A 142,930-nucleotide genomic window follows, 5' to 3' on the forward strand; every position below is an offset into this window, starting at 1 on the left:
TTATTACCATGTGTGTTTATTCCTGCCGTTACAAAAACTAGCATCTCAGCTAATGTTAGCGATTAGCTCACGTCGCATAGGTGACATCAGAGAATGTCTAATAAGGGGAGAACCGCCACTCTCGGGAAACTTCCGGTTTCTGAACTGGTTGCAGTTCCTTTTCTGGTTCCACATGAGGGCGCTCACGAATAAGTGCAGAATGAATGGAGGCCTATGGAGCTGTACCCCTCAAATCCACTTTTCTCGGGATATAATTTTTTGCCCAGAAGTTCGAATGTTGCCGTCAAAAGAGGGGGCAGAGAAAATACAAACCGCTGAGTATTATATTTTTTGAGTCACTTATTTGTTCTAAAAAGCCTTTCAAATGTGTCAATGACGTCATTCATTAGCAGAAAGCTAGTGTGTGGGCAACAACGACCCAACCTGTAAGAAATCGAAAGGACGTGACTACTCGTTCATTCAACTTTTGACCTATAATCCATATTGAGCTTGCAGAAACCACAATCAAATCTTCAATTTCTCAACGACAACCAGGTGAAAGAGACAAATTTAGCCATCTAGCTCCATAGACCCCCATTGTTTTTGCACTTATTCGTGATCGCCCCTAGCGGAACTGCAACATATTGCAGGTACAATGGAGTTAATAGGGAGTGATCCGGCTCTCCATCAACGGGCTCTGGCAACATGTAGTCTTTCTTGTTATGTCTTTTCCACAACTGCTAGCCGAAGAATCATACAATATACTGTAAAATTCGTAACATGGAAAATTATAGACAACATATGTTACATTCATGGCACAATTCAAACGGGACCAGAAAATAATTATTTTCTCACATTCACTTGCATTGACGATTTTTCAATCTAGAGGTCCACTAGGGCTTTATCGGATGGGCGGGATTTACCAGCTCCATAACGAAAATCTGAGCGATTATCTTCCTGTAACTGTCATACTAATGTTGTACAGTAACTGGATTATCGTGTTAGCTGGTGAAGATGGCTGACTTTGCAGCTAGAGTTAACATAGCAACCTCATTCTGTTGCAGATCTGTTCAGCCTGCCGTTCACGTCTGCTTAACACAGTTTAATTTTAAATGTGATGTGATATGACAGCATTTGAAGTGTCAGGTCCTCTGTAGCTAATACCCACAGAGTAACATGAGTAAGGGCAGCAATAAACTAGATGTACCGCATAGCGGTACAAAATATGATCGCCTCTCAGTCCTGCATATTCTCTTCGCAAAAATAAATCACGCTTGTCAATTTGTCTCCATCTCCTACTCCTGCAACTCATGTGCATGTAAATGAGTGTGCGCATATGCGAGTTTGCTTATGTTTATAAGAGTGTGTGTGTGTGTGTCTGTGTGTGTGCATGTGCGTATGCGTGCCTGTGTTTGTGTGTTTATGTGTGTGTGCATGTGCGTATGCGTGCCTGTGTTTGTGTGTTTATGTGTGTGTGTGTGTGTGTGTGTTTGCATGCCCCACATGCATTATGCGCCTGTGTGTGTGTGTGTTTATGTGTCTGCATTCATGTGGGTGGGTGTTTGTGCATGTGTGTGTGTGTGTGTGTGCTTGCCTGACTGTATGTGTTTATGTGTGTGTGTGCTTGCCTGTCTGTATGTGTGCGACTGTGCGTGCGTGTGTGCGTGTGTGCACATGTGCGTGTGTGTGCATGTGCGTGTGTGCACGTGCGCGTGCATGTACTTTATGTGTGCAAATCACAAATGAGTGGGTATGGGTTAGGTTCATGCGGGCTCTTGAGACTAACACACCATAAATATTTTGTCATCCTAGGTGCAACGGTTCAGGTAGGGCTAGTTATTCAGGGGAGTGGCCACCAAGTTTCATGTTCCCTGGTGTTTCAGTAACCCGGGAATCACTGACCAAAATTGATGACGGTAAAAGAAAAAAAATTTCATGTCACATTTCATGTCACATCCATAACGCTGATAAAATGCCTTGTATTCTTAGGATGAAATTGATTATATGAAATTTGAGGATTTCTCAGTATTCAGAGGACAGAGGTTGCATTAAAAGTTATGCAAATTAATTCACTGATACTAATTTTGCCCCCACTCTTAGGCATTTTGTTTACCAATATGAGTCCAATTGTCACATCCATAACGCTGGAACTGCCCACTTACAGTTACTAACAATGATGTAAAGTATGAAAGGAACATAGCTGGCTAAACACACACAGTCACAACAAAATCCTCACAGCTAAGATTCCTTAAGTATTACTTCTTCGGGGCCTCTTCTGCAAGCTTGTCCAGCGCTTCCCCGTCGAAACGAAGGAAGTGCCACCCTTCACTCTTGGTGAGGTTCTGAGCACCCTTGGCAATGTAGAAGTCCATTGAGGGAGTGTTCCAGTCCAGAACAGACAGTTGCAAGCGGGCACACTGCTGCTCCTTGCCCACCTGTGCCAACAAAATTCACTTTGAGTCAGGCCAGTACCACGTCTGAGAACAAGAAACTGCAGCACCCAACACTCTACATTCCAACACACATTTTATGTTGTCTCTGAGTTACTGTTCTGGTTATATATGTTCCTACAGCACTGTATTTCACAAGTCATAGTGCAAACTGATAACATAACCTCATAAACTATAAGGCAGTAAAGATCTTCCCAATAACAGAGTCGCATTCGCTTGGTCCTACTGGATTCTTTGAATCTTCCTGGTCTCTAGTGAACTAGCCCACAGTCCCACCAGTTTTAAACAGAACCAAGGATAAGTCATCAACAGGGGGTGTTATTGTACATAACTGAGCAATAGAATCAGAGGACCACAGGAAAAAAACAGCTATATTTTGGTGCCACCACCACCAAACTAATTTTTCAGGTTCCAAACCAATTTATTTTTGGTCAAAATACTCCAAATGGTTCAGCATCTGGAGAGTGAACTGGGCCTGTTCTCTGCTGGTGGAAAAGGCTCAGACGCTTTGCAAATATATCATTTGACCTCAAGGGAGCATCAGAACCACAATGTCACCGTCATTCTTGAGGCATCAGCAGAAGTTGAATTGAAGTTAATTCAATTAGACTTCAAATTTCAAATGATTTTTGAACGAATACAATTTGGATGAACAGACAAACACAAATAAAGATATATAGATACAACATGTTAGAGCCTTCTGCAGTTCTCATTAAAATGGCAGTGTAGGTCATGTGTAATAAAGGTCAAGCAAACTTACTCTGGCCACTGAGCTCATCAGTGCTTTCCCAATCCCTTTACCTGGGAAAAAGGAAGGAAAGCAACTTTGACAAACCTCGTGTCTAATATCACACACACTCATACACTTCAAATGAAGCATGCACATAATTTACTAAAAAAAAATTGTTTACCTCGAAATTCTGGCATGACATAGAGATCCTCCAAATAAACACACCTGCCTTTCCATGTGCTATAGGTATAGAAGAATAGGCCGTAGCCAACCTTGACGTGTCCTGCATGGGGATTCATAAAGATATCAAATTACACAATCTCCTATCAGGATAATCTTAACCCATGTACCCAGATTTACCCTAGATGTACACATTGAGATGCAGAGGATGCATAATTTTGTCCACCCTAGTATCTGTCTGATGCTAAGTACTTCTATCTTCTATAGAAGTACTCTTCTATAAGTCTATTGCTGTAGCTGTAGCTCTGTAGCTTAAATGTTAAAATGCTTAAATTTTAATAGCTTACATGTAGTTTACATTGCTGTAAGTCGCTTTGGATAAACGCGTCTGGCAAATGAATGAATGTTAATATAAATGTAAGTATCCAAGTTTGCTAACATGTTGCCTGTCACAATCTGAATGAGGTTGTTGACTTCCTGTCTGCCAATCTCAGTCATCATGCTCTTGTGTGTTTATCACAAGAGAGAAAATCGCAAAAACAATGATAGGGGAAGTGAAGTGTTAAAAGAGTTGCCTTTAACAAGTCAAGTTTAGCTCATTGAAGGCATACTGACTTGGATCCATATTGAGTATATAGTTAAAAAATGATTTGAGAGAATCATGGAGTGAAAAGGGCAAGACGGGATGCCATAGATCAATAAATAATAAGCATGTCCTTATTCGCACCTATAGGGAAATATTCTAATTACAATTGTAAATAATATACTGTATAAATGAATTCTGAATACACAAGGTCTATATTTTTTATTGAATCATAGGTAAGCCCACGCTGCAGGGCTGGTCGTATATTTCATGGGATGAGGCATCCGTAGGATAGTCTAACAAAAAGGAACTAAGGAATCTTAGTTCAAGTATTTTAGGGTAAAATATAGTAATCTTATAGGAATAATATAAATCTACAATTAATCTTATAGTATTTTGGGACATACTATATAAGTACTATAATACTGTAGGCTATACATAAGGACACTAAGGCAAGGTAGAGGTATAGGTCTTATAGAATATCATAGAGGTATTATATACAGCGGGGGAAAATAAGTACATGTATTGAACACGTCAACATTTTTTCAGTAAGTATACTTCCAGTGAGGCTATTCACATGAAATTTTCTCCAGACATTAGTATTAACTTAGGTAATCCACACATATTAAAAAATCCCAACATTAATGTCCATAAGTAGAGTTATGAGTAAAAACGTGGAATGACACAGGGAAAAAGTATTGAACACGCTAAGAAAAAGCAGTACACAAAGGCAAGGAATGGCAAGGAACAAGCTGGAATCTATACATAGTTAGAGAGTAATTATCCCTCATATATGTGCAAATTAATATAAGAAGGGTTAGTACATATTGATGAGCTATAAAAAGGTTTTTCATTACCAAGGTGTCACACAAGAAACATTTCATGATGGGTAAAAGCAAAGAGCTCTTCCAAGACCTTTGCTACAATATTGTTGCAAAACATATCGATTGAACTGGTTACAGATGCATTTCGAAACTTCAGAATCATCCTTAGCAGTATTGGAGCCATTATCTGGAAGGAACATCACTGCATCATCAATCGGCCATGCACAGGATCTCCTCACAAGATTTCTGACCAGGAAGTCAGAAGTATAGTCAGAAATGTAGACTAATGTAGTGTATCCTAGAGCCAAGGACCAATCGGAGAAAGCTCCAGAAAGACTTGGAAGCAGCAGGTTTAATTGTTAGAGAGAAAATCATAGGTAATGCACTCCACAGCCATGGCCTCTATGCACGCTCACCCCGCATGACTATATTACTGGAAAAAAAAACATGTCGAAGCTCGTTGAAAGTTTGCTACACAACATTCGGACAAGACTATGAAATACTGAGAGAATGTATTCAGGCAAGAGCAAAATTTAACTTTTTGGATGTCATACTACACACCATATTTGGAAGAGACGGCACTGTGCATCACCCTGCAATGGCACTGTGCATCACCCTAAAAATTCCATACCAACAGTGAGGTTTGGAGGTGGAGGCATCACGGTGAGGGACTGTTTTTCATCTCATGGTACTGGCAGACTTCATACAGTTGAAGGAATGATGGATGGAGCCATTTTTTCTGGGAGAATCTTGCCATCCACCAGGACAATGAGGATGAGACATGGCTAGACCTTCCAGCAGGACAATGATCCAAAGCATTCAGCAAAGGAAACTCTCAATTGGTTTCAGAGAAAGGAAATCAAGGCCCTGACTTAAATCCAATTGAACAGTTTTGGAAGTTATCTAAAGATCAGTATATATAAGAGGGACCCCTGGAATCTTCAACTTTAAAAGACTATCTGTTTAAAAAAATGGGCCAAAATCACACCTGAATACTGCGACTGATTAGTCATACAGGAAATGCCTTGAAGCTCTCATTACAAATAAAGGCTTTTCCACAAAGTATTTAAGAAATTTCAGCAGGCGTGTTCAGGCGTGTACTTTTTTTCCTGTGGCATTCCAATTTTTTACTCATAACTCTACTTAATGACATTAATGTTTGGATATTTTTATGTGTGGATTGCCTAACTCAGGGGTCTCAAACACCCGGCCCGCGGGCCAAATCCGGCCCGCGTCCTGCCCAATTCCGTCCCAATTTGTCCCAATTTATGACAAAATAATAATGTAATCTGGCCCTTGAGGCTATTAATTGCGACAAACAACGATACTGATTAAAATAGACGATAGATCCAGGTCTCATTTGTAGGCCTACTCTGCTCCACTATGTGCAAGACATCCAGAGCTTGATTCAAACCCAAAATCGCTGCGCAAAGTTTTCAGGAAATACTTGTATTACACGCGAGAAACACAAAGACGTGCATTTGTAATGACGCGGAAGCGATGCAGGCCATAGTGTTGCAGAAATTAAGCAGAAACAGGCCTACACCAAATGTTGAAAAACGTTCACGTGTGATGAAGTCTTAGGTAAGCTATGTTATTCACCTATTCTAATTCTGAAGGAGAATATCCTTTTGGAGATTATGATCGATCGTCTATGACAGTGATAGTCACGGCGCGCCTGTGAATGGAGGGCGTGTATACAACGGTGTCCACTAAGCATACCATGCTTGTTTCGACCCTCTGCCCCACATAGCTTGGAAGTTGCAGTGGTAATCGTGATGATAGTGTCCGTAATGGATGTGGTACAGACAGCAGGGCTAGTAGAAATAGGGCTCTAAAGAACTACAAAGTCACCCGCAATATGATGCGAACTTCTGGGTACTGCAGATTACCCGCGATAGGAACTGTTTGACCAGAATACTTTATTGTAGGCTTATATTGTAGTAATTACTAAACCACAACATCTTAGGTGTTGGTATACATCTTAGGTGTTTTCCTGTTAATTTGTTATGTAGGTAATATGAAAAAAGGAAAGTAAACCTGCTTAAATATGTTCATCCAGTATTTACTGAAAGGTGCATAATTTGAGGTGCTTGCCATCCAGTGACAAATTACATGGGTAAATTTACCCCCTTCATAAACTTTTGTTTTACTAAAGATTTTTACATTTACAGTAGGACTTTATCTCTGACTACTTTCAAGCCATGGCCTTTTGAAATTTTGATATAAAAATCCAATGGTGTTGCTTTCTTAACCCTGATGCCTAGTTTGCCAGGTTTAAAAAAAGTTTAGGAAATATTTTTTATTTGGTGTGAAAACACACACACATACCTGTTTTATGTTTTTCATTTATTTTATAATTTGTATTAATATTTATTTTATTATTATTTTATTTATAAGCTAAGGTTGCTAGCACAGGTGTCTAAAACTAGATAAAAACACTTGCACTTTCTGTTTGCAGTTTTGTGTGGTATTTGAAAAAAAGAACATTGCATTTTCAGAAATAGCCGGCCCTCCAATCAGATGACGTTGGCAGAATTGGCCCCCAGCTCATTTGAGTTTGAGACCCCTGGCCTAAGTTAATACTAGTGTCTGGTGAAAAGTTCATGCGAATAGCCTCACTAGAAGTATACTTACTGAAAAAAATGTTGACTTATTTTCCCTGCTGTAACTATAGAAATATTGACATCATAGTATCTCTCTGAGATGGTAATGTTTGGAGTGGCTCTTTGGTTTCCTTTGAACCTTAGCTGCTTGCATGGAATATTGTTAATGTTTACCATCTTTAGTTTTGTGTTCCTCTGGCACCTCTGCAATGAGACAGTGGTAGAAGGGATTTTGACAGAAGCCGTCCTGTTTCAGCACTGGACAAATGAAACACAAAAACATAAAACTCGACTTTTTTAGCCTTTTCATCTGTTAAAAAAATGTTATTTTTTTCCGTGAACATGATTTGATTAAATTAGGCTACCTAAAGTCGCTATAAAATGGATAAACTGGCACCTTCATGAGATATCTTGACCTGGTCGGACATTTTTTCATAGTCAGCCAATTCCTGAAAGTTCAGAGAAAAGATGAGGGGAAACTTATTCTTTGCAATATGTTCACTTCAATGGGTGCATGCATGCACGCGTGCATATGTCACACATACCATGACCTCGTGCTAAACGGTCCGCTCTTTGCTGTTTAACTTACTATTATCATCCGAGATATGTCTTTACAATCTTCTGGTGTAGCAGCCCGAATAGTGAAATCCATTTGGAGATGATACAATTACAGACCAACGCAAGACTCGTCCTTTGAACCTGAAGAATAACTGCCTAGTGTAGAAGTGAACCTAAAGCTTATGTTCGAGAGCGTCAATATGCACCAATAGACGCGCACAGTATACGTCGAATATCTAAAAAAATATTATCCAGACTCAAAATACCAAAGTCTATGAATTTTCGGATTTATTAGATTAAATCTTGAGATTGAAACTCTTCTAACCATTGAGAAAAACACCCCATAAACCAAAGTACCGAAATGTGCGTATATTTGGTGACATATTGATTTCTAAGAAGCTCTTTCGAATTCGTGTAGGCTAGAGAACTGCCGGTGAATTTGCATATCTTGAATCTTGTAGCCTATGGAGAAACTTTAGCCTACCCAGTGTTTCTTTTACTGTCTGTGTAGCCTAGGAGTAGTTTAGTAGTAGCCTAGTTTTAAAATGGATTTCAGAATTCGTCCCCCTAAGCCCGATGACTTCAAAGATGTTTTCCGCATGGTCACGGTTAGTTCTTGAACTAAATGTTACTATTTTGACCTTTGAGGCTGTCACAAACGTTAATTTGTATCCACCTGTGTGTGCAGGAGCTGTCTCTTCTTGAAAAGTCACCTGATTTGCAGATATCCAGGGAAGGTGAATGTTGTTCTGGATCAGAGAACTACTTTGGGTTTACAGAATGATTTCATACTGAATGGAAATTTGATCATAGGCTATGCCTAACTATATTTTTGCTTGCATTTCAGAGTTGAAGCAGGACCTTTTCTGTGAAACTCCTTTCCTTCAGTGCCTCATTGCAGAAGTACCAGCATATTGTAAGACTTGGGAAGGTAAATCTGGCAGCACTCTCTTGATCAGAAACATCACCAGAGCCAAGTGCATGTCATCTGAATAAACATAGCCTAACTGAGATTTCATAGGTTTATATCCGATGAGGATAGGCTATTTAATAATGTGACCACAATGCATTCCATGCTCAACATGATTTTCCTGTACTAATATTATAAGTTAGATAATTCAATTGTGTCAACTTGCCTTTCATGTTTTGTCTGCACATTGTGTTCCTTTGGTGTAGGCCTACTTTTTTACTTATCACACTTAAAGGCCTATCACTGAAAACTTAACACTCTGTTCATTTTCATATCAGTACAGCAGCAATGGAAACATATATAGACTGCTCATAAAATGATAAAATATGAAGAAGTGATATTAGCCAACATAAAACTGACCAGGAGTCAGTTTACTGGACATTGTGCATTGCTACACTGATCGTACTCCATATATTATGATAAGACCATAGAATTTCTTCTGAAACTAGTGGCAACAATGATTTACAACATCATCTTTGAAAGGTTGTTGACTACAGATGAAAGGACCTGTAAAAGAAAATTTGGACACGTTCTATCTCCACTTCATATGAATAAGAGTAGCCTGGGTGTTCCCATGCTGCCTTGCGCGCGATTTGATTCACGCTGCTAAGGCAGCCTGGAGACCATGGAGCAAATTTTTGCCTGAGATAGGGAACCAATCACAGAACAGACGATGATGAGCTATGCACAGACACATTTGATAGACATCCGTGGCACCCAATAAACGGATCTGGGCATTTTTTTCAAATACGAGAAAATTAACGTTTGGTTCCCAGACCACGTCTCATTGAGAAGTGGTGGCGCTAGCCAGGCTAGAATAAGAGTACAATCTTCGTCTCCAAATGTTTTGACACAACCTTGCAAATATGTTTAGAATGTATAAAGCTTGAGCAAAGGTCAGTATCAGAGAAGTCATCTCTGTAATAAGTAATCCCTAGTCCTGTGGCCACACCTTTTGTTACTTTCAGAAGGCCATTGCACTCTTTATGGCATGGCAGTAAATCAAACGAAGCACATCTTTTATTTTTCTCAGGGCTCTATATTCAGTGTAATCATTTTGGAGTGACATTTTGAGAGTCACATTGGGGACACCACATTTGTGTGATATTTAATGGCAGAAAAGCAATATAAAGCATGTAGCATTACTAATATGTTTTTGAGTATAAACATATTTGGATACAGTTTATAGCACTGAGTTATTACGCACCTGCGGGGAAACATTGAAGTCAATTGTTTTATTAGATCCTTGGACCTTCCCATAGAAAATGCAGAAGTAGATGATATTATATACACAGATGTGTTTTATTGTGTGCCTTAAGTAGTATTATGTTACAATAGACAGATGTCTATTGTAACATAATACTACTTAACAGCGGACCTCTGTGTGTGTCTGTCTCACTTCAGGCCAGACAACTGTTGCATATACTCTCTTTACAAATGCCTACTGCACTTGGAATGGGAGGGCAGTGTATTTGGGAGATTTCTATGTCATGCCTGAATGCAGAGGTAAAACCTTCACTAAATTGTATGTTAATATATTTATTCTATTATTCAACAGTGCATGATAAGAGAGCAAGATTCGGTAGCCTTTCTAAATGTCTACTTTTTTCCCCTTTTTACCTCACAGGAAAAGGAGTTGGGAGAGCACTTTTAAGTACAGTGGCAAAGGTGAGGCGGATCAGAACACACTTCTCCTCATTCGCCCATGTCACACACATAACCATCTCCATCAAAGTGCACACCCATAAGACACATAACCATCTCCATCAAAGTGCACACCCATAAGACACATAACCATCTCCATCTACAAAGTGCACACTGGATGAATTATGTTTTGTGGTTTTGTTTCTGTTGTAACAAGATAAAATATTAAATCGAATTGAATTGGTTTGACTTGTAAATAATGCATGCAAGGGTTGATGCTTTATGATTGCTGGGAAAATGCTGTTGGATACATGATTAGTGGTTGCTGGTAAACTCTTATCTCTGTGTTTAGGTGGGAAAGGAACAACACTGTGCAATTATGTTGACAGAGATGAGAGGCAACACACCGCTCATAGACTTTTATATTGCTAAAGGTGGGGAGGACCTCACAGTTACAGAAAGACGCCACTTTCTGCGCTTTGACGGAGATGCCTTGGACAAACTTGCACAGGAAGCACCACAATGTACTTGAAAAAATCTATTGCAAAAAGTTTTTTTTTAATGAAAGACAAAGTACTTGCATAATGTTTATGAACATGTTTACTTAGCACATGTGATAAACAAATTAGCCAGTGGATGGTGCTACCTATGACGCACAAACAAGCATTTGCTTTGCATATAGGACAGGAACAGCTTTCATACCGTGTGTTAATAGGGTGTAGCTTCAGGTAGGGCCAGGGTCTACTACATCCAGGATTGACTGGACTGCTGATTTATTGTTATTGATTTATACAATATTATTTTCCCTTCACCCTCTATATAAATCTGCCACCCCTCAACATCCCACAATTTTCTCCGTCTTTGCCTATTTTTGTCAGCTGGTCAGTCACAGTGATGACGCCATCACAAGACAAGAATACATTTTGAGTAATTCATCAACTTCCATCCCACTCTGCCAATGTTTATCCAGCCACATTTTTACCATATTTGCGGGGCCGCACTCCTGTATTGCTGCATCATGTGAGAGTGACTTAATGTCCTCCAGGACAGACCGCAAATACCCATGACTCTGGGCATAAGGTCATAACAATATGACATGCTGGGGTAAATGCACCATGAAAACAGGAAACATTACACTTCACATGATCGTTCATGTTGAAACACCAATATATGCAACAATATTTAAAAGGGGTTATGCAACGTTGGGGGGGGGGGGGGGTAATTGTTATTGTAATTCAAGAGTCTGTAGATATACCGTCGCTATGATAAACAGGATATGATTTCTGAGCCTATTGAATAAGATGAAATATCATCAGGCCTATCTAATGTAAATGGTGTCACACATTGTGTCTTACTGGCACATTGTTTCACTTTTCCTGGTCATTTCATTTTTAACAGCAAGTTCTTTTCCCGACATCCTCACACTGAGATGTCCGATTGCTGTTAACCGTAGGCTAAATGCATGCTTTGCACCCACTTCAAATGAATGCATTGACCCACCTCCACTCTACCTCTCCGAATAAAACGTCACGGCAACACGAGGCAGAGTGCAGAACAGGCGACTATGTTTCAGCGAGTGGGTCGTGCCGATAGACTATGCAAAGTACATAGTAAAAGTCAGGCAACGTGAATACTTTACACATTAACTGTTCCGACGTAGTCTGCATATCTTTCAGATAGGCTACACGATAAATACTGTGTCGTTCCATGGTATTCCAGCTGTTTTAACTAGATTTTAGACAGAACAACGGAATCGTGAGCCCAGGATCCCATCCGATCATTTACCTGGTAAGATGCTATTCAGTTTTGTTTACAGTAGTCAGTGTAACTATGAGAATTGTTTGTTGTTGATTTTTAGTCGTCTTTTCTCTCCAATAGCCTGCTGTATTTTATGTTTTCACTTTTGAGTCATTCACGAATTTTGCCCGAAAAACATTTCTAGAGTTCATTACTAGGCTTCATGTTTCCCATTGTTGTAGGAAACTATCATCTAAAATGTTTTTAAAGAGACGCACACTACATGTGCATACTAGGTCTAGGCTGTCTCTTATCATGTCGTATTTAACCATATTGCGCACGAGAGGCGACCGCTGATAAGTCCAGGTCAAGGGAGGGTGGGCATGAGTGCATTTTTCAAACTGTGTGGGGAGCTATAGTGAGCCCATGATGTCGCCATAAAAAAAGAGGCAGGAGAACGGGATAAAGTAGCATACTAGGAACGGAGTAATTGAGTAGCCTATTGTAGCATAATAAAGCTTTCTATTTAATTATTTTGCCGTGGTGCTTTAGGCTATTGAGCAAGATCGGAATGTGTGAAGTTGAAAACGGATAACTTTCTCACCGCTTTCCCTTTTGAAACTCAAATGGCTCTTCCTTAACTTCCCCATAGGAGCGTTAACAGTGAATTTTGCAGTCACATAATTAATTCAATATTAATTTAATTATTTTAGTTTACTTCCACGATAATATCTGATCATAATGGAGATGGTTTAGAATAGATTGTATAGGCTATAAATATATCTAGCAATTTAATATTAATTGTATAGAGTCTTGTATGGATTACGCCTAGCCTACACAGCCTGTATTTATGAATGCACTCAACAATATGCTCAATAAAAAGTCTTTTACAGTTGTGTTGTTGTGAGACTGTTTAAGGAGGCCTAGGTTATGCTGTAATGAAATCCACATCCTTACATGTGTGTTTGTGTGTCAGTGAGAGTGTGTGTGTGTGTGTGTGGCTATTGTGTGGAGAAACAGAAATATTTGGGGTGGAACAGCATGGTGGCTTCCTGAGATTGAAACGCCAGTAGGCCTTTAGTCAAAGCACCATCTGAAAGATGATGAAAGAATGGGGCTAAGAAAAGAGAGAGGATGGAGAAAAGAACAGCACGTTCCAGTTACTTTTATTTATAGATTGTCACGTTGGATCCAAGCCTTACCAACATGTGCATAGAACATCAAGCCACAAGCTACTCAGTCAGAATGCAATGTTCAGGCAAAATGCAAGGCTACAAGAGTATGACTACTTGCCAGGGCCGAACGTTAACTTTTTAAAGTGGTTAAAAGTGGTGGCCAGCTTGGCAATCAGGTGTGAGGTTTTGGTTGCCAAAGCCAACTAAATCTGGCTGCCACTTACCACTTGTAACAATTTGGTAACCAAGGGCAACCAGGCAACCATTAACGTTGAGCCCTGGTATTTGGAACCCAGCTGTAAATAATGTGGAAACTGACTTCTGTATTCTTGTGATGTCTGTAGGGATCCTTAGGGTTCAGTTCCCAGCCTCTCAGCAGCCATGTCTCTGGGGCGACCCCTGCAACTCATGCGCTCCCTGAGGAAATCGCCCGCCATTTTCCATCACCGCTTCCGCCATGATCGCACCCAGTCGCTATCACACGGCGACCCCCTCTTCAAGGTGCACTATCTGGGCACTGAGAAGATCTTCTCCCTGGACCTGGAGCAGGCCGAGGCCGCCATCTCCCATGTGCTGGAGCGATCTCCGGCTTCGGAGAAGCTGGGCAAGGAGCACGCCTTGGTCGTGCGGCCTCGTTACGTAGAGGTGAAGGAGATCGCCACAGGGCGGCAGCTCACCAAGACCTACCTCCGGGACATCGCTTACTGTGCGGCGGACGCAAAGAGGCCAAATGTGTTCCTCTACATATGCAAGCAGCAGGGTCAGCAGCTCCAGTGCCGTGTGTTTTGGTGCAGCCGTCCAGAGAAGGTCAAGGACATGACAAACTGTTTGGCCCGTTCTTTTCAGAGAGCACTGACCGACTGGCAGGAGACTGGCAGTAGTCGCACACAAGGAGAAGACAAGGCGAAAGAGGGGAGGCCACTTTTAAACAATGGCAAGGCTAAGAGCTGCACAATGCCACCAGATCTCAGGAAAGGTGAGCTTGCCAAAGAAATGCTTTGTTCTCACAGCTCGTTTGACTTGAGCAATGTGGTGAAGGGGAAACCAATTTATATTAAATATATTTCAGAAAATGTAATCAATTAGTCATTTGCAGTTGCTTGTGAATAAAAAAAAAAGTAAAGGATATCTGGAGGGTTCTATTAATACTCTGGACAACAGGAAGCAAGTTGTATTTTGTGCCATTAAACTCTCTGGTCAAACAGCCATAATTTAGCTACCCTTCATTGTTTACCAAATAAATCGTAAAATCAACACTGACTTTTATCTTATGTCACTGCAGGTCGCTCCACAAGAAGGACTTTAAGCTCTCGCAGTCCGCTGAGAGAGATGATGAGGAGGACAAGTATCAGTGACTGATGGGGGCTTCAAAAGGCCTCCCATACACCCATAACAAAACCAAACAGGAGGCCCACTCCTTAGTGCACAGACTTGCCACTCCCTGGCTGTTGTGTGTATCTAGTGGCACCTGTTCTAAATATGATGAAACATTGCGGTTAGTGCTGTGCATTAACACTTTCCTACAATCTGGCTGGAGAGATTGGATGACTAAAGATCTGACTAAAGATTAAAGTTTTTGTTCAGTCAGTGGGTCTTTCCAATGAGGTCACTGCATTCAGATATCAGGACTAAATTCAAACTTGTTTTGATCGGGAAATGTGTTCACTCTCAAGATCTTCATGCATGTTCTGAGTTCGCTGTCCAGATGGTGCTAGTTGGTTGGTTAACAGAACACAGTCTATTCTACAATGCTATGTATTCTCGCCTGTTGAAAGAATGTTTTGAGAAGTAACATGAGAAGTATGGCATGTCATTGTCTTAAAACTTTATAAAAATCTAGTTACATGTCTTATACCACTCATTTGTACAGATGTGACAGCACTGAAAAGTTTGGAGGAGCACTAGTTTTGATATGCAACATTGTGTATGCATTTGTATGGTCTCATCACTTGCCTCTTTTACCTCAAAAGGGAAAGAAATCATGTTCTCAAAGCCAAAGAAAATGGTCAATTCTGGTCTACAGAAACATATGTGTGTTACATTTTTCTTTTCATTGCCATGCAAGTTGCCAGAATGTTCTTTGGAGAAATGTCAGCGCTTAAAAGTTAATAATGTTTTCAGAACATGTTGCCATTTTTACAAAGCTTTGTTTAATGCATTTTACAATTCTGTTTCATATTTTCTGTGTCTCTATAAACAAAGTTAAATAAGTGGTTACATTGTGAGAAGCTCCTTTTTATTTAATATTAGGACGACCAGCTTACAATTCATGTTTATGGCAGTAAGTATATTGGCCTTCACTTCACAAAACGTAAAAACCAAATTCAAATAATTGTTTTTTAAAATGTTATGAAGTATCACAGAATTACATTTGTGCACAACAAATCAGCAAAAGTTAGTGGACTCCGAAGTAAAAACAATACAAACTTGATGCAGATTAATTACTGGATGGGTCTCAAATGTCAAACATTAAAAGAGATGGTAAGCCCGCCTAACGACTCTATACACGATGTGATTGGCCCTATCAAAGTTTAATTTTTCCAGCTCACAAGCCAACGGAGAGTTGTTAGACTAGCCCGGGCAGCAAATTAAATTGGCTAGCACTATGCAAACCTACCAACCAGAAGTGGCACAGCCATGGATGACATGAATATAAAAGTAAAAAATGTAACAAAATTAACTGTGCATGAATATTTGAAGCTTTTGCGATTAGATAATTGCGTTGGTTCATATTGTGATTGTGATAATTGTGCAGCCCTGTACCATACACTACCAAATGAAGGGCCATATGAATTTGCAATCACATATCCACATCTACCCTCCCTGCCACACATGGCCCTACACAACGATCCACTAAAGCCACTACAATGCTTCCGCCTGTAGCTATGTAGCCCACCGTGGTCATCCAAAAGGCAAACAGGTAGAGAGTCTTATCACAGGCCCCTGCAGCTGGATCGTAATTGGGCTGGTATATTGAATAGATCCACACGTTCCCTGTAGACAGACAGACCATCTTAAAGGAACCGTATGTAAGAAATGTATTTCAATTAATCATTAAATGGCCCTGATATGTCACTAGACATTAAGAAATCATGTTCATTTCAAATACTTATATCACTGACAACAGTAGTCCGGCCAGGATATTGTCATTTAAAAAGTGAAGTTGCAGCCCTCAACTGATGTTGATGTTGTGTTTTGTCATGTCATGTTATGTTTTAGCCTGATGCGCCACCCTCCACCTATCTACTAATCACAAAGTCAGTAGTGTTTCGGCATCGGGGTTGGCAACCTCGAGTCAGGGGGGAGGGGGAGGGGATACACCGCTCTACAGTAATTTGAAAGTGATTGCAGTACCAGTTTTGGCCACAATCTTACATATGGTTCCTTTAAATATACAGAAACTCTCATCATCTGATGACCTAAACCAATGCTAAAATGTCTTCTATCCATAGAACAGCTTCAGTTATAATGATGTCATAATTATTCCTGTATTTACTCTTACATTTACGTATGATATCATATTGGATTTACATTTATATGCTGTAGGGCTGACTTGCATTTTCTTACCAGCAATAAACTAACAGAAGAGGAAGAGGGAGACGATGGAGTTCCATGCGTTACAGCGGATGCCCTGGTAGTTGGCCTCAGGATCGTTTGAGCCGGGCTTGCAAGTCAGTAGCGGCAGGGCCAAGCTGAAGGCTCCCATCACCACCAGGTAGATAGGTATGTACCTCTGTATCGGGCAGCTATGCAGGTACAGTGCACCTTGGTATAGGAACAGAGAGTGATGCAATGTGAAAATTATGGAAGTTACATACTGGTTAGCAGCAACTGAAGTTAATTAATTTATTTAAAGGCACTCACCAACTACAATCGACGCAATGGTTATGGCGACCCTGAAAGCTGACAAGTTACTGTTGGGAACAACATTTATAATTAAAGAAACATCGTATCGATAAATCTGCCAAGTTGAAACGAGAATGAATGAAAGGTCTGATAAAAATGCAACAGCAAGGAAAAACATAGTGGCCTACCTAAAGCAGGTGTACTGAGTATGCAGCAGAAGATTTGGCAGATGTTTTGCAGGATGGTCTCGACCCCCATTGTCTCTGATACTAAAAAAAATACAAAATAGAACAAACAAGGAAAACACATACATAGTGTGTACATAGGGCAACTGAACATACTTCAAACATCACAAAAAGACAGTTACATGTGAATAGTTAATCTATGATCACTTGGACCACAGGACAACCACATATATACTCAAATCCATTCATTTCATGAAGAGTGAACTGTGGTCAGCAATTGACCTAGTCACATCAAACCAATTGTGCACCGTAGACACTAAGGTCCCACAAATGTCACAAGGCTTGTTTTTTTTAAAAATACCTTTGGCATGAGTCTGTAGATTTGTTTTCAATTTTGAAAAGAAATCTACAAAATCATGAAAAAGGTGTATTAGAAAACCGAGCCTTATGGCCTGTGTGGGTCATTAGTGTCAAATTTGCACCGCAGCAACTGAAAAATGTTCCAGATTTACTTCTGCAAATTACAAGTGCTTCATCTGAATGGGAATAGTTCCAATTATGTGCTTAGAAAATTACCATGTCTCATTTTACATTGGTATTTGTACACATTGTAATTATACTACTAATTGTAATTATAACTGTGCTCAATTGAGAACTAGTACCTTACCTCTGGCAGTGGAAGTGGGTCGATTTAAAGCTACACCTGAACACTTAACGTTTGTGTGAATTTTGTGATCTTCAGGGTGTGGAAGATGAATTTCACTTTGTTTTTTATTGTCCTTTATACTGCGACTTAAGGAACTCTCTTTTTGAATCAATTCAGTTAAAAAATCCTGATATATTTTGGAAATATGAAGGGGAGATTTTGTGCTGGCTGTTTGAAAATGATGTTTTTGCTTTGGCAAAATTTATAGAAAAGGCCTGGGATCTGCGGCAAAGTATTTTGTATCCCATTTGACAAGCCATCTCTATTTGTGTCTAATAAGCCCATGAGGGCTGGGCACCATGGTGTTTGACACTTAAATAAACAAATCAATCAATCAATCAATCAATCAATCAAAATATACTAGTCATGACATGTAAATAGGAAATGTTGGAGATCAGTCGGTCAACCATTTTTTACCTCGATATTTGAACAATCCTGGCTAGATATCAGCTGAGTAATTTGTAGCATTTTATTTAAAATGTTTATAAACGTAACATATGCTATTAATGGCTTTTAAATGAATTGTGGAATGTAATTATATAGGCTATATATACGAACAACATATTATTTTAGTTTTATTTTCCTGTTGTGCTTTTTATGTCTTGATTCATTTTGTCTTTTGTTAGCTATTTATTTATGTTTTTATTTTTTATAGCACTTTGGTCAACCACAGGTTGTTTTAAATTGTGCTATTTAAATAAACTTGACTATGACTATGTAACAGGGTCGTCTTTGTGGTAGCGCGTTGCGCATACCGCATTAGCCTAATAGCCTTTTTTTCCAAGTAGCCTTGTATTTTCTGATTTATGGAATGATAGAAAGGGATTTTGAATTGTCCATAAAACTCTGTATCTGATATGTCATCAAAATACCTTGACTTTATCCAATTTTCATATATCTGTTTTTAGATCTATATGCAGACACCGAATTGTTTAAGCAGATGATGCCTAATTTGCATATTGAAACATAAGATTTCAAAAACTTGTATTACAAAAATATGTGTTTTTATGTGAGTAAACAACTGGGCAAGTTTCATGGTGATATCTATTAGTTGTAAATGTTACCCTGTTCATTTTTACCTGTAGTGTCTCACCTTTAGATCTAATGTATTTTGTGCTTTGTACGAACATTTTCAAAATCTCTGTTGGGCTCCTAGGCTAAAATCATTCAGTAGGTCCTAAAGAAGCCTTGTGTAAAATTTGGTCCTTTTATCCACCTGGTAACAGTAATTTCACTCCACTAATGGTCTCCGGTTGTGAAATACGTCACGTGTGGTTATCTACATTGAAGTCTAGACCAGTGTTTTTCAACTTTTTTTTGTGCCCCGGCACACTTTTGACACTTGAAATGTCCCACGGCACACTAACATCCTGTGTGAAGAAAAAATAAACATACCATAGCCTAAAATTTCAAATAATACACCGATATGGCCTATTATGGCTTCTATGCAAGACCTGCTCGATAAAACAAGCGCCCTCTGTTTCATTTGTAGGTGACTATATTTAATTTAATTGTTGTTATGAACTGGATATGTGATGATTCTGTGAATACTGGATATGGGGCCCCCGTTGTACAATGCCTGCATACCACAAATAGTGCAATCATACAATCAGTGAGAGCAGTGAGTGACATTTGGGTAATTTTCTGCGGCACACCTGATGATCTCTCACGGCACACTAGTGTGCCCCGGCACAGTGGTTAAAAAACACTGGTCTAGTAGACAAGTCCATGTCAATATTTCTTCCTAACCCAAGGTAACTTACTGGTGCATATTTCATACTATACTTCCACAGATTATAGAAATGGTCAATCCAATAAAACAACAAACATCTTGGTAAGCCAATGGTGGTGGTTCTTGTAGCCATGTAGATAGATAGATAGATACTTTATTGATCCCCAGGGGAAATTCAAGGTCTCAGTAGCATACAGACAACACACACACATTCACTAACAGCAGAAAAAGTAATTAAAAGTATATAATATAAAAACACAACTAAGCAATAAGGACAGTAGAAGATAAAGAATATACTAAATATACTAAAATACAAATTATACTAACTAACACTTAATCTAAATCAATTCTAAAAACAGTATCCACATAGTGGTGATTAATCAATCAAGAGGCGCTTGCAATGACTGAGGCAGGGACTGAGCCTGTGATTCTCTGTGCATAGTAAGGTAAGGTGGTCTGTGTGAGTGAGTGTCATGGTGATAGTGGTCATGGTGATAGTGCAAATGAGTAAGAATGTGGCAGAACCTTTACGTGCTTCGTTTCATTTTATAAGTAGAAGTATATATACTCTTTTGATCCCGTGAGAGAAATTTGGTCTCTGCATTTATCCCAATCCATGAATTAGTGAAACACACTAAGCACACAGTGAACACACAGTGAGGTGAAACACACATTAATCCCGACGCAGTGAGCTTCCTGCTACAGTGGTGCTCGGGGAGCAGTGAGGGGTTAGGTGCCTTGCTCAAGGGCACTTCAGCCGTTCCTACTGGTCGGGGTTTGAACCGGCAACCTTCCGGTTACACATCCGAAGCCCTAAACAGTAGGCCACGGCTGCCCCTCATTTAACACAACAGTAAGCCAACAAAGTCACCATGGATATTTTCTGACACAAATTGGATGTTCATCATATGCCAAACTTCCTTCCGTCAAAAAGCTTACCAGTATCAGTGAAAATGTGCCTTGTAGTCATGCAGCGTTGTCTTCTGATTCAAATAAATGTTGAACTGAAAGCAAAGCAAAAGTACGACAAAAGTATGTTTTCTCTCTGATGAATTGCTGACGGAGTACTCATCACACACATTATGCATACCAATCACCAGGGCCAGTTCTCCCTATACGCACACTACGCAAGTTGCGTAGGGCCCTGCAAGTTAATGAAGGCTCCCTCCCCCGTCTCCTCTTGAGTCAAGCTAGTGACAGACAAGTTAGGCCCTATACAGTTATAGCGACAGTGCCTCATACATTAAGAAGATGATCATGAAACCAAATTACCATTCAGGGCATGAAAAACGGAAGAAACTGCACAAGAATGACAGCGGGAACAACAGTCGGGTAAACTTGCTTCGTTCCATGGTTTGATGTCAACATGCGTCTCTCCAGTGCCTGTTGCTGTTGCTGCTGGTCTAGCATAGGCCTACCTAACAGGTAAGTGAATCCCCTGATCTGTCTTCGGCTTGCTTGCCAGCCTTTCCCAGATACAGTACCTCGCAAAGTTGTGAAATATAATCGCATATTCCGTTTGTTTGAATGCGGGCGACTGACAAAAAAAAAAAGGCCGCATCTTTAAATGCGTTAAAGGAATTATCCGGAGTAAAATGCACTTTAGATCAATTTACGGATGATTGGGAGTACATACTGTAACAAACTGCAAGATTGTCTCAAAATGGTCTTTATTGGTTACGCACCAAAACACAAGAACACATAATTCCGGGCCAGACCTGACCCTTATGCTCCAGCACTAAGCATCTATATGAGGCTGTATCTAAAACACACACCACTCAACCCTAATTATGAACACTGTAACTAGCTGCAAACATAAACACAACAGACAGGACATACAACGTTGTCAACCCACATGGTTTAGACAGTTTAGAACATTACACATACTGCACAGCATCATGGGAGCACAGTCATAACAGCTAGGCTCAGATCATTACACAGCCCCCCGAGACTTAGTCCATGTCCCCTTGACTCAAGTCTTACCCTACGCCAGTCCATGAGCCTGGCTGGGACGCGGCAGCTGGCGTTGTAGAAGCCCGCTGTCGCTGGGCGGTGACTTCCGGTGAGCGGTGTTAGAGCCACAGCTCCATTGTCACCAAGTTCCACAGAGTCAGTGTCAAAGTCTCCACGACCCTCAGCTGAGGCCAGGGGTCGATACGGGGCCAGTTGATCACGGTGGAGAGCCACAACTCTACGACGCTTAATCAGTCTCACACGATAGACCACATCAGACAGCTTCTCTAAGACATCGCACGGCCCGACCCACTGGCTAGTGAGTTTCGGGGAAATGCCTTTCTTTCTCTCCGGGCAGTACACCCAAACTTTATCACCGGTTTGGAACTCCTGGCCGCGACAGCGCGTATCGTAAGCTCGCTTTTGACGTATTCCAGCTTCACTCATAGCCTGCCGGGCCAACTTGTGTACTCCCTTCAGTCTCTCGCGTAGCTGCTTGTAGTATTCCATCCCTGGCTTACCTCCAATCTCCGCTTCCAAGTCCACCGGCGTGCGTAGCTCTCGCCCGAACATCAGAGCTGCCGGTGTGCATTTCGTTGACTCTTGCACCGCTGTGCGATATGCCCAGAGCACCAGGGGCAAGTGTAAGTCCCAGTCCTTTTGTCGGTGGTCGGCCAATATGGCCAGCTGCACTGCTAGCGTCCGGTTAAACCGTTCCACCAGCCAGTGGATGCAGAGGTGTTGTTCTCGTTTTCCGGATGCCCATGCGCTGACAAACCTCAGCAAACACCTCTGCCTCGAAATTCCGCCCTTGGTCGCTGTGGAGCTCTTCTGGTGCCCCGAACCGGCAGAACATCTCAGTGACCAGTCTGTCCGCTGTCGTGTGGGCGCTCTGATCTGGCACCGCATACGCCTCCGGCCACTTAGTGATATAGTCCATGGCCACGAGCACGTAGCGATTTCTCCGCTCTGTGACTGGCAGTGGGCCCATGACATCGACGGCTACCCGCTCCATGGGAGCCCCGACTGCGTATTGCTGCAGCGGAGCGTGCGAGCGTCGCGTGGGGCCCTTCTTCGCTGTGCAGGCGTCACAGCAGTGAACATGCAGTTCAACGTCCAGCCTGCATCCCGGCCAATAGAAGTGGCCTCTCAGCCGACGAAGAGTCTTTGCAATACCAAAATGAGCCGCCCCCACTGCCCCATGCACATGTTCCAGTACACAGGCTCGTAATCCAGCAGGAACCAGCAACTGGAAAATGTCAGATTGTCTATCGGGAGCTCGCCAGTGTCTATACAACAGTCCTTGACGTGCTACTATTCCCGGCCACTGTGAATAAATCGCTTTGGTCTCTGGATCGAGTGCTGATACGTCAGTCCATGGCGGTCACTGACCGGCTTCAATCCATGACCACACTCGGCCGAGCGTGGCGTCTTCCGATTGCGCCTTCCGGATCTCCTCCCTCGACATCACGTCCACCGGCGACTGCGCGTCTGTGGCCCCAGCTGCCGCTCTGCAGTGCTGCGTTGTGGTGTTGGGCTGCGGTGCGTTGTCTTCGGTCTCTCGATCACTGTAGCTGGTAGCGGAAGGTGGCGAGACGACCTCGGGGTGCTGCTGGCGAGCGTTGACTCTCGCTGGCGTGAAGCTGGCGAGCGGTGGCTCTCTTGATGGCGCGGCGCTGGCGAGCGTTGAGTCTCTCGCTGGCGTGCTGCTGACGAGCGTTGGCTCCCTCACTGGCGTGCTGTTGGCGAGCGTTGACCCTCTCGTTGGCGCGACGCTGGCTAGCGTTGAAAACAGCGACTCTCTCTCTCTGCCAGCGGTGATGCAGCCTGTAGCTGACGAGCGGGCTCCGGTTGAGCCGCGGCCAGGCTCCTCTCCTCCCTCCGGTGGCAGTGTTGGCACTGGTCTGCTGCACACAGACGCCTGGACAGGGCGTCCGCATTGCCGTGAAGGCGACCCGCCCGGTGTCGAATCTCCATGTCGTAGTCCTGGAGCGCCTCCAACCAGCGAGCCAGCTGGCCCTCTGGTTCTTTGAAGTTCAGCAGCCAGGTGAGCAACGCGTGGTCCGTTCTCAGCAGGAACCGTTTGCCGTAGAGGTAGGTTCGGAAATGGCGCACTGCCACCACCACAGCCAACAGTTCTCTGCGGGTCACACAGTAATTCTTCTCCGCTCGGTCCAGTGAGTGGCTGAAGTATGCGACCACTTGCTCGCCCTGCTCGCCTGCTTGTGAGAGGACGGACTACTGCTTGGCTTTATTATTCCTGCCGCGGCCATCTCCTTTATCTTTTCTTCAGCTGCTTGTCGTTTGGCGAACGGTAAGCGATGAGGTTGAAGTCAGATGGGCCGGGCATTTCCGGTGTCGATATCGTGTTGGACCAGGCTCGTTCGGGTGCAGTCCTCATCTCTTGCGGCAAAGATGTCGGTGTATGCTGCTAGTAGCCTCCGCACCTGGCTACCCTGTGCTTCACTCAGCCCCTCACAGCTACGAGTGCAGAGTTCATTTACGGCTTGCTTTGTCTCTACAGAGGGCCGCGCTCTCTGAGCGGAGAGTGGTGATTGCTCAACCCGCTCTCCTGGCTCCTCTCTAGTGGGCGTGAGCTGAGCAGTGGCGGACTCAGCAAGCGGACCTGGATGAGGCCTGTTGTTTTCGCAGGCTTGAGTTTCGCGGGCTTGTGTGGGGAGGGGCGGAGTCTTGGATGGCGAGCACTCTTTGCGAGTTTGCTTTCTGCGGGCTTGTGTGGAGCGAGTTGGAGGGTTCTTCGTCGCGCCAGCTCTCCGCACTTCGTGCTCTGTCTTCCCCGCAGTGTGCAACACTACGCTGCTCGTCCCTAAGTGTAGTGTGAACCGGGAACCGCCGTTTAAAAAAAAAAAAAAAAAACATAGTCCAGTCCATACAACTTCGTTTCAATTTCAAAAGAAATACTGGACTATGTTTTTTTTTTTTTTTTTTTTAAACGGCAACGAAATTGTGAATTTCCAGAGCACACTTGGCAATCGACTCCTACGGACTTTCCCCTAAAGATGGCAACATTTCCGGAAAGGTACTGGCTTGATGAAATAACGTGCAGCTCGGGATGAAACTAGCAGTTTTTCAGCAGAAACATGCGAGGACCCGTCGAAACTAATAGTTGATTTCACTCTTCCCATACATTTTTAAAAGAACTAATTGTTTTACAATGTTTCAGTCAAGCTTTTAGCTTACAACTGAACATATGCAAGGCCTAGCCTAATGTATTAACTTTGATTCGCTGTGCTGCATGGACAATAGATGCACATCGTAAATCAGGCCTATATGAAGTATTAAAATGATTGTTTAAAATAGTCTACATTTGAATAGCTACTACTGTAGCACAACCAGACCCTTACAAAAAAAAAACTGCATTACCTCAAGTGTCAAACTGCAGATTTCTGAGTATGAAAACCGCAGCTTTGGAGAAAATATTTGCAGTTCTTGTGCAGGGAATGCAGTATTTTAGACACAAAAACTGCATTGTACTGCATATTACTGTACTTTACTACAGAAATGCAGTATTTTGGACATGAAAAAATACTATACTGCACTGTGGCCTACTGTAGTATAACTGAACTGTACTTGAAAAAACTGCAGTTATTTTTTGCAAGGGGATGTGTACAGCAAGCATCAAAAGCAAACAGCCCAGACACTGAAACTGGGCATTTATTGCTGTGTGAAGGTGATTCACACACAATTTTGTTTCTTTCTCCTAGTCCTTTATAGAAAAACACTATATTTGGTAACTTCCATAGACATCCAAAATGGGGTGGGATGATTGTATTGGGAGCACTGGGGTGTCAGACGATACTGTAAAAAATGGTTACATTTTCGGTAGGAGTTTCGCGTTCAGATAGAGGGCCCCTTAGCAGGATTTTCACACAGATAACTTGGTGATTAGTGTGCTAGTTTCCCAACTAGTAGCCTATAATAGTGTAATGATAAAGTGTCCAAGCTGCTAACCACTGCACGATGCCAGTTCCCAGTCTGGTTGTGGGGGCAGCCGTCAAGACGCCTGCGGTGGACACACTAGAGGTTTGTCGTAGAACAGAGACATGCCTGAACATCCCCTGACCTGGGGGGGGGCTGGCTGGCTGGACACTTTATCGTCATCGACATCGTTGTCACCTTCCTTGACACAGGCGCCGGGAAATAGCTCCTGCAGGGCGGACGGTGGAGAGAGGGGGTTAGCCTCTTCCCCCATGTCGCCCATGGCATTCCGGCCTGTGGAGGCTGGGAAGCCTTCATAGTTGCAGTGTCCAGAAGGATTGGTTCAGAGTCTGATGAGGCGGCCACTTTCAAGGGTCTGTATGATGGGAAACGGCTCTTTGTCAAGCAGAGAAGGAAAGAAGCAGAGAAGAAGGCCACACTCTCAATAGTCCCCTCATGGCTAAAATCTTTCTGACCAGAGAGCGACTCCGTTTTCTTCTAGTGTCTCGGCGAGATCATTTTACGGGAATGACATGGACCATATTGAGGAAAAAGGTTTGAACAACCCCCCTTTGGTAGATGCGTCAGTGGCTTACCATCTCAATACAAAACAACGGGGCATTCTGCCACCTCAAAACCCACCCTCCCTGGAAAGATGGAACAGTTCACAGCAGCCATTCTCCAGAATTCCTACCGGGCAGCAGCCCAAGGGGTGATGGCGCTTAATGTTTCCACTCTTCTCGCAGTCTACCAAGCTGAATTATTTGAGGAGTTTACACTCCTTGTAAAAGGCGTTGCTACAATGCAGCTCTTCGAGGAAATAGTGGTGGTCAACAATCTCATCCTGCGTTCAGTGCAAGGAGGAGTTCAGGGCGTTCAGAATGTGTGCCAGCATTAAATCATTGGAGGAACCTGCATTTCCTGGATCCCTGCTGGGGGAGCACATGCACAATGTTCATATGGACCCTTTCAAGAGAGTTCCATTATCAGCATCATAGTTGGCCCCACAAGACTTCCTTTTTAACATTCCATATGTTATCTTAATGCAGAGGAAGTAGATTGGGGCCCAAATAGAACGTTCAAGCATTGTTTTTGTTTTTATTGTTGAAAGGGTCTATAAATGACCTGAAACTCAGACAGTATTCCTGGCATTACATCACTTTCTCTCGTGCCTTAGGGGGCATCATGTGTTGGTCAGGACTCAGGACAGACAACACCACAATGGTAGCTTATGACAACCGGCAGCGTGGAACAATAGACTGTGGATGGAACACACAGCCCAGCTGCACAGACTGGTGGAGAGGCTTTGAGTGTGGGCAGGGATGGATTACTGCACGGGCCTACCGGGCCCAAGGGGTCAGGGGGCCCTGAAGCCCAAGCCTTTGCATGGAATCATTGCCTCAATATCAACAAATTAGGATGTAGGCTATAAATCTGATTGAATTTAGTATTGGCCATCCCCAAAATGCACCAGAATACAGGAAATCACATCAAACAAATTAAAAAAATTCTGGGGGAGGACCCCCAAACCCCCCCTCCCACTTAATATTTCTGGTCCCAGGGGCCTGAAAGTTCATAATCCGCCCATGAATGTGGGCCAGCAGTACTCTTTTCAGGTTAATACTACATATTGCCAGGGGTGTTAAACGTGATAGCAGACTTTTATGCATGTGTGTGTGTGTGTGTGTGTTTTGACTTGTGAGTGTGTTTATGGGGTGATGGTGTGTGTGTGTGTTTATGTGTGTTTCTGTGTGTTATGCATGCATGCCTGTGTGTGTGTGTGTGAGTAATGGTGTTTGCGTATACGTGCGTGTGTGTGTGTGCGTGCGTGCGTTTGTGCGCGTGAGTGTGTCTTTATGTATGTGTGTGTTTGGGTGTGTTTATGTGTGTGTATGTGCGTGTGTTTTGAGTCATCCAAGTCTCTCATGGCCTCAAATACTGCTCCTGGTTGTCCTAGTCTTGGAATCTTCCTCAAATTCATGCCATGGTATACAGTCATGTGAAGATTGACTAATCATTAGCCATCCAGGATATTATGTACTATAGGTTTATATTCCAGGCCAGAACACAAGCTAAAATGAATTAAGCTGCACAGTAATACCAAATACATCGTCAGGCTACCAGTTAGCATGACAATAACAGCTTCCAGCCAGCCAGCTTTCATGACAATTACAGTGACAGCTGGGCTGGTGCTAGTGGTGGCAAGTTTCTGCAGTAAATGCCTGCAAGGATGGAGTATGCGGCATGTGACTTCTGGCTGCTCTTTAGCATCACCTTCTGGTTGAATGAAGAATCTCTGGACTTCTGGTTTTCACTTCAAATGTAAACTATTTGTGTAGTAAATGTGAAGTATGGTGGTATGTGGTATGGTGGAGCATTAATTAAACAACTGGGTAGTAATGAGGGGGGTGATGTTTCACACTTCTCACACAAGACAGTCACATTCCTACATAGCAGGTTTCCATATCAGTTATTTAACTTCTTGTAAAAAAAAAAACCCTGTTGATATAAGAAAGAGCTATTTCAGTTGGAGCATGTTTCCACCTTAGAATCAGGACTAAATCCAAACTTGTTCTGATCTAGAAATGTGTTCTCTCAAGATCTTCATGCATGTTCCAGGTTTCAGGTACAGATGGCGCTAGTTGGTTAAGGAACAACACAATCTATTCTACATCGCTATGTATTCTCGCTTGTTCAAAGAAGGCATCCATGTATTATTTTTGTTTAAGTAACAGCAGGGGTGATAATTTAATAAAGCTTCAGATCGTGTCAAAGGAGTGTGAGGACTGACTGGACTCGTGCTGCTGTCAGGGGGCTTGAAACATGTGACAAATACATTTAAACTTTATAAAAAATCTAGTTACATGTCTTATACTACTAATTTGTGAAGATGTGAAAGCACTGAAGAGATAAATAGAGCACTAGTTTTGATATGCAACATCGTATGCATTTGCAAGGTCTGGGCCTCACCACTTGCCTCTTTTAACTCAAAGAGAAAGAAAACAGACTCAAGGTCAAAGAAAATGGTCAATTCTTGTCTACAGAAAAAGATGGGCTTTTTAATGATCTGAAGTGGATGGTTTAAATACATTTATGGTGTGGCCAGTCCAAAATTGCTAGGCGCATTATTCAAAAGGGTTGTTCGTAAGTTTCTTAATCAGTCATGGGTGTGTTATGGTTGTAACATCCATTAAACCGATGACAGTGAAACCTGTCATTCCCCCGTCAGTATTTTGAGTCAGCACATCTGAAGGAATCGGCTAGCACGCAAGATCGTTTATGCAACACCAGGATCCCAAACCTTGCTTTACTAAAACTTGTGTGTGACTTGGAGTATACCCTACATGCATCTGCAATCGCCTATTATTTGAACTCATAGGCAAAGTGAAACTGACTTCACCCTGGTCTCATAGACAACAACAAAATAGTTCTACAGTTATTTACTTTCACTGAAACGGGGTTACAATCTAAAACAGCCTGAAAAAAGCACACTAACCCCAATAATGTTTGAATGATTTAACAAAAATACTAAGGATATTTATCCTGCAGACGAATCGTTGCCTGGGACTCGTTGCTAAGAGCTGCTTACATCTTGTGACAGTGCGTCTTTAAAATAGCTGTGCCCTATATGTGCCTTTTGCTTTACACCAGGTTTTTCTTGGTCAGTGGCTAATGAGTTTTAGTAGGTGCAAGATAGGGTTTTTTTGAATCATGCGCCTAAACCACATCTATTTTTATTTATTTTTTTAATTGACACACCCGTGGGCACAATGTTCAATTGAACTGGAGTGCATGGTGAAAAATTTATCACTGCCTTGGGTGTAAGATTGGAACAAAACTTTGCACTTGGCGCCAAGTTCCACCGGGTTTAAGATGGAGCCCATAGTGTGTTTTATTTTCATCACCATGGAAGTTGTCAGAATGTTCTTTGGAGAAATTTCAGTACTTTTAAATAGTGTTGTTTTCAGAACATGTTGCCTGTTTCATATTTTCTATGTCTCTATGAATAAAGTTATATAATTGCTTACTTTGTGAGAAGCTCTTTTATTATTGAATTTAAGGTCGCCAAGCCAAAGACATACATGTTTATATTTTAACACACTACAAATGTACAAAGTTAGAAAATATATTTGTTGACATTGACAATATTCAAAAAAGGATCAATTACCTGAAAGACTGAAAGGAGTGCTTTATCTGGGTTGATAAACACTACTCTCCTCCACCAAAAATCTTCTTAATCATTGTTTGTAAACATTAAAGAAATATATTTTCAATACAGTAGAGAAGAATATAGACACAAATCATACAAATTACAAATTTTACTCTAAGTATATAAATGGCAAAGCTTACACCTGATGTTTATGGCAGTATATTGAAGTATGTTGGCCTTTTCAAGTAATCTAAACAAAAATGCTTTTCATTACACACAAAATAAAACCAAATTCAAATAAACAATCTTTTTTTGACAAAGCATCACATAAGATTAAATTAGTGCAAAACAAATCAGCCAAAGCCAGAGGACTCCAAAGTGCAAAAAACAATGCAAACTTGGTGCAGACAAAATACTGGATGGCTCTCAAGTGTAGGACCCCTATCAAACATTAAAATAGATCTTTGACAAATGCATCATTAGCCAATACACCCCATGACCATCAGTGATGCCATACACAAACAAATGAAGGTGGAAAGGCCATATGAAATTTGATGTGCATTGAGGGCCAAAGCTGAACTCTGACCTGAGTTCATCAGACATCCTCTTGCCGTCCGTATCCAAAGCCTCCCCTGCCACACATGGACATGCAGATCAATGCACAACAACCCACCACAAAGAATCCGCCTATCAATATATAGACCAGCGAAGTAATCCAAAAGGCAAACAGGTAGAGAGTCTTATCACAGTAGGCCCCTGCTTTTGGATCATAACTGGGCTGGTATATTGAATAGATCCACACGTTCCCTGCAGACAGATAGACCATCTTAAATATATAGAGAAACACTTAATCATCAATGAATATACGCAACATCATAAACCAATGCCAATTTTTTCTCTGCATAGAACAACTACAGTTACAGTATTAACTTTTGATATATAAAGGAAAATATTGTTTTCAAAACCTTTTGTTCTCATGTGGACAGGGCCTAAGTACGTCATCATTACTCCTGTATTTACCCCTACATTTATGTATGATATGATATCATAATGGATTTACATTTCCATTTATATGCTGTAGGGTTGACTTGCACTTTCTTACCAGCAATAAACCAACAGAAGAGGAAGAGGGAGACGATGGAGTTCCATGCGGTGCAGATGCTGCTGATGACGGTCTGGCCGCCGTCCTCAGGCTCCTGCGTGCCGGGCAGGCAGGACAGCAGTGTCAATGACAGGGTAAAGGCCCCCATCACCACTAGGTAGATAGGTATGTACCTCTGTATCGGGCAGTTCTGCAGGTACAGTGCACCTTGGTATAGGAACAGAGAGTGATGCAATGTGACGATTATGCAAGTTTGTATATTCAAATATTGGTTAGCAGCAACTGAAGTAAAATGAATTCATTTAAAGGCACTCACCAATTACAATTTCTGCAATGGGTATGCCAATCACTATAAGCTTAGAACTTACTGTTGGAAAACAGAATTTATAATTAAAGAAACATTGTATCTACGATAATTCTGCCAAGTTGGAACGGCAATGAATGAAAGGTGAGAGATAAATGCAACAGCAATAAAGAAAACCTAGTGGCATACCTAAAGCAGGTGTACTGAGTTTAGGGGTTCGGCGTATGTTTTGGAGTAAAGTCCTGTCCTCCATTGTCACAGATACTATGATGCCAAAAATACAAAGGTTAAGGTAAAATACAAGGTACACAGTAAGGAGGGCAGCTGAACATACAGTTACATGTGAATGGTTCATCTATAATCACTTGGACCACAGGCATACCTGCCAACATTGGGGTGTCAGTGTTTGCACAGAAACAGTGTTTGCATATTTAAGATGTTTTATTCACTCTATGCAACACTGCATTTCAGTCGTTGCTTTTACCTTACCAAAAGAGATACACATGCCAGTTATGTATCCACCTGCTGCCTATCAGATTATGTTCCGAGGACACAATTTGCCTATTGCGTACAGTATCAACACTCAATAACGTGATAATGTGATATGTTAATCACAACATTTCTTCTCTAACAATTTGACAAACTAGGCTATTCAACTAGACAGCTTTCTTGCGACTCAGTGGCTGCACAGTGTGAACCCGCTTTCTTATTTGGGTTGGCAAGTTTTATTACAAAAGGAAGTCATTATGTAGGCTATGTGTAGGGTGTATTTCACACACAATTTGGCAACCTGGGAAATGTCAGACTAACAGAACAAATTAATGGATCTGTTAATTTTCAAAAGAAGTGTGATGGTCACGCAAATTCCGGGAGTTTTCCAGGAGAAATAACAAAATGGGAGGGTGACGGGTGATGACCTTGAAATACGGAACAAGCCCAGGGAAAACGGGAGTGTTGGCAGGTATGATGGACAACCACATCCACTCAAACCCATTAGGAGACACGGACATGCACTCGGCACGACAGGCCACCCTAACTACATTACTGGCCAAATCACTGCGTGACTCCCTGACCCTTCAGCAAACAAAGTAATCCAGTTACAAGATGGGCCCACCACTTATGGCCAAGAACACAACAGCTAGTATAGAGGTGGTGGGCACTGGTCTGTTCATTTGGTTTGAATATAGGAAAGATGACAGGAGAAGAAAAAAACAGGCACTGTTGCACCAAAAAATCTTAATGCTTCATGCATAAAATGCTATTGATGCACAAGGTACTATGGCTAAACTCTAAGATGAAAACGTTTATGCATGACCTCTTTCACTGTTTGTGATGTCAGCATAAATGAATAACTGAGGAATGTTTGATGTGAATTTATACTGTAGACCATATGATATACCCTCTAATAAACTATAACCTTCTTGTGTAATATAATCACTTATTATAACCTTAAAGCACCAGAGAGTCATTTGTTTTAATTAATATTTTGTGTTACATTCGGTGTTACATCAGGCTACACGTAATTTTCAAAGTAGGATTGTCTGCTCTGCAACAAATTACAGCATGAATGTACGCCCAACACTACACACGTAGGCTTTACTTATAGGGGGAGAGGACAGGATCACATGATACGGTCCTGGGTGGTGAAATATGTCGGATGTTGTTATCTACACTGAAATCTAGTTGACAAGTCAAAATGAACATTTCTCCCTACAGCAGGTTATCCAACATTTTGCTATACCTCTACAGGTTATATAAATTGTCAACCCCAGTAAAACAACAAAACGTCACAGTAAGCCAATGGTAGTGGTGCTAGTTAAGTTAGTAGCCATGTTTCAGAACCTTTACAATTCAACGTGTCACTAGTTCAGATAACAACTTTAACGTTAACACGTTATAAAAGTGGTCGTGGTAACATAACATTCGCCTATTTAAAAAAATAAACGAACCATTTGAACATTTGGTTGCACGAGTTGCCAAATGGACACGCGCGCGTTTGCTTAGTTTCGTTTAACACAGGTAGCCAACAAAATAATCAGAGATATTTCCTGAGACAACTTGGGTATTTACCACATGCCAAACATCCGTTTCTCAATGCTTACCAATATCGTTAGGAGAAAGTTTACCTAGTCATGCAGTGTTGTCTTCTTTGATTTGAGTAAATGAACAGAAAGCCAAGCGAAAGTATGACCAGTGCTACTGCCTGCTGCTGCGCGCTTACCGCTTACTGCTGTCTCACTTCCTATTATTAGGCTAGTGCAGGAGATTCAAGGAGGGACAGTGCAGCCGAGCAACGGCCTTGTCTGTTTTTTTTTTGTTAGTGAAAATGCAAAACAATTAGAAGCGTTCGTTTTTTCTTTTTAAATTAAGGACAATCCCATCTTTAACTCTAAGAGGCGTGAGGCTCGAATCTAAAGTTACAATTCATGTCTGCCCATCCACTAAGATGAAAACCAACAGCTTACCCTAGACTATTCAGACCACAAACACGGACGGACTGAGACTAAAAAAAAAGGCCCTGGACTTTCTTCCAAAAATGCCCACTACCATTCGCACTCGCACACACATTAGGTGTCTAAATGACCTTGAGTGTCTGTTTATCTTTTTAAGACTAACAGACATTGAGTGCACATACTGTACAAAGCCTACAACTTGGTCAGGTTGGCGCACCGTATCACTAATATGTGTATGGATTATGGACCTAGGGTTAGAGCTATTGCAAATATGTGGTAGTTGTGGTAGCAAACGTCTAGACAAGTAGACAATGCAACTCATTCTTCATCATTTTAATGACGTTTAATAATGGCAACAACCTGTCTGTTTTGCGCAAGGACAGAAAACACTGGACAGGTGACACTGAACGGAGGTGCATTTCCCTTTAGATAGCCCATGTTAATTTATCGTAGACTATAACATCAAGGGCATGCCAAATGTGTGTGTGTGTGTGTGTGTGTGTGTGTTTTCCCCTCCAAACGTGCCGTTACACACGCACAGACAGTAGACACTGATAGGCCTACCGGTAGAAAGTGAAGAATGCACTTGCAGCGGAGATGTTTTCTACTGCTGTTTTTTTTTTTAATTTATTTATTTGTTTTTATTCAGGTTCATATTTAGCTGTAATAAAAATGACATAGGTCCGAACCTCGGTGACCTATAGCTGGCCTGTTTCATATGCATCTCGTTGTCAGCTTAAAAAAGGCTACATCGAAGGAAGCGAAAATGAAAGGTTGCATGAAAAAAAGTCATGTGAGGTAGACATTTGTCCCTTGTGCCTATCCTGCTATTAAAAACGCGATGACACACATTTTGCTATTTTTTTTATTTTTTTATTTTTTTTAATTTTTTTTTAAGCAGTGATGACTGATAGCGTAGATATAGGCTACTACACAGGCATAAGTGAAGCATACTTATTTGGAGAGCTACACTGGCTGATAAAGTAGGCTATATTGAGCCAGGCCGACAGGCGTTGGATGGACGGCCGTTCTGGACTTTTCCAGAATGTCCAGATTGCCAGTCCACCCCTGACCACAGCCCATTGTGTTTTAAAGCAACACCAAAGAACTTTCCCTCTGTCGCACGCACGCTATTTGTTTATACAGCACCGGCTTTTCAAATAACAATGTCCACGACAAGGTAGAATATGTTGCATGATTTATGAAAGTACAATGTATTGCGACATCAAACGCAAGTCAAATTTGTAGTTTCTTATGTCTCATTCCATCAAACTACAGATCCGCTACCCGATCTGGCAAACTTACATAGTGCGGCGATAGAGGGCCGCGAAGCGAATGCAGAAGTGCCGTTCACCCTGTTACGAGTTGATGAACCACTGAAACGATTTTGGAAACATTATTTTAAGGTACAAAAAACTCTTTGGTGTTGCTTTAATAAACTCTTTATATTTCTTGACATGAGAGCTGTACAATCAGGCAAATAGCCTACTTCTGATTGATTTTAAATTATATTTTCCTGTTGCTGCCTTTTGTGTTTTTTATTGTCACCCTGGACATATGGTTGCACATCCTATTTTTATTTCTTTGCTTGTAATAGCTAGCCCTCAAAAGAGTTAAGAAAAATGTTGCATACCGTTTCAATAATAACAGCTCTGTCAAGATGACACCATCTCCAGTTATGATGGCAAAAAAGACATCTGTTGACCAGCTGCATCGAAGCAGCACCAGATTTTAGACCAATAGTGGCAATATATTGGGCCAATTGTCTGCAACCCGCCAGCGGACTACCCCCCATTATTTCCGTAACCAATGAATGTAGTAGGCCTACGGCAAATTTAACAGGTCGCCCTCTTTTGAAACTGAACTGCATTTCCCTTTGTGTGCTATTAATGCATGCCTAATACCTACATACATGACTGGTAACATGGGGTACAAACGGAATAACATCCTGTAAGGTGTCCTGATATACAGAATTAATTAACTTGGTGGAGAAAACTCTTTCTGCATCGGGGAGGTCTTTGCATCCGTCTCCTCCATTACTTCTGCAGACCTCGGCGGATGTTATCCCTGACATACGTCCTCATGTCAAATCCATTAAGTGGTTTTAATACTGTCCTGTAGTGAGAATGATCATCAGCTATTAGGTACTCAAGGTCATGGGGTCAAAGGTCATCATATGGGGTCCATGTCCTAATGTTTTTCCTTAGTATCTTATCTGTATCGTTTTCAAATTTTAGTCTTGTAGCATTTGAAGCACCTGACAATTCAAGGTCCCGAAGTTAGTTACATTTTATTTTTTTAAACTTTTCTGTACTAAGGGGATGATGAAACAGAAAAGAGAGATATAAGGCTTTGTTGTCTACAGGGTGACATAAAATTAACGGCACAAACAAAAAAAATTGGTTTACAACCTATGTTGACCATTTTGGCTCCCTCAGTTGACTTCTTTTCATTTTTTCCAACTTCAGACATGTCCAGAGTAAAAGACGAAAATGTTGGATCTAACAAAAAGTTGGTCACAATGTGGCATACTACTGCAAGAAAAAGGACAATGGGTTTACATTTTATGCTGTCCTTCCAAAAGGGTAATGTATAAGTAAGTATAAGTATATATACTCTTTAGGGAGGGAAATTTGGTCTCTGCATTTATCCCAATGTGAATAAGTGAAAGACACAGTGAACACACACTAATCCCGGCGCAGTGAGCTGCCTGCAACAACAGTGAGGGGTTAGGTGCCTTGCTCAAGGGCACTTCAGCCGTGCCTACTGGTCGGGGTTCGAACCGGCAACCCTCCGGTTACAAGTCTGAAGCGTTAACCAGTAGCCACGGCTGCAATTAGTACTTTTATGGACAAATCGATACTTAGGTCAACTTTAGAGCTGTATATAGGGAATTGCCCAAGGGATATCATCGGGCACCCACCCTATTCTGATGGAGTAACCCCTAGGCAACAAGAAACAGGAGAGAGAAAAAAAACTTTAACCGACAAAACCAGGTTCACCAAGATTCTGGCTCCTGGCCTAAGCATAGCTTACTGTCATGGTTATATACTTAACTGAGTTATGACATTTTGGCTTATTAGAGAAAAAAATGACAGATTTCCTTAAGTATTTAAGTATTTGAAATACTCTAATCCCTCAAAGTTTGTTGTTACAAACTACAGATTTGTTCCAATCCTGCAAAATACAAATTACAAAATATGCTAAAGTAATTAAATACATATTTAAAATACATATAATGAAAATACTGCCCATGTCTGTTCTTTGCATGTGTTATAGCTCATGTTGTATTTTCTGTGTGTGCGCTTGTAAGGTAGCCTACATGTCTGTAAGTGGATGAACATAATTGATCTAAAGGCTATATGATCCTACATTGACCTGTTATAAGACTCAATGAATCCAGAAAAGAGTCGTTCATCCACTTGCTCGCATAAACTTTCCACACAGCTCAATATTAAGTGGTTATCAACAGCAATCTTCATAACCGCTTACTCAAAGTGCACCCTGACTGCTGAAATGAGCTAATATGGCTGAAGTGTTGCACAGAGTGAGCTGGAGTGAATAGACAGAGAGAGAGGAGGATGCGACTCAAAGCAAATATCCTTCCCTTTCACACATCATCACAAGACTAAAATGATCTCTTCACAGGTCTGACCACCTGCTATCCCTCCTTGCACTCTAGTGAAAAGTCAATCATCCAATACTCAGGATGAAAGTCAATCATCCAATACTCAGGAAAAGTCAAGGCATCCAATACTCCTCTGCTTAAAGTCGTGGGCATTTCTCCAAGTTTTTCATGGCCTCAACTACTGTTTGTTGATGCTTACATTTTGGAATATTCCTCAAATTAATGTCATGGTACATGGTCATGTGAAGGACTGTCAAATCATTAGCCATCCAGGATATGTACTATAGTTCTATGTTCCGGGCCAGAACACAAGCTTAAATGTATCAGTTAGGGTGACAATTACTGCTTTCAGTCAGTCAGTTTTCATGACAGTTATATAGCAACTAGGCTGGTGGTGGTGAGTTGTGGTGAGTGGTTGCATGCTATCTGTATAAGCTATCTGCCTTTTGGATAGTGAACTTCCGACTGCTGCGGTAAATGCATGCAAGGATGGAGCATGCTGCATGTGACTTCTGGCCGCCCTTTAGCATCACCTTCTGGCTGAATGAAGAATCTCCGGACTTCTGGTTTTCACTTCAAATGTAAACTACTTGATGTTTAGCACTAAGACACTCTGACTATTGACATAGTGGAACACTTATTTAAAAACTGGGTAGTAAGGATAATAAGTAATTTTTCACATCTGGAAAAATTAAAAATGGCATTAGTACAAAAATTGCATTCCTACAAAAAATTGCATTCCAGTTTCCATAACTTTGTTCCCTCACAGTGATTGATTTATATTGAACAGTATTCATGGGCCTTCTGTATTTTGCATCTTTTATGGGGTAAAGATTTGATGAACCCTGTCAGTTAATCCTTTAAAAATATACAGAGCTGACATGGTTGTAGTAGGTGGTTTATCCAGAAGGCTTTTAAAAAGCTGTAGATATATTCTAGTCTAGTTATTCAGGATTTTTTAACGGGCCTCCTTTACATTACACAATTGTAATGATATTGCCAAGTTTTTAACATGTCCATCAATTGGCCTAGAAAATAAAGACGTAGATAGATAAAAAGTAGACACCTCTATTAGTTATTTAGCAATATGTTCTTAATGTTGTTACTCAAGCACAGTGGTATCATACTCTTCTGAAACTTGAAGGAAGATGATTCTGACAATGTCTATACAAGAAACTGAAATAGAAGTATGTAGGCGACAACTTCCCTGAGTAATTGTGATAGGTCAGAGGAGCCTCTTCTTCGTTACAATACCTTTGGAAAAGACAATAACCCCAATCAGAGGCTTGAGCTGTCTTATGGATGTGAATCCTTTCACTGTCTGACTCACCCTTTCATTCAGTTTCCAGGTGTTCATATCACAGTTATTTAACTGTTTTGATTTTTTTAAATCCTGTTTTAATGGAGACTTACTGGACAAGCAGAATATGTTCTCTAAATATAAGATGCTCTCAGATTTATACCTTGTAAACTTCATCGTTCAAATTTGAAACAATGTTTCTTTGTTTGTAGCCATTCACATCTCTTCTGATTCTACATGTATCCATTCCCAAGTCATGTACAGTGACTGGCTCCACAGAAGTTTGAAATGTTCTCCATATCAATTGCGGGTTGTTTACGCGTGGTATCACCCCAAATAGAGCCCGGGAGCAGTACTGCCCAGACAGATTGCATATGAACTATAGGCTACTCTCTGAAGGGGAATGGGGTTTGTGGTAAGAGGGCGTGAGGGACGCCTCTGGATAACGTCATACGCCGCGTTGGCTTTCAGCGCTGCAAATTTTGTGTCCTCTCCTCCCCCAACCACACTCTGTTCGGTGCTGGAAAAGTTTGTGATCTGGATAAATGTACGCATACCTGGAAGATTTAACAATACAAGAAGAAGATAGGGACTCCGAGCGTTGCCCCAAAGAGAGCAACAGCATTTAAGGGATGATGCCCCGAAAAGATTGTTGTTACCTAAGAGTTTTGCCATTTCGCTAGCTGCATCGCTTGATTGTATTCGCCCCTTTCTTGGATGGTGTAGCCTATTAGTTTTGTGGGATCCTAAAAGCTGTTGAAGAAATGGCGGAAACTAAAATAATTTACCACATCGACGAAGAGGAGACGCCGTACTTGGTGAAGATTCCTATACCATCAGAACAGATCACTCTACTGGATTTTAAACAGGTCTTAAACAAGCCAAACTATAAGTTCTTCTTCAAGTCCATGGATCAGGATTTCGGGTGAGTAGCTCTGAGGCTCTGGCTGTGTAGCCGCTGTCCGATGGGCATTGGGCTAGTGTTAAATCAGTTTCCTCTGCGCAACTGTCCATCCTAGTAATAGCCCTCTATTTTTTATGGATCTGCGTTGGCACCAACTGGCGATTGATATACCAGCAAAATAATGCTTGAACCAAGGAGAAGCTTACTTTATGTTTTTTGTTGTTGTTGTGCGCTGTTACGCAAAATGTCGTTGGACTAAATTCTCTCCCACTGTTGTGTGAAAAGGAGAGGAATGCCATTAGACCCCTTCAAAGTGGAAAACCCCGTAGCAGTGTCCTTAATTTACTGTACATGCTAATTTGAGCACCTAACTAATTTGATTCAACATTCTGGAATGTTGCTCTCTCACAGCCGCTCCCCGCATCAACGGTGTTGTGCTGATGTTACAATGTTTCCATCCAATCTCAGAACAGACTTCAGATCAATGGCTTGCAGCCTGTAGGATCATGATAGCCATTTATAATAGTGCTAGTGGCACACAGTCTCTGAAAGTATGCAAAACCAAAAACATTCTACGTTATGGAAATTGATAGGGTATCATTTTGGCATTGATAATTAGTGCTGGCCCTGTTAGATTTACAATGTCACAGTTGCATCTCTGCAGTTTCTGTGCCCCCAACAACAACTCCCCTAGCCAGCCTTTTTTGGGCCACAGGCCAACTTCCCCTCTTCTCAGCAGCTGTACTTCCTCCACAGCCCCCATTCCTCCAGAGGGTCTCAAGTAGATTTAAGAGAATTGCACCCCCTCCTCTTTATCCTTTACATTCCTACAAATGGGTATTTTCCTGGTTCACAGCTCGGAGAGATGGGGACCTCGATAAAAAGGTTTAATCTCATTGAGCCATGTATGCCAGACCTACACACTGCCCCACTGTTTCAGTGTGATGTGTTCAATTAAACCATTAGCTCTTTGATTACATCCCATTTCTCCACTCTGGCGGCATATCCATAGGCCTGCACAGATGCACTGGAAATCGTACTTTACGTTGACTTGCAGAGTGCTGACTGTGATTAGTATTTGTGGTGTAATATGGAGGCTGTACAAGGAAATGCTCCCTTCAAGTACAAACAGCCACTAATTTCTTCACTGGGTTGTGGCAAAGACATAATTTTAAAAGGATTAACAGGATTTATACATTTTGACATTAAGCTGTGCTGGTGGTACAACCGTGTTAAAAACACTTCAAAATATGTGGAAGTTTAAATTTAAATGTGATGGAAATCAAACAAAGCATGTTATGTCCTGTTTGTTTTGTTCATAGGCTGTCAGAACTGGAGCTAGACAGCACAAAAATCACAAATGTGCCCATAACTGTTCAAACAATCTGCAGCAGATTATATGTTTCTGTTGAGGGGATGATTAGAATATGACCACCTCTGTCTGTTCAAAAGACCTGAACAGATATATGCATGACTAATTCAGAGTCTAATTCACTTATCCACCTCATCAGTCCATGTAAATATATCACAAGCAGATGACTAAACCCCTCACTGTGGGTCATACGCTCAAGGCAAGTTCTCTCCCAAAGAGAAATCCACATTGGCTACTGGGTGGCAAGGAAGCATGGGTTTGCGTTCTGGCTAGCGTCATGTTACGGGTGCGTGAAGGCTATAGAGATAGTCCAGACATAGGAAAGTTTCATGACTTTGGTCTGATCCAGTGTTTAGATTAAGTTTCAGTGGAGTCGTGAATGCCTAGTGTCACATTAGAAACTGTGGTATGCGTAGGCTGGGAACAGTTGTCGGAGATAAGCAAGGTTAGCGAGTTTACAGACACTGTCCTCAACGGTAAGACTGTCCTGTCTGAGATAAAAAGAGACACGGGACATGATCTGTCATCACCTCGGCGTCCACTCTGCTTCAGCGGGCCTTAATGGCAGCCGGCATGCAACTGTCAAAGGTTTCTGCAATGCAGATCACGTTGGCATGCAGATTTGGTGTCTCCAGTGTTGCACTGGTTTAAATGAAGTACACTGTCCTCCACAGTGGAGTTATAGCCATTTAAATTTGGTAGATGTTTTATTGCTGACATTGTTGCCATTTGACATCGTAGTCTCTACTGCCTGGAACAAGTCATACATCCACAAGTCATACATCCAAAATTCAGATGCTTTAGAAAGTGGTGTGTTGATACCTATATAGCATGGTTTTAAAGCAACACAATGCAGTTATTTTACCTTACAATCACAACTTTAACTCATAACTTACTTTAATAATGGGCAGAAAATAGGCGTCTCTGTCATCTTTGTTGTTATATAGTATATATAGTATAGTACATAGTACATAATGTATATAGTATATTGTTGTTTGTTGTGTGCATGAACACAACCCTTCTCGTCCTTGTTGGACGTGTTGGGTACCCTTTTGGTGCTAAATGGATACCTCAGGACATTGAAAATTGACAAGGGGTACAAACACCAGTTCTTCCATTGTGTTGCTTTAATGCTGATCATCTGTAAATGACACATGCACAGGCATAATGCTGTGGATATCTTGCTGCTCTCAGCCACAAGTGGTGTAAGCAGAGAGAACAGAAGGCTGATCTGAGGGCTGGTGGAGAGCTGAATGGAGATGTGGGGGGTCCTTATCAGTGTTGCAGCAGGCAGGAACAGGCAGGAGGGCATTCCCACATGCTCCAATGAACCCCAGATTAGATGGTAGGAACAGGCTTGGAGAGCAAAAAAAGTGTGTGTGTGTGTGTGGCACACAAGCATGTGTGTTCGTGTGCATGCATATGTCCACCGTGTTGGTGTGTTCATACAAAGAGTTGACAGAATGCATCAGTGTTTGTAAAACTGTGTAAGAGTGTGTGCCAATATAATTTATTTCCCTCTTGTGTGTATTAGTCTGCAGTGCTGGCTGTTTAGTTTTACTGTTCACAACAAATGGATAGCCTTTGAGTGACTCATGATCATCTACGGTTTAACTCTGTATAATCCTCAGCGTAGACACAGGAAGTGATTTAGTGGGTTTTTACAGAAGCCCTAGGCAGAGGAAAATCATGGGATGCACTCGTTCGGGTGCTTGTGGTTGAAGAGAGTAATGTTCAGTCTAAAGATGCTGTCTGATAATGCCTAAGACCATCTCTTGAGTGAAGTCAGATGTACCATACAGGTTATTTGTATTTGATTATTTATAGGGTTGTCAAGGAAGAGATCTCAGATGATGCTGCAAAACTGCCCTGCTTCAATGGACGAGTAGTCTCATGGGTAAGTTAAAAGAATGATATTGAATGGAACACTTTAGAAGAGAGTTTTACAGACTTCCTAATGACTTGCTAAATAGTTTTTCTACATTTTACTGGCACATCTTTTTTTCATCTTGTTGCCCTTAAAAATTGGTGGATGACGCTCTCCCTCTCTCTCTCTCCCTCTTTCCCCTCTCTCTCTCTCTCTCTCTCTCTCTCTCTCTCTCTCCTCTCTCCCTCCAGCTTGTGTCCTCAGACTCCCAGCCTGTGGAGCTCCTTCCCCCTCCTCCACCTCCTCCGCTGCCTCCTCCTCCAGTGGAGGTGTGTCCAGAACCCTCTCCTCCGCCCCCTCTTCCACCTCCACCTGCAGAGAGACTCGGCGGCATAGGGGACTCCAGGCCACCCTCATTCCAGTATGCATAATCACACACACATAGACACGCAGGCATACACACACACACACATACACACTCCCAACTTCAACGCCCTTTCTATTTAAGATTTAAATAATCATTAATCAATGCTAGCGCTGATATCTACATGAGCATGAACCATAATTCCTCACTAGAGCTTATTTTTGGTCATTTTGTAGTCCAAATGTGACCGGTAGTGTGGAGAACCTTGATGACCGCACAGAGACCGAATCTGTGGTGTCCTTCAGAAGGGAGAGGCCCAGGCGCAGAGAGAGCATGGACCAGCACGGTAAGCGAGAGACCCCAGGAATGAAGGATTTATTCACCAGGCAGTATATGTGAATTAGAACTGTTGACTTTTAAACGGTTCAGTTTTGGACAGTAGTAATATTATCTTTGGTTAAATCCACATGGATACAATTAATCTCATATTAACACCGTGGAGTGGCACCTTTTGAAATGGAGATCTGCTCACTCTGGTTCCTCACCACTCCAATTCTGCCTTCCCTTTGCTTTCTTCCAGGGCCTCGGGTGAATGGCCAGACCCGTCTGGAGCGCCACCTGGCTGGCTACGAGAGCTCGAGCACCATGATGAGCAGCGAGCTGGAGACCACCAGCTTCTGCGACTCCGAGGACGACGACACCATGAGCAGGTATGCTGCGTATGGTCAAGCCCTTGTTAGCTGCTCACAGCAGCCTGTCCGCTGTTCGTCGTACGCTGCGCCTGATAGCATCTGATTCTGGGGAGAGACAAGAGGAGGACCTCCTACCACAGATGTGGGAGATCTGGGTCAGATCTCATCCAGTTCTGCACCAGCAGCTGCCAGTTTCCTGTCCTTTCTGTTAGAAGAAAACAAAAATGCCGGCCTTTTACCTTTAACCAATTTAAATGTAAATATTTGTCTAAAACTCAACGATCTATACTGCTTAATGCAGTTCAATAGCTTTTCCCAAAGCTGGGTGCCCCTGAATCACCCTGGCTCCTCCCTTCATCTCTGCATAGATGTCTGTCAGGTTTTGTATCTGTCTGTATCATTCTACAACTGCTGACTACAGATGATGTTTTCTTTGTGCTGAGGGTGCTATTGAAAACAGCCCTGATACTAAGGCACAAAAGTTCATCTGGAGGATTTCCTGTTGTCCCCAGGTTCAGCAGTTGCACGGAGCAAAGCACAGCCTCCCGGCTGCTGAAGAGACACCGGAGGCGGCGAAAACAGCGCCCTCCAAGGCTTGAGCGGGTACTGCACCTTCTATATGCATGGTTGCATTATGCACAGTCACAAGAAAACGTTTCAAAGACCTAAATACATAATGTTAGCGACCTTGTTTAAGGGATAATTAAAAATGTTGTGATATTTACTATGGCATGTGTTGTAATAATGCTCTTTTATATCCAAAGGCGTCATCCTTTAGCAGTGTGACAGACTCCACCATGTCACTCAACATCATCACAGTCACCCTCAACATGGGTAAGTACACTTCTTGTTATAGTGTGCTCAAGAGCACTCTTTACACAGAGGTCTGGAGATGCCCCATCTCCTTTCCCCTAAACATGTCTTTACTTTTAGTTCAGTAGTTTACTGCACTAGGACCAGGCTACGCTTTGTCTTATTCTATTTCTGTGGTATTTTGAGAACATTGTAATGAAGTCCTGTAAGGACCTGTAAATTCCTGAAACAATAGGTCACCTACCCACCAGTTGGAATGAATGTTCCTTTTTTCGCCTCAGCGATTTCCCAGTAACCTTGCCATCTGCCTTTCCTAATTATGCCTGGTATGGAGGTCATTACACTGTGATTTGTTACTTCATAGGGCCAGGGGATTTTCATGTGGATTTAATCCATTGTTATGGCACTGTTGGCTATGCTAAGTCCTGCGTGTTTACTTCTGTTATCTCCAGAAACTGAAACAGACATGTTGGCTGTACTCATTCTGAAGTTCTCATCTTTGTGTGTGCCTAAACATTTAAGGATGGCAGAATAATTTTGTTGAAATATGTCTCTCTGGTTCTATGAAGGGAAGCACTGTGTGTGTTTGGCTCATTATCTTGTAATCACTTGTAAAAACATTTTTTTATTCAATTACACTTGGATAGGAAATGTTGCATTGTTGTTGCATTTCTGTTTAAACCAATGTGTGTTTCTGTGAAATTGGAAATAAACCACATTGAGCACTGCCAATTATGAGTGTCTCACAAAATTTACAGATGACATGTTACACAATTTGAATGATACAAAACTGACAACATTACAACAATTGATTTCCCTCTGTATTGGCTGTCGTGTCGTGCTGCGCTGGCACAGAGAAGTACAACTTCCTGGGTATCAGCATCGTGGGGCAGAGCAACGAGCGTGGCGACGGCGGCATCTACATCGGCTCCATCATGAAGGGAGGGGCTGTGGCGGCCGACGGACGCATAGAGCCGGGAGACATGCTGCTGCAGGTGAGGAGGACAAGGAGAGCCCATTCAGCTTTTACCACATTCACTGCCTTTACTGATATAGTCATACTGATGCATCTATTCAGTGGCTGTAACACGGCTGAAAGCAATTGGGTGTCCGTCCATTCAATCACGTCAAAGAAGCATATCAAAATAAAAGATTGTCAGTGATCTTGTGTTATTATAGCTGAGGCCTATGTCTTACCTCTTTGGCCTGGGCTGCATCCGCAACTGAAGGGCTTCTTTCATGTAGCATAAAAGTAGTTTTAGAAAACTGGTCTAATTTTTTTGAACGTATATGCACCACTGTCACATCTGGTGTAGCCAGTTCCATTGATTATAGTGGAAGCTAATTGTTGCAACAGACTCGACGTGAAGGGAACGCTTCAGTCACGTGCCTGGTGTAGCCTCCTGGACAGTTTTCCCAGGCTTTGGAAATGTATGATGTGTTAAAGGAGCTTTGGTGCTGGTTGGGATAGATAGAGGTTTGCTGTTGAAAATCTTAGTGGCCAGAGCCGGTGGGAGCATCACCGATACGTGACTTGATGTAATGAAGTCTCTTATGTCCCATCATGCCTCAGGTGAATGACATCAACTTTGAGAACATGAGTAATGACGATGCAGTCCGAGTCCTGAGAGACATAGTTCACAAGCCTGGGTGAGTAGTTCACAAGCCTCTCTCTCGCTTCTGAAGAACACCGTTGAGATTCACAAAGACTGGTTGCTCTAACCTTACTTGCACTGCCCCCTTCCTTCCCTCCTTGCTGTAGGCCTATTATCCTCACTGTGGCTAAATGTTGGGACCCTTCACCCCAGGGTTACTTCACCCTACCTCGCAGTGAGTCAACATCAGCATTCTTAACACTGCTAACTATTGTTACATACTGTAAATAGAAATGTAGGTTAAGTCCAGTTTGAACTGTAAGTGGCTCTGATTATTATAACAGGCATGCACTACTTCGTTATTTAATTCATTATTTTTTTTATTTGAAGACCTTGTTCTTCAGTGATGATTTTTCTGTGTCATCTTAGATGAGCCAATCAGGCCGATTGACCCGGCGGTGTGGGTGACCCACGCTGCAGCTCTGACGGGAGGCGCCTACCCTACATTTCCCCCACCCTCCGTCGCTGGGACCGAACGTAAGCTCTCCTCAACATGCATCTACCTGCAAGTGATGACTAGATATTGGAGGCATGCGCTCCTCATCTTACTTTTTTTTATTTATTATGTATTTATTCTCCTTGGGAACAGCGGGCTTTGAGGACTTTAACCTGTCTCTGCACTCGGACATGGCGTCGGTGGCCAAAGCCATGGCCTCACCAGAGTCCGGGTTGGAGGTGCGAGACAGGATGTGGCTGAAGATCACCATCCCCAACGCTTTCCTGGGTAAGAGAAAACAAAAGAGAAAAAACGAGAGACAAAGATGTTTTGTGGCAGTAACTGAGCAGGGCCCTGTATTATAAATGTGTTGTGCAAATTGGTGCCTGTGTCCAGGCTCGGATGTGGTGGACTGGCTCTTTCAGCACATTGACGGTTTCAAAGATCGCCGCGAGGCACGGAAATACGCCAGCAACCTCTTGAAGGCTGGCTTCATCCGTCACACCGTCAACAAAATCACTTTCTCTGAGCAGTGCTACTACATCTTTGGAGACTTCAGTGACTGTGAAAACTGTAAGTCCCCTCAATCAGTTATTTTTGGTTATAATTGGTTATTATGGTCATGGGTTCTTTTCTCAGCTCATGGACAAAATGCTATCTATCAATCTATGTCAATTAAACCATTGAAGGGTGTGCCTTAGTGAAACATCTTGCTGTAACAAGTTAGCAGTTTTAGTGTTGTGTAGGACTGCCCAACTGAACTAAAGCACGTTGTAATGTCTGTCCATAATGCTTGTCCATAATGCTTCTGTTATTATTTTCTCAGACATGGCTAACCTGTCCTTGAATGACAATGATGGCTCCAGTGGTGCATCCGATCAGGACACACTGGCCCCGCTGCCTCTCCCTGGGGCCACCCCCTGGCCAATGCTCCACACATTCCCCTACCAGTACCCCCACCCTTACACCAGCCAGCCCCCACCCTACCATGAGCTCTCCACTTACAACTACACCCCTGGCAGCACGGGCAGCCAGCACAGCGAAGGTGAATATGTCTCAATACTGAGCACTGCAACAGTGTATTCAGTGGTTAAAGTGGGATTTGGCAGGTGGGGGAACCCTAAAATCCAGTGTCGGTGCAACGGGGAAAAATGACTCACCGTTGGACAACATATTGAGTATCGTGGTGTAGCAATACTTTTTGGACAACAATTGCTACCTTCTTGGTCACATCTGTACACATGATCTGTACTTACTATTTATTTCAACAATATCATCGCGCTATATTGTTGGTATGAAAGAATATATTTATTATTAATTTATCTGAGGGACTGCCAGATTTTGCCAGATCTGATTTATCTGGCAGAACTGCGTTCCTCCCTGCCCCCCCCACTTTAACCCCTGAATGTATTCAAATGGATTGTACTTTTGAACTAATGTTATGTTCTTCTCTCTCTCTCTCTCTCTCTCTGTCTCTCTCTCTCTCTCTCTGTCTGTCTGTCTATCTATTTGTCTGTCTGTCTGTCTCTCTCTCTCTCTTTCTCTCTCTTTGTCTGCCTGTCTGCCTCTCTGTCTCTCTCTCTCTCTCTCTCTCTCTCTCTCTCTCTCTCTCTCTCTCTCTCTCTCTCTCTCAGGGAGCCGAAGCAGCGGTTCCACACGTAGCGAGGGCGAGCGACGGCGCGGCAGCAAAGGGGGCGGGAGCACCAGCGGCCGGGAGGAGAAGTCCCCTCTGGGCGGGGCCGAGTCCCAGTCGGGCAGTGGTGGCAGCGAATCCGAGTACTCGGTGCGCAGCAGCCGGAGGCGGGACCACGGCTCGGCCACGCCCAGCGAGCACAGCCACATGAGCCAGCGGTCGCACCACCAGCGCATGCCCCAGCCGCCACCCCACATGCCCTACCCGCCAGGCATCCCCTTGTCCTACAACCCCATGATGCTCATGATGGTGCCCCAGCACCCGCATGTCATCGGGGCCCCCCACCCACAGCTCCCCACAGGGCCCTCGCCGCTGCCCGGCCTCCCACTACCCTCCTCCACCCCTGGAGGCCCGCCGGGAGCACCACCCACCCGTGACCTCGGCTCGGTCCCACCAGAACTCACAGCCTCCAGGCAGTCCTTTCACCTGGCCATGGGCAATCCCAGTGAGTTCTTTGTGGATGTCATGTAGCCAGAGCATGGCATGTAGATGTTAATGTAAATGTAATGGAATGTCACAACATGACACTGTACAGAAACTCAAAGCAGTGAGTGCTTGAAGATGGCTATGATGCTGGACACACTCTACTGCTGGAGGTTTACACCTAAATACCACAAGATTGTTAGATCAACTCACATAGCGATAGCTGTTTGCACTGTCAGACTGTACATTATTGGACAGTTATCAGTCAGTCTCCGGTGTGTGTTCTCAACTGGAATGGTTATTTGGTCATATCAACCCGTCCCACTGGAGTTGTGTGTGTGTGTGTGTGTGTCTGTGTGATGCAAGGTTTGTGGACTAAAAGGTTAAACACATATTTCCCTGACTTTTCTAAAGCACCAAGTGAAAGAATTGCATCTAGAATACAACTGGTTAGTTTTGATGGACCCAGAATCTTGACAATGTCCACTGAAGTAGTGGCTTTGTGGTTGTGAAATTCCATTTTCAGTCCGAAATTTTCATAACTCGTTGTTTTTTTTATTGGAGATGTTTTAAGATGAAATGTCATTTTGTCATATGCATACAACGGACCAAAGCAAATCAGGTTCATAATACTAGCTTTTAGATATGTTAGGTAAGTACAAGTATAACTGTGATAGCTTGGTACAAGAAACTTGAGGTCCAGTGAGTTTTCTACATCCCTGGTACGTTTGATGAGGAGAATGTAAGAAGTTGTTTCTTTCAGGTTTCTGACATCTGATCTTAGAGGGATGAGAAAGCACTACTACTAATCAAAGAATAGTTGTAATCCTTTCTCCCTAACTGAAGTGAAGAGAATATTCTATGTCATAGTGGTTTTGACATTGACTTGAAAATCACACTACTTCAGATTTTTTTTTTCAGGTTCAGAAATGAGTGACCAGTTTCCTTTCTTGGTAATACTTTCTCATATAGCTGTTGTCATAGCAGCAGTTCTGTTATTACATCCATCAATCATCACTACCACAAATTATGTTAATTGCAAAGCCGTGTAACAGTCATGTTTTCATAGTTATTTTATCTAGCTAAAATGGCAACAAGCTCCTATACTGGTGTAGTGTGAAGGGAAAGCCAACCTACATACACTACAGTGTCAGATATGGGTCAGAAATTGCATGGTTGTACACACAGTGACATTTCAATAGCATCAATAGTTTCAGTAGGTTCACTGTGGGAATGTCACATGCTCAATGAACATGTTTGTGAAATCTGACTTTTTGTTACTCTTGTATATTCGGGTCTGAAAGGTACCCAACTCTACAGCTGGAAGAGATTACCTGTTATTATCCTGCCATCGACCAAATAGCTGCAGTTAAGGTCAAGCACGTGTTTGAGTAGTTCTGTTGTTGTATAGTCTTTAAGTATTGTGATAGCAATGGTACAGGAAAAAGCAGAAGGAGCTGAACTGAATCATCTTGGTGCTCTTCGCTGGTTTGTACTCTAGACCCAGCACATCCTTAGATCTGACAAAAGAAAAGAAAGTTTTGATATTAAATGCTGGCAAAGCTGGATAACCTGATAAATACTCTTATTTATTGCAGCTCTTGTAGCCTACTTCAGTGTATTACTGTATTAGAACCAAATTATGACTCTTTATTATTGGACACCTTTTTGTACTGCCCAAGTCACGTGTGGTCCAAGCACAGAACCTGTTGGGGTGAACTATGTGGAGCGGGGACCTAGAATCTTTAAGGACAGAATTTTAAGCATAGACTGTGTTCATTGTGTAGTATTTTGGGAACAGCATAGTGGGCTAAAGAGAATGCTGACATGTTTTGATGATAATATTAATACTAGTCCCATTCACCAGAGCATTTTATAAAGTATGTCTGAGTAAAGACTATTTTATTGACTATTGGAAAGTTAACCATGGGAATCCAGTATGTATCTTAAAGGCATCCTGAGTTGCGTACAGTTTGAATATGTATTAATATATGTACCCTAAAATAAAGGCGTGACATGAAGAGATTAAACCTTGTTATGTTGTGAACAACAGTGTAGTATAACTACAAAAGCCTTTTTACTTTTACCATGTTTGTCTCATAATATCAAATGTTTGAAATAAATGTATTCTAGCTTGACTTTTCGTTTGTTCATTTAAAAAGTGTCATTAAAAATGTCATGAAATGTAGTATTAGTGTAGAAACACATTGCAATTTAAATTATCTGACTTGGATAAGTACATTTGAAATTATAGGCCTAGTGAAGTCAAATGAATTCAAAGAAATGTAAGGGCTGATACATGCTATATTGTATTGGATGAGAAGTGGTTGCAGTGGTCTCTTAATTTTGAATATGACTGTCAACCCATTCGAATGTCACTCAGCAACCGTAGGATGACATCAGAAAAATGTGCAGTGGTCTTTTAATTTTTTCTAGAGCTGTATACTTAGATATAGGCTAATAGCCAATCTAGTTAGTCTAATCTAGGCTATTAGAAAGGCATAAACAACATAAAACCTACTACAATTGCAATTCCAATTGCATGTGGAGAACTCAAAAGGAAATGTCTCCATGTGTCAGAGGTAATACATTCACATTACATGGGTTTTTTAAAGAAATGGGTCCAATTTATTCTCCATAGAGCCTGTGCAGTATCCCCCACCTTGTTTTGACTGCCATCTAGTGGCTTTGTGTTTGTGGGCGCGTCAATGTTTTCTATAAAAAAATAGGCCACGCCACTGGTATGTAGGTTACGCAAGGGTGCTAGGCTATAGTAGAACTGCTGAAGGACCGGTCAGAAACCCTGAAGCACACAGTAAACCGGCGGTTCTTTGAATTAAAAGCGACCTTATTTTGTTGACTAGTCTATCGTTAACTGTTTAATAGCGTTCTTTCAGAGATTACACTATTCCAACTGGGTGGATTTGGTTCTTTACCCACTGCAGTAAAAATGCTCCTGAGTAAGAGTTTGACTCCTGCTTTGTGCGGAAGTGCGCTCCGCTTGTCCTCCGCAGCCGCCCGGTAAGGCTAGCCAATTATTCATAGGACAATATCTTTATTATTTTTCTCGTTAGATTCCACAGTCTTGCGAAATAATCTTGCTATCAAAATTAATCATCTATAATGTCACATATGGCCCATACAACGCTCATGGACTTATTCTGTATGGCCTCTTGAGTCTAGCAATGTCTGTCAATACGTTTTCATGTTGATGAGTTCCAGCGTTACTATTCCCACATTTATGCTGTTTTAATAATTGGATTAAACCTACCAGTGAATATTTTTTTCCCTAATGTTTATCTTTCAAAGGATTCAAGTAAAAGGTGCTGCTGCAGCCTTGCAAAATGCTCGTCTTTATGCCAGCCAGGCCGCAGAGGTAAGTGTAACAATTATGACTTATAATGTGTGTGTGATTCATTGATAATATAGACGAAATGCATCACCTGCGACCTTACTTGTGTAACTACAGTATGTAGCCTAGCCTACACGTACAAGGCTAGTCAAAGCTATGTAACAAGGCATGAAGTAGGGGAAAGTTCAACCCGGACTCACGTGACCAAATAAAGATCAGCGGGTTCTGTGGATGGTGCTATTTGTAATGTATAGCCTACGTGGAAGATGACGCAGTATGTCTATGAGTATATGTCTGTCACAACCAGTCATGACACCTGTTCCCCCTGTTCACCCTCCACCCACACTTCTAAGACTAAACTCAAACGCCTTGATTATCAAATGTGTGTGTTTCAGTAGCCCTAATAAAAGGGAGAGTCATTAATTCGTTTAGATTCTTCACTCTGGATCTATTCCACTTGCCTTTTGCATCACAGTTTGTCAGGTGCTCAATTGTCATTCTGGATTGAATGCCTACTGGTTTAGTGCAGTAGCCTCCCTGGATATGGTGTCCCGTATGGAAACTGGAAAGACGTGTGTGTGACCTCCCTTGTCTGTTTATGCACAGAGAGGGGCTTTACATAGACTATACTGGCCAGTCGAAATTCCAAGCATTGCAGAACACAAAACACTTGTCCTCTTGATAAGAACTATCTGTAAATTCTATATTTGCTACATTACATATGATTCTAGGGCAGAGACTTGGCAGGTTTATATTCATACATAGTACACCACTCCCAACAATTATTAGTCTCCTCTAAATGATTTCTTATCTACAATCAGTGTTTGTTCAATGACTGCTCATTATTGGCCATAGCCCTTTTCATCAAGTCATATGCTTTTTATCTTTTATATTGATAACCCACCTACATTTAATCTCTTAATTTATTTAGGCTGTGTTGGATAAAACAGAAGTTGGAAGCTCAACTGCTGTTAAACCACATGCTGAGAAGAAGCCACTGGCAGTGGTAAATTATTTTTTTTTACAGTATAGATTCTTGAAACGCCATCAACATATGGATCAGCTCGCACAATACTGAAGTGCTCTGATTGAAGGGTCATGTTATATGAAGAATGCCCTCTGTTCCACTGAACTTTGTTGACAGAGGTGGTTAGTCAGCTCAATAAAACAGAACAAATCATATAATGATAAGTGAAAATGAAGTAAAGCCATTGACACATTACATTTAAAGCAACTACTGAATAGTGCAAGACATTCTTATACTTTTCTTGTGCTGTTTTGCTTTACTAAATATAATAATTAATAAATAACAGTATAATAATAATTTGATAACAGTATTTATTATGTTACATTGCAAATGGGATTACTTAGATGGTATATTGTGTTAATTGTAACCACTCAGATATTGCATGTTTTATTGAGATATGAGATATAAAGCATAGTGTTGTGACATTAAAGTACTTACTGTGCCTACCTCCCTGTTTCTGCCAGGAGTCCAAGTCTTTTGCCGTGAACATGTTCAAGGGCCAGATCAGCACCGCCCAGGTGTTCCCCTATCCTTCAGGTGAGCAGACTCTGAATAATGATATCCTGACTGAGCGGGGTCTTAGTGAGGTTAGCTAATGTGTCACTCTCAGCTTAAGCCATCAGTTTGTAATGCCATGCTGGGTTGTTGATATGCTGTTGCTGTTTTTCATGTTATTAGTGATGAATGAAGAACAGACTCAGTTCCTTAGGGAGCTGGTTCCACCAGTTGCCAAGTTCTTTGATGTGAGTTCTTTGATTTATTTATACATATTCTACATGGTCATGTCAAATTCCATATAGTGCTCTGCAGCCAATTGTTATTATCATGAGTATTTGTAATTGTTTCTGTTAGTGCTTCTTACATTTGCTTTACTAATGCTTTTCAGTGCTATCAGTTGCATGATTGAAACACGATTGACACCCTGTTTGTGTTGCTAGGAGGTGAATGATCCGGCTAAGAATGACATTCTGGAGAAGGTGGAGGACCACACCATGGAGGGGTTGAAGGAGATGGGAGCTTTTGGTTTGCAGGTGCCAGCTGATCTGGGTGGCCTTGGCCTCACCAACACTCAGGTAAGCAGAGAAACAAAATCACCAAAGTGAAGTGCACAACTGACAAGATACAGACGGGGTATAGTCTGTAGGGGATATCCTGTCTCAATCTTAAATGACGTACCCTTGTACTTAGTTGCAGTTCTAATTGTTCCCAGAACACTGTCTTAATCTTTGTGCTGTCTGTCCAATAGTATGCCAGGTTGGTGGAGATTGTGGGTATGCATGATCTGGGAGTTGGCATTACCCTCGGAGCCCACCAGTCCATTGGCTTTAAGGGCATCCTGCTCTTTGGCAACCCCGAGCAGAAGGAGAAGTACCTGCCCAAGCTGGCCTCAGGTGAGGAGCCAGAAGACTATGGTGTTCTTATGACTGCACAGTACTGCATAATAAATAGCATATTTAATAATATATGTACTTAACATTTATGTAGCTTATAACTTGAACTGTTATAATTTAATGAGTTGGGAAGCATATACAATACATAATAAGATATTTTCCTATTATATCAGCAGTTCTAGTAGTGTTATTCTTGTATGCAGCATCATTGATCGTTGTCCTTACCTGCCCTCTTCGTAGGAGAGACCATTGCTGCGTTTTGTCTGACCGAGCCTGCCAGTGGCTCCGACGCTGCCTCCATCAAGACCACAGCTGTGCAGTCTGAGTGTGGCCAGTACTTCACCCTCAACGGCGGCAAGATCTGGATCAGGTGAGGCTAATGAAGCCATGGCTTTCTTAACATGAGTGCTGTGGTAGCTGGTGCTCCTTTGGAGGCTGTTACGGGTTTGCGGACCTGGCACATTCTGACCGATAGTCTCAGTGTGTAATCTAATCAGGAAGCCAGAGAGCGCCCACATATCTTCAGTGTTTCCGCTAACTCTGTTGAGAACAAGGGAACAATGGTGAATGTGAGATAGCATGTCCAAGGCTGTAGTGAGATGAACATGTGTCTTTCTTTCTCACTCTCACTCTCACTCTCTCACTCTCTCTCTCTCTCTCCCTCCTGCTCTTTTCCTCTCTCTCTAATGTGCAGTAATGGGGGCCTGGCAGAGATTTTCACTGTGTTTGCCAAGACTCCAGTTAAGGACCCGAAAACAGGAGAAATGAAGGACAAGATCACTGCTTTCGTTGTGGAGAGGAGCTTCGGGGGGGTGACGCAGTGAGTATGAGGATGGAGGAGCTGACGGAGGGGGTGGGTGGGCAGTGTGAAGGGCGTTAATCTTGCATCACAATTACAGTACATTATGAGGAGGGAAAAAGAGGAATGAAAAAGGAAATTGGATAAGCTAGTTCCAGCTTTGTTTCCATCACATTTCCCTCTTTTTCTCTCTGTTACAGTACATTATGATGTAGGAAAAAAGAAACAGCAAATTGGATGAATTAGGATCAATTTTGTTGATGTTTTGGGAGTGATTGCTTTGTTTTCACCACTTAGTCCTCTGTCTTGCTCCATCTCTTTTTATGATCTGGACTCTCCAATTGTGTCGTTCTCTCCTCTTCTCTCACAGTGGTCCACCAGAAAAGAAGATGGGCATCAAGGCGTCCAACACGGCGGAGGTGTACTTTGAGAACGTGCGAGTGCCCGCTGAATGTGTCCTGGGCGAGGTGGGCGGAGGCTTTAAAGTGGCCATGAACATCCTCAACAACGGCCGCTTCGGCATGGCGGCCGCCCTCTCAGGAACCATGAAAGGGGTCATCACCAAGGCTGTGAGTGGTGGCACACATTGCTGGTGTCTGTCCCCGCATTTCTAGCTGAAGTGAGATTTGAAAATGTATGAAAGGCAAACCATGGAGAGCCAGTGAAGGAACAGTGCTAATTTGGCCATCAGGCTGTCATAAGGTGTCATTAAGTTAGGTTTAGATAGATAGATAGATAGATAGATAGATACTTTATTCCTCCCGAGGGAAATTGCAGCCATCCAGTAGCTTATACAACCATACACCACAAACCCACATACACACATATATCTCCCATACATAAAAATCACTCACATGTGAAGTGATTACAAAGGTCTGGTATGGACTGACCATATGATACATTAACTATGATAAGGTGCTATGGTAGAGTGTGTGCAATGTGGTGCAAAAAGTGAACAGTGCAGGGATTAAACAGTGCAATAACTTTGCTTATTATTAAATATTAACTATGAAAGACAAGAATGTAAACATAATATAATTGATATTAGGGGCAGCCGTGGCCTACTGGTTAGTGTTTCGGACTTGTAACCGGAGGGTTGCCGGTTTGAACCCCGACCAGTAGGCACGGCTGAAGTGCCCTTGAGCAAGGCACCTAACCCCCTCACTGCTCCCCGAGCGCCGCTGTTGTTGCAGGCAGCTCACTGCGCCGGGATTAGTGTGTGCTTCACCTCACTGTGTGTTTACTGTGTGCTTAGTGTGTTTCACTAATTCACGGATTGGGATAAATGCAGAGACCAAATTTCCCTCACGGGATCAAAAGAGTATACAGTATATACTTATTCTTACTTATACTGATAAACAAGAAAATGAATATACTTTAAGAACAATATATTACAGGGAATAAGTCCAGATTGTGTAGGAGGGCTAATATAGCCTGTAAAAAGAGTCAGGGGGACAGCAGAAAAAGTGATATGATGGTAGGGGCTGAGAGAAACACAAAGGGCAAAGGGCCTCCTACAACCTGTGTCTGTTGAGCATGACGGTGACATGACAGTGTCTGCCACTGAACACGCTCCTCTGTTTATTAAATGCGCTGTGTAGTGGGTGGCGGTCACCGTCCATGATCGGCAGCATGCTGCTCATGGTCCGTTTCTCTGCAATTGTTGTGAGTGACTCCAACTCAATGCCAACAACAGAGCCAGCTTTCCTTACCTGCCTGTTCCTTCGCCCGGCGAACTGAACACTCTGAACACTTCCTGGAAGGCACATACCAAAGCAGTATTCTATTGTCGAAACAACTCAATTCTATTGTCAAAATTTAGGGCAGCCGTGGCCCACTGGTTAGCACTCTGGACTTGTAACCGGAGGGTTGCCGGTTCGAGCCCTGACCAGTGGGCCGCGGCTGAAGTGCCCTTGAGCAAGGCACCTAACCCCTCACTGCTCCCGAAGCCGCCCGTTGTAGCAGGCAGCTCACTGCGCGGGATTAGTGTGTGCTTCACCTCACTGTGTGTTCACTGTGTGCTGTTTGTGTTTCACTAATTCACCGATTGGGTTAAATGCAGAGACCAAATTTCCCTCACGGGATCAAAAAATTATATATACTTATACTTAAAATTCAACCAAACCTTAACCCACACAAACAAACAAATGATGTCGTGCTGTTTCCTCTTATTTGCCAGAGGTCTAAATTTAGTGCTGCAGCAGCCAATTGAAAGCCTGACTAACAGCACAAACAGCACCCTGTGATGAAGTCAGACTGTCCTGATGGGGGCAGCCTCTACTTAGTGATTTTGGTTTTCATGGAACAGAGATCACTAGAAAATGTAGCATCACTAGAAAAACATTTCTGAAAAGAAAGACATGTTTCTTTCAACAAAAATACATAATGTATTTTTTTCAGCGTTGACTTGCATCACCCTTAGCCAGCCCTCACCTTCTTGGCTTATTTGCCCTAGTAATGCATTTATGGTTGGCAGAGCATAAGATCAGCAAACAGTAGATTGCAGAATTGAATACGTGTTCAACAATGTATCCCCATGAGTTGCTTGTATACAGTACAGTACAGTATAGTATAGTATAGTAAAGTATAGTACCTGCCTTCACTCTTGGTGTGTGAGAATGGTTGTGAATCCTTTTGATGCAGTATTAAGAATTATTTGCATTATTTGGGGTATAAAAGCCATGTGGAAATGTAGATATTTTACCAGTACCACATCAATATCAGTATTTGCAGTGGTCCAGGAGCAGCAGTGATGGCAATGCATCTTCAGTGCTCTCTTTTTGTGCCCTGACTTTAGTGTCTGTTTTTCTCCACAGGTAGACCATGCTGCCAACAGGACCCAGTTTGGCAGCAAGATCCACACGTACGGAGCCATTCAGGAGAAGGTGGCCCAGATGGCCATGCTGCACTATGTGACTGAGGTAAGAGAATGATAATCCACTACCTGTGCTTTCCGAAAGCAGCACCCCTTTGTGTCTGACAAAATGTAAGGTCCACGACTGTATAAGTTCTCATCTTGGACAATTTTGCTTAGTTTGATTTCATCGACCGCGTCTAATGCTTTCTTACTTACATGTTCTTGTCTCTTGGCCTTTTTTACACAGTCTATGGCCTACATGATCAGTGGTAACATGGACAGCGGAGCAGCGGAGTTTCAGATCGAGGCGGCCATCAGCAAGATCTTTGCCTCTGTGAGTGAATTCACCATGAATGACAATTTTCACTCACTGATAGCCTTTAGCACTTTGTCAGAGTTTCATACATGACTTGTGCAGATTACTTGGAGACACTAGAGCTTAATGCAGTGCTATAGTCATTAGCAACTCTAGCATTAATAATAACTCGCAATGTTTTACCCTAATTAGGAAGCAGCCTGGACAGTGACCGATGAATGTATTCAGATCATGGGAGGAATGGGCTTCATGAAGGTGAGTCCCTCATGCTCATTAGAGCTACAATATTACTTATTTTAATGGCTTAAGAAATTAATGAATGAATTGGTAAGTATAACATGCTCAATATGTGGTGTGGTCTTATCCTATAGGACACTGGTGTGGAAAGGGTGATGAGAGATTTGAGAATCTTCCGGATCTTTGAGGGCACCAATGATATTCTCAGATTGTTTGTGGCTTTGAACGGCTTCCAGGTGAGTCTTGAGATGTATTTGTGATATGTAGCAAAACATTGTAACTTTCATGCTATCACCTTTGGAATCATTATGTAGTAAGAATACATAATTGACCATGAGAAATGTTTATGGTTCAGAACGCAGGTAACCATCTGAAGAGTCTGCAGAAAGCTCTGAAAAATCCCCTTGGCAATGCTGGGCTGCTGGTTGGTGAAGTCAGCAAAAGGGCTAAGAGGTTGGTTTGAATTGACAATCACTAACACACACACACACACACACACACACACACACACACACACACACACACACACACACACACACACACACACACACACACATGATGTAACGCCACTCTCTGTCCTATCAGGAAAGCTGGCTTGAGCACAGGTCTGACCCTTCAGGGAACTGTTCACCCAGAACTGGCCCAGAGTGGAGATCTGGTAAGGAGTTGGCTCACAGCACAGTCTAGACCACTGCACATTTCTCATAAGCTTTCTTTTATATCTCATATATCTCATTCTCTTTTATATCTCATATATCTCATTCTCTTTTATATCGCATATATCTCATTACTCCGATCCCTCATAGGCTGTGAAAGCAGTCGAGCAGTTTGGAGTGACAGTCGAGGACCTGCTTCTCAAACACGGAAAGAAAATCATCAGTAAGTGTGTTAAATTGGATTTGTGAACATGTTACATGGATGCTATGGGTGTTGGCTTTTGTACTGATGGAATCTCTGAATCCGCCTTGCAGATGAGCAGTTTGTGCTGAAGAGAGTGGCCGATTCGGCTATTGACCTGTACGCCATGGTTGTGGTGCTGTCCAGGTAACGCACACTTAGCCGATGTTTGGAGTCAGTGTTGTGAACGAGGACGACGGCATGTCTAATGTGGCGTGCATTTCTCTTGCAGAGCTTCCCGTGCACTGAGCCAACAGGCTCCCTCTGCCCAGTATGAGAAGATGCTGTGTGACACCTGGTGCATTGAGGTAAATACACACATACAAACGCACACACATATACATTGTATCCATTTCAATATCATGTGTCTTTATATTGTGTGTGAGCCTCACATGTCTACCTTTCTCCTTCTTCCTCTCCATCCTTTCCACTCCCGGGCATTTCTCTCTCTCTCTCTCTCTCTCTCTCTCTCTCTCTCTCTCTCTCTCTCTCTCTCTCCCCCTCTCCCTCTCTCTTTTGCAGGCCCATGAGAGGATCATGCAGAACCTGAAGTGCCTGAGGTCCAGTTCTACTCAGCAGACTTTCAGGAACATGCGCGAGATCTCCATGGCCGTGGTGGAGAATGGTGGCGTAGTGGCCCCTCATCCTCTGGGCTTCTAAGAGTCCAGGGGCTGCCAAAGTCAACAAAAACAGACCCAAGCCACTTCATCCATCACCAATGACTTGTTTAGAAAGCAAGCCTCTTCATCAAACACAATTGACTTGTTTAGAAAACAACAGAAGGGCTGTAGGCACACTTGTGTACATTCACATACACTCAAGTCAAAGACTGTCAAATTGACAGATGAACTCTTAAGGTCTATTTTCAGTTACAGTTTTTGGGTCCAAATAATGCCTTATACCACATACACCAGGGAAATTAATAATGACACATACGCCAGGCAAATCAATGTTGGTCATACTAAGCTGTGTACATTCTCTATTCTCCTGACAGGATCATGACAGAATTTGCCTCTAACAGTACACTCTTAAACGAATGTGTTGGAAACAACACAAACTGTGTTGTCCCTATCTGGACACAGAGATGTGTTAAAAACAACTCAAGTTGTGTTATTTTCAACACATTCATTTTAAGAGCGTACATTCTACCTCTTCAGGTTAAAACTCTCCACACTCTTAATTGTTTCTTTTGTATCTTAAGAGTTTTAGTTTATCATGTTGTACTTCTCTGATTACTAGTGTTATCTACCTTCATGGTACTGTCAAAGGACTGACCCTTTAATTCCATCATATCACATGTCCACTACTCGTGTTAAGTTCTATTGTATTACTTGCATTCACTTATGTATATAGGCCTACAACATGAACAGAGCTTGAAGACGCATGCACACACACACACACACACATTTATGCTCCATTTTGCCTGGACATTCCCTGGGGTCGTCAGGGTTATTCTCTCCAATCATGCCACCGTCTCAGGGCACAAAGTGCTCTTATCCACAGTACTCCTGACTAAAGTGCTTTACAGTTTATTACTGATGCTAACATCCAACAGTTAAATGCAACACAGCAACTCACAATCACACCAGTGCCTGCAGTTGATAGAAGTCACTTACAACTATGTTGTAAACGTGCTTTGTAAAATTCAGTTAGCTTTGTGTCTATATGTAGTTACATGATTTTATAATGAGGGATGTCTTTTAGTGTTCATGGTCTGATCTACCCTTTTAAAGGGTGATGTAGTAAAAATGTTATTTAAGTGGAATAGTGTCTTGTGGAATCTTGTTTTTTTTTATTATTATTTTTTTTTTATGGAAAGGTGAGACCTGGTTTGGAATTACATTATTACATACAATGACATTAAGACGAAGCACAATATTAGACACAGAAACTTTATTTGTTTCCTGTTTGATGATGAGAGCAAATTGACACGTAAATACAAAACACGGAAATTACAAATGCATGAAATCCTCCTGATGGAAATCTTACTTGCGAACAAATTATGTTTTTTCTTCAACTCAGTTCAGTTTGTTCTGTGTCAAACAACTGCAAATGCAGTTTTGAGACACATGGCAAATAAGTTACATAAAAATAACTATATAAAAATAAAAACTCAAGTTAATTCACAGTGAGGAGGAAAAAAGTTAATTGTGGCAACAACATTTTTTAGGATGTGCCATCACCGTCGACTTTGGCTTCTGCAGTGTCAGCAGACTGATCACCAGGGGGCGTAGTGCCATCACCTTCCGGAGCAGCGTCTTCAGATGGGGAACTACCATAGAGTGTTTCTCTGGACTTGAAAAACCCAAGCTGGAAGTGGGGGGAAAAAAACACTGTTAGAATTCAGTGTTAGAAGAATAATTTAAGTGAAATTCACGATCATGTTGATCTTGCATTTATAGTAGCTTCAGTTATGTCTGATGGATAGTCCTACCACAGTCTTACCAAAATCCTTTCAGTGAGATATTCTAGTTACTGACCTTGTACAGAATCCCAAAGATGATCAACAGTACTATCAGAGTGCAGAATACGCTGACGGTAGCAATGACAGTAGCAGGGCCTTGGGACGGGACTTCCAACTCTGAAACAATCTGAGTGAGAGAGAGAGAGTGAGCACACTGTGACCAAAAGTAACATTTAACATAATATAATAATGATCAATGAAACACAATAAGGATGAGTAAATGAAAGGAGTGATGGAATGTGTGTTGACTCACAGAGCGTGATAGCCCTCCACTGCCAGGGAAATGGGTGTAGTGAGCTTCATCGAGGGACAGGAAAGCCCAACTCTCTGCCTTCACTTGAACTCCTGACCCCTGCAGGAAAAGGCAGGGTGAGAACACTGGCAATGTGAAAGCTTTTTACCAAGCAGGACTAATTTTAACAGCATTATTTATTATAAGTTTATTTATTATATACTTATTTAAAATTATATTTCACCCTAGTGTTTCTGCTGATGACTCCAGAGAATATGAAGCTGATTGGTTTCTTGACAGACAGCGAGGAAATGGCACACACAATCAGATGGCAGATATCACTCTTACAGTCCTGGAGGGAAGTCACAGTGACGTGAATGAACAGTGAAGCATTCCAAAAACTGCTTATCTAACCAAACGTTACTAATCTTACATTTAGATAAAGAAAATAATCTAGCTGGTATTGTTTTTTGTATAAAGAGACTCATCTTTTCTGTAAGAGCATTTTGAATTAATTTAATCTTATTTTAAAACGTCTTATCAAGACAAATTTGCTTGTTTTACATTAATTTGTCTGGTTGTATGTGTAGAAATAGAAAGCCCCTTTACCTTGTTTTCTTCTTCAGTGACGGGTCTCTCTTTGAAGCACTTCTCTTTTTGTCCTTCCTGTCACATGATGACACACACATACCCGCAAACAATTACAACAGACGTGCATATTATGAACACATACAAACAGTGATATGAAAAAGAGGAAGTCTGGAGAAAAATATCCCTTATGGCTGATATTTCCTCCAATCAAAACAGGCATCTGGTGATTTGAATAGTTCTCATGACACTTTCAGAGTCAAAATGAAGATCAATTACTACAGCTGTAGGGCAACCGGGCATTGAAGGACTATACATTTAACAGTGCTAGTAATGTGTTTGTAAAATTAGCTCTGCCATGTACAAACCTAATGACCACTTCTGTATGTGTTTGCTGCTTGTTTGACTAACTTTTTTAGTCCAGGCTTGTTTTTCAGAGTTGAACTTTTCCCATAATATTAAAACAGAGCAACTTGTTACCTCCAGTTGCAGAAACGTATTCCATAATCTTTCATTACTTTTATCATGAGTGAACTGGCCACTTCTACAGAATTTCTACAAGCAGAGTCATTTCTACAGGGCATAAACCAGGCTGCATGAGTAACTGTTACAGCATAGGGTGTCAGAGTGGTATTTTGCAATATCCTCTTTGCAGAGAAATGAACTAACGCTTCAAAATCACTTACTCTGCCTGATAGGCCCACAGACCACGAAAAGCCAAACTCCATCTGGACCGGCAGCACAAAAGTCACATTAACAGGCACGGCCAATTCTCCAATATTTTCAACCTGACAAAAAAATGTAAATAAATTGAGGTGTTATCATACATGATAATATATATAATGCAGTACACAGCATGTTTGTCTTGATATGGCAAGACCTGGGCCTATTGCACAAAACTAGGATAAGGGATTAAGCCGGGATATCTTGGTTATCCTGGCTCAATTTATACCGTGATCCAGTTGCACAAAAGCGGGATAGGGGGCAGCAGGATATGTTATGGTATAAGTTACCATGGCAACTTATTCTGTGGAGCTAGCCTGCTCCAGACCAGGCTAAATTCCAGGATCTATTTAATCTCATCCCTTATCTCAGTCAACAGTCACCTCAAACAGAAACCAATAGTTATTCCACTGCCCACTACACATTGTTATCACATATACCTAGACCCACTGTCATTATTTAAACGTTTGTGATCATTAATTAACTCTTACATACTCACCATTCCTGACCTGTCATGCGACAATATGACGTCACGGGAGTGCTTAACCATTTCGCGCATGGTGGTCGCGGCACTAGCTGCAATATTCTCCTAAACAGAGGTGTTGCTGTTTGTTGCTGTTGTGAAAAGGCTATCGCTACCCACTTCACACCGTAGAAGAAGCAATGAAGCCACTAGTTGCCATGGTGAATCAGTGAATCTGTGATCGGTGGCGGGGTCTATTTGAGGGAGCCGTGAGCGCGCACTTATCCAGGATGGGTTTCACCTGGCTTGATGAATCCGTGTCTGCTCATCCTGGCTTGCTCGTTGTGCAACCAATTAAGCCTGTACGCTCTTGTTTCGGATTCATTGAGCGCAGCTCAGTAACTTATCCCGGATGTCTTAATTCTGCTTTTGTGCAACGGACCCCAGGTGTAGAGAAGAAACATTTGTGTTTGGGCACCTTAAATTCGTGTTTGAGTTCTGTTTTGTCTGGGAAACGGATATAACGAGTAGTAGATTCCCCCCTGAAACACAAAAACCACACACGCACACACACACACATTTTAATCATACATTTAATATGACCACAGCTGAATGACCAGATCAGCAGGTTGCAACTCACTCTTGAACGATGACATCAAAAGGCAGCTTCACTGGCACAGTGGCCTGAGCAGAGTTGTCCTGCAGTTTCAGGACGTCCTCATTCTTGCTATTAACATGCGAAGGAGGGGTGGACAGTGGCTTATTTTGCATCATTCTGTTACATATTGCACAACCACACCTACAGTAAAGACTCCCTAAAGAATCTTAGTAAAGGTAAGTGAGGTCTCGTAATGTGGGACTCAGTGGTGCAATTACCCACGATTGACTAATAACCACAGCATATCGACACTGGGAGTGGGAAGCAATACAGACAGGGTGTAGTCAAAAAACCAAGCACACTAACTGCTTACTCCACAATTTGAGTTTTTAACAATTCACCAAATATAGCTCGATCCTCTTTGAGATTGATATGCTAATCGACATGACAACAGTTGGATTGTGTAACTGGATCTGAGAAGTGACCTGTTAGGACATTGAGAGAAAATGGAAGAGAGATGCTGACTGACCTCATGACAGACACATTCACAGACAGTATGTCACTTAAAGAAGTCTGATTGAAGACCATGAGTGATATCTGTATCGCTGTCTGGAAAAAGGGAGAAAGGAAACCAAGAAGAAGAAAGGAAACTCAGGCATTTGGGCACAGATTGTGTCTGACCATCACTCATAAGGAAACTCAGGCATTTGGGCACAGATTGTGTCTGACCATCACTCATAAGGAAACTCAGACATTTGGGCACAGATTGTGTCTGACCATCACTCATAAGGAAACTCAGACATTTGGGCACAGATTGTGTCTGACCATCACTCATAAGGAAACTCAGGCATTTGGGCACAGATTGTGTCTGACCATCACTCATAAGGAAACTCAGACATTTGGGCACAGATTGTGTCTAACCATCACTCATAAGGAAACTCAGACATTTGGGCACAGATTGTATCTGACCATCACTTGTAAGGAAACTAGACCAAGGTAACCAATGTGTGTCAAGTGGGTGAGTAGCTCTTCACTAAAATATACTGATAATAAAAAAAGTAATGAACAGTGAAAATTGACCAAAATGTGTGTGTGTGAGAGAAGGAAAGAGAGAGAAAGAGAAATGAATGGTATGCAACACTCTTAACACTCACTCTTGCCCCTTGACGGATCACAGTTGGTCCAAGGTCAGAGGCCATAAAGGAGTAAAGGCCTTTTCCTGTGCTGTTGAGCCCATAGAGCACAGGGCTCTTATCCACAGTCTGCAGGAGAACACCGAGGCCACAGACAGAGAGCTTTAAAAAGGGAACCCTCCCAAACAAACATGTTCACACGTGCCCCTATGGGTATACCGTCGTCTAGTTTTGGTTCTAGTTCTGGTTTGGTTCTGACCTGTCTGACTTTAGTGAGGGACAGCGAGGAGGGGAAAAGGAGCTCCATCTTAATGGCTGAAGCATCTTCTCCGTTATTCAACACATCCACCAAGACTTCCACTTGAAATCCACTGATGTTAACTACCACTGGACTATATAGCAGCAAGACAGGGGAGGAAATGAGATGAGGAATGAACAAACAAGTAAAACACTGAACTCTAAAAAAGTACTGATGTAATTATACATAAATATTTGAAATAATTGATTGGTATAGGAGTGTGGTTTTAAGAAGGCATAACATTGTCATGACGGCATACAATGTACATATTTAATTATATTAAATGATAATATAAATTTAATTATATTAAATATAATTCATTCTCTTTGATGTGTGTCAGACCTTGTGAATTTTACTGAAACATGAAGGTCTGGGACACACACGTGATCCTCTCCACACACCTTCTCCAGTAGCACCTGGGTCCCACAGACAGATACATACATATGCATATCCAAAACATCACAAACATACATTTGCATATCCAAAACATCACATACACACATATCCAAAACATCACTTACATACATATGCATATCCAAAACATCACATACATATGCATATCCAAAACATCACATACACACATATCCAAAACATCACATACATACATATCCAAAACCTTAGATACATACATATCCAAAACCTCACATAGGCTACATAACGTAAAACTACCAATTTCCGCCCTATTTTTCAGTAGCCATAATGGTGTAGATTTGATGCTGGGCTAGTGGGTGCCCTATTTCCACTTTAGGAATCCGCCGTCTTGGTTTGTATAGAAATTAATATCAAGTGTCACATACGTAAAAGGGCGGAAATAGGTAACTTTCCGATACAAATCCAAAATATCACATACACACACACATCCAATATCACATACATGCATACTGACTGAGGAGATGTGCATGTTAGTAAAAATGTATTAGAAATGTTGTTGTATTGTTGTGGTCACACACACACACACACACACACACACACACACACACACACACACACACAGACACTATTACCTTGCTCAAAAACTCCAAGGGGCAATCCGGACTAAGCATTGGCCTTAAACCATTGGACCCTGGAATGTCCTCTACGTCGGCTACTAGCGTTCCTAACAGATCTTGGTCATGATAATCTGATATGCACGCCTACAAGGGAACAAGAACAGCTGAACATCGGCACATGTATAGATTTCTACATATAATCTATCAGTAATAATTCCTTTGGTTTGTTTAAATGTCTACAGTCTATATCACTGGCATCGTTGCTTTCAAAATTAGTGCTTTCATCATCAATTTTCACTACCATTGCTGCTTTAAGACACAAAATTGGCAAATAAATGGAACCTGAAGTTGAACCTATCGAGGCACACTGACCGGTAGGTTGAGGGTGAGGTTCTGGCAGAATGTCTGGCTGCCGGTCAGATTCATGTTCCATTGACGGTTGGATGAAAGGACCAAGCGAAGTGGTTTAATCTGTTCGTCCAGCTCCAGGGATGCGGATACCGCCGTCTTAAAAGGAGCTGCCAAGGAGTAACCCAAGTTAACACCACAGCCATGTGAGTCATGGGGAATGGTGCTGGTGTGCTGGTTGTTGTACCGTTTGTTGATTTGATTAATTTGAACAATTGTTACTTAACATTACACATCTGAAGCTTTGCACATATCTATGAAAACCTCAAGAGACACAATACCGGTGATGGTAAAAAAAAAACAGCTTATTATACTTCCAAGCTTTTGGGGTCAAGAAATGTTAACACAAAACAGTTTGCACAATATGTGCGAATCTAAAGTGACAATGCAGCATTCGCTTACTCTGTATGGTTCCTTTGAGAACCTCTTCGAGAGTGACGCAGACATGAACAGTAGACACTGGCCTGTCCAGGCCACGGGGGTTGGAGCAGTGAAAGCTGTCTTGCGGAATGACTGGTGGGTCCAGAGTGACGGACACCCTCAGGCACATCACTGGGTGGGACCTGGACACCAGAAGCGTTGTATAAAAAGCCTGACCAACTGACAACTAGAACAACATTCACTTAGATTCTCTACCCTCTTTTTTCTTCTTCTGCTGTTTTCTGTCCTTGGGTGACATCACTTTCTCTCCCTCTCTCTCTCGTTATTATTTCTCTCTCTCTCTCACTCCTCTCGCTCTCTTTCTCTTCTCTCTATCTCTTTCTTTCTCTCTCTTACCGTATTATGGTGGCACTTCCTTTTCCACCAACTACCAGATCAGTCAGGCCATCTGAGCTCAGGTCTCCAGCAGAGTGGACAGACAGACCAAAGTACTGCAGTCTGCTGTTTAGCTGAGAGCCTGCAATTCTCTGCATGAAGGCACAGATAATGCTGAGGTGACGCAATGTTTGCAGGACACATCAAAAATATATATTACAATAAAAAGAATTTACGGTAACACTTTACTTGATGGGTGAGTTCATAAAACATTCATAGCAGCTGTCATAAACTGCACATAAAGCATTCATGACTGTTTCATGAGACATGACTCAACATTCATACCAAACCTTTCATGAATATGGAAGACAGAACGACGACAACTTGTCAAAATAAAAGACAGAACATGGTCAAGCAAATAATTTTTGTTTCATAAAAATTTATTTGTTTTAAGATGTAACCTTTGCAGATGATTTTTCATCTTTTGCTACTGGGAATGTCCAACCGTTGCGGGTTACACAAATACAGGTCAGCTATTCAGTACAGTACAGTAGGCTAGTTTACCTCCCAGTGTTAAACTCAGTGATTACAAATACTTCACAACTTGTATAGTAAAGTGACATTTGATGTAGACTTCATAAGATATTCATGAAATATTTACAAAGGCTGGAGAGATTAAATGAATGGTATCCAGGTTACACAAATACGGGTCAGCTGAATGTAGGCTAGTTTACCTTTGCGATTGTTGGACTTTTATTTTGACAAGTTGTCGTTGTTCTGTCTTCCACATTCATGAAAGGTTTGGTATGAATGTTAAGTCATGTGTCATGAAATAGTCATGAATGCTTTATGTGCAGTTTCTGACTGCTATGAATGTGTAATGAACTCACCCGTCAAGTAAAGTGTTACCGAATTTACTAATATTAGTTTTACATTATTGCTGAAATTATAGGCAGTTATACAGTCAAATATGTATGCACATGATATACATGTTAAGCAATCAACACCTTCCTATGATTTTCACAGTAGATCAAATCTAATCCAATGACAGGGTTTTATTTGAAGAGCTCTTTTCCAAAACGCTATAAATTATGTATTTCAGGTAATATCAATAAAGTGCCATAAAATGGTGGATAGAGCATTTCGGAGAATAGCTCTTCATTTGGAACTGAAAATAGATTAGATTAGATTAGATGAACTTTATTGTCCCAGAAGGGAAATTTGTCTTGGAATGAAATGCAGGAATAAAATAGAGTAAGCACAGCAGACATAGGAATCAGTACCTCAATCTGAGCAAGAGAACCACACTTAAACCATTAATATTCCACATAGCCTCTAATGGCAGTAATATTGTATTGCACATTTCCTAGTTGTGTTGCCCTCTTACACCAGTAAAACACCACAAGAACCTACCCAGTTTTGAACATTCAACACATTACTGGAACAACCATAACAAACAGTTATCTTTCAAACTGACACTTCTCCAGACATGCCACAGATACCACACTATGACACTATCTTCTATTCTATGCTATGCATATTACTGAGAACAGGATCACAGGGTAATTCTTTACAGTATTCTAGGGACCTTTCTTCTGTGGGTGACATGTTGTGCTTCTTAACACTGAAATTACATAAATTGAAGAGCTGTGGCTGTAAACTGATATTGAGGAGCCACAATCCACTGTACGTTATACAATTACCATACCAAATGACCATGTCAAAGACTCATTTGCAATCTTCCTGACTTCTTCCAACAACTGTAGTGCACAGATTGCGCTGTCATTGTCATGGCCGTAGCTCCCATAGAGGACACCGAGGTCATATCCTCGGTATTTTTTTCCTTCAAGTTTCGTTTCATTTATTAAGTAGGCCTAGCCGACGAGACAATTATCTTTGCATCAATATAGCCGACTCGACTCTACTTTCGTTTTGACATGTCCTAGGTAGGCTATCTCGGAGTGTGTCCTAAACTAATTAACGAACGCAACGCAGCTCACATAGGTTAAAAATAAACTTCAAAATAAACTTGACGTCTTGTTAATTTCTGCCAGTAGGCTAATCTTAATTCACCTGACCTGAACAAAGGCTGTCACAAAGTTAACGTTTTGGAAAGCCAGCAGAAGAGCAGACAGAAAAGGAGGGAAGGTGAGAAATGTAGGCCTAGGGCTACCAATGAGATGCTAAATAATGAAAATGTATGTTGAAATTCAGTGGAGATGCAGTTAGCTAACCTGCATTGAAAACGAAGCTATATCAATGTTATATAGGATGGATAATGTTGTGAAGGATATTATCTCATGGCACAAATATTAGGCTACTTTTTGTCAAATTATATCAATTATTGTTCAGTAATTTAGAGACTTGTTGTTTTAAGAAATCCAACACAGGAGACGGGGGATAGAAATCAGGCAGTTGAGAAGAAGGAGAAGAGGGAAATGATAGGTGAAGGGCCCTCCCAAGTGAGAGTCAAGATGTGACACTCACTGTGTCAGAAGGTAGCCTACAAGATCTGCAGCCTATGACCCTGCAAATTATGCAACATTTGCTACACTGATGAGGAGAAGCAGCTCATTCTTAATATTCTTAATAACAGATGGAGCAGGGTCCAGTGTAAATATCCAAAGCCAATTTGGGAAAAGGCTCAGATGGTGCATCTAAAAACAATAATATTGTGGAAAAGTGTGTTGGTTCAAGTTATAAACAAAACATGTTATAATCTGAAGAAATATACGGTTGTTGGCTAAATTATTGGGGGTTAACATTTCTAGCGACGCCCCTGACCTCTGTGTTTGAAAAATCCTGGCTACGGCCTTGGTCATTGTTATGTCAATGTCAAGCATGTACTGCCTCACCGAGACTCGTTCTTGCATGTATGCACAGTCAAATGTGTTTTAACATAACTCTTAGTCTGAGACGTGTACCTACCTACACACAATAATGTTCATTTTATTTCACTTTCATTTCACAGTTTCATACAAACACCTGTCATCTAAAATAAACTATGTTTGGTTACACTTTACTTGAAGGTATCTACATAAGAGAGACATGACACTATCATGAACATGTCATAAACAGTATAAGTATAAGTTTATATACTCTTTTGATCCCGTGAGGGAAATTTGGTCTCTGCATTTATCCCATTCCGTGAATTAGTGATACACACTCAGCACACAGTGAACACACAGTGAGGTGAAGCACACACTAATCCCGGCGCAGTGAGCTGCCTGCAACAACAGCGGCGCTCAGGGAGCAGTGAGGGGTTAGATGCCTTGCTCAAGGGCACTTCAGCCGGGCCTACTGGTCGGGGTTCGAACCGGCAACCCTCCAGTTACAAGTCCAAAGCGCTAACCAGTAGGCCACGGCTGCCCCAAAACATTATAAACATTATAAAAAAGTCATAAACGTTTATGTCCTGTGCTCCTGTCATTAAGTGTCATTCATTTTTTGTCATGACAAGTTAGGATTAGGAAATCAGAGTTAGGGTTAGGGTTCATGTGTCATGACAGTTTCATGTCACTCTTATGTAGATACCTTCACGTAAATGTAAGCCTATGTTTTTCTGAGAGTACTGAGACATGGTCAGAAGTAGATTTTAGTATAAGAAAAGTCTGCTGGCTATTTGGCCACTCACATATACACAATACTGTCAAAAATAGGATAGGTTTCATCTTTCACTAAATCTACGCGCATGTGTCTACTCAGGGCATTGCTGTAAATGAGCTCATTGCTCCATATTCTCCCTGAATAAAGAATAGATAATTTGGGGGGTGCTGTGCCGCAACTGGTTACAGCACCCGGGTCCACGTGTCCACGGAGATCCGGGTTTGAGTACGGCCCAAGTCATTTCCCATGTCACTCTCTCCACTGTCCTATCACATTAAAGGCATAGAAAGCCCCAACAATAAATATATATATATATATTATAAAAACAACGATGAATCTCTGCTCACCTGACTGTATTCAGACCTGATGCCCCTGCTGTCGCTGAGGAAGATATAAAGGCTTCCCTTCCCGTTGTTCTCAGATGGAGCCCCCACTGCTAATTCAGGTGCTCTGTCCCCATTCAGATCTGGGCACGAGGACAGAGACGATCCGAACTGGCCACGCTCGTTTCCGGGAGTACCCCTCAGGCGCTGGGAACAGTTGGGAGTCTGTGCAGGTCAGGGGCGAAAATAAAATTGGGATGCAACTATGAACTTACTTTGGGTATGTGCTGTCTGTGCTTGTTTTCCTAAGATGCTCAAATGTCTTTGTAGTTGTGATGTGTGAATGTGTGTTTGTGGACATGTGGCAGGTTTGACAACATCTCACCTCATATTCCATCTGGCAAATGTGCACTTCTCCCCCAACACCTTTGCCATGGTGGGAAGGAGCCCCGATGACCAACAGTCCATTAGTGCCGTAACTCTTCCCTGTCAACGTGCAAAGTGCTGACCCAAAGTATGAACCAAACTGCATGGGAGGGTAAAAAATGAACAAAACACACAATTACAAATGTAAAAATAAACAACTGGGTGAAAACAAAAAAGACAAAGAAAATGCCTTGAACTTAAAGCTGCAGTTGGCAAGTCTGACAGATTGAGGGGACTTAGCCAAAATGTTGAATATTTACAACTCTCATGCCCCTCCCCCACTACCATCGAGCACCCTCTCATCAAGTTTGTGCTCGTCAGTGCGCACCAGACTGTGATTGACAGTCAGATCTCACACAGCCCTGCTCTGATTGGACCAGAAGAACCGGGAGCTGTGGATTTTTGCAAAACAAATAACAGGCTATAGGTAGAGGTAGAAGTGCAGGTTTTTTTCTAAAACCGGCTGATTTATGTTGTTCTGTCGGAGCATAGTGTCGGTTTCAGTGAATATGATCAAAAAAACCTTGGCAACTGCAGCTTTAAGTCACCTCGGAAAAACAACCATGACGATATCAAATGTTACTGTAGCTCTGGGATCACTGATACCTGAGAGCCGGGTATCCTGTAAGTAATGGTCCAGGTGTCATTATGAGACTGTTGGAAGCCCAGCACAAGACCAGTGTGTCTGTACCGTGGAGCACCCGCAAAGTAGACTGCTCTCCGATTTACACTCAGTAGAGCCACTGAATAGCCTACAAAGAAACAGAGAGGAGATGAACATCCATGTTATATACATATGCCTGTCCTATGTTTCAGGCTTGTTGAAAGTGAGAAAGTAAATGGCTGATAGACAGAGAGAAAGAAAGTGAGTAAAAGAGGAGCATGATTAAGTGTGAGACAGATGTATGTACAGAGCATTGTATTCATCACAAAATATGGAAAGTTCTCAACCGCAATAACAACTGTGATGAGAAAGCACATCAGAATCAAACTTTTACAGTTGCAGTTAGCTTCCTGTTAGAACCACCACTCTTCCTGTCATAACTCCTGTTGCTAACTTCACATCTTTAGCATCAAAGATGACACTTTCATTTACAGTATGTGTCACATTTACAAAGGCAGCCTTTAATAAACCCATTTGAGTACCCCTTTTATACAAATTCTTCTGATTTTATGTCTGAAAGGGCTAAACCCAGGTTGTCTGACCCTGGTCTGCAACAGAACTGTCGAGATCAGTTGGAAAAGGGCCTGACCAGGGTCAATTTCAGTCTCACTATCTGGACCTAGGCTGAGTGTGTCTTCTTTTTTATGGTACACCATATCAGGAACAGCTTCAGGAACAGGACTCTGGGAGCAATGATTTGTTGCTCTGTTCTCACCCAGATAGGAGTCTCTCAAGTCCTTCTCCTCTGCGGACGCATTTATAAACGTTGCATCAAGCCCGAGACCATACTTCTCAAGCCCACCTGACCAGGTGTATGCCCCAACAGCCCCGAACGTACTCTCATCCTTAAGGAAGGGAGAGGGGGAGCAAGGGATAGGATGAGTGTAATGGAATCATCATCTATTGCAGTTAGTTATTACAGTTATTCAGTTATTATATTGTTGGTGTGTGGTGGTGAGAGTTTCTTACTTCAGACAGAGCAATGCTGAAGCCACCCTGTGACAATTCCTTCTCAAACGAGCTGTGGTTCGACACAGCACCTGTGCCTACAGGTGAGTAGGACAGATAATAAGCACACAGATGAGACTACCCAACTGCAAAAAGTTGACTTTGAGCAAGCATTACTTTTCACATCATTGTTTTCTTTCTATACCTTCTATTGCAAAAATCTTGGATTTCAGCTCATTCTGAATAGAGTTCAGAGCATCAAAGCTCTCTGTCATCATCACATTCTTTGAATTGTTCAGTGAGATCTTCAGCAGTTCGTCGTAGGAAAATTGCTTGCCGACCTGATGTAGGGGCAGATGAGACATGTGATCACACATCTGCTATGAATGACTGCTTTGTTATTTACTGATGATAATGGTATTTGTTATGTACAGGATACTGCCCTTACCCCAATGGCATACATGGTCACATTCATGTCTTGGGCCAGTGGGAGAACGGCATCAAGTGACTCTGTTTTGTCATTGGATTTTCCATCAGTTATTACAATAAGTAGCTTCTTTGAATCTTTCTGCATTCCCTTATCCTCAGTAAACATATTTTCACTAAAAGAAAATTTAGGATGAAATGAAATGATAGAAAGAGAGAGAGAGAGAGAGAGAGAGAGAGAGAGAGAGACTGTAACTCAGACATTTAAACTCTTGTGTGGTAAGGTTATCTCATGTTCTCTCACCAGGTTCTCTGATACACCCATGGAGAACCAGAGGCAGAGACAGAGAAGAACAGAAATAGCAGTTCCTTACAGCACAAAACGTATGGCTGCCGCAGTGTAAGTGTTGCCCTTCTCGTGACGCACTTCATTCATCAGATCAACAGGGTTTTCTTTTCTTTTAGCAGCAAAGTTCTCAAAGTTGAAAACAGCGTGGTTATCGGTAGCATACTGAGCCACAGCCACCTGTGGGAGTCACATATATGATGTATTATAAACAATGATAAATTATACATATAGTCAGAGTTGGCTGGTCCATCCTCAGAGAGTAAAAGCTGTCCACAGAACATCAGCTCAGCTATATGGAGTTACTATAGAGCAGTGGTTCTTAACTGGTCTGGCTTTGGGACCCACAATTTCCCACGTTTATTTAGTCGCGACCCATATATGTTTTTAGCATTCAAGCCAACGGATACGGTGAGCTACATGGTAAGATACGCAAAGTGGCTGTAGGCCTACTTGTTTGGAACATGCTGATGTTTGGTATTACAAAGTCTTCAACTCTTCAAAGTACTCGACAGGTTTGTCTTTGACAGGGGTGCTTAGTTTCCATGTGGCATTTTAGTTTTGATGGTTTCATGCTCTCATGTGCCACCAAATCATTGCAGACCACACACTGGGGTCTCAGTCCCATTTTGTCCTCAATTTAAGTAAATCCATACCCTACTTTAAATATTCAGCGTTGTAGCCTACTTCCCTTATACCACTAAACTGATGTCTAACATGATCTGTCACATTAAGATTGCCTATGTACATGGCCATGACTGATACAAAAAAGTCTATAAAATAAAGGTCCAATATTACATCTGATAAAGTAGCACTTTTGGGTCCCGACCCACCAGTTAAGAAACACTGCTCTAGAGAACCCGTCCTAAAGTTGACCAACATATCCTTTATCATAACAACACATACAAACACAAACACACATACCAGTCCCTGACACACACTAACTACACTAACCCTGAGCCACAGCCACCTGTGGGTTAGAGTAGAAGCTGTCCATAGCACATCACCTCAGCTAACACCTCAATTCCATCCATTTTTGTATTCATTCAATCTTCATTTATTCTCAGAAGTTCATTGAGGGTAGTCCTCATTTTCAGTGATGCTGAGATTACAATAACAATAAAACAACATCAAAAGAAATAGAAGATCATTCGTTGTATTGAAATGTAAAAATATACCAAAACTAAATAAGTAATAAGCAATAAAAGACATACAATTTTCAGTGAAGGGAAAGGAAAAAAATATAGTTAGCCTACTAATTACTAGAGAAAACCAAACTTAAAGATGACCAACAATGAGTGACACCACCTGGGTAAAAAAAAACCTTGGCTACAATGCACTTTCAGATTGTGACATTTGCCATGAGAACAAATATATTTCTATATCCTTTATCACAACAACACATCAAAACACAAACATACATACCAGACCCTGACACACACTAACTAGCCTACACCCTGATTTGAAGATCTAGTTTGTGCGTGTCAGGATCATCACACACACACACACACACACACACACACACACACACACACACAGACAATCACACTTACTTGTGTTCCTGGATCAGTAAACATGCGGATAATGGCCTTGATGAACTCAATCATAGTTCTAAACTCAAGGTCTGAGATGCTTTGGGAGCTATCATAAAGAACTACTGCATCCAAGGAAATATCGCGGCATTCTAGAGGGAGACCAAAAACACAAGTTACTATGGGACACTTCTACTACTGAAGACAGATCACACAAACTAAGATGATTTTTTACCCTTACAATACTGGAATATTAGAATATACAGCACAAAGCACACCATCTTGAGTATGAACAGCATATGAATTCTACCTTGAAAAGCCGGTTTGATACTTTTACTCTCTGTGAATCTCTGGCTAATTTCCACACATAATCCATTGAGATGAGTCAGATGATTACACTCTTCCGTAAGGCGTGGCCCACACACCTGCAGTCAAGGAGTGAGAGGAGTAAAAATAATGTAAAAAACAATGATTTATTAGCATTTTGAAAGCCTGCGAGACAAAAACGTTTGACTGACAGTCTGATACCGAGGGATGAAAAGCAAGGACAAGATTGTTTAATTTCAACAGGAGCGTTTCATACACACTCAGTCGTTTGTCTACACGACTGGTCCACTCCATGACCTCTTTGCTCAATCCAGGAATCCACAGAGTCTTGCTGAGGCTCATGATGCCTTGTGATATTGATTAATAGTTGGGGGTCAGGAGAGGGCTACCAGTGAAAATAGCACAAGATGTGTGCGCCGTATTCACATGAGCTCCTGAGTGTTGTAGGAGAAACTGAAAGTAACAGGATAGGTCAAAGGGGACAGGGGACAGCCACTTCCCTTTCCAAGCCGGATAGCCATGAAACTCCAGAGCTAAAAAAAAAAAATCCACTGAAGGACACTATTTTGATTTATGCTTTTCTTTGGGGGGGGAGGTTGTTTGATTACACAAGCCACCTAATACTTACATCTTAAATGTTAGGACAAAGACTTCTTAAAATATAAATGTTTAGCCACAAAAGGTAGGCTACAACAGATTTCCATCGTACAGCTATTGGTGCTATTGTGGCCAGTATTGTACGCACATGTATAGTACAGTATAGTAAGAAGGACATCTAGTCTTTAATTATTGACATGGAAAAACATACTTAGTCTCCAACACATACCTACCATCATCTGGTTTCATAGAACACTACAGTGTACAAGTGAGAATTATGGGGAAGCACAGGGAACTTAACAGTTGTGAAAACAAAAACACTCACCATGGCCCTGTCTGCTGTGCATGCTAGTGACATTCCCAATGAAATTCCTGGATTCACTACAGAGAGAGATTGAACAGATGATATATCCAAAACCTCTGAATATTGATTAAACTTCTGTGTTCTTTTGTGAAATCTGGAATATTTTGTTGTATTTTCCCTTAATACATTAGAAAAGAGAAGTGGAAAACTGATGTTTCTGCACGAGGAATTGAACATGCAAAAATGGTTGTGAAACTGTCACACTAATTCAGTAACCAACCGTGAGAAATGAAATGACGCTACCATGACGAAAACTTCAGTAAGGTGATACATCAGAGTATGGATGAATTATGCATGTAATTCCAGACTATGGGGGCATCATTTAATAAGTGAGCAAAGTACAAAGTCTGTCAACAGGCAAAGTTCCTGTGCATGAACTATAGCTATCGTGTAGCTGTACAATGTGGGAGAATTCAGCAGACTCATCAGTGTTTGAGTTTATGGTTTTACCCGTCTTGTTAAAATAGCAAAAAGATTTTGCCTTGTAATCAAATTAGTTTTAGTTTGACTCAAGACTTTGCCCATCATTCAAATTAGGGCTCTATGTCATGACATCTGTGTGAAAGATGACATCTGACATGACTAATTCCATACAATCATCATGTAAATGGCAGTGCTTTGCTGTGAACTTAATTTGTTCCATAGTTGACTGTCAGGGAATTCTGCAGGGTAATTTTGAAGAACATCTTAGTTTTCATAAATATGAGCATGTGAGCTTAAAGGTGCTCTAAGTGATGTTATACGGTATCTAAGCTAAACCATTTTTTGTCACATACAGCAAACATCACCTCGCCATCCGTTAGTTGCCTGTGCCCTGAATACACTGTAAAAAAATGCGGTCTCTGTGGACAGCCCAAGCTCCAAAAACAGCAACAAAAACAACCTGGCCCAGCCTGGACCATAAAAACATAACAAACTATTCCAGACAATCACCGACGAGATGTGTGTTTAGGAGGGAGGGGGAGGGAGTAGAGAGCTAGCTCTCTGTTTTGTTTGAACGTTGACAAGTGATGTTACCCAACATTGCTTAAAGCACATTTAAAGGTGCAGTCAGTGATTGCACATGACTTTGAATTTGTTTATGTTTACGTTTATATTTAGCACTAAAGAGGATTTGCTCTTGGGTGCCCCTACATTTGAGAAGCGCAACAATAAATTAACTACATATGCGTCTTTGCTACAAACTATAAACATACCTCTGATACAATATAGAGCAGTGGTTCTTAAGTGGTCTGGCTTTGGGACCCACAATTTCCCATGGTTTAGTCGCGACACATATATATATATTTTTAACGTTCAAGCTAGGGCTGGGAAGGTAACCGTATTACTGTATTACCGCATTACCGCGGTCACGTGACTCCTACCTTATCTATAGATCTACCTGTTGAGCCACTCGAGATCGACTAGTTATGCTTTCAGAGACGGTGAGGGAGTTCAAGAGCACCCCCTGTCTGTGGAATTTTCTAAATTTTCTCTCATTTGAGATGCTACTTCACAAGTCATCCCAGGCGCATTTCCCCCCGCATTTTCCCGGCTTTAGGTATGCTTTGAGTATTTATTGAGTATTTTTCACGCTGAAGTGTCAACCTGGTATGTCAAATACCTGGCAGATGAGGTTCAAATAAACTAAACCTATACAGATATCACACATCATGTGAACGAGCGGAATCTAAGCTTTCCAATGATATTAGCGCTAATTCAAGCCAACAGATATGGTGAGCTACATGGTAAGACATGCAAAGTGCCTGTAGGCCTATTTGTTTGGAACATGCTAATGTTTGGCATTACATTTGTGAAGTCTTCAACTCCTGGGGTCCATTCCCATCGCATCGTAGTGGACTGCGAAGTGAACTGTACAGGGTGGTCAGCCATATTAAGTGATATTCCATTCCGTAGGGAGCGACGGTGTTCAGTTCAAAGTGAACTGCAAAGTGTGTAGGGAGCTAGTGAATATAGCTACATCACTTCACCGGAAGTTAGATGGCAACCGGAGTTCAGTAAATGGTCCCAAGTGGCCGTATTTGCAGATAAACGTCACTTGTTTGGCTTTTTTATGCTTGGGTTTTGTGATGTGTGAAATACCCTGCACATTCTTAAAAAAGCCGTTATTGTAATCCCCAAACACGTCTGAAATGTTGTGAACCAACTATCCAACGAAAGTAAGCCAGCAAGCTAACTCTCCACCGTTTTCAATGGATAATGTGAGATGTTCGCTGAATGTGACAAAAAATGCTATGATTTCTGACTGTAACTTTAAAGCAACACCAAAGAACTTTTCCTCTGTCGCACGCACTATTTGTTTATCCAGCACCGGCTTTGGAAATAACGATGTCCACAGACAAGGTAGAATATGTTGCATGATTTTATGAAAGTACGATGTATTGCGACATCAGATGCAAGTCAAATTTGTAGTTTCTTATGTCTCATTCCATCGAACTACAGATCCGCTACCCGATCTGGCAAACTTACATAGTGCGGTTATAGCCGATAGAGGGCCGCGAAGCGAATGCAGAAGTGCCGTTCACCCTGTTATGAGTTGATGAACCACTGAAAATATTTTGGAAACATTATATTAAGGTACAAAAAACTCTTTGGTGTTGCTTTAATACACATTTCCAGAAATGCTATGATCGCTGACTGTACCTTTAATACACATACACATAGTTATCATCCAGTAAAATCAGGACAGTGAGCTGAACAACAGGGGCAGCCGTGGCCTACTGGTTAGCGCTTCGGACTTCTACCCAGAGGGTTGCCGGTTCAAACCCCGATCAGTAGGAACGGCTGAAGTGCCCTTGAGCAAGGCACCTAACCCCTCACTGCTCCCCGAGCGCCGCTGTTGTAGCAGGCAGCTCACTGCGCCGGGATTAGTATGTGCTTCACCTCACTGTGTTCACTGTGTGCTGAGTGTGTTTCACTAATTCACAGATTGGGATAAATGCAGAGACCAAATTTCCCTCACGGGATCAAAAGAGTATACTTATATGTTGAACATCAACCTTTGTTGATTCTCTTAGACCAGCAGTAAATGTATACATACCAGTAATCAATAAAACCTTACCTTTCATAGGAAGTAATTCACACTGACCCGTATAGGGACATTTATAAACTCCACCAGTTCCATTTTGATGCAGTGGGGATGTAACTAAAATACTGAATGAGACAAAGACTCAGTAGGCTACATTGAAATCCAGCAAGAAAGCAGGGGTAATTCTAAGGCCTAGTCCACACGTACCAAACCGATGTTTTTTTCCTCTGTCTTCCCTGGAACCGTATCAAGAATATTTGCATCCAAACGGATCCATCTCAACACGACTCAACACGTTACTTCATTTACCCCAGGCCTATAGGTGGCACTGTTTCTTTACAGAAATTGACCAAAACTTGCGCTTTACAAACAGACAGAATAGGCTACGACGAAATGGCTAGTGCAAGGAAACCAGAATTGTTTGTGTGGACTGATGGTGAACTGTCAACTGTAGTCAACGGTAAAACTAATAAACTTTATTTTACGGTTTGTGAAGGGTGCAGTCCCGTCCTTTATTTGGCTAACGCAGGTAGGCCTACTAATCACCTTTACTTTCTTTGGTTGTAGGATAGTCCGTGATTCACATTAGTTTTGGCTATCACCGCAATTAGGCTACTAAACGCAAGGCTTACCCAAGTTCTAGGCTATTCTGTCGCCACATTTATAATATTGTTATAAAACCTTCGTTAGTAACAGTCAATACGTTTGCCTTCATCAAATCGGCGCGATTTGCATTCAGTGTGCTACCATCGGCTTAACGTGAGTTCTAAGCCGCCTTTGTATGCTTATATCTGATTTCACTCGACTGTGAATGCATGTATATATGTTGTAAGACATGTAAAATAAATGAATGACACTGGCACTACGCACAAATTAATGTAGCCTAAACTTACACCGCACTTTCCTAATAACTTAAGTTTTCGGCGTCACTGACAGTAGCTAGAATGCATAAAAACACCGGGAAAAACAGTGTTCAGTCCACCAAGTCATAAGCTATCAGCGCTGCGCAGCACCAGTTGTGATATTTATCTTACGGAGTGTAATCGTAGGTAATGTCATTTATGAAAACTAGTATTGTTAGGCAATACTATAAGTGCAAGTCCAGGGCAGCTGAGGTGTGGCGATGACATCATCGATACGCAAGCAGGATGTGCGGTTTCGGGCAGTGCGTTTACAGGATTCATTTGGACGCTCGGCCAAGACTAAGCAAAACCTCTGCGTTTAACCTGAAAAGCGTCTCCGTGTGGACAGGCCCTAAGTACAGTAAACATTTCTGGAACCACAGAGTACTTTCTAACTAGGGCTGTGCTCAAAATATCAATATTAGCCTACGATATATTGTGTGTATATCCTTGTTGATGTACGTATCGATACAGATATTGCTGTATCAATACGGCATCAACAAAACTGAAAGCATAAGAGACAACAGAAAATATTATTGTAAGTTTTAAAGTTAATGACAGCCAAGTGTTGCCATCACTGTTATACAGAATTATGAAGAACAGCTGTTAGAGAATTCTCTTTTGGACATGGTAATTATTCAGAATCAACATGTATTGTGATACACATCGCATTGTGGCCTGTATCATATTGTAAATGATTAACTAATAATTAATAGGCTGAAAAACAGAGCATCTGGCAACCTACATTTACTTGGATGCAAACAATGAGATGCCTTGAATCAGTAGGCCTATGAAACCTTTGCACATTGTTAAGCAAATTCATATATGGACCTTTACCATAACCTACCTGTTACTGCCCTTTGGTCCAAAATGACACACTTGGTATCCAAAGTTTGATCCTGGCTTCTGGTAAAATATTCTGGGGTTGGTTTTCTCCAAGTTGAATCCCCAAGTAACTGATGCAACTAATAACATAAGCCAGTTAAAATACGAGTCTGCTTTAGAATTAGGCCCAAGCTAAACAAACAGCATTCACATTTATGTAATTATAGGCCTACGTGTATAGCCTATTCACCAAGGGATAAAACAAGGAATGGTCTCTTAAGGAGAAAAATTCCTTAACACAAAGTCAGGCAGAAAAGATTGAGCCTAAAGGCCTACATGTTATTTAAATGTATATTTTTATTATCCTCATTTCAGCTCATTAAAATGATTAAAGAATGTTTAGGCTATATTATTGTTATAGTCTAATGATAATAAATAGATTATTTGCGTCGAGTTCTGAAATGCCGATGTCTTACCTTGCAACAAACCCACTATCAGAGTGTGCCTGTTCATAGTAGATTTTCACATAGGGAAAAAAAACTGCTGAAACCAACCGAAAAAAGCAGGCTTTAAAGATTGGATGAATTAAAGAGTAGGCTATATGCTACATTATATGCTAGCCTATAGCCTAATCTGGGAAGCCAGGCGTCTGAAAGTCACACAATGAGAGAGACTGGCTTTTGAAAGCGGTAATTTAGGGCCCGGAAAGTGGGCGTGAGAAAAAAGTGAACAGTGAAGTGATGAAAGTGTAACTTACAAGAGTGAGTGAGAGAGAGAGGTTTGTAGGTTATTTGTGAAGACCTGTGATTTTATTTTTATATCCTAGCCAAGCCTACTTACATCCTACCTTAGGCTAGGCTAGGCTACTTTCTATAGGATATAGGCTATGCCTACACGTTTAGGCTTAGGCTTGGTGATTTAATTTGTTGATTGAAAATCTAGGGTCAAATGCGCCACGCCACCTTGTGTTTGTTTCTATTTTTGCTGCCACAAATGTTCCTCCAATTGTTCCCAAAATTAAATTTTCGCGACAGGCTTAAGGACAGCATCGTCGAACAATGTAGTCTAGGCTATGTTTTTCGTGTGCCCTTTATTATTTTAGTTCGTTTAATTCGGTTCATAACAGTCAGTCGTTGTATGTGTAGAATTGCCAAAATTGCCATATTCAAATGTTTGCACTGCTGAGATCTACACGGGCCAGATAGGCTAATAGGATTTTCCTATCAAGTAGCCTACTTCTAGGATCAACTTGCGAGGCGAAGGTATCTACTACAACCCCATGGACCAGGTCTAGTTGGTTATTCTTTAAGTTATTTTCCAAAGCACAATGTCTTAACTGAGCAGTTGACAAGGAGCAAGGGATAACCTCTCGTGCTAAAAAAATGCAGGTCAAAAGAACATCGCGGTATCGACAGATAACAATTTAAGAATTGTATCACCGAGCAGATACGAACATTTCTGCAGATGTTTCTGGCAGATAAATTGGCAAGACTATTATCGGCCAAACCTATTTCGGTTTCAGAAGAAGCATCTCAAATAGGATGAGATGTAGGCTACAGTATCTAAATCCAGTATTGTGCATCTCTAGAATCATTCAAAATAGTTTACTGAAAGTGTAGAACATAGTCCAATCATATAGGCTAATGCAAGTTTGTTCAATCAATTCACAGTGAAGGGGTAGCCTCACTAACCACCACCAATGTGTAGCACCCACTTGGGTGATGCACATCAATTATGCGCCAGAACACTCACCACACACCAGCTTGAGGTGGAGAGTGAGGGAATGAATGAATGAGCCAATTGCATAGGGGGATGATTAGCGGGCCAGATTGAATGAGCCAGGTTGGAAATTTAGGACCACATGGTTCTCTTTGCGATAAGGATAGGATCAACCATGAATGACCAGTCAGGACCTCGGTTTAACGTCTCAAACCATGGAAGAAAGCTGAACATATTTCCTGCTCAAATGCAGGTTGTGTTGATCCTACCTGCAGGTTAGTTACAATAATGATGTTGTTCAAAGACACAAAATAAAGATTATAAGTGAAACATGCACTGAATTCCTTATTTATAAATGTACATACAGGTTTTTTTTTTAACAATGGAGGGGAAACCCATCATGCTTTGCATGTTAGAATGTTTTAAATGTTTCTGTACTTTCAGCATATTTCTGTTCTAGTCCCTGTCCTTGTATGTACAGTACATGTAGCCTACCGCCTATCAGTACATGTACACACCAATTCATTATAATTGTTGTGTAAAGTAAAATTTCATTTCATCATTATACATTAATGTTATCATATGTTGTGGACATAATTAATATTTGAACAGTACAAGTATAGTCCACTAGATGGAGTACTGTGACTATGTAACATGTGGCATGTCTCGTTACATGCAGCCTCTGTAAGGACGAAATAGGGTTGAATGGAACAGGTGGAATTATGCATGAGCCCATATTTCCTTTCCATCTACAGTTAGTTACTGACCTGTAGATAAAGATGCAGCTCTTCTCAGGGTGTTATGTGACCACTGCTGAAGATGCTTGGGTCACATGCATCCTATAGACCCTTTCAACTGCATAAACAGGTGTGTTCCTAAGGTATTGCCGGTGGCACAGAAAACAACATTGAGGTAATGGTAACTTGGGGACAGAAAAAGAATTTTAAAAACAAGTTTTAGAATCAACATTTTGTAAAGCATTACTCTAAAGTCATTTTTAGAGTAATGATTCATTTTCATTTCAAAGTATCTGCATTGGTTTTGAATGTTTCAACCAGAAACCCTCCAGGAACAGACTTACCGGTAAACGATCTTCAATACATGATGATGATAATTTGATAGTGAGTATTACGGTTGTTTATGTCTAACTTGTCTATTGTCACTCAATAGGGAAGATATATAACAAGATAATGTAAGTCTATTTCTGTTTTTAAAAAATGTATGTATGGCCTTTAAATACACAGATGAAACCCTGGAGTGTTACTGTAGGATACAGTGCACACTGTTTTTTAAATGATGTAAAATTGAAACTGACAAATGCATTGCTTTCTGCATAGCTTAGAAAGCTTATGTGAAGATGGGGTGTTACGAATAAATTTGAGGTGTCAAAGGCTTGAAGGGTCATAATGCTCTGTAATCCCCAAATCAACTGACTTCATGAAATGAGCACAGACATTTGCAGGGAGCTGTACACGCTCCCAGAAACCAGCTATAATAAAATAGGAAATTCGGGGGTGTTTATGTGCGTACTTAAGCACAAGTCACGCAGAACTGTGAAGCTTCCCTCTTGAGGAAAAAACTTCTGTAATTGTTGTTTTTCAGACGTCTGAAAAATAGCAATTATGGTGAAGGTTTTTCTCTAACCAACCACATGGTGGCCAATGACTGCAAATGCAAGCATGGACACAGGCCATTTTTTACATGACTAGAAAGGTGTTTGTGTGCACTGCTGTGTAAATGTTTCTGTTTGTATCAAAGACAATCAGACAAACCTATCTGCTCTGGAGATAACCACACACACACATATATCAGTGCAAACACACACATATACGCACACACACACACACACACACACACAGGGTCTGTCCACTAGCTGTAGGGCTAGGCAGGTGGGATGACATGCTAAATTAATCCCTAAGAGGGTTTTCAGTCTAGACAAGTTTTAAGAAACACCCGTTAAAAACACCCACCCACCTACATTCATCCAGTTCAGACTCACAAAAAAACACACAACACATATTTTAGCTTGACCAATCTTTTTTTCCAGATTTACTCCCAGAAAACAAGTAATTCTGTCTACATCACAGGCAAGCATTAATGAACTCCTGTTTATCACAGAAATTGCTACCCTAGCCATACCATATCCACCCAATCCAACCCCGCACCCCCAACCCTCACGCCCACCCACCCTCTTTATGCACAGAAACATACAGAATCGACCCCCACCCTCTCTCCGTATACATCTTTGTACATCATTGTCATTATTGAGCATTAGAACAAGTATACAGATTCACTCTCTGCTTGGTAACTCCACATTACCCTGATTGTACATATCAAACCCTTTTTTCCAACATTTATTGGTAGATACTGAGACAGTAAAGTTTTTTTGTTTGTTTGTTTGTTTGTTTGTTTGTTTTGGAGTATATATAGGCCTACGCCTTGTTTCTACATCACTTGGTACCGCTTTTATGTTCCTTAGACTATAGCCACAGAGGTACTAAGGCCCCTGCATGTTGTCGAACTAAGAATCTTTACGACTCAACAGAATTGGGATTATAGAATGCAAAGCGTTGTTTTTACAGCTGCCGCGTATTGTGTGAGAGCTAGTACAGACGATAAGGCAATAAAAGACAGGTATTTCTGTATATAAAAGAAAGAATGAGAAAGAAAGATAGAGTTCAGAGTTCAAGGTAGATACACAAAGTTTGGGCTTGGGCATATACACATACACTCGCACGGACATGTAGCTTCAGGTTGGAATTCTCTTCCATGACCTTGGTTGGGTTGATATGGTTGAATCTGAGGTGGTGTGGTGGGGTGGGGAGGATGCAGTTTACATGACTTCTAAGGACATTTAAAAAAAAAAAATGCGTCCAGCCCCATCATAACTTAAAACGAGTGATGTCTCATTTTGTTTATATTTCTCTGGTGAAATGATGCTCCACGTCAAAGTCATTTCACATTAAGTGCTTCATCGAGTCTTCGCACTGCTGTCATGTGGTATTAATAATGTAAATACTTCATGTCATTGCACTTGTTCTGTAACCATTAAAGGCCACACTTTGGAGTGTAGACAAGGCCAGAGGATGGTTTGGCACTAAGGTCCCATTTAGCCAGGGACTGTCTTCCCCTGTTATGCTACAGTTTACAGTGGATTAACTACACAAATTCAGGATGTCAACAAAACAGTAAACAAACAGATCATTAAAAAAAAATCCAGAGAGTGAATTAAAAAAGATATGAGCATATATTTAGACCCTGTTTTTAGACATATCTTTCCTAAACATCATCATCTACAGCTAGGCCCACATTCATTTAAAAAAAAAAAAAGATATATATATAGTGCTGATCACATCACGATTCTCCTTTCAATAATCAAATCTTTCTTACAAGTTTATTAGGCTACAGCTCTCTCAGTGACACAGACCAGGGGATCCCAAACCTTAGCACCGATGCCCAGGACAGGTAGGATCTGAACTGTGTGGTTCTTGTTTGGAGACCAGAGGTTGGAATGTGAAAGATGTGAGTAGAAGTGTGTATAAACCTTAGGAGACACGACAGTGACAGAGGCAGTTTGTGTGTGTGTGTGTGTACGTGTGAGTGTGTGTGTGTGTGTATGTGTGTGTGTGTAAGCAGGCACTTGAGTGTGTTTCTTTAATGTTTTAGGGTTTACCCAGCAATCTGTACATAAATGGAGGATCAAGGAGATGACCTCTGACTGGTGTGAAATTGTGTGCGTGTGTATATGAGTGTATGTATTTGTGCATGTCTACACATGCAATATCTTTAAGTGTGAGGGAGTATGTTGAAAATTGAGCCAGTAAGGGGCTGTGTAATGTCACCCTGGTATTCAGACTAATTCACTATAACACTGTCTTCAATTTGTTATTACATAAGATCATGCTGCTCTATCACTGCCACAAACACACACACACAACATAGACACATGCAAATAAACACACTCATACTTACTTATTCACACACAGACAGACAGACAAACAGACAGACAGACAGACACAGACAGACAGACAGACAGACAGACAGACACAAAACACACACACACACACACACACACACACACACACACACACACCTAAACAGCAGTCTCTGAAAACTGATCAAACTCCCAACAGCGGATCTCTACTTTGGTCAGTTATGACGACAAATGTGATTATGGTCTGGTAAACAGATGTATTATTGTTATGTGTGAACAGTGAGTGTGTTCTAACTGTATGGGAAAAATGCTAGCATTCTGTGTGCATTTGCACATTTGCATTGTATTGTACTTGGAGTTGTATTTGTGGTTACCTGTGTGTGTGTGTGTGTATGTGTATGTTTGAGAGTGAGTGTGTATGTGTAACTAGCATGCTAAGTGTGCATGTTTTTGTACGCATGTGTTTATAGTTGTACGTGCACATGTAGGTTGCAGGTCTGTTTAACAACTTGTGTGTCTACCTGTGTTTGTATAGTGTGTGTGCAAGCATACAATCTCTGTGTGTGTGTGTGTGTGTGTGTGTGTGTGTGTGTGTGTGTGTGTGTGTTGTATTCAGCTGGGTTGTGGTAGGCTGCCTTGAGTTGCAGCCCTTTGGCTGATGGAAACGAGAGGCACGGCATAAAGTAAGAGAAGGCTGTTCTCAATACACTTCACACTAACACAGTAAGGCAATCCGATTATGCTCACTATTACTCTTATACCTTTGCACTGCTTTTTGTCTGCACTTTTAAACATATTCACAACTGTAGTAAAAGAAGATGACATATAAGACAAGGAACATAAATTAACTTTTCTCTCACAGACCAGTTCAGAATTTTCTGTGTAAAAATGGCTACAATCGAAAATGAGGCACTTTTTAAAAAAATTCATATATAGATGTCTATTCAGTAATCTTATGTATACTATATATTTTCATCTATAACATCTGTATTACAATTTCATTAAAGTGGTGAAGAAAAAAAGAGAAAAAAAATCATTGGCTCTTTGTTGGCAGTCAGAGTCGCTTTAAGTCCCTCCTGATTGGCTGAAGGAAATGTCAGTGCTACCTAGCGGATATGACCAGTAGTCTTTTGGCACACGTTTGATTTGAGCGTAATGAATGGATGAGGATGAGTATAGAGTGTGTGTGGGGAGGATTCTGACCAATGTTCTGCCCAACCTGGGCACGACCCAATGGTCAAGACGCAAATCCACCCAGCGGCCACACACATCGGTAGGGCAGACATGTGGGCCAGTGCAGATCCATGCAGGCTGGGCAAAGGGGTGAGTTCAACACTCTGGGAACAAAAGAAGAAAAGAGAGTGTAAGAATAGACTGAGACCAGGAAAAATATATAAACCTTTCTCTGTCAAAAACATAGGAGTAAAATTCAAATGGAACAGTAAAATTAGTCAAATGTGAATTAGTGAAATGTCAACGTCAGTGTTGTCTACACTGTCTTGTACACAGTGTTGTCTCGATCTGACCTAATCAGGGTATACAAACAAACAAAATCAAATCTGTGCTCCGACTAAAGCGTTCTTTATCCTCACCACATAAGAACAATGTTGTTGTTTTGGTTCCCTTGTATCCTATTATGGGGGATTATTGCCCTTTTCTGGGAAGTGACATTTCTCAGGACAAGGTAGAGCACCAATTATTTGGAAGGTCCTGATAACAAATGTTCAAATTACAGTCCAAAACATATCAGGACAAACAGTGTGTGATGTAACTACATGTTTTATATACAATTAGGCTAGAGCTTTTTAGACCCACCATCATCACTTATTGCCATCTCACCAATGGATTCTTCAGTCTTATCAGTGACCACAGCTGTATGACTGAACAAGCCTACATCTACATGCACGTTTCTAAAACATTTTTAAAACGCACAAAAACATTTTATATATCAAAATGTAACAAGCAAGTCACAGATAATAAAACTGTATCCACGCCAATACTTCTGATTGGAACAAACACACACACACACACACACACAGTGTGGCTGAGAGCTGCCTTTCATAAGCACACAGAAGCATGGAGCCTAACAATTGTTACTGAACTTGACAACTTGTTTTTGACCCTGATTATCCAAGTCATAGCAACATCACCAGACTGTCTCTCAGGTGTTTTGGACTATTATGAAGTGCAATGACGTAACAGCTTATCTATGTGGTGTTTTTTGGACTGACACACCCCTTCAGACGTGTGTTTATATCTCATTGTTATGGGACATTCTCTCCCAGGAAAGAGGATAACAAGGCTTTTGGTTGTTTAATCTACAGAAGCAAAGGATTCGAACACAACACTTCAGTCAAGTGAAAAAATATGCCTGAGTGACTGACATTGATAAACAATATTTGAAGAAGGGGGAAAAAAATAATAATTCAGAGTTGACCACTGATGGCAAACTTATGTCACAGTGACAATACACACAACAACACCGGGCTTAACTCACTGTGGACTCCCACTGCTTCAGACAAAACATCGGATGTCCTCTAGAGGAGACATGTTGATTACTGGTCTTGGTACTGTCCAGTTTAACCATTTAGGCAGCCTCAACATCCTTTATTACCCCCTTTTCAGTTGGACATATTTCACTGTGTATCAAGCATGCCATTTGTGCACCAGACACAATGCCACAAACCAAAGCTCCACTCAAAAAACACACCTGAGCATCCAGTACCCTCCCTCCACCCTTCCCACTCTCTCTCTCTCTCTCTCTCTCTCTCTCTCTCTCTCTCTGTGTCCCTGCGTCACAGGAAGCCAAGGCAAAAGACAGGATGAATCAACAGTGGGTTTGGAGTGCCACTCTGGGCCCACCTACCCAGTCTAGTGTTACAGGAGGCTCGGTGACCTCAGATCTGTGTGCCAGCACTTAGCCGTGCGCACGGCGCGGGGTGGGTGGCTAGCTGAGCTGGGCCCTTACCAACTTCACCTCTCCCTCTTAGCAGTTGTAAACATTCTTCAGAGAGCTGGAGCAAGGCCTGTGCTCCTATTTAACCTCTTCTTGTGACAGATGAAAAACACACACACACACGGAATAGAAAAGAAAGAGAGAAAAAGAGAGGGACAGAAATCCAAAGACAGAGGGGCAGAGAACTGCAAAGATATGTGTACCCCGATCCGCCTTCCTACTCCACTTACCCTCAAGGCTGATGGCAAAGAGCATGTGTGAGCATGACCATTCATGTGTGCCACACACACACACAAACACACATCCGTACCGTACGCACTGAGAAAGTAGCATCAGTAGCATGCAGCACCACTCTGCACCTGTCCAAACACACTGGGCATTATGTTCCTTCACTGGGAACTGACATTGGTCCTTGGTTATTACCATTCAAAGACAAATCCTCTCTCTCTCTCGATTGAGCGCCCACACAAACATCAACACCATTTTGTGCTTGTAGCCCGCATCTTTGATCACACTGTTGCCCATACCTTCACTTGACCATTATTTGTTCATTAAACAATGAGAAAAAAACTGCTACACTACTATAAAGATATATACTGTTTGACCTTCACAAAGTTCTCTTTCCTCTGACGTCTCCTCTAGCGTAAATCTTATGTGCTCCTGCTATTTAAGTATGCGAAGAAGGCATTCCAGATGTACTATAACTTGTAATCTATGGTTCTGGGAATAACACTGGATAACAGCCATGTTCACACCTAATTTTAGGGGATTTCTTCACAAGCATAAAAATCCTAGTCATGTGTGTGTGTGTGTGTGTGTGTGTGTTTTGCTACTATGTGCCTGATATTCTATTACCAATACATGTTAATCATTTCTGCATATGTAGTATGCAGGCCCACACACACACACACACACACACACACACACACACACACACACACACACACACACACACTCACACGGTAAAAATAGTAAAGCACACTAGTGACAATGTGCCATCAAAGACAAGAGACGTCAGTGCTATTTCCATGGGGACGTTCTATGTGAAGTAGCTGAGAACACAACTTCCTTAGATCGTTAGTGAGTACACATGCTTTATTTTGCAGCATCCACAGTTCTGAATAGACACGGGTGAGTCACGCCAGATACACACCACACAGAAAACCAAAGCAGAAAAAAAGAAAGAGAGGAGAGTTGCCATGGAACCCTGCTATTCCATGAATGTCACCGATGACAGTCTGGCTGGTAAAACAGCTCACAGAACACATGGGACCGGAAGTCATGCTGGAACATATTCTGAGAACAGGACTGTCACTGAAACCTTTCGGTGTTGAGGCAAAGTGGCAATGCAATGACAGGTTCAAGCCAATTTGAAAGGGAACCACAGACATAGTGTAACGGCAATAAAGAGCATTTTATTATAGAGTTAAAAGGCAGACCCACTGTCTTGATGTTTGTTTTCCACTTTGTGTTTCAGTCTTAAGAGTTATAAAATAAAATAAAATAGCAAAAAGGAAAATGGAAAAGAGGCTGTCGAACAAAGGTGAGAATGAGCTTGGCAGAAGGGATTGGGAGAGTGGGTAATGGGGATGGAGAAAGAGAGAGAGAGGAGAGTGAGAGAGAGAGAGAGAGGGGGAAGACAATGAGAGAGATGGACATAGAAAACAACACCTTTATTGGCATCACTAAGGTAACAAAGCGACTCAAACTTCCTTTGACGCACAAAATAAAATCGAAATCCAAAAATACCTCCTTCTCCCTCTGTTCTCCTAGTGACTCTCTTTCTCTCTCTCTCTAACTCTCTCTCTCCTTCTGTGCGTGTGTGTGAGTGTATTGGTAGCAAGTGTCACTGGGTTTAGTCATTATTCTCGGGACTATGCATATAGTATAATAACAATCCTATCAAAGGTGAAAGTGGTATGGGTGAAAATGTCAAACTGTGCTTATAAAGGTCACACAGCGCTGAGTCGATGTGATCAGATCCTCACAGCGGTCCTCCTCTGACCACAACAGCAGATAAACGCAAAAGGTGAAAGCACCATTTGGCCATCTTTGCTCCTGTCTCCATGTCTTGAAGGCACCATGGTTTTCCCAAAACCACTTAGGCCTGTCACTGACTCGTGACCACTTCTTTATGTTATCAAAAAGTTATCAAATGAGGTCTATAATTTACAAACACACAGCAGCGTCTGTACAACACTCAAATCCAAGTACCCAAGTACCAATGAAGAAATGCTAGCTTTTTGGGGGGGGGGTTGGCTATGGTGGTGGCTACCACGTGTCTTTTTTGGCTTTACAGTGTTGGAAAAGATGAGCGTAACTTCCCAAGCAGTATCAGAGCAGAAATAGGTAGAAAATAGCATTAAAGTACCTAATGACGAAATTGAACACATCCATCACAATACAAATATTGTCCTCATAACAGTCGTGCGGAAAGTTCTCATATGATCTCAGTCCACATCGGCTTAAAAGTGTTGTTTTAAAAGCATGCCTCAAAAGAAATATAAAAATTAGAATTGGATTACCAGCCATTGTCACTTGAAATAAGCACTTAAACAATGCAACATTCAAGTAACAGCATCTATGTAAGTAATGACGAAAATCTTACTGTCTGAATAACAGGCTTACTGGCAAATAATACTAGCAGCTTCCATCACAAACAAGGGAGTCCTTTGAACATTTGTGTGTGTGTGTGTCTGTGTGTGTTGCTGGGTGGAAAAGAAGTAAAAACAGAGGCAGAATTTGGTGGACACTTATCCCTCCTCTTCCAAACATCCCTTCGTATTTCTAATCCTTAAATAATCCACCAAAGGATAGACTAGGTTATGTAAGGTGTCACTAATACAACACTTCAACCCACGCGCACACACGCACACGCATGCACACACACACACACATAAACACACACATACACACACCCACTGCTTGCTAATGGTGTTGAGTGCCCACAAGTCCATTATGGAGCTGGTTTACAGAACACTCTGCTCTGCGAGCCATGGATGGGGTGAGAAGATTAGGACTGCAGTGACCCCGCTCAACCTTTCCCGTCTAGACGGGCCCTCAATCCTCCAGCAGGTGGTAGAGGAGACGGCTAGCGTCTGCGTGGGATGGAGCTGTGAATCAGGCTGGCAGTCGGCTCCTGAACCACACATTACCTACGGTGCCTCTCAGTTTTCTCGGAATGTGAGAATGTGTATGCGTGTGTGTATCAATAACTGTGTGTGTGTGTGTGTGTGTGTGTGTGTGTGTGTGTGTCTGCTATTGTGCGCCACACTCTTAACTCAAACTCTGTGATATCAACATGACCCACATACCAGGACAAGGTGCAGATGATGTAAACAAACAAGTTTGTCACCTCGGAACGACCGTGCAATGTCAGATACAGTGTTGGCCGAAGCGGATGAGCACAGAAAGTCTGCTACCGCCAGCCGCACATGTCCCAGCAAGTCTGTGTTAGACTCGGCGCCAAAGCCACCGTTATGCGTTTCCACAGAAAATGCCACCTCAACAGTCTCACCCCAAAGATGGAGAGAGAGAGAGTGGAGTAGCAGAGAAAAAAAAGAGAATGAATAGAAGTGGGAAAGAGTGAAAAGACACAAGAGGGAGAGAATGGCCACTCGTGTGGCATTCCACTGATTGGTATGAAGACGAGGACACACACACACACACACACACACACACACACACACACACACACACACACCTCCACCGAGACTGACTGTAATTAGACGCATAGAGTGAGTAAAATATAGATAAGCCTGCACAGACGAGGCCCAAATGCGGTGCGGAATCCCACAGTGGAGCTTCAGAGGAGGTACCTCTCTCTCTCTCTCTCTCTCTCTCTCTCTCTCTCTCTGTGTCTCTCTCTCTCTCTGTTTCTCTCTCTCTCCGGTTCCCTGTCATGCTACGCCCACAGTCTGACCACACGCACCACTGTCGGTGCTACTATACGCGCTCTGTCAGCTCTGCGTTACTCCTGCACCCTGCCTGCTAGCCCCTAATGGGCCTTGACATGGAGCTATCGCCATGCAGAACTAGGCCATTTACTACGGTGGCACAAAATCAAACAGCACGGACCCAAAAATATCAGTGGAAACAGGGCTTTACTCATTCATGAGTTCAGCCGTCTTTTCTATGGCACTCAGAGGGCTGTGGGCGGTGAGGCTTCCTTTCTCTCCCCCTTCTTGGACTTGTGTGTAATAGCCCAGCAATAACAGACAATCAATGAACAGCTTCAGTATGGCATTGAAGTGGCGCATTTAAAAAGCCTGTATGTCTTCTTGGGAAACTTGTGGGACACATACTGTATGGAATTGCCTGAATAGGTGTTAATTACCTGAGGAGCAAAATAACACATAAAAACAAACACCTGAAGGGTAAACAAGCATTAGGGGGAAAAAAAGAAATGTCTGAGCTGTTCTTACCTTTGCCTTCGTTCCTGGTGTTCTGATGAACTCGGAGCTCTTCAGACTTGTAGAAGTCGATGCTGGCATAGGTGTTGATGCTGGAGCTGGCACCGCCCCCCATAGAGCCTCCTCCGAGGGCCGAGGAAAACAGCGAGTGAGTGGCCGCTGAGCCGTCCAGGCCCGTCTGCAGACCCTCCTTGGTGGCCAGGTCCAGGTCTATGTAGTTGAGGCCTTGCTCCAGGGAGTCTGCTGCTGAGGCGGGAGGGGGCGGTACGGTGGACACCCCCGTGCTGACGCACTGCGGGGGGGCGGCTGGCGGGCCCGTGCCCCATGGAGAGCCCTCCAGCCCAGCAGCGCAGTGGGAAGCCACCACCACCTGACCGCTCTCATAGTAGGACAGCGGGGAGGGCGAGGAGGACGAGGAGAGGGACAGCAGGGGAGCCGGTCCCACAAAGGTCTCCGAGCGGTGGCGTCGCCTGCCGAGGGGGTCGGCCCGGACCAACCTGGCCCCCTGGTCTGGGCTGGAGAAGGGCTTAGCGGAAAGGGTCAGAGCTTCATCTTGGGAGATGGACGATGATGACGACTGGGCAGTGTGTGCGGAGGGCTGGGGCGTGTTAGCACACTGAGCTGAGGGGTCGACAAAGACCATTTCGGAGTACTCCGTGAACGAAGCGGCTGGGACGTCAGCTGGCACCAGGGCCAGGCCGCCGGCCTTTCGGTGGCCCGGCTCTGTGTCCGGCACCGCCTGGGGCACCAACGAGCACTCTTCCCGGGCCTTGGGGGCCTTGGGGGCCTTGGCAGCCGGCGTCGGAGCATGAGCCGGGGAGAAGGTGGACAGGGGGGGAGCGTCAGAGGACAGCGGCGATGGCGAGCTGCCCAAGTCCATGTTGACGTACTCGGAGGACCCTGCGGAGGACAGGGGTGCGGAGAAACTGCGGGGGAGGTTGTTGGCACTACTAGGGCAGGGAGGCGGCCTGTGCAAGGGCCGTGGGGGCCCTGGGGCCACCGACAGGCCATACTCTTTCCTCCGCTGACCTCTCCCCCTCCCACCGTACTCTCCTCCATAGGCGATGCTCACATACTCCCCAGGGCCCTGGGGCACGGTTGGGAGGAGGTTCTCCCTCACCCTGGGTAGGGTGTTGGCTTTGGACATGTCCACAAAGAGGCTGGACGGGCGGCCCTTCCTCTGCTGCAAGTGACCCTGCTTTTGAGCGCCGGGTCCTGCGCGTCTCTGATGATGCTGATGGTGGGCCCCCTCTTTGGTGCGTGCACCGCCAACTGAGAATCCCCCCACACCACCCACCCTGCCCATCCTCCCACCTCCGCCCGGCATGGACAGAGCCATAGGTCGGTCCTCCAGGCTCTCACTGCTGGCCGAGCTGGAGGAGAAGGACGAGGAGGAGAGAGAGAGGTGGCAGCCTCCGGGGTGACCCACAGAGGCCTCCTCTTGGGCGCCAGGGTATCCCCTGCGCCTCCCCCCTCCCTCTCCAGTCCCACACCCACCGCCCCCATTCGCACCCCCACCTCCCGCCTCGGGTCTTTTTCCCTGGCCTAGGTCATCCTCAAAGCGCGTGGACAGCGTGTGTTTGTAGGAGCGTGGCAGTGAAAAATAGGAGTAGACCATCTTGGGCTGCAGGGGGTGCTGGTCTGGGTGGGACGGGGGCGTGCTGCAGGCCGAGCGGGCGCTGATGGGGGACATGTTCATGTAGTCGCTGCCCGCCCGGCTCTCCATGCTGCCTCGGCTGCCCCAAAGGTTACTGGCCGCCAGGCCCGTGTGCAGATCCGGCGAGCAGCTGCTGTTGGGGGACATCATCATGTAGCCCTCGGTGGCGCCGGCCAGGCGCGCGACATGCTGCGGGGGCGAGACGCTGCTGTTGGGGGTCATGGCCATGTACTCGTCCGCTCCGCCCGTACCCCCACCGCCTCCACCTTCCCCACCGCTGCTCCCCTTGGACCCAGCGTCCGACATGGCCACGGAGAGAGAGAGCGAGGCGGGCGTGGTGGCCGTGACACCCGGCAACATCGACATATAGCCGCTGTCCAGGGACGCCACGCTTTCGTCCCGGGCTCTGATCACCCCGCTCTCGATCTTCTCCGAAAGAATGTCGGCCCCCTGCCCCGACAACACTGTGGTGGTCGCGGCAGCGGCGGCGGAGGCGGTGGTGCCTCCTCCTGAGCCCCGTCGAGATGCGAACGACTCCCTGCTGACGCTCCGCGACATGACGGCGTAATCGTCGTCCTCGTCCTCCTCCTCCTCGCGCCGCCGCGGCACCAGCCGGTCCTGGGTGTTGGAGGAGGGCAGGGACGCCCGCTTGCTGAGCAGCCGCCGCTCGGCCTTGCACTCGCGGCTGGATGAGCGCCGCAGCATCCTGCGCCCGTGCGACCGATGGTGGGAGCCCGAGTTGCCATGGTCCCGGTGGCCCATGACGATGTAGCTGGCCGAGCCGCCCTGGAGACCCAGGCCCACGGTAGACATGGAGGGGAGCCCCGACCCCAGGAGCGAGTGCTCCCCGGGGCTGGAGCCGTACTCGTCCGAGGAGCCGTAGTCGCTAGGCGAGCCAGACACGGACACCCTCTGCGGGATGCGGGCGTACGTGGGGATGGCGACACTTCCGAATCCCCCGGCGGCGGCAGCGATGATGCCGCATTCGGAGCCGTGTCCTGAGCTGGAGGATAGGCTGGGCGCTGGTGAAGGAGCGGGGTTGGGCGTGTACCTTGCCAGGCTGAGGGTGATCTTGGCCGGGGTGGGCGCACGCGTTGGCTTGGGCCTCAGCGTGGGCGTGGTGGAGCAGGACGAGCCGTTGAGGCTGGGGCTGGTGCTCGGCACTGTGCTCCGCGGTCATGGTCGCACTGGCTGTCGCCGGTAGCGCCCGATGCTGATGCTCATTCGGCGGGGAGAAGCCGTGGCGGGGCGTGGGTGAGGTGTTGGTGCTGCTCAGGCCGCCCGCCCCGGGGGTCTCCGTGCGCGGCCGCCTGGAGAAGCCCACCTGGGATGGCGGCAGGTTGGGGTGGTGCCGGCGCGATGGCACGCTGATGGGGTTGGAGGCGGTGCCCCCGCCGGCCGTTGCGCCCACCGACTGGGTCTTGGTGCGCTGGCGGAACTCCTCGCTCAGGGCCTTCATGGCTTCCAGTAAGGTCTCGTGCATGTTCTGCGCCACCACCGAGTCTTCCACCTGCATCCAGAACTCGCCAGGGCCCGTCATGGCTGAGCGGCCCACCTCGATGAAGAAAAAGTTCTCGGAGTGTCCGCAGCGGCGCACGTTCATCAGCTGCAGAACCACGGCCGCCACATCAGAGTTGAGTTTGACGAAATTGACTGTCTTGTCGGTTAGGCAGAGTCGGTAGATGCCCACCAAGTTCCTGGCCTGACCTAAGCCTTTAGGCCACACCTTCACCTGCCATACCTCCTTGAAAGCAGGACCAGGAGAGGGAAGGCTACACTCGCCCCCACTCCCACTGTCCTCTGGGGTCTTACCTAAGGACAGATGGGGGAAAAAACAGCTTTTGAGATCAGGGAATCTGGAACATAAAAACAGTGATACACAACGATCGGGGACGAGCAAGGTTTAAATGTAATCCTACAAGTTTATTCAAAAGGAAATGTTACTTTCTGGGGTTGTACTAATAGAGTTGCAGAAAAGTATGAGGTCTACATCATATAAAGTGTTTGTGGTCTGTGTTACTTTCAGGTAGCCTACACAGGCTATATTTTATATTTATGTAATATGGAGGTTTATGAGAAAAAATGCGTGGCGCCGTGAAGTTAATGTGAGAAATAAATGAACTGAATGGGATTCTCGTTCCTCAGTAACAAACTACTTCATCATTCTTCAAACGCCATTCAGTGTATGAAGCATATGCTCTCAAACTAGACCCAAAATATCACCATATGTGCAAAATGGGATGACGTCCTTAAGATTTCACCATTTTCCGTTAAGGTTAGGGGAATGGGACTGCACATTCAGTGGTAAGCACTGCCTCTGGAGATTGACCTCGCGGTTGTGGTTCCCTTCTAATTAAGTGAAAGGAAAACGTGATGTTTGCATAGGAACTGCACATGTATCCTACAGTGGTCATTTCGCGGGGCGGAGGGCGACATTTATCGCCAACTAAATATGAGGGATCCAGCAAGAAACCCGTTTTCCAATGAAAACACGCGGTCGCTGCAGCAGCGCTCTAGCACAGAAATGTAGGTTACACGCACAACACGCACAAATGTGTAGAAAAACAAAAACAGAGTGTCGTGCTGCTGCTGCTGCTGCTGCTGCTGCAGCCAGGCGCTGCACAATGCGCCACCCATGATAACAAGAAGCGTAGTAATACCGTCCATCTACTATTTAATCCACAAATAGGACTGAGCAATTCTCAAAACATCGATGAAAATTACACTATTATTCGTCAAACAGCCTAGAGATGATTCGAACCAGCCTTACATTTTGACATGCCTTACTCTGGAGCTCAGCTCATGCTGCAACGCATTCCATTTTACTATACAAAATAGCATAGTGAAGGCTTTTTTAAGCTTGTGCATTAACACTATTATTGCACTATCACAATTAGCGTTATTGTCAAGGAGTGCAGCATTGCAATGATGCATTTTGATGAATTATGCATATCCATACCGTAGCATATATGCAAGGTAGACTACACGTTTTTGTCCGAGTAACAACGCTAGTTATGTTAAACGCGCTTGGGAAGTAAAGTAGGCCTAAATTAGGGTATGATGGTTTGCTTACTTCTGCACTGAAGGTCCAACATGGCCTGGTACCATTCGTTCTGAACCTCCTCACTATCTGCTGCAATGGCAAAGCTCTCTCCGCGCGTATAGAGCACTATCATGTGCTTATTCTTGGAATCCGCCCGCTTGTTGATGTTGAAGCAAGACTCCAGGTTAACCATTTTTTTCGGGACGGGTGACTTGCTACGAAATTTCTTCTCATTCTCGTAATACTCAAGGCGGGCAGGGCCGTGGTCCGAAGCCGCACGGAGAACGAAAAATCGCCGGTGCATAGATTTTTGCTTGCGGAGATACCCGCTTTTCCGGACGTCATCATAGCATTGCTGTTCCACCACTGCCTGGGTCTCCATGGTTAGCCAGGTTTCTTGTTATTCCTCCTGTGCTTGCGGGAAATTATGATGGTGTGTTGATCATGTTAACATCCCGACCTCCTCTTGCTACCAAATGGAAACAAGTGTACCCCAACACAAACAAGCTAATTCATTTCAACATAATTCTTGCAGCCAAGTCTGCCTCTCATATGCCCGCCTGCGAACACACACCGCCTTTCCCACACACGCTCTCTGGCGTTGCCCCCCGCGCCCCCTCCCTTCTCTTTCTCCCTCTCTCTCTCTCTCTCTCACACACACACACACACACACACACACACACACTCACAGTGTGTGATCAGACATCGAACTGTCGTAGGCCTGTAATTGCTCGAGTAGCTACCTCGATTATATTTACTATTTTACTATACAGACCCGTCTCCTCAGCATACAAGGCGAAAATAAAACGCCCTCAGTACAGTAACCATGATTGCCTAAGGACCGATAACCGATAGAAGCTTTAGCTACATGCAGGATGTATATCCTAATGGGGGAAAACGATACAGTGGACAGCGCCAACCTTGCACCAGTCAGTAACTGACGGCTCCCTATATGGTAAATAAATAGGCTTTCATTTTGGCCATGTCAGATGAGCCCATGCGTTTGATCTATCTCTGCAGTAACTGAACTGCATGTTAGGCGAGACTAAACTGTTGTGCATACAATCTCTCTTTCTCTCTGTCTGTCGGTCTCTCAGTCTCTCCCTCTCTGTGAATGTGTTTGTGCATGTAAGCGCGCGTGTCCAGTATTTATTAATTATTAAATGCGGAATCCCCATAATAGAGACCCCTTTCACGCCAAAACTGGACTATTTGCGACACCTGTTGGTCGCTGATTGCATGCCTACCAGTGTCTGCAGTTGAGCAAGGGAATAAGCCTAGGCTACCACATACAACACTTAACAAATACAAGTGAGACATAGTATGGTAAACGTAGATAAACCTAAAATCTAGATAGGAATATAGTACCTAATCTAACATAATAAAAACAGTGCAATTATCTAAATACAATTAAACCAATTTATGTGTTGCCTTTTGTGAATTTATTTGTACTTGATTGATTAATTGATTGATTGATCAACTGACTGAATGATTGATTGGTGAACTGAGTGGCTGATTGATTGATTGACGTGTGTGTGCCAAGTTTGGACTATATAAATATGGGCTGTATATGCAGGGCCGGCCCGAGGCATAAGCGAACTAAGCGGCTGCTTGGGGCCCCTGGCCACCAGGGGCCCCCAATCGAGTTTCTTTCTTTTTTTTTTACATAATAAATAACGTAAACAAGTGACATCAATGAATGAATAAATGAAACAATTAATAATTTAAAACAAGAAAATTCTGATTTCATGATCAATATGCTTGCCTACCTCTACTGTGTCTGCCAGCCTTTGAGTCGCAGCGCATAAACTAGACACCTCGGATGCATAGACAAATTGCAGACACTGCATCAAGTTCAAAAATCGGAAGAGACGGTAATGTTAAGAAAAGTATCCCTCTGGTGCCAAAAAAACAAGAAGAAGAAAATGACAGAGGAGGAGAAAAAACGAGCAAGATACAGGTATGTTTGCATGATTATTTACAGTATGTTTTGTGCTTGAGGCAGCTAGCTAGCTGTCATGATCTAATAATATAAGCCATCACCAGAGCTAAATCTCCGCCATCAACAGAGAAATGTCTCCCATTAATATATATTTATCTAGATGTATTTCAGATGTCAAGGATATTGGGATTGTTTTGGATGTTTAATCAAGCATGTACCCTAGCCATAGGTGGGCTTTTGTTGTAAATTAAAGTTAGCTAGTTGACTGGCGTGGACATTAGCACTAGCTACATGAAAACGTACTGTAGCTGAAGGCAAATGTACCACAGAGGGATTGTTTCTGATTTCGCACCTGAAAGTGTTGATAGTTTATTACTGTTCTATAATATGTGACATAGTGGTAAGTCTGATAGCAACAGCAGGCTAAGCCCAGGCTCCCAGTCACAACCCCAACCCACTGACTAGCGCGACTCTGGGCAATCAGTAGCGTTCCAGCTTCATAGGCAAAGATGGAAGTACGTGCAGTCTGGCAGTACGTGCGCTCTGCTCTATGATCTTTAGAGAGAGATGGTAGTGTTTGAGAAAATATACCATGTTGGGTGGGGAGACTTCTGTGATGAAAATAGACTTACATTTGATTAAGATAGTGGCAAGTGATGTAGCGGTGCTACCATAATATTTAGGCTGCAGTAGATCTCCATGTTAAGCGTTCACCATACTGCAATTAAGTATACTTTTGATTATGCCTCATTTGCCAATAGAATATGAATTGTTACATGTGGAATTGCTTGTTGATGAGTGTAAGTAATGATAGCAAAATAAACTCATTCTGCTCGATCAAATATGCACTTATGCAATTTTTTTTTTTTTTCAGAGACACTGTTGAAGTACTTTGGAGCACATCTCTACCACTACCTAACTCTACCTCATCAAGTGTCTGCCTCCATGGCTGATGACACAGAAGGTGAGGTTTTCTTGATGGCAAATGGTTTACATAGCCTGTTAATATGACATGACACATTTAACATAGTTTTTGTTTTATTTATTTATGTATTTATTTAATCATTGCAGGTTCGTCCACTGCAGAGTTGCAGATACCTGAAAGCCAGGAGCTAAGTAGGAATAAGTATCTATTTTTTGGGACATTTTATTTTTTGATTATTAATGTTTGTCTATTTTGGTTCTATTTTGTAGTTGAAGATTGCTCATTTAATGCACATTTGCGGATTTGTTCTGCAAATCTGTTGAAAAACAAGTCATTAAACGGATGTACTTGTTTACAACAAATACAAATGCTGTTGTATTTTGTTATTTGTCAATTCAACTTCAGTAAACCATTTAGTGCTTCACTTTGAATATGAATGTTTCAAATAAATCTGTAAATAATAAATCAATAAGTACCCTCTAAGATTAAAAGGTGACAGGGTTGGGGTAAATAACAACTAATACATTGGTTTACCAAGCACTTGGGGCCAGAAGTCTAGAGCGGAGCCCCAAAACATTTTTGCCATGTGAGCAAGGATGGATTACTGAATGAGCCTACTGAGTCCTTATGCATCTGTGTCCAGGGGGACAGTAGTTCATAATCAGTCACTGTATTAATACATAACCTTACTGTATTAATTTATAATATGACATTATAGTGTGAAGTTGTCAATTATCGCCAAGCACAGGTGACTCACAGGTGCGTTGTGGGAGGGGGCCCCCAAATCAAATTCTGCTTAGGGCCCCCAAAAGGCTCGGGCCGGCACTGTGTATATGAGCTACAAGTTCTACCATAATCCACCAGGAAGCTGTCAGTGCATTTCCTGAGCTTATGGAGACCTGTATATGTTAACAGTAGCGGAATGGTATGGTCGGGAGAATTCCCGGTCGGCCAGTTATGTATTGAGGCCGAGGAGATTACTGTGAGCTTAAAAAGAGCATGATATTGCTGTTTGTATAAATTCTTTGCAGTGAACTGTGTAATCACAGCCCTAGTAATAACGTGGTAACAACCATGATGGCCTAACATGCAGGTTATGAGATATATATCAGATGTCTTGATAAGGGAGGTGGCACAGTCCGAATTCTCTTTTTCTTGACTTCTTAAGCACATTTAACATCATCCAACCCCTAATGCTGCAGGACAAACTAGGATGCGGGTGGATCCACACCTGTTGTCATGGATAATGAACAACCTCACGGACAGCCCACAGTTTGTCAGGTTGAAGGACATCAAATCCGAGACTGTGGTCAGCAGCGCAGGTGCTGGTTCCCCTTCTTTTCACTCTCTACATGGCGGACTTCAGTCACACATCCGAGCTGTGCCACATTCAGAAGTTCGCTGATGAAACAGCCATCGTCGGGCGCATCAGGGGTGACCAGGAGGGGAGTAGCCTACAGGAGTCTCATCAGTTTGGTGACTTGGTCGCCTGGTGCCACTCAAACCACCTGCAGCTCAACACTACCACAATTAAAGTGACGGAGGAGGACAGGGGAGCAGAGGCCTGAACATGCACACAGTGCAAGGACTGGACTGATTGATCTATTAGTACTACAGTCCTTGTGATGGCCCTCTCTCTCATAGTACATCTCCACAGAAATAAGTATGCATTAACAACACTATCCTGCACTTAATATTTATTCTAACTATCTTTTTTATATATACTTCTTATCTCTAGGACCTAGAATCTATGACCATTTTTAAATAAATAAACAAATAATGTAAAAACATAACGCTCACCTTGCTGGTGGGCCGAAATATCAGAATGCAGGGCTCTTTGAAGTAATGGTTTAGTAAAAATGTAGACAATTCAATGAGCTCAACATAGTTCATACTAAAAGGTCAAATTGAAAAGGTAAGCTGAATAGTGCTTGTTTTTTTTTTTTATTTTAATGGTATAATAACTAGATGCCACCCAGTCCAGCACATTTTTTCCACAAAAATATGTCACGCTTGTCAAATTGTGTTCATTTCCTACTTTGTTCCTTTTTTGTGTGTTTGTAATTGAGTGTGTGCAGTGTGTGTGGTTGTTTTTGTGTATATGTGTTTTGTGTGTGTTTTTGTGTGTGTGTGTGTATGTGTGTGTTTGTGTTTGTGTATGTAGGTGTGTTTGTATAGGTGCATGTGTGTGTGTGTGTGTTTATGTGTTTGTGTGCGTGTTTGTGCGTGTCGTGTGTGTGCATGTATGTGTGTGTGCATGCATGTGTAGTGTGTGTGTGATTACGTGTCTTTGTGTGTGTGTGTCAAATCAGGGAACCACCTACTCTTTGCGATAAGTGCCATGGGATCTTTAACAACCATGGTGAGTCAGGACCTCAATTTAACATTCATGCAAAGGAAAACATCTCCTGCAGTACAGTGTCCCTGTCACCGCAATAGGACATTGGAATTGATATTTGTTTGGTGGCTTTTGGCCACAGGGAAGAGTGCCACCTACTGGCCAGCCACCAACACCACTTCCAGCAGGAACATACTCTTCCAAGGAGGTTTCTTATCCAAGTACTAACTAAGCCTGCTTAGCTTCAGTAATTCAGCAAAGTCAGGGTATCTGCTGGTCTGGCTGCTGGCTAAAAACAAAAGGTGAAAGGCATATATGATTCTAACTGTCTCACTGAATTGCATTATGCACACTCAATTCTCATTGGTATCTGCTAGACAACAAGTACCAAAACATGATTAGTTCATAGATTTCACATGTAAAATAAATTTTATACAACCCCACCCCCATCGTGCCTGTTCATAATTCTGAGAAATTCTTGAATTGTGTGCATGTGTACGTGTTTATGTGTGTGTGTGTGTGTATGTGCATGGGCTTGTGGGTGTGCCTGTGTGTGTGCATGTGCATGCATGCGTACGTCTACTGTGTGTGTATGTGTCATACGTATGATTACTGTGAATGTATGTGTGTGTGTGAATATCTGTTTATGCACATGCAAACATACACAAAAAAATGGAATGGGTTCTCAAGATATTCACCCTGAGTATAGCAAACATACACAAACTTGATAAAGAGTATACTTATACTATACTTAACTTTTAATTTTTAACTAGGTGCTGTATACATGAATTGAGTGGTAATGGGATGGGTTGACATGGCCCCTTAAGACCAACATACAAAAAAAATGTGGTCCTCCTAGGCCCTAAGGTTCTCGAGATATTCACAGAAAACTGTGTCCGGCCACCTACAGGCCAGTTGGTGTACAGTAACATAAATTAATTTATTGTATGGCCCACATGAACGGAATTCCACGAAACTTGGCGTGCATTCAAAGGGTGTCATAATGATCCTGCACTACCAATTTCGTGCAGTTTTGACCATGTTAGGTCACAGATACCTGCGATTACAACACCTCATTTTTACTTTTTTGTTTTTAACTAGGTGGCGCTATACATGAAATGAGTGGTTATGGAATGGGTTGACATGTCCCCTTAGAGTCAACATATAAAAAAAGGTGGTCCTCCTAAACCCTACGGTTCTCGAGATATTCACAGAAAACTGTGTCTGCCCTGCCCTCCTTTCGGGGGGGGGTCCAGTCCAGCGGGGGGGTTACAGATCAAAACGAAAAACAATGGTTCCATGCTATCCTTGTGGGGCTACATGCCAACCAAGTTTCGTGCACCCCGGTCTTTCAGTGTCCTTCTCTGCGCGGCGGTCATAATAATGAGTATGATATAAGTAATAAAACTTCAAAGGGTAGACACATAAACTTTTTTATATGAATTCAGTTCAGGTCAGTGTACAAACATACTTACAGGCCAAACTTCACAATGACGATTAGCTCAGATACAAAAACATCATGCCAATAGCAATGAATTTAGTGATTTGCTGGCCATTCTTTTTGGCAAATTAAACAGTTTATAATTCCATTATTGTCCAGTGTTCAGGGGTCTATCCCTGTTTAAGGGTCTATCTCTGCATCTGTGAGATAGTTACTCGGAAAACCATTGGGCCAACATGCACTAATCATATGTCCATTTTTGTATTTACACACCCCAATCCATTTTAGCAATTGTCCTCTCTCTAGATTGTGTCTATTTTTGGAAACAATATAACATTGATAATATGGCAGGATATCATATTTCCTTGCTTCCTGAGCTCTATTAATTTAATTGTACAGCAAGTCCAAACATAATAATAATAATAATAATAATATTAAGAAGTATCATTAAGGATGTTGAGACTATACGACCAATGTTTACTGACTGATTCTGATAACACTACAACTGTCATCTGTTTACAAGTGATTGGCTCTCCGCGATACAAGTGGTCAAAGTAACATGCATCAATACTCATTGCCAGAGTGTCTCGCAGAGACAATTTAAATTGTGCTCTTGCAAGAACTCTGGATTTTCCAGGGTACCTTACCCCCCAAACACACATTTCATCATCCCACCACCCAAACACACAACATACCCATCCATACCTTACCCATAACCATACCCCTCCCCCCCACACAGGTACACCCCCTCTACCACACACCCATTACCCCCCCATGCACACACACACACCATTTCATCATCCCCCCACACACACACAATTACACCTTACCCCCCCAAACACATACACGAGGCTAGGCTCCCCCCCCCCCCATACAAACATATAATTTCATCATCCCACCACCCAAACACAAAACATACCCCCTCCACACACACACACAGGTACATCTCCCTCTCCCACACACCCATTACCCACCTCCCCAACCATACCATTTTCCCCCACACACACACACACACCATAGCCTCCCATACACACACACACACAATATACCTTTTGAACAGAGGTGGAAAAAGTACGAAAATATTGTACTCAAGTAAAAGTACCAATACCTTGATGAAATATTACTCAGTACAAGTTAAAATACCGATCTGAAAATGTACTCAAGTAAAAAGTAGTTAATTTAAAATGTACTTTAAGTAAAAGTTACTTAGTTACTTTTTTTTTGGGGGGTGTACCAGTACAACCAGTTTTACCAAAGACTTTCTAATGAGGAGATACAGCACTCAAAAAATCCTCCATAGTTATGCATGGGGTTAGTTTGTAACGCCAATATGGCAGTTGTCTACACATCATATGTCTACACATATCACAACCCTTCTGCGGCAAAACGTCGACACGTGAATACATTGAGCCAATCATGTGGTGTGTTGTAAAATACATTGAGCCAATCATGTGGTGTGCTGTGAAGACATCGTGCCAATCATCTGTTGTGATCTCGCTGCTGGAGCAAGATTGGTGTGGTGAAGCCTTACGCACACGCATTTCTGCACTCATCCTTGGGTCGCTTTGCAGTGGACAGTAATCCAGCACAACTGAAAATCCCCTCACAGGCAGGCCAATATTGAGTTGCAGAGTTTTTTTTTATATTTAGAAACGAGCAGAAGGTTCAGCAGATTAAAGGGCATCGTACTGGGGGGGAAAGTGGGACGTATAGGGCCCCAATGGAGGAGAGGGCCCGTGAAAAGTGGAATACAGGGGGCACAACATTTTCACCAGGCATTAGTAATAACTCAGGTAATCCACACATAAAAAATCCAAACAACTCCATAAGTAGAGTCATGTAATGAAGTGGAATAACACAGGGGAAAATTATTGAACACGCTAAGAAAAAGCACTAAGGCAAGGAAAGGGAAGGAACAAGCTGGAATCTGTATAGAGAGTAGTTATCCTTTCTATCTGTGCAAATTAATATAAGCTTGGTTAGTAGCCTACATATTGATGGGCTATACAAAAGTTTTTCATTACCAAGGTGTCACACAAGAAACATTTCATGATGGATAAAAGCAAAAAGCTCTCCCAAGACCTTTGCAACCTTATTGTTGCAAAACATATCAATGAAACTGGTTACAGATGCATTTCAAAACATCAGAATCTTCCAGTAAGCAGCATGGGAGCCATTATCTGCAAGTGGAAGAAACATCACTGCATCATCAACCAGCCATGCACAGGATCTCCTCGTAATATTTCTGACCAGGGAGTCAGAAGGATAGTCAATTCCAAGAGCCAAGGACCACTCGGAGAAAGCTCCAGAAAGACTTGAAGGCAGCCAATTCAATTAAATAGTTCTGGAAGTAACTAAAGATCAGGATTCACAAGAGGGACTCCTGGAATCTGTTTAGGGGCCAAAATCAGACCTGATACTGCGACCAATACGTTTTGTCATACAGGAAATGTCTTGAAGCTGTCTTTACAAACAAAGGCTTTTCCACAAAGTATTGAAGAAATTTCAGTAGGCACGTTCAATACTTTTTTCCTGTGTCATTCCACTTTAAAACACAAAACTCTTATGTTTGGATTTTTTAAATGTGTGTTAATATAATGTGTGGTGAAAATTTTGAATAGACTCACTGGAAGTTTAGGCTAATTAAAAAAAAAAAAAAAAAAAAGCTTTCAATACTTATTTCCACCATATATTTATTTTACCTGAATATTTTAACTTCCAAATTAAATGTCAAAATGAATGTCTGTGTAAGGTCACTCTCACTCTCCCTTGCTAAAGAGCTAATGGTTTAGTCTGCCTGCACGATTCATAAGGTAGTCTAGGCCTATCTTTTGTTTATTTAGTTGAGCATCGCTAGTAGTGGACCGCTAATTGTTTCGCTGCTGGTGCAATGTCTTTCTCCAAGAAAGCCAAGTCAGGTTACTAAAAACAAAGGCCAAAACAGGAAAAAGAGAGACATCAAAATGAGGGGAAACAACTGCTAATAAACTTCTTTCCAAAGAAAGGTGAGCACAAACGTCAAAACACGAAATCCCATGGTGTTTGCTTAAATATCTCCGCAATCATTAGTGCTAAAACGAACTGAGACAACCGATTGGAATAGCGGAAAATACACTTTCATAGGTTAGGCTAATCTGATGCATTTTGTGATCCAGTCTCCATCACTTTCAGAAAGACTGCATGGCGCCAGCTTGATTCATGTCCTGTTGTAGGCTACATGCTGATCATTATCACAAGTGGTTTAGGGCGCAATTTTTTTCTCTCCCTTTCCGTTTTCGTTAGTCTTAACTTTTTTTTTTTACTCAAGTAACGGATGGGATTTTTGATGTAGCCGGCACAATACTTCACTCAAAATGTAATCAAGTAAAATTTAAAATACCGATTTTATAAACTACTTAAAAAATACAAAATACACAGAAAAACTACTCAATACAATAACGTGAGTAAATGTATTTCATTACTTTCCACCTCTGCTTTTGAATTACTACTTTTAATTTGATTTATTCTTTAAAGTTGAGATGGTTCTTGAGCACAATAATTTCATTACTTATAATTCTTGTTATATGAGTCTACATGACAATAACCTAGCCTACTTGAACTTGAAATAGCCTTATAACACACAAAACAAATGAAACCGCCTATAGATCCATAAAGAATCTGGGTAAACATTGTGCTGTCACGACTACATTATATTTTATCGTCGTTTGCAAAATTATAATTTTCAACAAAGTCATACTGTGTGGCTTTAATGAAACCTGTCATCTCGCGGGGCGGGTGCTTTCAAAAATGACAAGCATGCGTAAACATGTTGGCCAAATGCAATACATTCCTGAGTTTTGTTGGGTTTTTACCATAGGTTTTTACAACAGCATTATAACAAGTATACCTTACAAATAAGAACAAGACATGATTTGCACTATATGCAATATGAATTAATATCGTTTCATAATTGTGTTTCAAGAGGAATATTTTAAGAACCTCAGAAATATGTTAAGAGGCCCACTTTAATCGGCCATCATAACAAACAGGAAGTGGGCACTACGGTGCCACTGTAAACTTTCCCTAGAAAACGCTGAAGGTGTTTGTGATGGTACATTTTCCTGTTATCGTTTTATGTTAATACGGATTCTGCCATAAAACTTGAATATTGCCAACATTTTTTTAAGGAAAAGGTTGTATCGCTTACAGCGATGGGCCGCTATGATATCTGGTGTAACCGCAGGTAGACAACGTTAGTTAACGTTAAACAGCACGATAGCTAGAAGCTAATGTTTTAGCTACTGGTTAACGTTAAGCGCTAAATTGGTACACCTAACGTTAATTGCCAACGAGGAAACTTAACAAACGCTGGTCGTAACGAGCAGTTGTGAAAACTAACTTCATTACGTTTCGCACAAATATAACATCAGTGTTAGAACCTCCTTTGTCTTGTGAGCTGGCTAGCTAGGCAACGTTCACTATAGCCATTGACCAGCCTCATATCTACGTGGCTTTCAAGCAGATGCAAGCGTTGGTCTCTTAAAAAACGATTTGCAAATATGTCGGCGAATGAAAGTACCAGCTCTTCTCTTGTCGCAGAGCTATCCTTCTCTTTTCAGGACGAATTGACCGCAACCATTCAAAATGCGCTTGGGGTGGCTGTGGAGATAGCTGTTGTAGAGATCACCAAACTGGTCACTCAAGTGCTGAGAGGCGTGAGAGACCAAATGCACGAAACGTTAAGTGATAATAAATCTCTGAAATTTAGATTACAGGCCGCAGAACTTGAACTTAGTGCAGTGCGAGATCGTATGGAAGAACAACGCCACACGAGTTATGTGAAGAAAGATGCAGCTTGTAACATCGACATTCAGCAGGTTCATGACCAGCTAACCTCCTTAAGCACAGGTCTGGTGCAAACAGCCGTAAACATCAGAACACAGGACTGTGAGATCAATGGTGAAGCGCATTCTAATCATCGTGTCACCGACTCCGCTGATGTGAAGGAAATATTTAACATTTTGGATGAGCCACCCGATACTGAAACCTTTTGTGAGATCCGCGAGGATGGACGTGTGTGTACCCAAGACATTAAACAGGATGTGACCGAGGAGCCTCAGCTACAATCTCAGGAAGGGCCTGGTACGTTCTTCTTCCCTTTTCAGCCTATACTTGTAGATATCCTTAATACAATTAAGCAGGGCTAGGCATAATTTATTCCTACTCTGATAAAAGATATAATCTGATTTATTCTGTTCTCTAGTGACCAAGGAGGAGCAGTTGGGATTGCGGTCCTGTAACCAGAAAGAGACTTCACATTTCAGTGAAGAGAGTTCAGCCAGAGCTCAGAGTGCCCCACAGGCCTTGCCTGATGATCAGTCCAAACTATCTGGGACTGCAGTCAAAGTCGAGGTAACAGCCCAGAACTGCAGCTCGGGCAGTGTCTCCTATGGCACAGAGGGAGATGATGGGGACTTTGGAGCAGACAGTCTGTCTCTTGCCCAGTCCCAGCTCCTGGAAGACTGGAGGCCTGAACCCTTGCAGCTCCAGGGCTGTGATGCAGACACTTTCACTCCATCCACGAGCCATTCTCTTGGTAAGTAGGGTGGGTTGAAGCATCACTGTGTTAGAAAGTGTTCTATTTACCAAACTATTAACCTTAGTAATGAAATTGAGTTTTTTTTGTATGTATGGAGAGTGAGTTGTTGTGAGATGTGCTATAACAATGGATTATATTTATTTTTGCACATCTATCTAGTGTAAATAGGTGCTGAAACATTTAATTGTCTGTGTTTGATTTCTAGCCGACTCCCCGATCTTCTCTGCAGACATCCCTGACCTGGCGCTACTGGCTCAAGCTGGCACAGGGCACCCTGTGCCTTTCTCCAAACCCTACTCGCACAGGAACCCTGTGGCACCCCCGACGTCCAGCTCAGCTCAGAACCAACCGTACCCACCCCATTCGCGAGGCCAGCAGCATGTGTGCAAGGTCTGTGGCCAAAACTTCCGTTTGTCCGAAGAGCTGCGCCGGCACCGCAAGAACCACATCCGGAGCCCCAAGAAGAGCCTGTTCCCGCCAGGCCGCAGCCCCTACCACTGCTCCCTGTGCGGCCGCGACTTCAACCGCATGGAGCACCTGAAGATCCACCAGCGTATCCATACGGGCGAGAGGCCCTATGCCTGCAGTGTCTGCAACGCTCGCTTCCGCCACTCCTGGGCCCTGACACGACACTTCCGTATCCACACCGGCGAGAAGCCGTATGCCTGTGGCATCTGCGGTAAGACCTTTCGGAACTGCGGGGGCTTGCGCTTCCACCAGAGATCTCATGGAGTCGGGGCCGTGGGCTGAGTGTCTTGATGGCAGGCTGTTACGCAAAAGACTTGGAGCAGTCATGGGATTTGAAGCTTGGTTATGCTTGGACTTGGAAAGTGAATACTCTTCTTCTGGCTGGTCTTGATTAGGTCAGAAGAGGCATTTTGCTTATAATTGCTTCTCTGCATTATTACACACATGATGCTGTTGTTGTGCTATCCACACCCGACAGCTGGGGCTGTTACACACGAAGACTGACTTTTTGAATTTGTATTTTGTACAGCTTGAAATATTTGAGAATATGTTGCATAAATGATGGCCCAATAAAGGAAAGTCCTAGTCACAGCGGAAATTGCTAACAACTACTCCGAGATCCTTTTTTATTTCACAGTCAATCTAGAGACATCAGGTAAAGAAATGAAAGCATAAATTGTAGGCATAGTGAGGCCATCCTGAAAATATTTTTGTTTGCAGTAACAGGCAAAAAAAAAAAATGGGTCGGTAGATATATATATATATATATATATATATATATATATATATATATATATAAAAAAAAAAATTTTTCAAGATTCAAAGTAAAAAAAAAAAGTACAATTTTGGTCATGGTGATTACGTAGGTATGAATTTAAACACATTTGCATATTGTGACGTCACTGAATGGGTCTTCAACCCGTGCCTTCAGGCGCACCAAGTCTTTGTCAAAAAACATGTTCATTGACTTTTTAGTACTTCAACAAAACAAGTGGCTACTAACATTAACAGGTAGTATGCATGCTAGTTCCAAATCAAGGCTGCTCTGCTAGTGGTCAAGAATGCAAACTCACCATCATTGCAGGAGCGAAGGGGTCTTCGCCTGCCCCATCATGATGGAAAATGCATTCCTTATGTTGTTGGGTGGTGGTGGTGGGTCACTTTGAAATGTCAATTTAAAAGAAACTACTTTGATTTGAGGATCACTGTAGCACGTCCTCAATTGTTTCAAGATCCTCCACCAAAACTTTAGTGGTCTCCTTGAGGTCAGTGGACACGGTCACCGTTAGACGAGGGGAGAAGGGATGGGAACAGATCTGGGCAGTTTTTCCAGAACAAGTGGTGCAGAGATGTTTTAATTTATTTTTAACTAATTTAATTAGTTTTGTGGGCATCTGTGGCCTTCTGGTTAGCACTTAGGACTTGTAACCGGAGGGTTGCCGGTTCAAACCCCGACCAGTAGGAATGGCTGAAGTGCCCATGAGCAAGGCATCTAACCCCTCACTGCTCCCCGAGCGCCGCTGTAGCAGGCAGCTCACTGCGTCGGGATTAGTGTGTGCTTCACCTCACTGTGTGTTCACTGTGTGCTGAGTGTGTTTCACTAATTCACGGATTGGGATAAATGCAGAGACCAAATTTCTCTCACGGGATCAAGAGTATATATACTTATACTTATACATATATGATTTTACTGGATTTTTCAAACACACAAATATTTGCTCCACAAATACATATACTTAATGCATTTTTTAGATGTATTACTATGGTGCCTGAACCCGTATGACTTTGAACGGTGACCACAAACATTTTATTTACTGCAGCCGCAGCCATTATTACAGACAAGCGCGAACCATTGACAGTGAATGAAAGAAGCAAACATATTGTCCATAGTGTGACATAAGTAAACCAATGGTGTAAACATAATCATAGATGACGCCATGGGTTTTAATTTAAAAGAAAACGTAGCCTGCGTTTGTATGTAGGCAATTTATATTCCCAATACTTACAAAAAAATTTGCAAGTTTACAACCGGCAAGTCGGTCGGACTAAAAGGGGGGAAAAAAAAAAATATTTGGGTCGGTCCTAAATTGATAGGCTCAGTTAGGTTACGGCAAACAAAAATATTTTTAAGGATGGCCTGAATGCTGTTTTAAAGTATATTTCTTTTTAGTCCCGTTAATGTAATGGTGACATGAATATATTATGGGTTTTTTTTAGCTAAAGCTGAACATTCCTTATTTTCCTCCATGACCTTGAATCCTGAATATGTTAAGTCATGCTTTTTGTCTTTGTGAAAGGCACACATGTCTGAATTTTTTTTTTCTTTTAAACTTGCATTCTGTACCATTGTGTTAACCAAACTTCGCACTCAACTATTTGTAGCCGAGGTGTTACAAACTGTTCACAGGCTCAAGCTGGGTTGTCGGCATGTGCCTCCTTTGCTATCGTGCAAACTTTAGAAAATGGTACTTTAGGAAACAAGAGCTGCTGGTAGCAGCATAATCATCATTTAAACTTTTATTTATTTATTTAACACTCTATTTGGATAAGTCTTAATTGAGATTAAAAATGTCTGATGCAAAAGTTGCTTATAGTCATATTGCCGTTTAATTAATAAACTTTTGTTATCATTTCATCATCAATGCATATGTCTGGATGTTTTTCATCATCAGTGCATATGTCTGGCTTTAGCGAAGCCTTTAAGTATTTTTAAAATACAAGACTGATGAAGCTTCTTTAAAAGGGGTTAGAACAAGGTCATCTAGAATCTTACATATTGACTCTTCTGGACATCATGAATTGTCCCTGAGGTGTTTGCTTTATTTCTTGGGATTTGTCTCTGCTGCAACAAGAATGGAAATAGGTACACTGTAAAAAATAACACTACATCTTACTGCAGTAACACAAGTATACTTTACTTACTATAGGCTGACCTAGTGTTCTTACTAGAGTAACTTTAGTAATGTGCCGAACTTGCAACAATGGGGTCTAAAACTTGAGATACACGAGTAAGCTTCACAACTCAGACCTGAGTAAACTGGACTCACGCAGTGCACACGCGCACAGTTGCAGAGGGAGTATTCTGGATTCCACAGCCAACGGTCGGCAGTGTAACGGTGTGGCTGACTTTTGGGATGGGAGTGTAACAGCTTCACCAGTGACTTGCTCTGTCCGGTAAGTTTACAGTATGTATTAATGTGTCAAATGTTTACAGTATAGGTTGAACTAACAGCATTTGTGCAAAACTGTACATTCGGTTTCATTAACAACTGGGGTAATGTTAAGTTCAACTTGCTAAGTGGTCGATATATGCGCTTAGCTGCTAACAGTTTGCAGCTAACTGATAGCAGCTATGCGAAGTTAACACCAAAGATCTTTGTTAACACTGCCTCAGACCATGCTGAGCAGAAAACAAATATTCTAGGTATTCAAGCCCTTTGATTTTTTTTGTTATCGGTTATGAGGAAGTGGTGAAGCCTGGGGTCTAAAACTAGGCTGTATAAATTTGCCAATAGCAGTTGTCTTCATGAGCTCTCTTAATGAAGTTTAGTTCTAACGCTAGCCATTTCTCATGAGAAATGCTTGCTAGCATGCTAAGTTGATTCAAAAACGTGTAAAAGATTAAACTGTGTATGGTTTACGCCGATATTCCTACTGTATTGATAAAACAATTAGGATAATTGGACTCATAACCTTACTGACTGAGAAAGCCATGGTCTTTTCTCTAAAATCTTTCGTTGTGATTTAGCAAGAGGACTTAGGTTGCAGTGTGTGGAATTTGAACGAATGTGCCGTTATTGAGGTGCAAAATGGCATCATATAATTCCAACGTATGATTGACATTTTAAATTCTATTGTGATAAATGTACTAGGCCTGAAGCAATAGAGAAAATTAAGTTGCCAAATCATAATATTTTTAGCTTAACAGTATTAATTAGGTCTCTGGAGAAATAATTTAAATTAACATTTAATGTGATAAACTTAATCAGCTGTTTTAGTTAAACATGGCCAATAGATGCATATTGATAATAATTTTGCCCTCTTTTTTCTTTTTGCAGTTGAAAACTGAAAATGCAGAGCAAATGAACTGGACATGTAAGTTGTGCTTGTTTGGATGTGAAGTCAGAGGTCAGTTGCTCAAACACTACTGATTGAAACATGGAGGTTACACCAGAATACTAACCGAAAAAACTGCAGAGGGTGGTGAAAACTGGCCAACGATCACCGGTTCCTCACTCCCCACCATCAAGGCCATCCAGGGCAAGTGATGCTTGCGCGTGAAGCAAGCAGCATCATCAAAGACTGTTCTCACCTCAACCACAGACTGTTCACCCCCCCCTCTGGGAGGCGTTACAGGTCTCTCTGCACCCAAACCAGCAGGTTCAGAGGAAGCTCCTTCCCGCGGCTGTCACCCTACTGAACTCTAGCTGTGCATCCCGTGACAACCAACCAACTAAGCCCCCCCGCCCGATGCCTCCTTGCCTGTGCCTGTTGAGGTGTCCACCATGACCACGGAAACCTTTGACGGGGACACCCACCCCCCGTGGACAATTGCACTACCCTATCCCACCCATAGTGTTCTATTTATTTACAAATGTACATACTGTAATTACACATATAGCCATTCCATTTTCTACTGCTCTTCATACTATTCATCCTGCACATACACGTATTCTTACTACTGTTATAATGTTACTGTTTCTGCACTACAGTACTGTTACCACACTGCACATAGCTGTATACTGTACATATATGTCTATATGGTTCATACCAAATATATCCATATTTATTCTGCTAATACACTGCACATATTTATACCTAATTTATATTACTCTAAACCACCTTCTGTAAACCAACTGTATACTACTGTTTACACCGTGATATTTCCTATCCTGTCTATGCACCACCTGTCTTTGTATATCACATTGCATTTTTCTGCTTTTTTTGCACTTCTAGTTAGATGCAAACTGCATTTTGTTGTCTTTGTACTTGTACTCTGCAAAATGACAATAAAGTTATCTAATCTAATAGTGCCAACTATTTGTGTATATTCTGCAAGTAAACTTTACTAACCAACATAAAGTACCCTTTACAACTCAAAGTAAGGGTAACTCATTTAACAGTAGTAAATACAACTTTGTTTCAAGTAAGCTTTACTTGAGGGCATGAAGTAAACTTTACTAGTTGGAAGTAAGTAACCAGAACTTTAAAGTCTTAAGTAAGGATAACTTCTTCTAAGTAAGCATTACTTGTAGACATCAAGTAAACATAACTTGAAAGAGAAAAGTTTTGTTTACTTAACTTATTTAAGGCAACGAGTTTCCACCCTTTTTTCAAGTAACCATTACTTATTATTTTTTACAGTGTAGTTAGTGATTGTTGTTTGCATTATCATTATTAGTTCAAGTTGTTTATTTTCATGTACTTATAAAAGGAATTATAAGTAATAAAATTCCTTTGTGCTCAAGAGCCAGCTCAACCATGGCCGTAGCTCCCATAGAGGACACCGAGGTCATATCCTCGGTATTTTCTTCTTCACGTTTCGTTTCATTTATTAAGTAGGCCTAGCCGACGAGACAATTATCTTTGCATCAACCGTCACGTGATAGCTGACTCGACTCTACTTTCGTTTTGACATGTCCTAGGTAGGCTATCGCGGAGTGTGTCCTAAACTAATTAACGAACGCAACGCAGCTCACATAGTTTAAAAATAAATTTCAAAATAAACTTGACGTCTTGTTAATTTCTGCCAGTAGGCCAATCTTAATTCACCTGACCTGAACAAAGGCTGTCACAAAGTTAACGTTTTGGAAAGCCAGCAGAAGAGCAGACAGAAAAGGAGGGAAGGTGAGAAATGTAGGCCTAGGGCTACCAATGAGATGCTAAATAATGAAAATGTATGTTGAAATTCAGTGGAGATGCAGTTAACCTGCATTGAAAACGAAGCTATATCAATGTTATATAGGATGGATAATGTTGTGAAGGATATTATCTCATGGCACAAATATTAGGCTACTTTTTGTCAAATTATATCAATTATTGTTCAGTAATTTAGAGACTTGTTGTTTTAAGAAATCCAACACAGGAGACGGGGGATAGAAATCAGGCAGTTGAGAAGAAGGAGAAGAGGGAAATGATAGGTGAAGGGCCCTCCCAAGTGAGAGTGTGACACTCACTGTGTCAGAAGGTAGCCTACAAGATCTGCAGCCTATGACCCTGCAAATTATGCAACATTTGCTACACTGATGAGGAGAAGCAGCTCATTCCTAATATTCTTAATAACAGATGGAGCAGGGTCCAGTGTAAATATCCAAAGCCAATTTGGGAAAAGGCTCAGATGGTGCATCTAAAAACAATAATATTGTGGAAAAGTGTGTTGGTTCAAGTTATAAACAAAGCATGTTATAATCTGAAGAAATATACGGTTGATGGCAAAATTGGGGGATTTCTAGCGACGCCCCTGACCTCGGTATTTGAAAAATCCTGGCTACTGCCTTGAGCTCAACCACATCCGGAGTCCCAAGAAGAGCCTGTTCCCGCCAGGCCACAGCCACAGCCCCTACCACTGCTCCCACCTGAAGGGGTTGATGAAATGGTGTGTGGGTGTAACTTACTAGTAACTAACTTAATTACCCATAGGAAAACACAAGCTACAGGTTACATTTAGTTCAATACACTAAATTGCCTTCACCTTACAGCCACAGGGATATATTTTACCAACACCACTCCCACTCGTCTCATATTCAGGGGTGTCGGACTGGGGGTAAAAAAAACTACTGATTATAGGGGCCCAAGGGGATCCTGAAAAGTCTGGAATATATTTTATTTCACCTGGATATTTTCATTTCCTAATTCAATTTCATTTACATTACATTTCATTTACATTTTGTACACGAAAAAAGACTATCTAAGGTCTCACCCACCCCCTGCTATTGCGCCAAATGGTTTAGTCCATTTGCACACATTTTGTTTATGTTCGTTAAGTTGAGCATCTGGTGGAGCGCAAACTTCTGCTGTAGAAATGTCTTTCTCAAAGAAAGCCAAATCAGGCTACCAAAAAAGAAAGGAAAGACAGGAGAGAAAAGGAGAGAGGAGATAAAACAAAATGAGGGGAAACAATTGGTAACTGACTTATTTTCAAAGAAAGGTGAGCACAAACTAGAAAACGAAATCCATGGTGCTAAACTGCTTGAATATCTCCGCAAGTGCAGAAAACCCATTGAAAGAGCAGAACATACACTTTCAAATGATAATTTATACATGTAATCTGAGGTAAAAGGCTAAATAAATAAACTACACTAACAATGCTGTTTGCATACAACATTGTAACCGAGCTTTAGAACTTACTATATTATAATAATTCATCAGTCAAGAGTTGTTGAAAACAGTTTACTTCACGTACTCATCATCCGTAACACATAGGATCAAGAATAGCGCTCTCTACCGCGAGAGCAGGAATATATCTTTTCACTACGGAAAGCCCAGAGGGGATATAATACACTCATTATGATACCAGTCTGTTACATATCCCCCCCTCCAAGAGTAAACGTCCTCGTTTACAAAAGAGCAACAACTAACAGTGTAGGCATAAAGAAAACAAGCAACTCCACATAGAAAACACACCCATGCAGAAAATCTCACAGGTAATCTCTGAAAATGTAAAAAGCATTCTAATCAACATATAGATCAGATAAACAGTATGTATCCAGACATGGTCTTATTCACACACACACTCAGCCATAACATGATCACAACATGATATGTCCCAGTGAATTAAAAAAAATGTACAATCTCAATGGCAAGTAAAAACACCGTCGACCAGAACTGCACACACACTCAGTAGATAACAAAATCACTGAAATGTCCAGGGGCCTTCAGTGCTCACCTATGCCGACTCCTGGCAGGGCTAGGCGGTGCAGTGTGCTCTGTCGAACATGGCCCCTTAGCTGCATCAGACAGTCCATCCTGATCCGGGCCCGAAAACACAATCCCAGAAGAACAAGGGACTGGGGGCAAAGGAGGACTGGACATTTGTGGCCGTCAGAGGTGGAAAAGGTACGAAAATATTGTACTCAAGTAAAAGTACCAATACCTTGATGAAATATTACTCAAGTACAAGTTAAAATATCGATCTGAAAATGTACTTAAGTAAAAGTATAAGTTTTGGGGTACCAGAACAACCAGTTTTACCAGAGACTTTCTAATGAGGAGATACAGTCAAAAAGTCCTCCATAGTAATGCATGGGGTTAGTCAGTTGTCTACAAATATCACAACCGCGGCAAAATGTTGACATGTGAATACATTGAGCCAATCATGTGGTGTGTTGTAAAATACATTGAGCCAATCATGTGGTGTGCTGTGAAGACATCATGCCAATCATCTGTTGTGATCTCGCTGCTGGAGCAAGATTGGTGTCGCGGAAGCCTTACGCACACGCATTTCTGCGAAATAGTTGCACGATAAGTGCCCAAAAAGTGTTGCAATATGGCGCCGAAAGTGGAGGTACTTGCCTGAAAAGGACTTTGGTCCTAGCTCGAGTTGCTGCAGCCAGCAGCTAAGGCAGCCATGTTCATGCTCCCAGTGTGTAGCGCTGTAGCTGCAGCAACTCGAGCTAGGTAAAACCGATTGTTTCAGTTTTGTTCATACCGACAGTACTCGGTGACGTTGAGAAATGGAGTTCTCCTTTAAGTTTGAGCAGTAGTTGATTTTCAAAGTTAGTTGCACTCATCCTTGCGTCGCTTTGCAGTGAACAGTAATCCAGCACAACTGAAAAGCCCCTCACAGGCAGCTGAGGCAGGCAGGCCAATGTTGAGTTGCAGAGTTTTTTTTTTTATATTTGGAAACGAGCAGAAGGCTCAGCAGATTAAAGGGCGTCAAACTGGGGGGGAGAGTGGGAAGTATAGGGCCCCAATGGAGGAGAGGGCCCTTGAAAAGTGGAATACAACATTTTCACCAGGCATTAGTAATAACTCAGGTAATCCACACATATAAAATCCAAACAACTCCATAAGTAGAGTCATGTGTAATGAAGTGGAATAACACAGGGAAAAAGTATTGAACAAGCTAAGAAAAAGCACTAAGGCAAGGAAAGGGAAGGAACGAGCTGGAATCTGTAAGTAGTTAGAGTAGTTATCCTTTCTATCTGTGCAAATTAATATAAGCTTGGTTAGTATATTAATGGGCTATAAAAAGGTTTTCCATTACCAAGGTGTCACACAAGAAACATTTCATGATGGATAAAAGCAAAAAGCTCTCCCAAGACCTTTGCAACCTTATTGTTACAAAACATATCAATTAAACTGGTTACAGATGAATTTCAAAACTTCAGAATCTTCAGTAAGCAGCATGGGAGCCATTATCTGCAAGAAACATCACTGCCATGCAGGATCTCCTCGCAATATTTCTGATCAGGGAGTCAGAAGGATAGTCGATTCCAAGAGCCAAGGACCACTCGGAGAAAGCTCCAGAAAGACTTGAAGGCAGCCAATTCAATTAAACAGTTCTGGAAGTAACTAAAGATCAGGATTCACAAGAGGGACCCCTGGAATCTGTTTAGAACAATGGGCCAAAATCACACCTGATACTGTGACTACTACGTTTTGTCATACAGGAAATGTCTTGAAGCTGTCTTTACAAACAAAGGCTTTTCCACAAAGTATTGAAGAAATTTCAGTAGGCACGTTCAATACTTTTTTCCTGTGTCATTCCACTTTAATACACATAACTCTTATGTTTGGATTTTTTATATGTGTGTAAATATAATGTGTGGTGAAAATGTCGAATAGACTCACTGGAAGTTTAAGCTAATTACTGAAAATATATATGTCCACCATATATTTATTTTACCTGAATATATTTGAACTTCCAAATTAAATGTCAAAATGAATGTCAGACAAAATTTAAAGTTTGACTGACTGGATTTTGTATACAAAACATAGTGAAAACTGTCTTTCTCACTCTCTCTTGCTAAAGAGCTAAATTTATGGTTTAGTCCGCCTGCACGAATTATAAGGTAGTCTATCTTTTGTTTATTTAGTTGAGCATCGCTAGTAGTGGACCGCTTGTTGTGCTGCTGGTGCAATGTTTTCTCCAAGAAAGCCAAGTCAGGTTACTAAAAAGAGAGACATCAAAATGAGGGGAAACAACTGCTAATAAACTTCTTTCCAAAGAAAGGTGAGCACAAATGTTAAAACACGAAATCCCATGGTGTTTGCTTGAATATCTCCGCTATCATTAGTGCTAAAACGAACTGAGACAACCCATTGAAATAGCGGAAAATACACTTTCATAGGCTACATGCTGATCATTATCACTAGGCTAGTGGTTTAGGGCGCAATTTCTTTTCTCTCCCTTTCTGTTTTCGTTAGTCTTAACTTTTTTTTTTTTTTTACTCAAGTAACGGATGGGATTTTTGATGTAGCGAAGTACAATGCTTCACTCAAAATGTAATTAAGTAAAATGTAAAATACCGATTTTATAAACTACTTAAAAAATACAAAATACACAGAAAAAATACTCAATACAGTAACGTGAGTAAATGTATTTCGTTACTTTCCACCTCTGCTTATCAGTAGACAAACTGCTTCCTGTTTGCTACCTCAATTGAAATGCAAGTGAAATTCATGAATTGAATTGGAATTTAAGAGCCAGTTTCAATTCAATTCTGGAATTTTGCACAAGCCTGCTACGGAGAGCCTTGGCACTTCCTATAAAGCCCTATTGTATCGAACTTGGTTGCAGTTCCATTAGAATTCCACTGGGTGATAGTGGGCGAGCGCAGATTGAATGGGGGTCTATGGAGCTAGACGGCTAAATTTATCTTTCATCTGCTTGTCATTGAAACATCGCCGATTTTATTGTAGATTCTGAAAGGTTAAATATAGATTATAGTTCAAAAGTCGAATGAATGAGTACTTATGTCTATACGATTTCTTACAGGTTGGGTCGTTTTTGGCCCGAACACACTAGCATTCTGCTAATGAAGGCCCTGATATGTCTAGACATTAAGAAATCATGTTCATTTCAAATACTTATATCACTGACAACAGTAGTCCAGCCAGGATATTGTCATTTAAAAAGTGAAGTTGCAGCCCTCAACTGATGTGTTTTGTCATGTTGTGTTGTGTTTTGGCCCGATGTGCCACCCTCCACCTATCTACTAATCACGAAATCAGCAGTGTTTCGGCATCCGGGTTGGCAACCTCGAGTCAGGGCGGGGCGAGGGGATACACCGCTCTACAGTAATTTGAAAGTGATTGCAGTACCAGTTTTGCCCGGACGGAAGACGAAAAGAAAAGGAAAAGCTTCAGACCGAGCGAGGGGGAGTTTCGTAGAGAAACAGGCTTGCCTGGTGTCCCTTTAAAGGAGAATTCCGGTGTGAAATTGACCTTAGCTGCACTGAAAGATGTTGCCGAGTACTTACATGTGTCCAATAGGCACCTTCGGTCACCCCCTAGAATTCCGAATTGCGCCGATTTTCGCCGAACTTGCATAAGGTTTTCAGCTAGCTGTGGGGGCATAGCATAGCCTATGCAGCTAAATCGCCATTTTTACACCATTAAAAATATTACAAGTAACTCCACACTGCATTGGTAGACTTCTGAGGGTTCTGACATTGAAAACGAGATACTGAGAACTTTGGAAGTGCCCAGGAAGTTTATTAAAAAAGACTGTTTATACAAGCAGTACCTTCAGAGAATCTCTCCGCTGACCGCCATCTTGAAATGAAGTCGCGATCAGTCGACTACCGAGCATGAACAAACAGGAAGGACAGGGGGACAGATTGCAAAAGTAATTACAAAATTACTAATTACAAAAGTAAATAGGAAATATATAGTTACTGTCTACATGAGCATGATGAGTACACGGTATCAGCGAAGCTCAAAAGGTTTTACATCAGTGATGGGAATCTCGAGTAATGTTGTTGACGGAAGACGTGCTGCACACGCGTAACCTCGGGGTTCTGGACCCTCTGGGAGGTGAGGAGTCACACTGCATCCTGGTGGGGGTTCAGAGGGTTCCAGTGATTTTTGATGTACCTCACCTTCTAAAATCAATCAGGAACAGCCTGTACAAATATGGCCTACAGGCAAGCACAGTAAAGCAATCACAATTGCAATGACTCATACTGAACTAAGATATCACAATGATTCACACACCAGCTTGTATTTATTTATTCTTAGACACAAGGAAAAAATGTTCTTTGCCATCACATCACAAAATTCTATGAGCTGGACAACAGCCGTGGGAATATCCATGACCAATCCCACGATCACGAGTGCTATTGCTTTTTAGATACAACAATTCTACCACAAACAAAATAATCTGAAAACACCCCATTATTGTTTAAAAATGTTAATTTCAACATCGTTCTTACGCATCAAAAAATAGTTCCCTTTTCAATAGACAGCGTCTTGGTTGCTAGGTAACCAACATTCCAGATCCCTCGTTACGGGTCTTTGTGGTTTTTCGTGTCTTCGTTGAAAGAAATGTTGAAAGTCGGGCTGAAATCACATTCATATCTAGCTTTGCTGCATGCATGTTACAAGGACGCTGGGCCATGTCATGTAAGGGACATGGTACTGCAAAAAAATGGAAAAAATAGCCTACATTGCAGAACCATTCAGCTTTATTAATTTATGCAATAAATGTTACACTACTGTGCACAGCCCCATATGCTTTTCTGACGTGACGATGCTAGCACGTTAGCTAACTATGCTAACATTAGTTATCTACAAGTCTCCAAGTGACAATCATATTATACACAATGCTGGCAATGCTGAGAACAATTAGCATCCTCGTTTATCTTACTTACACTGAGTTGACTGTGTGGCTTAATCCACAGATGTGGTAAAGCACTGTTATGGTTTGCTAAGGAGTAACCCATTGCTTAAAGGCACACTATGCAGGTTTTTTAGCTTAATATGCAAGTTTTATTGGAATGGTTATATGACTTTTTTCGGATTGAATGGTGGCCGTCTTTGCTTCCCCCTAGCGCCTGTGAGCGGAAAAACCACCCTTGCACCTGTGGACCGGCGGGCCAACGGCCTCAGTGTCTGGAAGTATTTCGAGTGTAACGAATTGCTTTACTGCATTCAAATACACATACACGCCAGGCACCGGTAGCGATGGAGTTACTCAGACATTTGTCATGACAGAGCCAGCGAAAAAGAAGCAAAAACCGAGAAAACAGTAAGGAAATTGCCAATACTGCATAGTTTCCCTTTAAAATAGCGGAGACGGGAGAGCTGGGATATGAGAATATTGTGTCGAATCTTCGCATTGTATCGCGGATTGATTTATTATTAGCTGTGCAAAAGTCTGAGTTGAAATAGAGCATCACAGTCCCGCCCCTCCTCCGAGAGAGCTTATAGTTTCCGGAAGTAAATTTCCCATTCATTTCTCCCATTGACATTTTGGAAAAAAACATATCGAAAGAGTTTTAGAGCATGTCTTAGGCTAATCAGCTACAGCGTAACTCATAAGCATACAACATTTCAAGTGAAAGTCCAAAAGAGAAAGTCCAAAAAAAGTCAAAGGTACAAGACTGTGTACATATTTTCATTTCCGAGCGAAGGAACTACTCATAGTGTTTTGGTATTGAATGTTATACTTACCATCGTGTATTTTATATCTTGTGTGTGTGAAAGCGGTTAACGTTAACGTTAGCTGACTGCCATCCTGATGCATGGACCGGTGCATGGTCTGCTCTTGGACCACCATATTCAGTTTATTAACTTGCTGTGAAGTATTACACAAAATGTTCATTAAATGTACGAAGAAGTATTTCTAGGTTAATGATTGATGATATGACTTGTAGCACTGCTACAGTATGAAGGCTACAGTAGCCTAGCTAATGTTAACTAGCATTACCAACCTCCCTGCAAAACTCACCACACAACTTTGTAGGTCTTGTCCCTCATGCTGGCCCTTACAAAACCCACAAGCTGACCCTCGGACACACAACAGTCAATAATGTGACCCGATTTAAAGTGGTTTTCACCCCTTTGGACACTCTTGATTTCGTCCTTGAAACAGTGAAATATTCACGGGGGTTTGCTAACCATTTTACTGTGTCTAGCCGGTGGTAGCATCCAGCTTGGGCTATCAGCTAGCTAGCTAGTTCAAAAGTTTAAGTACCTAATGAGGATATATAGGGCTTTTGTATGCCTCGACTAAGATGATGTTGCCTATAAACAACAATTCATGTTCATAGAAACAACAAGGTCACTAAAACATAACATATGTCATACCTGTGTTGCAGCGTTATGGCTAATGTTAGCAGCATTATGGCTAATGATTAGCCCAGGGATCTCAAACTCCCGGCCCGCCTATGTCAAAATAATAATGTAATCTGGCCCTTGAGGGTATTTTTAATTGCGACAAACAACGATACTGATTAAAAAAGACGATAGATCCAAGTACGGTGACAAATTTCATTTGTACTCTCCTCCATTATTTGCTAGACATCCAGAGCTTGATTCAAACCAAAATCGCTGCACGTTTTCAGCAAATACTTGTATTACATGCGAGAAACACCAAGACGTGCATTTGTAATGACGCGGAAGCGATGCAATAGTTTTGCACAAATGGAAGCAGACATAGCAGGCCTACACCAACTGTTGAAAAACGTTCACGTGTGATGAAGTCTTGGGTAGGCTATGTTATTCACCTATTATAGATTCTGAAGGAGAATATCCGATCGTCTATTGACAGTGATGATCACGATGTGAATGGAGGTGCGTCTTTTCGCGTATACCACGGTGTCCACTAAGCATACCATGCTTATTTCGACCCTCTGCCCAACATAGCTTGGAGGTTGCAGTGGTAATCGTGATGATAGTGTCCGTAATGGACGTGGTACAGACAGCAGGGGTTGTAGAAATAGGGCTCTGAAGAACTACAAAGTCATCCGCAATATAGGAACTGATTTGACCAGGATACTTTATTGTAGGCCTTGTGGTTCTAGGCTAGTAATAGTTTACTATCATTGGTATACATCTTAGGTGTTTTCCTGTTAATTTGTTACAAAAAAGAAAGTAAATCTGCTCAAATATGTTCATCCAGTATTTACTGAAAGGTGCATAATTTGCTTGCCATCCAGTGGCAAATTAGATGGGTAAATGTACAACTTTTGTTTATACTCAAAGATTTTTACATTTACAGTAGGACTTTATCTCTGACCACTTTCAAGCCATGGCCTTTTGAAATTTTGATATAAAAATCCAATTGCTTTCTTAACCCTGACGCCTAGTTTGCCAGGTTTAAAACAGTCGAGAGGAAAATATTTTTATTTGGTGTGAAACACACACATAGGCCTACCTGTTTTTATGCTTTTTTGTTTGTTTTTATAATTTGTATTAATATTTATTTAATCATTATTTTATTTATAAGCTAAGGTTGCTAGCACAGGTGTCTAAAAATAGATAAAAAGTCTTGCACTTTCTGTTTTTGTGTTTGAAAATACAGTATTTGAAGAAAAAAAAAAAAAACATTGCATTTTAGGAAATAGCTGTTTTTTTTTGTATTATTCTTTAACACTGACGTGGCCCTCCAACGAGATGACATTGGCAGAAGTGGCCCCCAGCTCATTTGAGTTTGAGACCCCTGGATTACCTGAAAAGTTAAGTGTTTAACCTAGCATTTACAGTGTTCTATTTGATGGTGTATACATGAATCCGGCAAAACTACCGAGGTAAGCGGGCGCCATTACTGAGCTGTTGCTGGGTAGCATTGCGCCAGTGCCTCCTATTAGATTCGTTGTGTCCACTGGGATAACAGCCCGCGATTTACGACTGTCTCACTACTTCTTTTATAATGTCGAGTGGGAAAACATGTTCCGTTTTCAATTGTTCCAATAGCAGCAATAAGAAAAAAAAGTATCTTTTTAAGATACACAAAATACCCCGGGTCGACTGCCCCTGTCTGGTAGCCTAATGTTACCATACGGTTTGCACAGATAGCAGTTAGCTGTACCTTACCCTTTCCTTTTGAAATGTGAAAATTAGATAAACAATGGTCACAAATGAAAAACATAAATTTGTTTGTTTGATATCCATTCATTTATTTATTGTTGCCAAATGGACATACTTTTATAGTTTCCTCGTTAGCTAGCCTTGCTAGCATAGTTATTGCTGACGTTAGAGCTACAGTAGTGAAGTAGATATAATATCAGTCCCAATTATGTCTTTATTTCCTCATTCTCTACTCAGCTATTTTCATAAATAATCTGCAAGATCGCTTGTACCTTCAACTGTGACCAGAGGCTACTGTCTAACATCATCAACCCAACAAGCCATACTGCCTGGCTGTAGAGCTAGCTGTCATTGAGGGTGCGTTATCACAGAGGTTTGTTTACATACCAAATTGGATTGGTTGTGTCCACTGGGATAACAGCCCACGATTTACGACTGTCTCACTACTTCTTTTATAATGTCGAGTGGGAAAACATGCCAAATGGACAGATATTTGTAGTTTCCTCGTTAGCTAGCTACAGTAGTTAAGTAGATATAATATCAACCTAGTCCCAATTATGTCTTTATTTCCTCATTCTCTACTCTAAGCTATTTTCATAAATAATCTGTAAGATCGCTTGTACCTTCATCTGTGACCGGAGGCCACTTCCTAACATCATCAACCCAAACCATACTGCCTGGCTGTAGCTGTCATTGAGGGTGCGTTTTCACAGACCGGAGGGGGGTGTTGGGGGTTCCATGTTCCATATGTTGTGCATGCATTACTTGAAAAGAACGAGCTCCAGTTATGTATGAACAGTGAAGGTAACAAACTCTTACAAATTTGAAAAACGTGAACTGAACGAAAATTGAACAATATGAACTATGAAAATTGAACAACTTGAAGCTACATCTATCAAGTGTGAACATGCTTAACAAAATATGGGAACAAAACACGGGAACTGAACGTGCATTACAAATAATCAGTGGGAGCCCTGTGCTTGTTTCCCTGCAACAAGAATGTTCCATCTGGGGGTGATGGAAGACAGTGAAACCCTCAGTTTGTTTGAAATGTCCAGTCGCAATTTGGTCTCAGTTGCAGTCATTGCCGAAAACCCGGCCTCGCATAGGTACGTGGTGGGAAATGGTAACGTTTTCAGCGCTTTTACGGCTATCTCTGGATATTCTGCTTTGGTTTTGATCCAAAAACCCGCCAGAGAGGTTTGCTCAAACACACTATTAAGACCACAGTCATTTGCAATTTCGATCAACTGCTCTTCCTCCTGAACTGACAAGTTAAGACTATTGACAAATGGGTTGCGGACCCACTCATTGGTTTGCCGTGGATCTTTGGAGGATGGGAAGTAACGCCAGAGGTGGAAAGTAATGAAATACATTTACTCACGTTATTGTATTGAGTAGTTTTTCTGTGTATTTTGTATTTTTTTAAGTAGTTTATAAAATCGGTATTTTAAATTTTACTTGATTACATTTTGAGTGAAGTATTGTACTTCGCTACATCAAAAATCCCATCCGTTACTTGAGTAAAAAAAAAAAGTTAAGACTACTTGAAAGCTAAAACGAAAGGGAGAGAAAAAATTAGCCCTAAACCACTTGTGATAATGATCAGCATGTAGCCTACAACAGGACATGAATCAAGCTGGCGCCATGCAGTCTTTCTGAAAGTGATGGAGACTGGATCACAAAATGCATCAGATTAGCCTAACCTATGAAAGTGTATTTTCCGCTATTCCAATCGGTTGTCTCAGTTCGTTTTAGCACTAATGATTGCGGAGATATTTAAGCAAACACCATGGGATTTCGTGGTTTTGGCGTTTGTGCTCACCTTTCTTTGGAAAGAAGTTTATTAGCAGTTGTTTCCCCTCATTTTGATGTCTCTCTTTTTCCTGTTTTGGCCTTTGTTTTTAGTAACCTGACTTGGCTTTCTTGGAGAAAGACATTGCACCAGCAGCTAAAAACAATTAGCGGTCCACTACTAGCGATGCTCAACTAAATAAACAAAAGATAGGCCTAGACTACCTTATGAATCGTGCAGGCAGACTAAACCATTAGCTCTTTAGCAAGGGAGAGTGAGAGTGACCTTACACAGTTTTCACTATGATTTGTATCCAGTCAGTCAAACTTTAAATTTCGTCTGACATTCATTTTGACATTTAATTTGGAAGTTAAAATATTCAGGTAAAATAAATATATGGTGGAAATAAGTATTGAAAGCTTTTTTTTTTTTTTTTTTTTAATTAGCCTAAACTTCCAGTGAGTCTATTCAAAATTTTCACCACACATTATATTAACACACATATAAAAAATCCAAACATAAGAGTTTTGTGTTTTAAAGTGGAATGACACAGGAAAAAAGTATTGAACGTGCCTACTGAAATTTCTTCAATACTTTGTGGAAAAGCCTTTGTTTGTAAAGACAGCTTCAAGACATTTCCTGTATGACAAAACGTATTGGTCGCAGTATCAGGTCTGATTTTGGCCCCTAAACAGATTCCAGAACTATTTAATTGAATTGGCTGCCTTCAAGTCTTTCTGGAGCTTTCTCCCGAAAGTGGTCCTTGGCTCTTGAATTGACTATCCTTCTGACTCCCTGGTCAGAAATATTACGAGGAGATCCTGTGCATGGCTGGTTGATGATGCAGTGATGTTTCTTCCACTTGCAGATAATGGCTCCCATGCTGCTTACTGGAAGATTCTGATGTTTTGAAATGCATCTGTAACCAGTTTCATTGATATGTTTTGCAACAATAAGGTTGCAAAGGTCTTGGGAGAGCTTTTTGCTTTTATCCATCATGAAATGTTTCTTGTGTGACACCTTGGTAATGAAAAACTTTTATATAGCCCATCAATATGTAGGCTACTAACCAAGCTTATATTAATTTGCACAGATAGAAAGGATAACTACTCTCTATACAGATTCCAGCTTGTTCCTTCCCTTTCCTTGCCTTAGTGCTTTTTCTTAGCGTGTTCAATACTTTTCCCCTGTGTTATTCCACTTCATTACATGACTCTACTTATGGAGTTGTTTGGATTTTTTATGTGTGGATTACCTGAGTTATTACTAATGCCTGGTGAAAATGTTGTGCCCCCTGTATTCCACTTTTCACGGGCCCTCTCCTCCATTGGGGCCCTATACGTCCCACTTTCCCCCCCAGTACGATGCCCTTTAATCTGCTGAACCTTCTGCTCGTTTCTAAATATAAAAAAAAAACTCTGCAACTCAATATTGGCCTGCCTGTGAGGGGATTTTCAGTTGTGCTGGATTACTGTCCACTGCAAAGCGACCCAAGGATGAGTGCAGAAATGCGTGTGCGTAAGGCTTCACCACACCAATCTTGCTCCAGCAGCGAGATCACAACAGATGATTGGCACGATGTCTTCACAGCACACCACATGATTGGCTCAATGTATTTTACAACACACCACATGATTGGCTCAATGTATTCACATGTCGACGTTTTGCCGCGGAAGGGTTGTGATATGTGTAGACATATGATGTGTAGACAACTGCCATATTGGCGTTACAAACTAACCCCATGCATAACTATGGAGGATTTTTTGAGTGCTGTATCTCCTCATTAGAAAGTCTTTGGTAAAACTGGTTGTTCTGGTACACCCCCCTTAAAAAAAAAAAAAACTAAGTAACTTTTACTTAAAGTACATTTTAAATTAACTACTTTTTACTTGAGTACATTTTCAGATCGGTATTTTAACTTGTACTGAGTAATATTTCATCAAGGTATTGGTACTTTTACTTGAGTACAATATTTTCGTACTTTTTCCACCTCTGGTGCTAGGCTGTGCAGACGCACGTTACCTAAGTTACCCATCGCTAAAGAATATCATGCCACTTTTAATTGATACGGTTGACTTAACTGAGCAGTGTATGAGCAGCATATCTTTCCAGTTGTGGCTTGGATTAAATGATTCGGTGGGGTTATGCAGGAGGTGCTACCCCTTTCAGTTTCTTGCGTACAGTAGGCTATGTCTCCCTTAGTGCTAATTTCAAAATCCAAATGGACAATTAGCCTACTGTTCCTGTGATTGTCCTATGACATGCTTGGTGTATATACATTTTCTCTGGTAATGCACCACAGACATAGCAGGAACAGACCGTGGTTGGTTGAAATCACGACTGAAGTCTTAGGCCTCTACCTGACGCCCGTAAAAGACTGATAAATAGCCTAATAACCCTGCTATGGTTTATTATTTACTTTCAGTTCCTTTCAGTGCTTTTATTTCTTTTCGCATGTGGAAAACAAAAATCCAACAAAGGGAATAAGCTCAGAGGTTTAGCTAGTGTTGGTCCGTATAAAAGTCAGCAGAAAAAAACAAAACTCAAAAGGCTGCATAAGCAAATGTCCACAGCAGTAAAGACAGTTCAAAAGGTCAAAAACAGAACTTCGACAAAAATTCCAAAAGGGCAAAACGAGGAGCTTTGCAGTAACTGGTCAGAATCCAACAAGGGAAATAACAGAGAACTTACTGAACAACGCACACTCGGAGATGGACAGACAATCTGACACAGGGCACAGTGTGAACCGAGCTTCAGTAGGGGAAGTGAGCAAACAATTAAGCCAGACCCATCAGGGGCAGGTGGCAAACAATTAGGAAGCAAGAGGAAGCAATAAAACGCTTGGAGGAGGACAAGGTAAAGTGTGTGTAAATGTCTAGCTGTCCTTGTCTGGACTGGGCTGTGACATGAATGTTAAAATGGCATGAATGTTAATGTAAACACCTAATGTGGTTTGGCACTTAAGAAGACACTTTTACACATATGCCACACTCACAGAAGAACACACTTACATATACCTTCCAGCAGTTATAAGAGCAGGGGGTGGAGGTAAACTGAGTTGCAGAATTTATTTTCTTCAGCTAGACACACACACACACACACTCACTCACACAAACAAGTACAACATATACATACACCTGTCACATACACTGAGCTTTGATCATATATTGTTGTTATTATAAGAGTATAACAACTTACATTCATTTTGATAATTTCACAAATTGACAAAGATGTCATTCCCTTAATGGAAGATGGAGAACTGGCAAAATACATTTCCTTGTTTGGGGATCGTCTGGCATTGAAGAATTTCTGCAGAAATGGGACAACACTTCAGAAACACAAAATGTGTCTTTTTGAAAAGCTTAGGGTCAAGCTTAATAATCGAAATAATGCTGAGGAAAATGAAAATAGGAAAACAAAAAAGGTGAGAAATGCTGAGGAAAACAAAAAACAAGATGCAGAACCAGCTGATCCATCAGCAGCTTCTTCAAAAAAGAGGTGGAAAGCAAGTCATCGAAAAATTGAAATTGGATGGCAAGAATGGTACCTATTGAAGATTGTGGAATGGATGAGGTCCTTCAAAAAGGAAAGAGACTCTTCTTCCCAGATGGAATATCATCTAAAGGACATGAGTCTCTGTTCAATTTTGAATTAAGGGACTACAAACCCTATACAAGATGATGTAACCGTTGGATTCATTTATGTTCACTCTGTGTATGGCACATTCACGATTTTATGTTACTACTTCCCCCAAGGAGTTAAAGGATGATAGTGCCACAGATGGTGAGAAGTCAAAATGCGGCGTAATAACAATAGATGAGGATGATGATCACCAGGACTCAATCACTAGCATACTATTGGAATGTACCCTGGTAACTGACAATGAAGTCACCATTGGTCCGGGTAGTGACATTGAAAGGGACACTGATAATGACACCGAACCTTTTGATTTTGGGTTTCAGCCACAACTGCAGCCACTCATAACATTAGATGTTTCTTCGTCATTGTGTTCTGCCACCTCCTCCTCACTTCAGCAAGACATGGATGCACCACCTGAGGAACTGCTCTCCACATCACCAGTATCCAATGATGCATCTCCATCACAACCACCTGCCTCCACATCACAGGCCAGTCTCGCCAAAATAATAAACATACACCATGGTAATTGCCTAAATGAGTTGATTAAAGAGTTCACTTTGCTCACACGCCCATTAATTATGAGAAGAATACTTCCAGATAACAGTGTAGAGCTTCGGTGAAGGTGTTGTCAGAGATATTTAGTGTTCTTTTTGGCAAGAATTTTATGATCGTTGTACTGTCGGAACAGCAGTCAAAGTTCCATTTATTAGGCCTGACTTTAGCTGCGCAACCTGGAAGGCCATTGCCAGAATTTTGCTTTCAGGTTTTCAGACGTGTCAGTATTTACCGATAAAATTAGCTCTTCCTCTGATGGAAGACCTCTTTCATGGGTCTGTGTGCAGCAACCTCCTAGAAAGCTTCCTTCAGTATGTGAGTTCTCAGGATCAGTACATTCTCAAAAAGGCGCTTGAGGATTTCTCATCAGTTGATACCAACGAGCTCATGGAAGTCCTTGAGTACTACAAATGCCGAAAGACAGTCAAAACGGAAATGCTACCACCTACCACAGATCCCGAAGGAGATTGCACATAAAGAACTAGTACAAAAACCTAGGTATGTAATTGATTGTTGGAAGGAGGTGATGCATGGTAAGGTCAACATTGCTCATGATGGCCTACTGGCACGCTATCAGGCACTCAGACCCAATCCAAGACGAGTTCAAGGTCTACTTGACTTCCAAGAGGTCATGACCCCAAAACAGCGAGAGGTGGAAAACCACTTGAGAAGATATCTTAGAGAGTTAGATGATGACCGTCTCGGAAAATTCCTGCGTTTTACAACTGGTAGTGATATAATCACTTGTACCAAAATCCAGGTTGTCTTTACGAAAATGTCACACTTCTGTGACCCATTGGCCACACATGTGGATGTGTGCTGGAGGTGTCAGATAGTTACGATAAAAATGCTAAAAATGTACCTGAAATGTTCAGAAGGGTTTGAGGATCATGAAAATGTGCCCGAAATTCACATTCCTAACTCTATAGAACCAAGACCTTAGCATATGTGGTGAAATTCTGAGCTATGCCCATAGACTTCAATGGAGCAGTCGCTGCCTCTGCTCTGCATAAAGGGGGATTTTGACCCCCCCTCGTGCAATCCGGGTTCCCGGAAGTGGCTCCTAATGAAATATCTTGCTCCGCCTTAACAATCTTTGGTCCCGATACCATCCCCATGCATTGAACTCTGGGATATCTTGCTGGACAATGCTTGCCTGATTTCAGTAAAAGCTTGCCTGCAGCAGTGCTCTTTTGATGTGCTGAATCAGTGCAGCGTGGGTGGGAGGCAGGTTCTCGAGAGACTTGATACCATTCGAGAAAAGGTGATGTCTAGATCTACGCCATTGGAACCACAGCTCTTGCTGTACATGATGACGACCATACGCTCCAGTCTTTGGACATGTTGTAGTTGTAGACAGATGAGCATGAGCAAGAAGAACATCTCGCCCACTCAGGATGTTTCCTATCAACAGAACTGATAAGAATGCATGGATAGTTAGAAAACTGTATTAAGATGTTACATATGGCTTACATTGCAGTAATATAATAATACACCTTACATTGTAATAATACATATGACTTACATTGCAGGAACGTTTATAGGTTATAGGTCTTGCAGGAAAGTAGTTGGAGGGAGTTAATAAGAAACATTCTGCTTGTGGATGTCTCCTATCAATTGAAATGGTGAGAATAAATAAATATGATAAAAGGCAATCTTCATATATTTGATTAAACTAGTGCAATTCAAATTATGCCATTCCTGTCAACATTTAGCTTTCCAAAAACGGGAGATTTTTTTTTCGGGGGGGGGGGGGTCAGTGTTTATACCGGATCTGTGTTTGCATATTTAATACGTTTCATACACGTCAGGGCTTAAATTTCACTGCGGGTATTGCGCATAATTTGTTCAAGTCCCGCAACTCTAGCCATCATAATGCGAGAAATTCCCGCATACACTTTTACAGCCTGTCTGATGACGTTAATATAGCCTAATCATTAAGTGGCGTGAATGCGGTGCTATTGACCGGACTGATCAACTACCGAGTTGAATTGAACATAGCCTCATGCAGACGCACACACACACACGGAGAGAGAGAGAGAGAGAACCACTTTGCGCTTACGCAAATAGGCTACGCTACCATGGCAAACTTTTACATCTGGAAAGAGCTCCTTGGTAACTATCCTGCTAGCTCAGGTCACGTCAACACTTGATCCCAGAAAGATTGTCTTCGACATGTCAACATTTATTGTATCTAATGACATAGAAAACATAATGATTTGCATACACATACCGCACTATGCACAACTTTTATTCACTAGCGACTACAGCCTAAAACCGTCAGGTTGAAGGGGGGCTAATTACTCCATAGAATTACTCTCAGGTATTTTCTTAAAGTGACAGGCACTCAATTACACCTACTCATCACCAATGTGCACTCAATTGGACCTACACACCACATTAAAGATATGCCTAAGTGTTATAGGTTAAACGTCAATATGAGGCATTCAAATTACTAAATATGTTTAGCTAGTAGTAATTACTAGTAAAATGCTATACTTTAAAAAATGCATTATTAAATAAATACACTCTATATGAATTCAAAAATATATGAAAGAAACATATCACATAAGCTATCATTTTCAGTGTGTGTTTGTGTGTGTGGAGAGAGTCAAGCAGAATCTAGGATGTCCACTGTTGTGAATGATCCCACTACAGTATATATTACTGATGACGTCAGGGTGGTGGGGGCCCCAAAATCAAACACTTTTTTAAAAAAAAAAGTATCAAGTATTGAAATCGCAATTTTGACTTGGTATCAGAATCGCCCCCCCCCCCCCCCCCAAATTGTGTAAATCCCCCCTACATGAATAACCTAAGGGGGGAATTCCCCCCCATTTTGAAAAATGAATTTTAAGCCCTGCACGTGTTTCAACACTGCATTTCGGTCGTTGCTTTTACCTTACCATTACCTTACGCATGCCAGTTATGTATCCACCAGCTGCCTGCCTGCAGCCTACTTCCAAAACTCCAAAGCTGCTTGCTGTCAGATTTGGTTCCGAGGGAACAAGTTCAGTGTATCAACAACACTGAACAGTTTATGTGATGTGTTAATCAATTAAATTCCCAACAATTTCACAACAGCTAGTTCTGGAGTAGGCCATTCAACTAGCCCGCTTGCTTACGGACGAGACTCAGGCTGCGCAGTTGGCACCCGCTACCTTATTTGGGTTTTGGGTTGCCAGGTTTTAGCCTATGACAAAACGATTGAAATTGAAACTAAGTGATTGTGTATGTGTAGGGTGTATTTCATATACAGTCTGGCAACCTGAAACGGATCAATGATTTTAAAATGAAGTTTGATGGCCATGCAAATTACGGGAGTTTTCCGGGAGAAATAACAAAACGGGAGGGTGCTGGGAGATGACCTTGAAATACGGGAGAAACCCGGGAAAAACGGGAGTGTTGACAGGTATGAATTATGCTAATTTACACTTGCCTGTTGCCTGCTAACCCATGTAACATTTGAGGTAATCAGAACTCATCAACCAAAGCGTTGTTACTGATAGCTAGCTAGAAAGTAGTCAGACAGCTAGCTAACGTTATCTTGTTATGACAGCTTGCTAGCTTGTTGTGTGGGACATAAAGCAGGATATTTTTTCTATTTTGCAATTGTAGTCATATTAAGAACAAACACAAGTAGTTGGCTAAACACTGTTGTTGGTCATCTTTATCTTTCACCGTTGTTGTCCATCTTGCTCACAAGCATGGAATAAGACAAAACAGCTGCTCCACCACAGTCCATACAGTCAACTAGTATTCTCTATATTTGCTCAAAATTGCCCAAATCTATGCAGGAATTCTGACTCTCCCTCATATATGCCTTCCCTACATTCTCAATTTAAAAATTTGTAAGAATATTTGGAAAGTAGAAATCATCAGGTCATCAGGTGCTTTCTTGTAAATGCAAATGTAGGATCTAAACATAGGCATGTAAACATTCCTGTGTGTTTGTCATGGTAAAAAAAATAATAGACATTACGTTTTCATCTTTAGCGCATTTGGTTTAAAAGTTGTAGTCAAAAACCTGTTTTTTTGGACAGTAGCTAAATTGGATTTGGGGATCCACATATACACAATCATAAATATAAATATTTGTTTTGTTTCCCATAGCCAGAAAAGGTGAAATATATAGCAACTATACATTTGTATCTCATCTGGTTCAAAATATGCAGCCAAATCCCTTTTCAGGTGGCGGATTTGGCTGCTATCTTGGTCTCAGAGATCACTAGCTCTGGCGCCCTGGCTAAATCATTTCAGTATGCCTTCAGCTGCATCCGGGCCAAATTTGGTGCTTGTAGATAAATTGGCGCAAACAATGGGGTGTAACCACAGTCAAAACTGCTTTTTTGGACAGCGACCATATTGGAATTGGAGGATTAAGTGGTCCAGATATACTGGGTCATAAATATAAACATTCCTATGTGTTTCCCATGATCAATTAATTGCGGCCTTACATTGTACGATTTTGGTCTGTTTTCACAGTCGGCGACTAAATTTCCAAAGTCGGACAGAAATCATGGGAGTTCTACTGGAATCGCGGCGTGCTCCCGTCAACTAGATCGTTAAGTGTAAGGTGCCAATCTTAGCGGTTTTGAGTCAGTCGGAGTCAGTCTTCTTTTTCTGCTGTTACGACAATATCAAAGTTTTTTAGTCGGGCTCATGCAAATAGTGACGTGAACAATATAAAAACCAATAGTGACCTCTCTCCAACACCAAACAGGAATGGGCAAAGTAGGCGACAGCTGTATATGATTATTTGCTATTTCATTTCTTATAAATTATTAGTTGGCTATTCCACGTGACAGAACAACTCTATATCTGTTAGAGATGTCACACATGAAACAATGCTGCAGAAACACGAAAAAATGACTTTGACATGAGTAGGCTATCATATGAGTTCCTGTTTATATGTAGTGCACGATGGAAATAATTTAAAGGAATCTAGTAGCAATCTTGTAAATAGTGACCCTGCATGATCCCTAGTTGTTGCAAAATCATAGTCTATGACTAGTCTGTGACTCAACAACTCTATTACTTGTCTTTAGAATCCTTGGATCAAGCCAAGTTCAACGTAGCGTATTCCACTGTCTGCTCACGTTGGTGAAATGTACCTGAGCAAACACACTTCGCAGTTACGCCATTTCTTGACACCAAAGAAAGAAAGCCGAGTTGTTCTTATATACTATGATCTTATGAAAAAAGTCATAAAAACTTTTGATAAAAAGGCTGTCATTTCACCATTGCGATATCTTTTTTCAGCTTTGCCAATTTCAAACATTTCAAGTATATTTGTTTGGTATAAAAATTGCTATATAATCTTGCCCTTTTTTTCCAAAGACTTGGAAGCGGAGGTACACAGGCCTCTGTAAAAGGGGACTGTGTGATACCATTCAGACGCACCACTGACAGGACTGAGGAATCTGGAAAATCGAAAGGTGGCGGTGTTTGCATCATGACGAACAGCAAGTGGTGTGATCCTAGAAATGTCACCGTTCTCTCAAAGTCCTGCTCGCCTCATCTAGAACATCTAGCGATCGTCTGTCGACCCTCCTACCTGCCCCATGAGTTTACTTCGGTAATATTCAACGCTGTCTACATTCCTCCACAAGCCAACACAGATGCTGCGGTTTCAGAATTGCAAGAAGTGTTAAATAGACAACAACACACGCACCCTGAAGCTGCGCTTATTGTGGCCGGTGATTTCAATCAAGTACATCTGAACCGGTCCATGCCTGAATTTATTCAACACATTCACTTCCCTACACGTGGTGACAACACACTGGATCACTGCTACACACAGTTCAAGAACAGTTACAAAGCGAAGTCTCTACCAGCTTTCGGAAAATCAGATCATGCCGCTGTTTTCCTACTGCCTATGTACAAACAGAGAAGTCGGACGGACCCCCCAGTGACGAAGGAGGTCAAAGCTGGACTGACCAATCGGAAGCCAGGCTACAGGACGCCCTTAGCAACGCGTTGACTGGGAGATGTTCAAGACGAACTCTGCTGACATCAATGAGTTTTACGGAAGTATCATTGAGTTACATCAATTTGCTAACTGATTCCATCATCCCAACTGTAAAGATCCGAAGCTTCCCTAACCAGAAGCCATGGGTGGATAGAGAAGTGAGAACGGCATTAAAGACACGCACCATGACTTATAATGCTGGGCTTATTTCAGGGGATATGACGGATTACAAAGCAGCATCTTATAGTTTACATTGAGAGCTATTAAAGATGCTAAGCGGGCGCTATATAGAGATAGAGTTGAAGCTGATTTCTTGGAGGGTGATCCAGCACGAAAGTGTGGAAAAGGACTCGAACCATCACTGGCTTTGAAAGAAAGTCCCCTCCTATGATGAATGTGAGTAAAGCCCTCCCTGATGAACTTAATGCTTTTTATGCTCGCTTTGACATGAAAAACACAGACTATATTGGACTAGCTGCAGCATGTGAAGCAAATGAGGATGCACCTTTCTGTGTCTCTGAGGTCGATGTGAGCAATGCCTTTAGGAGGGTAAATTGTAGAAAAGCTACTGGACCGGATGGAATTTCTAACAGGGTTTTTTTGAAATCCCGCTGCTCAGTTAGCTCCTGTGTTCACTTATATCTTTAACACATCATTGGCTCAAGAGACAGTTCCTACTTGCCTCAAGCAGTCTGTTATTGTTCCAGTACCGAAAAACAAAAGTCCATCATGTCTGAATGACTACCGCCCAGTAGCCCTGACGCCTACAGTGATGAAGTGTTTTTGAGAAGCTTGTGAAAAACATTATCTGCTCATCCCTCCCTGCCTCCTTGACCCCCTCCAATTTGCTTACAGAGCCAACAGGTCTACAGAGGATGCCATCTCAAACCTCATGCACACCACCTTAACTCACCTGGAGGAGGGGAATGGGAATTATGTGAGGATGCTGACTTTAGTTCAGCATTCAACACGATAGTACCTCTCACCTTGGTCACAAAGATGAAGGCCTTAGGACTGAACACCACCCTGTGTCACTGGATATTTGACTTCCTCACAAACCGTTCACAAGTGGTTAGAGTGGGGGTCTGACATCTGACTCATTAACCATCAGCACTGGTGCTCCCCAAGGCTGTGTTTTGAGTCCACTGCTGTACAACATCTACACACATGACTGCAAAGCCAACAGTAGTCATACCTCCATCATCAAGTTTGCAGATGACACAGTGATCTTGGGCCTGATTAGTAACAACAATGAACAGTTCTACTTGGATCAGGTTGATGAGGTGGCACAGTGGTGTCAATCTAACAGCTTGACACTGAATATCAATAAAACCAAGGAAATGGTAGTGGATTACAGAAGGCAGCAGCAGAACTACAGTTACACCCCACTAATGATCAGCGGGCAACCTGTAGAGAGAGTCACAAGTTTTAAATACCTTGGTGTCCACATTACTGAAGACTTAACATGGACTGTTAACACTCAATATGTTCTGAAGAAGTCCAGACAACGACTCTACTTCCTTCGTCAGCTAAGGAAATTCAAAGTTTCTACATCCATCATGAAGGCCTTCTACACTTCAGCGGTTGAGAGTGTTCTAACTGGTAGCATCATCACCTGGTATGGGAACTCCACAGTTAGAGATTGTAGTACTCTGCAGAGAGTAGTGCGCTCAGCTGAACGTACTATAAGAACTCAACTCCCTGCTCTACAAGATATCTATTCCAGAAGAGTACTCCTAAGAGCCCAAAAGATTCTGAAGGACTCTTCTCATCCTAACAATGGATTA

The 142,930-nt window shown here is 42.0% G+C and overlaps 9 protein-coding genes and 1 pseudogene across 12 annotated transcripts; 5 read left to right on the top strand and 5 right to left on the bottom strand.

Moving 5' to 3' along the window:
* Nucleotides 1-2,040: 2,040 nt before the first annotated feature.
* Nucleotides 2,041-8,225, bottom strand: LOC125289042 (thialysine N-epsilon-acetyltransferase-like). Its single transcript, XM_048235716.1, has 6 exons — nucleotides 7,942-8,225; nucleotides 7,750-7,801; nucleotides 7,527-7,610; nucleotides 3,341-3,442; nucleotides 3,190-3,230; nucleotides 2,041-2,414 (listed from the first exon to the last, which is right to left on the bottom strand). Exons 1-6 carry the CDS (start codon nucleotides 8,002-8,004, stop codon nucleotides 2,235-2,237), a joined length of 522 nt encoding a protein of 173 aa, XP_048091673.1. The 5' UTR covers nucleotides 8,005-8,225; the 3' UTR covers nucleotides 2,041-2,234.
* A 141-nt stretch (nucleotides 8,226-8,366) lies between these two features.
* On the top strand, nucleotides 8,367-11,368 carry LOC125289055 (thialysine N-epsilon-acetyltransferase-like). 2 transcript variants are annotated; one of them, XM_048235726.1, is made up of 6 exons: nucleotides 8,371-8,518; nucleotides 8,599-8,647; nucleotides 8,758-8,841; nucleotides 10,285-10,386; nucleotides 10,508-10,548; nucleotides 10,877-11,368. In XM_048235726.1, the coding sequence occupies exons 1-6, from the start codon at nucleotides 8,456-8,458 to the stop codon at nucleotides 11,054-11,056; spliced, it is 519 nt and encodes a 172-aa protein (XP_048091683.1). In that variant the 5' UTR covers nucleotides 8,371-8,455; the 3' UTR covers nucleotides 11,057-11,368. The 2 variants fall into 2 exon arrangements, with proteins under 2 accessions (XP_048091690.1, XP_048091683.1); XM_048235733.1 differs by lacking the exon at nucleotides 10,285-10,386 and having other exon boundaries at nucleotides 8,367-8,518.
* Nucleotides 11,369-11,780: 412 nt separating this feature from the next.
* Nucleotides 11,781-15,653, top strand: si:dkey-19b23.8. The gene is made up of 3 exons (XM_048236330.1): nucleotides 11,781-12,312; nucleotides 13,781-14,412; nucleotides 14,719-15,653. The coding sequence occupies exons 2-3, from the start codon at nucleotides 13,818-13,820 to the stop codon at nucleotides 14,793-14,795; spliced, it is 672 nt and encodes a 223-aa protein (XP_048092287.1). The 5' UTR covers nucleotides 11,781-12,312; nucleotides 13,781-13,817; the 3' UTR covers nucleotides 14,796-15,653.
* A 439-nt stretch (nucleotides 15,654-16,092) lies between these two features.
* LOC125291396 lies at nucleotides 16,093-17,581 on the bottom strand (annotated as a pseudogene).
* A 12,328-nt stretch (nucleotides 17,582-29,909) lies between these two features.
* LOC125291394 (transmembrane protein 272-like) lies at nucleotides 29,910-33,617 on the bottom strand. 2 transcript variants are annotated; one of them, XM_048238142.1, is made up of 5 exons: nucleotides 33,480-33,617; nucleotides 31,543-31,617; nucleotides 31,366-31,416; nucleotides 31,050-31,256; nucleotides 29,910-30,754 (listed from the first exon to the last, which is right to left on the bottom strand). In XM_048238142.1, exons 2-5 carry the CDS (start codon nucleotides 31,604-31,606, stop codon nucleotides 30,543-30,545), a joined length of 534 nt encoding a protein of 177 aa, XP_048094099.1. In that variant the 5' UTR covers nucleotides 31,607-31,617; nucleotides 33,480-33,617; the 3' UTR covers nucleotides 29,910-30,542. The 2 variants fall into 2 exon arrangements, with proteins under 2 accessions (XP_048094099.1, XP_048094100.1); XM_048238143.1 differs by having other exon boundaries at nucleotides 33,456-33,614.
* Nucleotides 33,618-39,159: 5,542 nt separating this feature from the next.
* On the top strand, nucleotides 39,160-51,091 carry LOC125291235 (segment polarity protein dishevelled homolog DVL-2-like). The gene is made up of 15 exons (XM_048237906.1): nucleotides 39,160-39,659; nucleotides 42,838-42,907; nucleotides 43,129-43,298; nucleotides 43,478-43,587; nucleotides 43,822-43,951; nucleotides 44,446-44,536; nucleotides 44,698-44,767; nucleotides 45,602-45,741; nucleotides 46,320-46,396; nucleotides 46,509-46,576; nucleotides 46,771-46,878; nucleotides 46,991-47,125; nucleotides 47,234-47,410; nucleotides 47,664-47,882; nucleotides 48,472-51,091. The coding sequence occupies exons 1-15, from the start codon at nucleotides 39,499-39,501 to the stop codon at nucleotides 48,999-49,001; spliced, it is 2,256 nt and encodes a 751-aa protein (XP_048093863.1). The 5' UTR covers nucleotides 39,160-39,498; the 3' UTR covers nucleotides 49,002-51,091.
* A 600-nt stretch (nucleotides 51,092-51,691) lies between these two features.
* Nucleotides 51,692-61,594, top strand: LOC125288871 (very long-chain specific acyl-CoA dehydrogenase, mitochondrial-like). The gene is made up of 20 exons (XM_048235557.1): nucleotides 51,692-51,974; nucleotides 52,263-52,329; nucleotides 53,237-53,311; nucleotides 53,797-53,869; nucleotides 54,011-54,075; nucleotides 54,271-54,405; nucleotides 54,579-54,723; nucleotides 54,964-55,093; nucleotides 55,418-55,543; nucleotides 55,893-56,091; nucleotides 58,339-58,443; nucleotides 58,627-58,713; nucleotides 58,888-58,950; nucleotides 59,067-59,168; nucleotides 59,288-59,385; nucleotides 59,518-59,590; nucleotides 59,739-59,811; nucleotides 59,904-59,976; nucleotides 60,062-60,137; nucleotides 60,352-61,594. Exons 1-20 carry the CDS (start codon nucleotides 51,904-51,906, stop codon nucleotides 60,487-60,489), a joined length of 1,974 nt encoding a protein of 657 aa, XP_048091514.1. The 5' UTR covers nucleotides 51,692-51,903; the 3' UTR covers nucleotides 60,490-61,594.
* Nucleotides 61,595-61,700: 106 nt separating this feature from the next.
* Nucleotides 61,701-83,469, bottom strand: LOC125288863 (integrin alpha-X-like). Its single transcript, XM_048235543.1, has 30 exons — nucleotides 83,272-83,469; nucleotides 82,818-82,935; nucleotides 81,102-81,193; nucleotides 78,002-78,057; nucleotides 77,063-77,177; nucleotides 76,774-76,904; nucleotides 75,249-75,400; nucleotides 74,897-75,050; nucleotides 74,654-74,789; nucleotides 74,470-74,546; nucleotides 74,216-74,345; nucleotides 73,443-73,588; nucleotides 72,796-72,936; nucleotides 72,435-72,635; nucleotides 68,503-68,633; nucleotides 68,128-68,288; nucleotides 67,690-67,835; nucleotides 67,333-67,461; nucleotides 66,671-66,744; nucleotides 66,290-66,422; nucleotides 66,052-66,159; nucleotides 65,427-65,506; nucleotides 64,940-65,026; nucleotides 64,778-64,841; nucleotides 63,800-63,901; nucleotides 63,135-63,191; nucleotides 62,770-62,877; nucleotides 62,547-62,645; nucleotides 62,310-62,420; nucleotides 61,701-62,139 (listed from the first exon to the last, which is right to left on the bottom strand). Exons 1-30 carry the CDS (start codon nucleotides 83,306-83,308, stop codon nucleotides 61,996-61,998), a joined length of 3,420 nt encoding a protein of 1,139 aa, XP_048091500.1. The 5' UTR covers nucleotides 83,309-83,469; the 3' UTR covers nucleotides 61,701-61,995.
* Nucleotides 83,470-86,706: 3,237 nt separating this feature from the next.
* On the bottom strand, nucleotides 86,707-101,093 carry LOC125291349 (insulin receptor substrate 1-B-like). Its single transcript, XM_048238068.1, is given in 4 exon segments — nucleotides 86,707-89,785; nucleotides 95,829-98,640; nucleotides 98,642-99,285; nucleotides 100,547-101,093. Coding segments are annotated over 4 exon segments (3,816 nt in total). The 5' UTR covers nucleotides 100,899-101,093; the 3' UTR covers nucleotides 86,707-89,777.
* Nucleotides 101,094-111,198: 10,105 nt separating this feature from the next.
* On the top strand, nucleotides 111,199-113,806 carry si:ch211-284e13.5 (uncharacterized protein LOC793850 homolog). Of its 2 annotated transcripts, XM_048236229.1 has the most exons (4): nucleotides 111,199-111,252; nucleotides 111,910-112,283; nucleotides 112,405-112,737; nucleotides 112,946-113,806. In XM_048236229.1, the coding sequence occupies exons 2-4, from the start codon at nucleotides 111,953-111,955 to the stop codon at nucleotides 113,488-113,490; spliced, it is 1,209 nt and encodes a 402-aa protein (XP_048092186.1). In that variant the 5' UTR covers nucleotides 111,199-111,252; nucleotides 111,910-111,952; the 3' UTR covers nucleotides 113,491-113,806. The 2 variants fall into 2 exon arrangements, with proteins under 2 accessions (XP_048092186.1, XP_048092178.1); XM_048236221.1 differs by having other exon boundaries at nucleotides 111,202-112,283.
* Nucleotides 113,807-142,930: the final 29,124 nt, after the last annotated feature.

Source organism: Alosa alosa, chromosome 2 (genome assembly GCF_017589495.1).
Source record: "Alosa alosa isolate M-15738 ecotype Scorff River chromosome 2, AALO_Geno_1.1, whole genome shotgun sequence".
NCBI classification, from domain to species: domain Eukaryota; kingdom Metazoa; phylum Chordata; class Actinopteri; order Clupeiformes; family Clupeidae; genus Alosa; species Alosa alosa.

What these genes read in the sequence shown, in the direction of transcription:
- LOC125289042 (XM_048235716.1), bottom strand. Translation starts at nt 8,004, where the DNA reads ATGGATTTCACTATTCGGGCTGCTACACCAGAAGATTGTAAAGACATA. An exon ending in GGAACACAAAACTAAAGATG is followed by an intron (nt 3,443 to 7,526) that starts GTAAACATTAAC and finishes ATCCCCATGCAG; the next exon opens with GACACGTCAAGGTTGGCTAC. An exon ending in TGATGAGCTCAGTGGCCAGA is followed by an intron (nt 2,415 to 3,189) that starts GTAAGTTTGCTT and finishes TTGTTGGCACAG; the next exon opens with GTGGGCAAGGAGCAGCAGTG.
- LOC125289055 (XM_048235726.1), top strand. Translation starts at nt 8,456, where the DNA reads ATGGATTTCAGAATTCGTCCCCCTAAGCCCGATGACTTCAAAGATGTT. An exon ending in TTTGCAGATATCCAGGGAAG is followed by an intron (nt 8,648 to 8,757) that starts GTGAATGTTGTT and finishes CTTGCATTTCAG; the next exon opens with AGTTGAAGCAGGACCTTTTC. An exon ending in ATATTGTAAGACTTGGGAAG is followed by an intron (nt 8,842 to 10,284) that starts GTAAATCTGGCA and finishes GTCTCACTTCAG; the next exon opens with GCCAGACAACTGTTGCATAT.
- si:dkey-19b23.8 (XM_048236330.1), top strand. Translation starts at nt 13,818, where the DNA reads ATGTCTCTGGGGCGACCCCTGCAACTCATGCGCTCCCTGAGGAAATCG. An exon ending in GCCACCAGATCTCAGGAAAG is followed by an intron (nt 14,413 to 14,718) that starts GTGAGCTTGCCA and finishes ATGTCACTGCAG; the next exon opens with GTCGCTCCACAAGAAGGACT.
- LOC125291394 (XM_048238142.1), bottom strand. Translation starts at nt 31,606, where the DNA reads ATGGAGGACAGGACTTTACTCCAAAACATACGCCGAACCCCTAAACTC. An exon ending in ACTCAGTACACCTGCTTTAG is followed by an intron (nt 31,417 to 31,542) that starts GTATGCCACTAG and finishes GTTTTCCAACAG; the next exon opens with TAAGTTCTAAGCTTATAGTG. An exon ending in CTTCTGTTGGTTTATTGCTG is followed by an intron (nt 30,755 to 31,049) that starts GTAAGAAAGTGC and finishes ATCTGTCTGCAG; the next exon opens with GGAACGTGTGGATCTATTCA.
- LOC125291235 (XM_048237906.1), top strand. Translation starts at nt 39,499, where the DNA reads ATGGCGGAAACTAAAATAATTTACCACATCGACGAAGAGGAGACGCCG. An exon ending in CGGGAGACATGCTGCTGCAG is followed by an intron (nt 45,742 to 46,319) that starts GTGAGGAGGACA and finishes ATCATGCCTCAG; the next exon opens with GTGAATGACATCAACTTTGA. An exon ending in GGGCAGCCAGCACAGCGAAG is followed by an intron (nt 47,883 to 48,471) that starts GTGAATATGTCT and finishes TCTCTCTCTCAG; the next exon opens with GGAGCCGAAGCAGCGGTTCC.
- LOC125288871 (XM_048235557.1), top strand. Translation starts at nt 51,904, where the DNA reads ATGCTCCTGAGTAAGAGTTTGACTCCTGCTTTGTGCGGAAGTGCGCTC. An exon ending in CCTGCCCAAGCTGGCCTCAG is followed by an intron (nt 54,724 to 54,963) that starts GTGAGGAGCCAG and finishes CCCTCTTCGTAG; the next exon opens with GAGAGACCATTGCTGCGTTT. An exon ending in GTGACACCTGGTGCATTGAG is followed by an intron (nt 60,138 to 60,351) that starts GTAAATACACAC and finishes TCTCTTTTGCAG; the next exon opens with GCCCATGAGAGGATCATGCA.
- LOC125288863 (XM_048235543.1), bottom strand. Translation starts at nt 83,308, where the DNA reads ATGAACAGGCACACTCTGATAGTGGGTTTGTTGCAAG. An exon ending in AACTCAAACACGAATTTAAG is followed by an intron (nt 63,902 to 64,777) that starts GTGCCCAAACAC and finishes TTTTTTTGTCAG; the next exon opens with GTTGAAAATATTGGAGAATT. An exon ending in CTGTGGGCCTATCAGGCAGA is followed by an intron (nt 63,192 to 63,799) that starts GTAAGTGATTTT and finishes ATCATGTGACAG; the next exon opens with GAAGGACAAAAAGAGAAGTG.
- si:ch211-284e13.5 (XM_048236221.1), top strand. Translation starts at nt 111,701, where the DNA reads ATGTCGGCGAATGAAAGTACCAGCTCTTCTCTTGTCGCAGAGCTATCC. An exon ending in ACAATCTCAGGAAGGGCCTG is followed by an intron (nt 112,284 to 112,404) that starts GTACGTTCTTCT and finishes TCTGTTCTCTAG; the next exon opens with TGACCAAGGAGGAGCAGTTG. An exon ending in ATCCACGAGCCATTCTCTTG is followed by an intron (nt 112,738 to 112,945) that starts GTAAGTAGGGTG and finishes TTTGATTTCTAG; the next exon opens with CCGACTCCCCGATCTTCTCT.